This window comes from Neltuma alba, unplaced genomic scaffold, assembly GCF_004799145.2.
Source record: "Neltuma alba isolate B1F8T4 unplaced genomic scaffold, ASM479914v2 tig00012843_pilon, whole genome shotgun sequence".
Lineage (NCBI taxonomy): Eukaryota > Viridiplantae > Streptophyta > Magnoliopsida > Fabales > Fabaceae > Neltuma > Neltuma alba.
Genome location: NW_021637231.1, coordinates 497 through 135,030, shown reverse-complemented (window position 1 = coordinate 135,030; position 134,534 = coordinate 497). Strand labels below are relative to the sequence as shown.

The 134,534-nt window shown below is 36.2% G+C and overlaps 18 protein-coding genes across 19 annotated transcripts; 9 read left to right on the top strand and 9 right to left on the bottom strand.

The window, feature by feature from the left end:
• Positions 1 to 1,698: 1,698 nt before the first annotated feature.
• On the bottom strand, positions 1,699 to 2,439 carry LOC114731706 (subtilisin-like protease SBT2.4). Its single transcript, XM_028918939.1, has 3 exons — positions 2,315 to 2,439; positions 2,071 to 2,218; positions 1,699 to 1,963 (listed from the first exon to the last, which is right to left on the bottom strand). Exons 1-3 carry the CDS (start codon positions 2,389 to 2,391, stop codon positions 1,901 to 1,903), a joined length of 288 nt encoding a protein of 95 aa, XP_028774772.1. The 5' UTR covers positions 2,392 to 2,439; the 3' UTR covers positions 1,699 to 1,900.
• Positions 2,440 to 8,763: 6,324 nt separating this feature from the next.
• Positions 8,764 to 9,892, top strand: LOC114731754 (histidine-rich glycoprotein-like). Its single transcript, XM_028919008.1, has one exon. It carries the CDS (start codon positions 8,848 to 8,850, stop codon positions 9,655 to 9,657), a length of 810 nt encoding a protein of 269 aa, XP_028774841.1. The 5' UTR covers positions 8,764 to 8,847; the 3' UTR covers positions 9,658 to 9,892.
• Positions 9,854 to 13,820, bottom strand: LOC114731752 (probable polygalacturonase). The gene is made up of 5 exons (XM_028919007.1): positions 13,048 to 13,820; positions 11,777 to 11,897; positions 11,417 to 11,591; positions 11,101 to 11,171; positions 9,854 to 10,789 (listed from the first exon to the last, which is right to left on the bottom strand). Exons 1-5 carry the CDS (start codon positions 13,381 to 13,383, stop codon positions 10,152 to 10,154), a joined length of 1,341 nt encoding a protein of 446 aa, XP_028774840.1. The 5' UTR covers positions 13,384 to 13,820; the 3' UTR covers positions 9,854 to 10,151.
• Positions 13,821 to 18,807: 4,987 nt separating this feature from the next.
• Positions 18,808 to 20,399, bottom strand: LOC114731761 (ethylene-responsive transcription factor ERF061-like). The gene has a single exon (XM_028919017.1). It carries the CDS (start codon positions 20,063 to 20,065, stop codon positions 19,115 to 19,117), a length of 951 nt encoding a protein of 316 aa, XP_028774850.1. The 5' UTR covers positions 20,066 to 20,399; the 3' UTR covers positions 18,808 to 19,114.
• Positions 20,400 to 42,356: 21,957 nt separating this feature from the next.
• Positions 42,357 to 47,206, top strand: LOC114731769 (endoglucanase 6). Its single transcript, XM_028919026.1, has 8 exons — positions 42,357 to 42,631; positions 42,846 to 43,058; positions 43,215 to 43,415; positions 45,032 to 45,121; positions 45,213 to 45,377; positions 45,473 to 46,106; positions 46,200 to 46,274; positions 46,381 to 47,206. The coding sequence occupies exons 1-8, from the start codon at positions 42,428 to 42,430 to the stop codon at positions 46,677 to 46,679; spliced, it is 1,881 nt and encodes a 626-aa protein (XP_028774859.1). The 5' UTR covers positions 42,357 to 42,427; the 3' UTR covers positions 46,680 to 47,206.
• A 1,225-nt stretch (positions 47,207 to 48,431) lies between these two features.
• LOC114731707 (uncharacterized) lies at positions 48,432 to 52,631 on the top strand. The gene is made up of 7 exons (XM_028918940.1): positions 48,432 to 48,556; positions 48,640 to 48,850; positions 49,342 to 49,496; positions 50,011 to 50,228; positions 50,602 to 51,205; positions 51,647 to 52,153; positions 52,229 to 52,631. Exons 2-7 carry the CDS (start codon positions 48,675 to 48,677, stop codon positions 52,339 to 52,341), a joined length of 1,773 nt encoding a protein of 590 aa, XP_028774773.1. The 5' UTR covers positions 48,432 to 48,556; positions 48,640 to 48,674; the 3' UTR covers positions 52,342 to 52,631.
• A 934-nt stretch (positions 52,632 to 53,565) lies between these two features.
• Positions 53,566 to 79,787, bottom strand: LOC114731711 (long chain acyl-CoA synthetase 4). Its single transcript, XM_028918949.1, has 20 exons — positions 79,784 to 79,787; positions 61,500 to 61,696; positions 61,049 to 61,112; positions 60,848 to 60,937; positions 60,316 to 60,372; positions 59,714 to 59,762; positions 59,474 to 59,550; positions 59,308 to 59,347; positions 59,126 to 59,220; positions 58,142 to 58,309; positions 57,812 to 57,922; positions 57,645 to 57,732; positions 57,402 to 57,468; positions 57,079 to 57,154; positions 56,861 to 56,978; positions 56,066 to 56,311; positions 55,818 to 55,957; positions 54,776 to 54,958; positions 54,540 to 54,659; positions 53,566 to 53,766 (listed from the first exon to the last, which is right to left on the bottom strand). The coding sequence occupies exons 2-20, from the start codon at positions 61,649 to 61,651 to the stop codon at positions 53,719 to 53,721; spliced, it is 1,989 nt and encodes a 662-aa protein (XP_028774782.1). The 5' UTR covers positions 61,652 to 61,696; positions 79,784 to 79,787; the 3' UTR covers positions 53,566 to 53,718.
• LOC114731712 (long chain acyl-CoA synthetase 4-like) lies at positions 67,928 to 76,763 on the bottom strand. The gene is made up of 19 exons (XM_028918950.1): positions 76,587 to 76,763; positions 75,752 to 75,815; positions 74,256 to 74,345; positions 72,822 to 72,878; positions 72,253 to 72,301; positions 72,069 to 72,145; positions 71,939 to 71,978; positions 71,766 to 71,860; positions 71,382 to 71,549; positions 71,067 to 71,177; positions 70,903 to 70,990; positions 70,655 to 70,721; positions 70,381 to 70,456; positions 70,166 to 70,283; positions 69,593 to 69,838; positions 69,355 to 69,494; positions 68,983 to 69,165; positions 68,744 to 68,863; positions 67,928 to 68,210 (listed from the first exon to the last, which is right to left on the bottom strand). The coding sequence occupies exons 1-19, from the start codon at positions 76,736 to 76,738 to the stop codon at positions 68,163 to 68,165; spliced, it is 1,989 nt and encodes a 662-aa protein (XP_028774783.1). The 5' UTR covers positions 76,739 to 76,763; the 3' UTR covers positions 67,928 to 68,162.
• Positions 78,342 to 82,712, bottom strand: LOC114731714 (uncharacterized). 2 transcript variants are annotated; one of them, XM_028918954.1, is made up of 7 exons: positions 82,516 to 82,712; positions 81,647 to 81,713; positions 81,505 to 81,563; positions 81,314 to 81,403; positions 81,056 to 81,195; positions 79,261 to 79,315; positions 78,342 to 78,867 (listed from the first exon to the last, which is right to left on the bottom strand). In XM_028918954.1, exons 2-7 carry the CDS (start codon positions 81,711 to 81,713, stop codon positions 78,664 to 78,666), a joined length of 615 nt encoding a protein of 204 aa, XP_028774787.1. In that variant the 5' UTR covers positions 82,516 to 82,712; the 3' UTR covers positions 78,342 to 78,663. The 2 variants fall into 2 exon arrangements, with proteins under 2 accessions (XP_028774787.1, XP_028774786.1); XM_028918953.1 differs by having other exon boundaries at positions 78,342 to 78,870; positions 82,516 to 82,710.
• Positions 82,713 to 83,944: 1,232 nt separating this feature from the next.
• Positions 83,945 to 90,762, bottom strand: LOC114731717 (nucleoside diphosphate kinase IV, chloroplastic/mitochondrial). The gene is made up of 13 exons (XM_028918957.1): positions 89,835 to 90,762; positions 89,665 to 89,747; positions 89,417 to 89,480; positions 89,191 to 89,308; positions 88,260 to 88,414; positions 88,017 to 88,060; positions 86,537 to 86,613; positions 85,371 to 85,508; positions 85,027 to 85,064; positions 84,856 to 84,906; positions 84,574 to 84,741; positions 84,368 to 84,480; positions 83,945 to 84,289 (listed from the first exon to the last, which is right to left on the bottom strand). The coding sequence occupies exons 1-13, from the start codon at positions 89,898 to 89,900 to the stop codon at positions 84,166 to 84,168; spliced, it is 1,239 nt and encodes a 412-aa protein (XP_028774790.1). The 5' UTR covers positions 89,901 to 90,762; the 3' UTR covers positions 83,945 to 84,165.
• On the top strand, positions 87,548 to 92,681 carry LOC114731713 (NAD(P)H-quinone oxidoreductase subunit S, chloroplastic). The gene is made up of 3 exons (XM_028918952.1): positions 87,548 to 87,552; positions 89,653 to 89,659; positions 91,826 to 92,681. The coding sequence occupies exon 3, from the start codon at positions 91,873 to 91,875 to the stop codon at positions 92,566 to 92,568; it is 696 nt and encodes a 231-aa protein (XP_028774785.1). The 5' UTR covers positions 87,548 to 87,552; positions 89,653 to 89,659; positions 91,826 to 91,872; the 3' UTR covers positions 92,569 to 92,681.
• Positions 92,637 to 94,607, bottom strand: LOC114731716 (uncharacterized). Its single transcript, XM_028918956.1, has 3 exons — positions 94,424 to 94,607; positions 93,148 to 93,299; positions 92,637 to 92,861 (listed from the first exon to the last, which is right to left on the bottom strand). Exons 1-3 carry the CDS (start codon positions 94,491 to 94,493, stop codon positions 92,844 to 92,846), a joined length of 240 nt encoding a protein of 79 aa, XP_028774789.1. The 5' UTR covers positions 94,494 to 94,607; the 3' UTR covers positions 92,637 to 92,843.
• Positions 94,608 to 99,241: 4,634 nt separating this feature from the next.
• LOC114731715 (uncharacterized) lies at positions 99,242 to 100,167 on the top strand. The gene has a single exon (XM_028918955.1). It carries the CDS (start codon positions 99,354 to 99,356, stop codon positions 99,807 to 99,809), a length of 456 nt encoding a protein of 151 aa, XP_028774788.1. The 5' UTR covers positions 99,242 to 99,353; the 3' UTR covers positions 99,810 to 100,167.
• A 4,763-nt stretch (positions 100,168 to 104,930) lies between these two features.
• On the bottom strand, positions 104,931 to 105,599 carry LOC114731767 (uncharacterized). The gene has a single exon (XM_028919024.1). The coding sequence runs from the start codon at positions 105,421 to 105,423 to the stop codon at positions 105,121 to 105,123; it is 303 nt and encodes a 100-aa protein (XP_028774857.1). The 5' UTR covers positions 105,424 to 105,599; the 3' UTR covers positions 104,931 to 105,120.
• A 6,807-nt stretch (positions 105,600 to 112,406) lies between these two features.
• Positions 112,407 to 114,024, top strand: LOC114731727 (RING-H2 finger protein ATL20-like). Its single transcript, XM_028918969.1, has 2 exons — positions 112,407 to 113,115; positions 113,515 to 114,024. Exons 1-2 carry the CDS (start codon positions 112,407 to 112,409, stop codon positions 113,982 to 113,984), a joined length of 1,179 nt encoding a protein of 392 aa, XP_028774802.1. The 3' UTR covers positions 113,985 to 114,024.
• Positions 114,025 to 115,998: 1,974 nt separating this feature from the next.
• On the top strand, positions 115,999 to 117,228 carry LOC114731726 (putative RING-H2 finger protein ATL21A). Its single transcript, XM_028918968.1, has 2 exons — positions 115,999 to 116,851; positions 116,948 to 117,228. Exons 1-2 carry the CDS (start codon positions 115,999 to 116,001, stop codon positions 117,226 to 117,228), a joined length of 1,134 nt encoding a protein of 377 aa, XP_028774801.1.
• Positions 117,229 to 118,611: 1,383 nt separating this feature from the next.
• LOC114731766 (putative RING-H2 finger protein ATL21A) lies at positions 118,612 to 121,255 on the top strand. The gene is made up of 2 exons (XM_028919023.1): positions 118,612 to 119,395; positions 120,590 to 121,255. Exons 1-2 carry the CDS (start codon positions 118,675 to 118,677, stop codon positions 121,063 to 121,065), a joined length of 1,197 nt encoding a protein of 398 aa, XP_028774856.1. The 5' UTR covers positions 118,612 to 118,674; the 3' UTR covers positions 121,066 to 121,255.
• Positions 121,256 to 123,049: 1,794 nt separating this feature from the next.
• Positions 123,050 to 129,885, top strand: LOC114731768 (uncharacterized). The gene is made up of 13 exons (XM_028919025.1): positions 123,050 to 123,494; positions 124,003 to 124,163; positions 124,346 to 124,423; positions 125,131 to 125,210; positions 125,543 to 125,627; positions 126,323 to 126,731; positions 126,920 to 127,071; positions 128,335 to 128,402; positions 128,531 to 128,618; positions 128,745 to 128,816; positions 128,903 to 128,954; positions 129,486 to 129,609; positions 129,760 to 129,885. Exons 1-12 carry the CDS (start codon positions 123,050 to 123,052, stop codon positions 129,566 to 129,568), a joined length of 1,773 nt encoding a protein of 590 aa, XP_028774858.1. The 3' UTR covers positions 129,569 to 129,609; positions 129,760 to 129,885.
• Positions 129,886 to 134,534: the final 4,649 nt, after the last annotated feature.

Genomic DNA, 134,534 nt, shown 5'->3' with positions numbered 1-134,534 from the left:
TATATGAGGATCAAATAAAAACAAATCGGAGGAGGAAACAAGGGGGTGGGATTTGGCAAGTGATAATGTGATATGAATATTGTAGACCCCACACAAAGTGAAGACAGATTCTGGTTTGGTTGCAGTATAAAAATGGGGTGAGCAGCTTAATAATCCCTTTCATCAAAGAATCAGTGAAGGGATTGGTTGTTTACTCTCTCTCTCAAGGGCTTCCTGCGGCCATGACCCCCCAAATATTCTTATCAGCACAGCATCAGACAAGAAGCCCTTACGAGATTGAGTAGACAAGCCTCCTCTTTTCTTCATTGGAAGGCCTGATATATATATAAGCCTGTTTCTGATGAACTGGTACCATTTCATTGCGCACTCCCCCTCAGGGACTTCAGATTTTGCTCATTAGTCTGGAGTTCCTTAGGGGGAGTGAATAATGCTTGATACCCTCCCTCCATCTCACCCCACCTTCGTCAACTAACTAATAATTCATTCATTTGCCAAATCCTTTAAACTGCTTATGAGTCGTGCGTGTCGTCTCATCATATATGGTCCAGCTAATGCGTCTGTGTCACTGCAGGTGCGTGTATTTTTCCCAGTTTCGTCCGAGTGAAGCGGGTAGCCCCATGTGCCTCTATTTGGAAAAGCCCCAGAAAAGCCTTCAACGATGATCATAGACCTATTTAGAACAGTTTATAAACAGTTTATAAGTAGTTATTTAATAATGATTTACAGAATACGAGATAAGTATTTGAGAGGATTTTCATCGCTCTTCCAAATGGGGCCCATATATACAAATCTTGAGAGCGGGCAGCACAAGGATTTGAACGAAGGACCACCTTGTGAGGCCTGCCATGTGAATGATGGGACCCCCTATAGACTGCAGTACAGGCTTTCTCCTCAACCCGAACTCTAACCTTACTGTTCAAACATGGAAACACGTGCGACATATGTAGGCTGTACTCTCTTCTGTTACTGCCAATCTTCCTGGTGGCGAGCACTTGGTTATTAACAGTAGTGTTCTTGGTGTTGAAGGAATCATGGTTAAAGCAAAAGGCTGGCCCGCTTATATATATATTTCCCCTATATATTGTTCATAAACTCTTGCTTAGTCACTTATGGTGCTGTCAACAATATCACCTATCCGTGCATGGCTATGCTGCCTAGTACCGATTCCTTGGTCCTTTATAGACATCGTTCTACAACATAACACTTTCTGAGGGAATCAATTTCCTAATTCCCCTTCACTATTCAGCATCTCTAGTTGCTAGGTAGCAACTGATCAATGCCTGGTTCTTTCGCTTTCATGCTCTCCAATCTCCACTCTCCCTTGTCATATACAGTACAGGTTTGAGAAAAGCATGCACCTAATTGTTAATGCAAAATAGCAATTTTCTTAAGTTAGTTTACAGACAAATCCATCCAGCGGCATGCAGCAAACTAGAGTAATTAAATGACGCTGCATGTTCTCTTTTATTACTCACAAGGACTTTGAGCGACTTCACCATTGTCCGACGGCATTCAATATCGAACACGTTTTCTGTTACTTAGTAATATTATGTAGAAATATAACCGATATATGTGAATTTTTTCCTTCGGAACAAAGAACAGGTAAGGTCATATGAAACTTAGCTTTGCAAATTGGGAATGACACGCCTGACAGATTCCGATAATTGAAAGAAAAATAAATTAAAAAGAAGAAGATATATATATAAATATTTGCTGAAGTAATGAGGTACCACAATATTAATGATCACTTCAACAACATTAATTGTCAGCTCCCAGCTGATAATTGAAGGAAAATTCAAACATATCAAACATTCACTCGGTGGCCTGGCCACAAGTTCTTCAGAAATCGTTAAACCAGCGCAGTTAATTTTCTTCTGAAACGCGGATCTTGTCCCCTATACTAAGCCACTTCCTGGTTTTTCTCCACAACCCTCACTCCTTTTGCAGATCTAAGCACTTTCGCCTGTTCCAAAGACAAATTCGAACCCACAGGAGAAAACACATCAGATCACACACGATCTCTTGTGTTTATTCACTAAGAAGCCATATAATATGAATAGGAAAACGTACTTGATCTTCCGTGATTTTGACAGCAAATCCATCAACAATGACCAAAGAAGATATCTTGGTGTAGCTTCCTGGCTCGAGGGTGGTTGCTAACAGTTCATCGTGCTTCTTACTGAGGTAGACATCAAGTTCATGCGCCCCACTCTTGGTTCTAGTTACAACAACACGCAGGCAGAACACAAAATGAGTAGTGTGAAAATGGTGGAAGGGGAAGGTATATGTAAGATAAAGTACAATTAAAACTGACCGATCAGCTCGAAGACGCTCGTATTGGGGATCAAAGTTCATGAACACAAAGTATGACTCCACTTTTTTGCTTCCCATTTGGACTCTGTCTCCTTATCTACTCCTGCTGGTCGGTTTTGTTTATTTCAATGTATTGAGTAGGTATGAGTATGTCCACTAAGTAGTTTGTAGTATTTAGTATTTATAGACAATGGAGACCGCAGTGAGTCAAAGATGGGGCCTCTTTTCAAATTTGGACATATGGTTCGTTCGTCATTTCCTTTTTTAATTCACGTTTTACTTTTCAAGTTTTTGTCTGACAGTTTACTCATGTAATGTATAAAAAGGTAAATTATATTAATTAATGCCGATTAAAGTAATCACTGATACCTTTTTATCTCAACAATTACGTACATTTGATTTCCATTATAAAAAGTTCCTCTTCAATTAAAGTCAGGGATTTTTTTTTTTGGCCCACAACATCTATCAGAGCCATAGGTATTTATGATTTTTTTTTTTTACCGGCAACAGGGATTTATGTTTTTATTCTTAATATGGCAATAAATATAATTAACTCTTTGTGACGGATTAATGTATCTAGTGTAGCAGTTGTACCTATTTTACCTTTGAATGTAAATGAGGATAGCTTATGATGGCATTTTTAAAGTGATAGTATAAAAATAAAAAAAAAAGAATAGATGCCTACGTTTTGTAATATTGTATATTACTCCACTAGTCTTCTTTATTATTTACTTCCAATACAAAAATCAAAAAATCTTAAATGTTATTAACTCTCATTTAAAATTTAACAGTTTTTCAATTTTATATCCCTATTTAATATATATTAAACCCCATAAACACATAATCAACATAATAATAAATGAAAGTAAAATTATACATTTATATAAAAATTTTCTCTTAGCTTTCTCCCCTATAAGTAGGACTATATGAGTTTGATGATAAACAACAAGCATCATGTGTCACTAGGAGTCCTCTAATTCAATATGCTAGTTGGGTCAAATAGAATAAGCTTGATTTTATTTGCACCAGAGCAAAGGTTCAAATTTAATTTGTGAATGAAAAAAATAATGTAATAGAATTACCTTTAATAGACCTAATAATGGTCAAAATTGACCCCGCTGTATTCGATTTAGATAATTGTATTAAAAAAAAAGCGTTCCTCTAATATAACAGCCTAATATTTTGTTGGGGAAAAACAGTCTAATGTTTGGATAATAGTTTAAGATATCACTCTTTCTACTCTTTCTCTCTATATATATGTGCGTGCGCGCGCGCGCATACAAACACATTATTATGAAACAAAATATATGCAGATCAGCTAAAGCCGGCTCCTTAGAACTCTGATACTGATCGACATGAACATGAATAAATTACATGATTTATGAGTATTATTTTCGGTCTTTAATATAAGATCTTGTTTAACTTTTTGTCTCTCATATTTATGAATTTTTTTTAAAGATATTTCTTCTAAAGACAATAGTTCTAACTAACACACTTGATTAGTAAAGATATTTTAAAAAAGATAATACATATTTATTATAAATAACTAATTTAATTTTTTTCTTAATGTGTTTAAATTACTCAATTAGTTTTTATAAATCGTACCGAAAGTAGTATTATAAATGTCGGTAAAGAGAAAGGCAGGATGATAATTAAAGGAAATAACGGTGTTCACACTTGGAAGTTGCTTTGCGTAAAGAGGCTCCTTCCTAGCCAAAGAAAGTCAAATGGAGGATGAGTCAAACAATGACACGCTTGGGACCCGAAAGTCAAATATAAGCACCGTTCACAATGAGGACGGCGATTATATATTTAATTAATTAATTAAATAATTAAAAAAGTTAACACAGCTCTGACCTTTGAAAGTCAAATGAGATCTCATCATCGCTGGATGGAAGCATAATTTTCCCTCAATTCAGCCGTCACGTGCAATAATTATCACTTTGAAATCCGATGTTTCAGCGTTAACATTCATGAACTTGCCCTTCAAGAGCTTTAATAATTTGCAGTCGAGTTCAGACTTGTGGGTTCACGTATATAACCCTTCAATTTTTATGTTCTGGTGTTAATAATATTATGAACATAACGTGAATATTCAAATCCAATGATTAATTGTAATTTACCAATTACTCCATCCGTTCCTTATTATAAGAGACATTTGATATTTATGACATGTTTCTATATACAAGAGACACTTAAAAGTTGTCTCTACTTTTTTGTGTTGATTTCCTATTTTACCCATATTTATTTTGTCTCCAATTCACACTCTCTTTTCCTCCCACTTCTCTTTTTTTTAATAATTTAATTGTTCTCTCTCTTTATTAATGAGGACATTTTAGGGAAAAAATTATACTTTTTACACATTGATTGTTCTTAACTAATTTTAATTGCTTTTTTTATCAACGTAATTCAGTTATTCGTTTCTTATAATAAGGAACAAAGGGAGTAATTACTAGCTGGCAGTCAAACTAGCTACTAGCTCCTTTAAAAGCTGGTATGCTAATTTAAGTAAATTAAAAAAGTTTGTTCAATTAATTATTTGTAATAATCAGGTATTGTTTTTTTAAAATATCTTTGCTGATCATGTATTAGTTAAAACTACCATTTGATTAAACTTTTAATACGTACAACTCTTACAATGACTACCTTAGAAAAAATGAATAATAGTGGGAGACAAAATGAATTGAGATCTTATATTTATGACCAAATTAAAAATCAAACTAACTCTTACACTACTTCCGGAGATTAAGGAAACAAGTTAAGTTAGTTATTTGTAATAAATATGTGTTATCCTTCCTAAAATATCTTTGCTAATCAAGTGTATTGGTTAGAACTATTATCATTAGAAGGACTACCTTAAAAAAATACATAAATATGAGAGACAAAATGGATTGAAATCTTATATTTAGAATCAAAATAAAAATTAAACTGGGTCTTATATTAAGGACATGAGGTAGTATTAAGTATATGAGTTATTATTATAGTTTTTTTTACCAAAAAGTTATTATTATAATTGACTGGGACTAAATGACGGGTCCATCATCCATGGAAGCTTTTTTCCTTGTTAAGCTAACATTTGATCTATACATGGTTTTTATTTTAGCCCTCTCCCAGAAATGCCAACTGGTCGTCTTGTGTGTGATTAGGAGTGAAAATAGGCTAGGCGGCCTGTCAGAAACCTGTGACCTAGCCTGTAAATGGCCTGACTTGGCTTGACCTATTTAGATATCAGAACAGGCTTAGGCCTGTAAAAAGACCTGTTTATTTTATCAGGACAGGCTTAGGCCTAATAGTAAGCCTGTTATGCAGCCTGGACTTGTTATCTTTTTTTTTTTAAGGTTAAAATTGTAAACTGACAGGAGAAAGTCTGCTATTCTGATTGGTTAATTGAGAAAACTCTACCCATATAAACATGTTATCCAGAGCCTATTGCATGCTTCATTTCATTTCCATTCTCTATAATAAAAATAATTGATGTATGTATAATGACACATATTTGAACAGGAAAAGAAAACATAACTACATTAAAAAAAAAAGCATCATTCATTTATTTGGTCCATACTTTTCATATTAATCTTATACAGAATATATATATAATTGACCTATTATGTTTTAGACCGTATATATGTGTGCTCAATCTAATTCTTATTATAATAATTGATTAATTAATTTAAATAAATAAATAATAATAATAAATGTAATATTTTTTTTTAAACAACTATGTGTAACGACAGGATCAAATATCATTTTGTTAATAAATTAGTTTGAACAAATGATAAATTTAAAATATAAAAAGGATTAAGGATGTTTCATATTTTAAACTAGATCTAGTTATCAACTAATTTTTATAATAGAGACGGGATGCAGTGATATTTTTATACTAGAGTAAAATTATGTTTTCTAATAATTTTTCATATTAGATTTTTTTTTGGACCTAAGGGAATATATTTTACAAATTGTTTTAATTTGATAATTTCATATTTTTTGTCTGTATTTTAGATAAATTGGGTTGAATTATTGTAATTTTAAATTGATTTATGTGTGTTTAAAATTTATTAAAAAAGCCTCTTAACAGGCTATAAACCTAACCAGACCTGATTGCAAACCAGACTCAAACCAATTAAAAAGCCTTTCAAAAGTCACAGGTCAAAACTCAGACTAATACACCTCACCACAGACCTTACCTGTTAAAGGTGAGGTCTCGCCTATTATTGTCATTCTTATGCGTGATTGGCAGCGGGGTAATGTAACAAGGAAATCAACGCGTGTTACGTAGGAAGAGTTTAATTTAATAATGATAAATCGTGTCCGGTAAAACTCACGTTGTGACCTCTGCTCTCTGGCTATCAATTGAAAAATATCACCCGATTTTTACCCCAAAAAAAATCGTGTCCTTAATGTAGCAGGGGTCATTGATGGGACTGCTTGACTATGGAACCAAACTTGTGCAGACCATACTAATCCTCCAATGTAAGGTAATGTCGTGAGAGGTGGGGGCTCACAGCTCACTTGGGCAGAGCATGGGCTGAGGAGGCACGTGTCAATTGTCATGTAGTTAGGAGTGGGGCCCCACCAAGGACTTGCAGTGCTGGGGAGGCGAGGCCAGGCGGGGGCGAACCCCCGCTATCACTGGTACGGTCGCCGGGGTAAGGACAACACTTATTCAACTAAAAAGAATTATAATTAGGTCATAAAAAAATAAAATAATTACTAGCAAGTCTTAGGGGGAGTTTGGATAGAAACCAAACCATGGTTTCAAAGTGTTTTTACGGATTACGAAGTAAATATGTGGAGGAGATTACCTCGTTTTGCGGAAAAGTGCTTCTGAAACCATGGTTTTGGGTTTCCCAAACACCCCCTTAATTATAAATGAGCAGTTGTTATCCATTGTAGTATGCTTTGTTGTTACTGATAAGTTTTAGCAATTATGTTGTTTATTTAGGATTTTATAGTAATTCTTCTATTTAACTATGTATAATAGACATGCGCAAAACGAAATATGTTTACATGTAATTAAAGATGTGTTAGATAGGTTAAAGAAGAGTTGCACGGACGAGTTTTATGCACTCAATAACTTTGATTTTTAATATTGTTAAATAATAAATTTTACAACCAGGAAATTTGGATCTCGATCCTATTTATAAGACTTTATTTATATACTACAAGTAAAGTTTTATAATTAGTACTCTTCCGGTCCTTAATATAAGACCCATTTAACTAATTTGATTAGATTAAGGAAGTTAGATAAGTTAGTTAATTATAGGAAAAGCGACACATTTTTCCTAAAACACCATAATCATCTTATTTAATACCTCATCTCCCTCTTCTACTTGATTATGGTTGAGGGAGTATCTATAGGGTAATTTAGAGAAAATTGATAAATATAAGAAATGAATCTTATATTTAAGACCAAAATCAATTTAAGAATTGGATCCTATATTAAGGACCGGAAGAGTAGTATTTAAGATTGAAGGAAGTAAATGGAAATTTCAGTCTATATCCATCTGATGTGCGTCTGGGCACACACATGGCAGTGGTCGGTGGGTGGAATGCTGCTTTCTTTAAGAGACTGACTCCTCATACTTGTTGGCTCAGAGCAGCAACGCCACCCATCACCAAAACTTCCCCTCCGCATTCTGCAAACCCGTACAAGTTCCGACAGCTCATTGGATCAAATGACTCCGGCCCATTCCCTTGTTATGGGCCTCTCTTTACTTTCCTTAACACCAGCCTCTCCCTCATCAGGCCCCTCAACAAAAACCACGCTCTTCTAACCCAAGTAAAAAAACAGAAGAAAACAGGCTTTCTGTTCCCAGGCAGCAAAAAAAAATACAAACATCAATGTTTTATATGAAATACACAGTTGTCCACCAATATAGAACGGAATATGAGTTTATGGCCATCAAAATGGTGCTTTATATATTACTCCCTCCCTCCCTATTTTCAGTGTTGTTCTGTTCAGAAAAGAAATAGCCTAATTTTTCGGTGACGCCGTTAATTTCAAAGAAGAGATATAATTTCATTGATAAATCAGCAACTCCATCAATTTCTCTAAGGGTATTATTGAAATGGAAAATTCTATCTCTTCCATATTTAAAGCTTATAACTGAAGAAATTAGAAGGATATCTATGTGGACTCATAATTAGAACAAAAGACTGTGTTAGCGTGTAAATCAAATCAATTCGTGGCACAAATTCAATTATCACGTCAGCCTTTTAAATTGAATATATCTGACCATCTGTCATTCACTTGTTTGCGTGCACGCATCGAAGGCTCCATTGGACTATCACTATGACCCAAACGTATCTATCAGGAATAGGCAAAGGCCATTTTGGGCTTTGCTGTGCTAAAACGTGAGAGGCCAGGCTAGACTTCCTTGATACTTAGCTCCATTCACGTCGGTTTCACACTCTCCTCTGTTGCTTTGCCAAAAGTCAAATTCCCACCCGCCCCCCGTGCTCTCTTCTTCCCCACCTCATATTTATATCTTCTTCTGCCCTCCTCAAATTTTATTACCTCTTCAAACCATAACCATGGCCGCAGGCTTCGCTTCCTTCACTGTCTTCTTTTGCCTCCTTTATTTCTCTACGCTTTCGACGGCCGTTGATCTGCCCGCAGTTGATCAAACCAAGCATGATCCGTTCCCTGAATCACACAAAAATTCCGATGAGGTCAACGCGATCTCCCTACCCAGCGAAAGATCCGAATCTGAATCCGCAACGGTGATCCGGTCGCAGCCTGAGATTTCTAATTCTAAGATTTCCGAAGCTGAGTCGGAAGTGGAAACTTTTAAGCTAACAGAATCATCCGAAGCTTCTGACTCCGTTCCTATCACGACGATCACTTTCCGCCCCCTCAACCGCCATATGCCCTGGCGTCCGATGCCGTTTCCCTTCCACCACGGCCACCGTTGCCGCCACAACCATAAATTCAAGCCGTGGAATCCGCGCATACCCCACCACCAGATCCCGTACGGCAACGACATGATCCTGAGCAACGGCGAGGAAAAGGACTCCGATGTGCTTCCTGACGATCGAGTGCCTAAGATCCCGACGAGATGGACGAGGTTTGGCCGCTTTGAATCAAGGTTCACCGACGAACCTGTTATGGAGACGAGTGAGGAGGTAATGATGAGGCCTCGTCACCATCACCATGACCACGAACACGAACACGATCACGATCACCACCATGACCACGACCACGAACACGATCACGATCACCACCATGACCACGACCACGAACATGATCACGAACACGATCACCACCACAACCAGTTTTACGAAAGAGATCATGAGCATGGGGCCTTGATGAAGAGTATCCGCAAGTTTTTGCAGCACTTCTGACTTTGATGCCAGTGGATACACAGTGATAGTAATTACGCGAATAATTTATGTTGTTACCTGTTGTTGTATTGCTAGTTAGTTATATTTAGTTAGTTATATTACAGTCTATATCCTGTAAATAAGTTTGCATCCGCGAGAGATGTAGAAGCATGCATGTGTATTTTGCCTGCGCAGATGGACAGCCAGATGTGTTTTTCCGTACACTATCGATATACATATAATAGATGTTTGAATATTTCATTCTCATTTTACCCCTAAACCCCCTGGCCCCCACCTTATCATACGAAACATCTCGTTTATCTAAACATAATCATCCAAGAATTGCTGAAAAGCCTAATTAATCATTTGGCTCGCACAACTGAAACTGATAGAGATAGACGCATTCCAAGAAGTTGTATGAAGAACTGGTAGTGGTTTATTGCATTTCCTTACAATAGTTCAATAAGCAATTACGAATATTAATTGTCTGGTGTCAAATGAATCACCAGAAAACCTCAGAAGTGATTGGCACATGATCCAGGCTGCTGGGTGGCCAGCTCTGAACATGGAGACGGACTTACCTGACGAGATGCTCCCAGAACATTAGAACACTGCCATGGAGGAGATCTAGGTCCCGTAATACCATGAAGGTAGATATCAGAGAGGCAAATCTGAGTGAAGGGGGAATTTTTGATTCCACGTATCAAGCCTGCCTGCCTAACCTTCACACCCCAAACATTATTAATTGTAACGTCCTTGACAATAGGGAGAGCATTGGGGTTGAATTTGTCATCAGGGTGATCCCCAACATCACCAGAAATCTTTATTCCAGTCCTTGCCTCCTCTATATACACATGAGAGAAGGTTATATTCTTTATAGTCCCTCCCCTTCCACTGTTGGTCTTTATGTGGAGACCGATTCCTGTGTTGAAGAGATTAATGTGTTCAGCAAGCACATTTTCCACCCCACCAGAGGCCTCACTGCCGATTGCAATTCCGGAGAATGGGGATGATGCCGTCACCCGCCGGATGGTGATTCCAGAGCTAGGTCGACCATAAGCAATCCCATATTCATCCCACCCACTCTTCACAGCCACAGCATCATCTCCACACGATATGTACGAGTCCTCTATGCACACATTCGAACTAGAATCTGCACAGATCAGTTTCAAGAATGGATGAATAAAAGTATTGTGATCTCTCATAGGGCACTTCCATGGTACTCAGTAACGTAAACGTCACAGGTAGGTGAGACTCCCATTGGGTCTCACACGGCTAGTACTCCTCCAGCCAATGAATGCTTCCAAAGCATAACACAAAGCAACAGCAGATAAGAGAGGGTTCTTTTAGACCAATTTATCCAGAACGAGATAGGCTCATTAACCTTATTCCTCATTTTCAATTTCAATACGCTTTACTTACTGACTTAAATGACAGAAGGTTAGTATTTAAGATGATATTCACCTGGATCAATTCCGTCAGTGTTAGGTGAGTCATGGGGGGCCAATATGGTGACAAATCGGATCACAACATTGCTGCAAAGAGGGAAGAAGTTTCGATATCAGATTTTAGGTCCACACACCGTCATATTCAGTTCCATTTTAGTCTAAGCTTCGGACAAGCGAAAAGTGAAGAGGATCATTACGATTTAAAACAGAAAGAGACTCTCTCCATTCATAGTAAAACAATGTTACAACAGGGGTAAAAGAAGGCATGAAAGTAACAGAATGGACTGTGGATAAATATTTAACTTTTGTGGCTATGACACTATGATCTGTACCTGCTGTAAACCGGATGTATGTTCCAAAAAGGAGAATTCCTAAAAATCACATTCGAAACGACGATATCTCTGGAATTCACAAATTCAAGAAGGTTTGGTCTGGTGTATTGGAGAGTCCTCTGCCTCCACATGTTCCACCATATATCTCCTTGCCCATCAATTGTCCCGTTGTCACCTGTGAAAACATGATATATAACAGAGACCAAGAGAGAAATATTAGGCTATGCTAAATAAGCTTTCTAGTAAAAGCTTCTAATTTAAATGATATTAGGCTATGCTATTCGGTAAGGAAAAAGGAATCAATCAGCCGGGCATGTACTGCAGAATTTATTTACGGACAATCAAAGATATGATACCCACCAGTGATTACCACATCTTGCACCCCGTCTCCTTGGATAAAGCTAATATACCTTCCGCCAGGGCGCTCTCTGCCTCTTCCATAAGATGGCAACGGTGCGATCAATGGCCAATGCTTTGTATCCTGATGAATAAGACAACGAGGAAGATTTATCAATGAACTAAGCATTACTCTCCCTTTAGATAAAAGGGAAAAGAAAAGGAACATGAAAGATACAAAAAAAAAAGAGTAAGCGTTTTGATTTCCACTGGACTCTCTGCATCTGCAGATCATATTAGAACAGCAACAGTGGCAAGCAAATATAAAGAATATAACCTTCTATCAGCGAGACTTTTAAGCTATAGTGGCAAGCAAATATCGGGCTATTAGATAACATTTAAAGCCTAACCCATTAGAGTCTCTTCATTCCACGTCTTCTAATAATGCATAGAAGATTTTTGGTCAAAAAAAAAAAATAATGCATAGAAGACATAATGCCTCTCATGAGATTCTCGTGCAGAAAGCCCGAAACAAGCAGTAATTGAACAGTGTACGTGCGGCCTCTAGAAAAAGGGGAAAAGGGAACATCGTCTATTTTGATGCAGTTTCAGCTCCATAAAGTCAACGATGAGTCAACACAAAGCGCCAGCAATAACAGAATTAACTAAAATAAGTCCACCATACGTGGAGCTTTCTAATCTAACGCATTTAGGAGTTGACTGCCCTGAGCCTGAGGATACGGAGCATTATCAAACCATTGATTGATTAAGTACCGTTTAAGGGAATTGATAACCATAATCCTTAGTTTTAAAACGCAATATCTCATTGGAGCATCTTTCTTTTTAATGCTTTTACCTAACAGATGAATCACATCCAACCCCCATCTCTTACAAACTAGCGTAAAATGCAACACCCCACTACCGACTGAATGAATATCACAGTAGATGACAATATGACACCACTGCCCAGATATCCAGCTGTCCTACAAATTATTGCTACAGCGATTGATGTAAAGCACATGGCGCCACGCAGGTCGAGACCCACCAGATGCATTCCCCTCCTTTTACCCAGGGACCCACCATAACTCAAGCAGACCCCTTCTTTCCAGAGATGCATTTAAATCATCTACTAATCTAAACCAACCACATTTAAGACATAAAGATAAACAAAGAAATTGGCACAAAGCACCGTCAGCCGGAAATCGCCGACTTCCATTTAGCAGCTGCTCGATTAATCTACAGTTTCAAACTGACTCAAGAGGTAAAAGATCAGCGTAATGCTGATCTGTGCTTACTTGTGTCGCTTTGATAACAGCACCACTGGCCAGATAAAGAGTCATGTGGCTTGTGAGATTGAAGCTTCCTGTTAAGTACACTCCAGGGGGAATGAAAAGAAGCGTGCCTCCTCGCCTCTTGAGATGCTGTATCCGATAAATGGCCGCTCGAAATGCCTTCGTATTCAGTGTTCGTCCGTCACCCACACCGCCGAAGTCCGTTATGGAAATCTTATCATGTCGATACCTCCTTGGCACTATATTCGAGCAGGTTATCACGTCAGCCAACGCGGAAGAGCTGAACAAGTGTGCAATGGCGGCGAAGCAAATGAAGATTAGGAGCAAGAATCGAACCATTCTTTTTAAAAAAAATGAGATCTTCCTCTCGAGTTTCAACTTCAATATGTTTTTCAGGAACGATAATGAGAGAGAAAGAAGAGATCTATGAGATATAATGAGTGAATGAGAATAGATGTTGGGTTATGGGGAGCAGATGGAAATGTAAAACCTGTGAGGGTGACTTCAAGGGAAGTGGAGTATGAAAAGAAATTGCCCAGAAAAGCTGAGATAGAGGAGGCGAGGAAAGATCTGGGAATTCAAGACAGAGTAAGAAGGAAGAATTGATAGTTAATTGAAACTTGGAGAAAGCACAGATCTTTCTTCTTTAGAATCAAATTCAGAGTATAAAGCGAGAGGAGGAGGGACTAGTCCGACTAAGACAGGAGGGAGAGCATTGGATTCTGAGTAAAACAGCCTCGTCTAGAAGCAGCTATTTATTGGAACTGCCAAGACGGAGCTGGGTTTCAGAGAAACCGAAGTTCAGTGAGTTTAATACTAAAATCAGCACGGAAGAATTTCGAACCCATATTTATTAGTTTTGTGCTTATCTTTTTCGGCGTGGCTTTCTTTAGCAATTAGCAGTTTCGTTTTTTCCAGTTCTCGGGGGCCTTTGATTGTGATCAGGAAGGCGAGTATGTAAAAATTTGGTCTTTTTTCTTTTTTCTTTTTGATAAAGTGAATTCAATTTTTGATGTTACAGGTTTATCCTTATTTTGATTTTAGTCTCTTAAATTTTAAATTATAATGAATTTTGACTCTTTAAATTTGTTTTTATTTAAAATATTAATCTTTACAATTTAATAAAAATTTGTAATATTTTGTTTTTTTGAAAAATCAAAATATATAGTTTAAAACTTGAAAAATTAAAATCAAACAAAACAAAAGGGAACAAAAAATTTTATTAAGCCCGTTTAAAAGTGCAACTTCGGGAATTTGTCTACATGTTAATGCCCCCAGCCTCTCTCTATGACCCCCAAGTATGCTGAAACACACTATCTATGGTAATGGAGACCGTTTGGCGTCAGGTGGTTTGTCAATAGGGAAGAATGGGCCTCTCTGGGCCTCTTTAATTGGATTGTCTTATTTCGTTCATTTGTATCTTTTTATTTCCCACGACAAAAGAAAACGGCAATCATCTTTTCCTTTTTGTGGACGGAAAAAACAAGCCCTTTGTTCCCACAATTGACGGATCATGTTTCTGGGAGCTAACGGTCATTATCTTGATGTGAAGCTACAAAATAATGACAGGCCCAGAACAAAAGCAAAAGGACCTAAAGTAGGCCTAAAGAAGGAATCAAAGAGTCCACCGCCTAGAATATAGTTGCTGTTTGGCCCGATACTGAACTAGATATCACTTGGCATATTGGAGATGGTAAGACAACTAGATTCTGGGTTGATCACTAGGTAGGAGAAATGGGTCCTCTCAAATGCCTCACTTTCTCAGATGTGTCAGACTCTGAACTTAACAAGATAATTGGCGACTGCGTTACTAGCTAGAGAGAATGGAACGGGATTAAATTCAAGCACCTGCTTCCAACAAGCCTGAATTTACAAATTGCTGGAACTAGCCCCCCTCAAAAACTTCATTCAAATGACTTGTGCTATTGGAATCTTACTACCAATAGAGCTTTCACAGTTAATTCTGCGTATCAAGCCAATCAACAGCTTGATTGTGAAAGTCTTAGCAAATGCTGGAATTGAATGTGGAAGTGGCCTGGTGTTCAAAGGATTCGCACTTTCTTTTGGCTAGCCAAGAAGAACAAATTCTTTTCTAATGCAGAGCGATTGAGAAGAGGCATAACCATGGAAGGAACTTATAGTTGAGGACCTTGAGCACATTCTCCGGTTTTTGTCCCACAACAAGAGCATGCTGGCTGCAAATACTACCCCACGACAAAACCCACGAATTCTTCTCCAAACCTTTTGAAGACTGGCTACTTTGGAATCTCAATCCTCAATGCATGGGCACTCATTGGAGGCTCAATTTTGGTATGTTATGTTGGAAACTTTGGAACAACCGAAACAAGCACAGATTTGCTGATGATTCTCTTTTCCCAAAAAACATAATTATTTTTGTCCAATCTTTTGTTATTCACAACTCTAACGCAAGGAGGCTCTTAAATGCTGTTATTAGCTCTAACTAATTGTTTGCATGTTTAATCTTGACTTCTTGTACATATTTTAGGAATACATCCTCTTTTCCACTCAAAAAGAAAAAAGAGTCCATCGCCTTGCAACTTCTGTCATGAGGCCCACATTTGAGGCCCATGAGCCATGCCACATCATCTAATCTAAATAATAGTATAATATTTTAACAAAGTTTAATGCAGAGTACTTGGTCCTATTAAGATCACAGGTTGATGAAATGAATTTTCTTTATTTGGGTTTGATTTAACCATGGGAGCCCTTGATGGCGGACCATGAAGAGCCACACGTGTGTACTACAGACATGTGCAGATAAGAGCGCGGTGGATGTGCCCGGTGAATGGGATTCCAGAGCCATCAAGTTGCATTTTGAGCCTCCTACGTGCAGGAGCCACTGTGATTCTTCCCACAAACCGCCGGGCCCATTCACATGCCCGCCGCCCCAGCATGCTGCTCTCGGGAGTTATGGAACACAAGACACTGCACAAATAATAACAATAACAATTAAAAAAAAAAAAGGGATTTGATGATAATGGTGAAGAGTAATTTGACTTATTGCCTATGATAGCTTTTCAAATTTGAAAAAGGAAGCTTCAAATTAAACTTCTTAAGAGGTGAGTGTTATTGCAGCAAGGAGCGATCAGCGCAGGACATGTTAGTTGGTGTGCGTGCTTCATAGGTAATTGATTCGTGCCTTATACTTCCAGTTATTGTTTTGAAAAGTAAACCAAACCAGGGGAAAAAAAAATGATCATGTTCACTGTTCACGTCTAACTCATGAATAAAACAGTGTCGTGCTTCATTGGTACATTTCTTTTTTTTTTTTGTAGGAACAGCTTGTTTTTTTTTTTGACCGGAGTAGGAACAGCTTGTTTAGAGCATATGCGTGTTGTTTTTTTTTGGGACAGCAACTGTATACCCATTAATCACAAAAGAAGCAAAGTCAAGGTTACAAACAAAAAATGGGAGTTTCTTTCATCATCATCCATCTCTCATTAAGAAAGATAAAATGTGATCAAAGATATAATAATTTCTTTCCATCCTACTCCCTTCGTTCCTTATTATAAGAGACAAATAACTAAATTACGTTGATAAAAAAACAGTTAAAATTAGTTGAGGACAATTAATGTTTAAAAAGTATAATGTTTTTTTCAACAATGCCCCCATTAATAAGGAGAGAGAGTATGAGAGAGAACAATTAAATTATTAAAAGAAAGAGAAGTAGGAGGGAGAGAGAGTATGAGTTGGAGAAAAAATAAATAGGGATAAAATAGGAAATCAATACCAAGAAATAGAAACAACTTTTAAGTGTTTCTTATATATGAGAACATGCCATAAGCATCAAATGTCTCTTATAATAAGGAACAGAGGGAGTATTTGATAACTTGGCAAGGTGATCAGCCATAAAATTATTTTATCTATGAGTGTAATAGATCGTCACCTCCTAATCCTTATACAAAAGTAATATGGCTTCATCAACAAGATCTCTAAAAGAGCGTGTAGGATCACAGCCCCTATGCAAATAATTAATAATATCAATATAATCAGAGTAGACAAAGACATTCCTATAGTTTCTATACCAGCACAGGTTAAGACCATAAATAATTGCTATAAATTCTGCTATAGCCGAAGGCACCGCGGTAATCTTGCAATTAAAACCACTTATCCGCCTATAGTTTTTATCTCTAAGCACTCCTCCGCATCCGCTCTTTCCTCCTTCAATGATAGAGCCATCCACTTCTTTGTCTTGTTGCATTATTTGGAATGGGTACCCTCACTTCTTCCTCTATTTGGGCAGCATTGTACAAGTTGCTTCTCCTCAGAAGCTCTTGGTCTGCAACTGCTCTGAAGAGGCTGCTGTTTACATTCTGATGGGGTAAGCTTGTTTCTACTCCAAAGAGTTTGTTACATCTAGGAAGTCCAGATGTCCCGCATACACGTGTATGTTAAAGATGAGTAAGTAAACACAGGGTCAAAGTATAAATTTCAATATCTTATTTGTTTATTTATTTTCTGCATTTATCAGATAAGTTGATCGTCCTGCAGTAGGCAGAACCAATCCTTATTCTCCCTAGCTTCCGATTCCAATTGCAACTCGGGGGCCCATTATCATTTACTCATATCCTGCTCCAATGCCCTCCGTACACTCACAAATTCACGCAACTAAGTGTAAATTTTAATGCCATAACCACGAAAGAGATAGATAGTGGGGAAGGGGAAGGTGTATAATTCCGAAATATGTAGACTTGATACAGAGCCACTCTCCCTTGTCTTTCTCACTTTGAAATTTGAATTTGTGAATATAACAACTGAGAGGATCAATCTGATTTAACTGCGCAACTTGTTTGCAGGATGAAACAGGACGTCACCAGGAAGTAGCATGTGTCAATTCTTGAAAGTTGGCAACGTATGAATCAGCTGTAAGGTCTCTTAATAATAGCCATATTTAGGAAAGCTTCAAATCATGAGGATTGATAATGAAACCAATGTGAAGCAATGTGATCAAATTTAGGTTGTTAATCTAAGAATGCCTTGAAGAACGACTTGCCAGTTATTCATATGTTTCTCCAACAATAATGTTGGCGCTGCTGATCTAATTCCAGCCCGACAGGCCGACACCCACCAGACAGTAGAATTGCAATCAAAGAACTCTGGTTTTTTTTTTTTTTTGGGTCCAAAATCAAAGAACTCTGGTTAAAAGTACGTAATCCTCGTGTTTCCCTGAAATGTTCTTGTACTTAAAAAATTTAGGCTTTTCAACATTTAGGTTTCATGTTTAATCAGTACGGAGATGAATTTTGTTGCTCCCAAAACTCCTCAGTTCTTCCTCAAGCAAAACTAGAAGCAGAGGGGGATACATTAGAACTACGAACATGATAACTACGGGCAACCAAAACCAAAAAGATACTATGAAACACAACTTATTTTTAATCGATTAACTTTAACCGCGTTTCTCAGTTAGAACTATGCTGCTTGTCGTAGGGAAGCAACCCATATGCAATAATTGATTGCTCCTCTGACACAAGCGAGTAATTTGGATATTATTCAGATATGTTTACTTTCTCATGAACAGAGCTTCACCTTCAAAATCTCCTCTTTGGATCTTCCCTTGACTATATAGAGAAGATTAATAATGGATGTCATTAAACAAGCATGACGCATGCCTGTCCGTCATCATATATGCATAGCTGGGAAAATCTTAGCGACCTTTAACCTTTCACTCTTCCGTGCACATTTAATTTATCAGTATTCACGGGTGAAGAAAAAACTTTGGGCCAGGCCATAGATTGATACAAAGTTGCAAATCTACATAAAGTCTAAATACAGGTGAGAGAGAGGGCTAAAAACTGAAAATAAGAACAAGGGAAACAGGAATTAGGAAGATTCCTAGTGCCTCCAGACAAAAACAAAGGCCACAACAATCCTGACTAGTACTGCACAGTCTAAAAGGACCTCTCACCATGACCATTAAACATAAAAACATGACCTAAAGCCCCCAAAAAAAAAAAAAAACCTCAATAATAAAGACCAGTGTTCGTTTACACTAAAGTAAACGGCCCTCACTAATCTAGAACTAGGATCCTGATTTGGGAAGATGCCTTTTTTAATTCGCAAGAACTTCCCAGATTAACTCGGGGTCGAAGGAAGGCATCCTTGCCAGGGAACAGCCTTCGAATTCCGATTCCCCTGTTACCATTGGCTGGAAATCGGTTGAAACAGTGGACGGCGAGTTCTCGCCCTTCCATATTCCGTCTTCTGAAATCGTCGGTGAAATAAACTCGTTTGTCCAGGTATCGTCAAAAACTAATGGGGATAAGGGTAGCGAGGATGATGAACAAGAGGACGAGTCTATCTTGTGTGATTTCTCGCTCTGTTCGGGGCTGGGATTGGGCTTCTTGGCGCTCTTCTTCTTGGCTTTCTCCCTCTTCACCTTCTGGCAGATAGCCTGAATCTTAGCATCCACAGAGGTCTTCAAAGCATTCAATCTGGAGCTATCTCCGAATCCCAACTTACTGGGGTCCTTTAGATTCGGGAAATTCAAACGAGCATATTCGCCTCGGAGCTTATAAGCGGCACGATCGTACGCATAAGCAGCGGCTTCGGCAGTTTCGTAAGTGCCTAACCACACTCTCATTCTGTTCTGGGGAAGTCTGATTTCTGCAACCCATTTTCCCCAGTGTCTCTGTCTCACTCCCCTGTATAGCTTTTTTTTGCAGGGGTTCATGTATGATGAGTACGATGTTGCTCCTGCATAGTTTAGACGTTGATTTGTCGACGATAGACCACCAAATGAACTGCTCACTCGGTTGTCCTCGTAGAATTTCTGCAGAATGTCTCTTTGACGAAGGTACACCGACGAGCCCAGAGGTTCAAAACCGCACGAGCTTAAGGCCTCGAACATGGGGTTGCTTGTGGCGTTTGTTTGGGGACAGTGAGAGAAAATAGAATCCAGGGGGTTCGTCCCACCTGATAATATCAGATTTGAGAGAGACGACCCTATATCAGCAATGTTATGCGGTTCAAGCTGAGCACCTCTCTCCTGAAATCCGTCCATGATTCCGGCAAAACTTCCTAGTGAGATTCTACGAAAAGAAAAGTGGTCGGGAAGAAGAACACTAAAAAGCTGGTTCCTCTTCCAAAGAAGAAAGAAAAACAGGGTAACAACGCTTCAAATGTGAGAGAGGTGAGGAAAACAGGAATTGGGTGTTTTCCCAAGTTAAGGCAGAGGAGGCTAAATGATGGTTATGAAAACTTGAGAAGGAAGTGATCCCGAAAAAAAGTGAGGATCAAAGAGGGATTGTGAGGGAAATACAGAGAGCATAAGAAAGCAGAGGAAGGAGGAGAAGGAAGAAGATTGGAAATTTTTGTGGGGCTTGAAGGCAAGAATCGGAGTTGCGGTGCACTACGCTTCCCATGTGTTGTATTTATAAGAGCTTGCTGGGGATATTTAACTTCAGCGAACGCGAATCCCCGTTCACAACTCCGCCTCCTAAATCACCTTCAATATGACTAAAATGCCCTGTTCACTGTTCAGAGCTATCTTTTTTCCCCCCTAAAAAAAATTGATTTCTTGGTACACTTTTTTATTTTAGCGTACATATTTGATACTTTTTGAATTTTTAATCCAGTGTCAATGAAATGGCTGGTTATGCTGAATTTCCTCTTTATGGCTGCTGATAAGGGATAGTATATAATCTAGTTCGGCCTTTTCAATTGAGACTAAAAATTAAAGACCACATGACTACATTGATGACCAATGCTTAATATAAACAGACTAATTTAGATATGCACCTCTCACCATAATGTATGATGAGAATTAACTTATGCATTCAGTCCAAAAAAACACTTATATATTATGGTGCCAAGGCAATACCAATATCACGAAATAGCAAAATATGTTAGCTTGAGAGATACTCCCTCCATTCCTTATTATAAGAGACATTTGATGCTTATGGCATGTTCCTATATATAAGAGACACTTAAAAGTTGTCTCTACTTTTTTTGTGTTGATTTTCTATTTTACCCATATTTATTGTCTCCAACTCATACTTTCTCTCCCTCCCACTTCTCTTTCTTTCAATGATTTAATTGTTCTCTCTCATACTCTCTCCTTATTAATGAGAGTATTTTTGGAAAAAAATTATATTTTTTACACATTGATTGTTCTTAACTAAATTAAACTGTTTTTTTGATCAACGTAATTCTGTTATTCGTCTTTTATAATAAGGAACGGGGGGAGTAATAATATAAAGAACTATTATAAAATTGGTTGTTAAATTGTTAAGAATATAAACCACTATAGGAGTTCTATTATCAGTGTTTGTATAAATTGCTCCCAATAATTTAAGGAAAACTTGTTGGCACTGTTGACAAAGGATGATGTTGGGATCAAATCATCGGGGCATGATGATGGCGGTGATGATAATAAACAATACTTGGTGCTGGTGCTTTCCCAATTTAAAGGAGAGCGAAAAAAAGTAAAGGGCAGTATGGTAATCGGAGGAGACGCTGGGAAGCAAAAAGTCAAAATGGGAGAAAGTGAGTACGGGGGAGGGCAAAAATGAGGAGTGAATTATTGAGAGAGAGGGTTGGGTGGAGATTGAAGTCCGTGTGGTCCCAATGTGTCCGTACCAGTGATCTCTTGATATCAGAAAAAAGGCTACTTTTGTGATTTATTGCGGAGAGAGAGAGAAAGGGAAGTCAGAACCCAGAAGCCTCACCCTGCTCTGCTTATCCATTATAGCCAGTCCTTTTCTTCTTCCACCCCTCCCCTTGCCACGCGTCTCTTCTCCCCCCTAAAGTTGTCTTTTCCCTTTTCTTTTTTACTTTCCTGACCGTCACCGTCGTTGCGAAGTATTTCACTTTCACGGCTGTCACTCTGAAGTCTGAACAACGTGAATGAATATTAATGGCTCAAAAGGTAGCCTCTTTCCCAGTTTGCGGTTAGAATGTTAGATACCCATTTGTAATTTTGAAGGAATCATGGCCATTGGTAAGAACTAAGACGAAAACCAAGACTTATTTAGTGGTCTCGTCTCGTGGTCGTCATCAGGTAGCTAGCTAAGCTTGTTAGGTTTGACGTGCTAATGGAAATGCTACGATTACTTGCAGCTTAAGGCCAAAACACATTTAATCACCTCGAACGACAATGGGAATCAAATTGCGTATGGCTGCTTCAACTTCATTTGCCTCTATTCCAATACAAGCGAGCAATATGGATCCACATGAAACGAATACGTACGATCCATCTAGCTTTTCGTATTTACATTCTATTTGATGCCAGCAAAGCAGTAACGTTCGTGTCCCGCATGTTACACTCAAATAGAAACATGGAAATTAAATGCGTTAGTGACGCTTTCAAACTTATTTCCCCCTGAGAGGATTAGGAGTGCTGGGAGGTAGTCAAATTAGCCCGAAAAATAGTTTTTTTCGCTCGATAATGATAAATAAACTCAATCATTGATCCAAGCAATTAAATGGGAGCATCAAGTGGGAGGCCTCGATCACAAGGGAATCTGGGTAAAGACAATGATAGGTTCCACCCCCCTCTCTTAATTACCTTGTTCCTGTTAAGGTTGTTGTCTTATTATCGCTGTTTTCAATGAGAGGTCCAGCCTTAATGGACCCTCGCAAGAAAACCAAGCCATGTACTACGTTTTATGCACGCTAAGTACGAGAAATGAGAGAATATTACAAGCAGGAGGCTATAAAATTTAACATGAGAAAGAGATATGAAGAATCGGTGGATGCTTAGGGAGAGGGTCGGACCTATCCTATGGGACGCGTCGTCTGATATGTGTGGCGCAGGTGGAGGAAGTAGATTAAAGAACGAGTCATGAAAAGGCGAGAAATGAGAATAGGAGACATCCCATCGAAGTGGGGACGTGCAGGCAGCGATCAAAAATAATGAAGCATTAAAGGCATAAAGGTGAGCTTTGAAAAGCTGTGTTTTGTGGGGATCCTAATGCCAACTTTTTCCAACGACACCGCTCGTGAAGGATCCCTCCTTCTCCTCCTCCTTCCTTCCTTCGCCAAACTCATCTCTGCGTAATTTTTCTGCATGCATGTGATCCTCACCTAATTTTCTCTCGCCATATCCCACTCATCACTTCTTTTCTAGCTGCCTTCTTTTTCAAATGCCTTTTTCCCCTTCCAAATCTTTTCACCCACCCATCTCTTGGATACGTGATTTATAACTAGATATAATATTATCCTATTTCTCTTAAAACCAACTTCAGCTAATTTAGCTTAATTAAAGAAATGAATAGAAAGAGACCTTCGCATGCATACAACCCGTTCACGAAACCAAAGTGAGTGAATTGGATAAGAAAATAACATCAAAAAATGTGTTCCACCATAGGATTTGCATATCATATGGACATCAGATAGGGGCGAAACCAGGCTGTGATTGAAAAGCATATTTATGTAATTTTCCTTTTGTCTTGCATCGTTTTCTTTCAAAATATAAATATAAAAAGTAAAGGGCAGCCAAACCAAGAGGGGCGTGCTGAAAATAGAAAGGGCAAAGAGGTAAAAGCGAAGCGGATGCTTATCTGCAGGGAGGAAGAAATTGACTAATGAAAAAGGTATGTTTTGGCAGTATACGGTAAAGCAATTTGATTTGAATTAATGATGAAGATGGGTTGGTTGGTGGGTCCCCTCACTTCACCGACCCTCTCTTTTCTTTCTGACTTCTTCATCAACCCTTCTTCATTATGTCCACCGATTTGCAGGAAACCATCCCATTTTCTCGTCCCCCTTCTCTGTATCATCTCGCACCGTTCCTCTGCTCAAAACGGCGTCATTTCATTCTGTGCCCCATCATCCCATCCCCTGCCCTGTTTTTTCAAACTTGTCGGCGCCACTACCTCACTCATTTCTCGACACATCTCCTCCCTCAACCCCTCCAAGTCTTTCCTCTGCTGACCTTTTTGTTGCAGAAACTTTGAAATGAAGTCAATCTGTTCGATATGTATGAAATGATTCAATTTGTTGTGAGCTTTTAAATACAAAGAACAATAATAATGATAATGATAATCCTATTAAATTCAAACACCTTCCACGACAAGTTCTTATAAACTGGTTTATTACAATCCAAAAACCGCATTAATTACAGAACATGGAATTTGTATAAAATATATTCTGAATTTGGGAAGAGTCACATGGGAAATGGTCCATCGTGTACAACGAGGGTCCCCCACACCCTCAAAATGTTGTCTTGTTGGTGAAGTATGGTTTGTGGGTGTTAGGTTGGCACTCGCAGTTACTAACATAAACGCATCATCATTTGTCAAAAGTCAAAACCAAGTACAGTTCGTGTTCTGTGCCTTTTTGTGTTTGGGACTTGGTCAATACCATATGCAAGTGAGCCTGCATTTCACTCCAGCTCGCTTATCTCTTCTTGGCTTAAACTCGGAACAGCCATACATATATATGAAACCGAGTCGTCAGGACTTGACTCAGCCTCATGGAAGCGGCGCTATGCTATTGCTCCTGGTTGTCGACACCTTCATCTGATTAACTAACACCTCATTTATTAAGAACCGAATATAGGAAGCATAATTGGATGAGCACCTTGGCGGTTTGACTTTGGCCTTATCAGGTTCGGGTACGCACTGCTTCTTCGTCCGAATGAACGGTGTTGTTTGCCGTCTTCTCTGCTCCAAGTTTTTCAAATTATTTTCTTCCCCATGCTTTTCTTCTGACCTGGTCGGTTTGACCTATGTGCTCTGTTTTCTTTTTCTCTAGTGGGAAAAAAATTAATTGAAATTATTTGCTCCTTATAGAGACCTAATAAAAACAGGGAATGTCATCCCTATAATTGAAGAATTTGATAAGTACGCAATGAATGGGCAGACGATTGATTTAGAGAGATAACAACCACCTAGCTCATTGGGTATAATTCCCTTTTGTTGGGATTGTATTGTGAGTCGTCACCTTAAGAAGCCCTCTAGTTTGGGTAATCTGACTTTGAAGTTTGAACACAAAGTGGCCTACGGCGAGGCGACATTGTACAATTAAATCTGTTGAAATAGGAGCTCTATAATGTTATTTCATGGAGGCATTGGGATGGTGGCACTTGTCATGGCATCATGGGCCCGTATTCCTTCTCTGGCCTGAGTTACATCGCTCCAGAGACCACTATTGACCCAAGGACTTGGATCAACATTTGACGGGTCTTTCTCAGGAATTGCGCTACTCCTCTTGTTTTTGTGACTTAGCTCGTTTGGATCTGCTTATTTAAGTATTTAGAAGTATGTTTCATGTGAGTTAAGACAAAACTCATTGCATATATTTATTTTATATTTTGTAAATTACGATAAAAAAGCAGCTTATAAAACATTCCAAACAAGACTATAAAATTATACAAATAATAAAGGAGCTAATCCCTCACAAAATGATTGAATTTTGAATGAGAGAAGTGCTCATATTTAGTACCTGGTACTATCTCAAACAGGATTGTGTTTAATGAGAGAATAGCACAGCTTAAAAGAAAAAAAAGAAAAAAGAAAGACATTTAGGGGCGAAAGCCCAAATCAGAAAAGGAAAATTGCATCTTCAGGAGTGGGTACTGTAGTTGGGTTCGGTTTGGATGATATGATGCGTGGTGAGCATCCATCCGGCCCATGTTCTAGCCCAGTTTCCACACAACAACGCAAACCTCCATCTTACGAGGTGCGATTGGTTCTATGGATCACGTGAGGCTCTGAGCCAACTCTCGTACGATAGTATGATAACCTCTAGTCTTGGCATTCCCCCATTATTTAATATTTATTGAATCAATTATTCGACACTTAAAATCAAGAGAAAATTTCACTGAAGGACCGCTGAAGGCAATTAATTTCCAATAGCCCCCAAAATAATCTGACAAGTCACTGCAGGATCATGGGGGTGAATTGATATTAATTTCAAAACTAAAAAGACAGTGTTGCCCCTCAAACTATTACTCTGAAATTTGAAGTCTTCTCTCTCTCTCTCTCAACTCCCGATATCTGAAGCCCCTCTCGCTCACTCTCTAAAAATTCTAGTTCATGCAGTGAAGGAGATCGTTCACCTCACTGTCGCTAGTTGTGGTGAGGAAAGATTTTGCCATCATCATTGCTCTGCTGCGGAGAGCCTTCGTTGTCGCCCTTGCTCTAGCAACGAGAGCCTCCATCACCGCTCCTGCAAGTGTTGGACGAGAGCCTTTTGTGTAGATATGAAGCTGGTTAAACTAGAAAAGCTTGCAGGAACGCGAACTCTACATGAATTTATTGCTGAATATAGTTTGTTTTTATTTTAATAAACAGCTATTTTTGTGTACATATGAACCTCAATATGTATTTTTGGAATGGTTCACGAAGTGGTTATGACAATCCGTGAGTTGAAATCTATTTTGTATGGCTATGAATAGATGGAGAATTTCATGATGGTACTTAGAGGTAAACTGCCCTAAGTACTGAACTGAAACTAGCTAGCAACTATATAAATGTGTGAACAAATTAATCGACTTGCAAATGGACGTATTTTTATTGTTAATGCATGTATTCTTATTGCAAATTTCCTAATTCCACTTGTAAACAGTCACTTCCAGATTTGTGAATTGACGTGTTCAACTTTTTAAATGAAATAAATCTACTTGCAAAAGGACGTATTTCTATTGTTAACGAGTGTATCCGTGTTGCAAATTTCCTAATTTCACTTGTGAACCCTCACTCCTAGGCTTGTGATAAACTTTTTCAATTGAACTAGCTGATTTGTAAATGGATGTGTTATTCTTATTAATATACAAATCCTATTTGCAAATTTTCTAATTTTAGTTGTAAATGATCCCTCCCAGTCTTGTGAATAATTATATTCAACTTATTGAATTCAACTAGCTCACTTGTAAATGGACAAATTCTTGCTGTTAATATACTTATCCTTCTTGCAAATTGCCTAGGAAGCACTAGTCACAATATCCCTTGTGTGATAGTCATTTTCTATTACTCATGAGTTCATTCATTATTTTGAGTTTGCATTGATGCGCTTGTGTTAATCTATTGACAGTACTTATTGTTGTGTCACAAGAATAATACACTTCACTAAAGTCTGAGTTGTGGTGACTCATTACTCCAAAAGAAATATACAATCAGTTGCTATTGCAAACTACTTCAACGGATAAAGACAATAAAAAACAAAACAATGACATAATGTGTTAAAATTTGTGTATGGAGAATTTGCACGATTTTTGTTTTAGGGAATATACTATGAGTAGGTTACATGTCAATTAATTACAATTTGTTGTCTTTCCCCACTAACTTACAAGTATGTGATGTACTATTGACAACTCGAATTAGAAAATTTACAATAAGAATATGTTGATTAACACTTTGATGTCATAGGTATTTGGTTGTCATATTGGCAATTAGAATTAGGAAATTTGCAATAAAGATACATTGATTCACAAGAGAAACTTGTCCATTTACAAATGGACTAATATAACTAAAAAAGTCATACATGATTATTCACAAGTTTGAGGAGCACTAATCATCACAAGTGGAATTAGGTAATTTGCAATATGAATATGCATATTAACAACAATAACCCATCTATTTGCAAGTGATCTAGTTGAATTCTAGAAGTTGGACATGATAATTCATGTTTGGGAGGGACTATTTGCAACTAGAGTCAAACAATTTGCAAGAAGGATAAGTATATTAACAATAAGAATTTGTCTATTTATAAGTGAGCTAGTTGAATTTAAGACGCAAGTTGGGAGGGATCATTTGTAACTGATATTAGAAAATTTACAAATAGGATGTGTATATTAATAAGAATAACACATCCATTTGCAAGTGAGCTGGTTCAATTGAAAAAGTTTATCACAAGCCTAGGAGTGAGGGTTCACAAGTGAAATTAGGAAATTTGCAACACGGATACACTCGTTAACAATAGAAATACGTCCTTTTGCAAGTAGATTTATTTCATTTAAAAAGTTGAACACGTCAATTCACAAATCTGGAAGTGACTGTTTACAAGTGGAATTAGGAAATTTGCAATAAGAATACATGCATTAACAATAAAAATACGTCCATTTGCAAGTCGATTAATTTGTTCACACATTTATATAGTTGCTAGCTAGTTTCAGTTCAGTACTTAGGGCAGTTTACCTCTAAGTACCATCATGAAATTCTCTATCTATTTATAGCCATACAAAATAGATTTCAACTCACGGATTGTCATAACCACTTCGTGAACCATTCCAAAAATACATATTGAGGTTCATATGTACACAAAAATAGCTGTTTATTAAAATAAAAACAAACTGTATTCAGCAATAAATTCATGTAGAGTTCGCGTTCCTGCAAGCTTTTCTAGTTTAACCAGCTTCATATCTACACAAAAGGCTCTCGTCCAACACTTGCAGGAGCGGTGATGGAGGCTCTCGTTGCTAGAGCAAGGGCGACAACGAAGGCTCTCCGCAGCAGAGCAATGACGATGGCAAAATCTTTCCTCACCACAACTAGCGACAGTGAGGTGAACGATCTCCTTCACTGCATGAACTAGAATTTTTAGAGAGTGAGCGAGAGGGGCTTCAGATATCGGGAGTTGAGAGAGAGAGAGAGAAGACTTCAAATTTCAGAGTAATAGTTTGAGGGGCAACATTGTCTTTTTAGTTTTGAAATTAATATCAATTCACCCCCATGGTCCTGCAGTGACTTGTCAGATTGTTTTGGGGGCTATTGGAAATTAATTGCCTTCCAGCGGTCCTTCAGTGAAATTTTCCCTAAAATCAAAGCCCCTCGTTATCATTCCACAGATTCAAACAAATTCTTGGGTGCACGTAATCTGCTTTTGAATTCAATTATTCAACATCATGATCCACAGGTTTGAGTACCAGAGACACCTTCTGTTGTTCAAATCACTATCATTAGTACTGAATGAGACTCAAGCTGTTTTTCCCCGACTTCTGATACGCTTGTTGTTCAATTCTACTCAGAACTACTCCAAAAAGAGGAAGAGGAAATATTGAATGGCGAAGGTTGCTTTTGGAACCTGTCCCCAGTCCCCCAGTTGCCATATTTTGCCGGCAATATCTGAACCTCAACCCCTCAAGTGCCTCCATCTGAGGCACGTAAATCATAAAACATCACAAAAATTAACAGTGATACATGTATCAGACAAACAGCATTGTCTGTTACGTTGGATCCGAATTCCGTCGCTTCCAACACATATTCCTTTGTCTTTGTATATTTTCCAATACATTATCATATATGACATCCTCCTCTTTTTTCAATTTCACGGAGGTGGAACTTCATGACAAGCCATGAGACTATGAGAGCCACGAGTTATTGTTGTTATTCTTTTTTAAACAGCAGAAATAGGAGAGAGGGAGGGGGAAACAAAAACATGGGAAGGGCAGGAGCATGTGAGAGGGGTAGCTGTGCATTAATGGGAGAAGAAGGGGCGAGGTGTCGGGCGGAGAGGGAGGTCACGTGGTGGGCCCGGGGGGGCACACGAGGCATCACATGATGGGGCCCACGTGATAAGGCCACGCGTCGTCTCTGTCCCCTGAATTATCGGCCGTGGGATCACCGTCGATTGCGATGAGCTTTCAAGCGCATACTCGGAAGATGGCCTACGCTGAACTCAACGTGAAATGCGGAGTCACATTCTCATTAATTATCGTATTTGTCTAATTCTCCGACTCAATAATTTCATATGTCTCTTGAGTTGAACACGCGCTCCAATTTCAATTTAACCAATACATTTTACTGGTTAAAAAAAATAGGAGCACTATGGAAAAACGGAATGCAGGGGGGTCAAAAACCACGGCTTCAGCTTCTGCTGCTATCGGTACCAACCACGCGATCGTCAGACGGATTATAGTGTTATTTAATGAGTATTCTAATTCTAATTCTAATTCTTTGATAATAAATTTTAAAAAAATAGAGATACGATTATTGAATTGGAGAAGAGGGGAGTGTGGGCCGGAGGGAATAGGGGAAGGGGCCCAAAGATCCAATAGCAGAACGGGGGGACCTCAGGACGTTAGGATGCTGTTGTCGGCTTTTCCAGATTCACTTCCCACTTCTCCCTCCCTCAATCCCACTTCACCTCCCATGCTCCTTCGCTCCTTCCTTCCCACCTTCCTTCCTTCCTCAATCTCACTCTCTCTCTGTTTTCTTTTTTTTTAAAGTTAGTTCCGCTTCTAACCATTTTTTCTTATGTACTACTTCCGATCTTTAATATAAGACCCTGTTTGACTTTTAGTTTGGTCCTGATTATAAGACCCCAATCCACTTTTGTTTCTCATATTTACTCAATTTTTTCCAAGATAATCCTTCTAACAATAATAGTTTTAATCAATACATTTGATTAGCAAGGATATTTTAGGAAAGACAACACCTATTTAGGACAAATAACTAACTCAACTTACTTTCTTAATCTCCTCAAATTAGTCAACTGGCTCTTATAATTAGGACCGAAGGTAGTATGTTGTTTTTCTTTAGATTACTAATATGTAAGTGTAGATACTCTCTCTTTCTGTCTCTCCCTATTGCTTTTCAGTATACACTTCCACTCATTTTACCTGCTTCCATTCTCCAAGGCAATCTCTTTAATTGTAAATATAAATTGTCATGAACATTTAAAAAAATCATGAGTTCATGACTCTAAAAACCAATGAAGGCCGAATTTAGCAGCAGGTTCTAATCTCTCATAATATGATGAATAATGTTAAAATCTTTTATTGAGAGAGGTCATCACATAATTTTAATTTCGGTACAATATACTCTGAAAAAATCTACCAATACGCTGAAAAAAAAATCAAACATAATTTATTTTCATTTACACTTTATGTTTTCCAACTTTTAAATTGTACCAGTATAATCTTAATTTCTAACTTAAAGGGACGCAACACTTGATTGGATCTTTTGCAGCCAGTGAGCTAATCATTAATTAATAAATAATAAGTGTGGTAAATTACACTATCCTTTAAATGGAACGCTAAAAGCATACTCCTCAAATCTTATTTATAAATTATAAGTCACTTCTAACATGTTTCACACAGATTAAGAAAAATTTTAAACTTCATTACCTCTCATTTAAAATTCAACAACTTTCTAACTCTATCCATGTTTGATATATATTATACATCATATAAACAAAATCAACACAAAAATAAATAAAAGGTAAAATTATACATCTATACAACAAATTTCTTTCAGTACCCTATAAATATGACCAGAAAATATCATCTTTTTTTGTCTTATAAATAGGATTAAAGGAGTAGATTATTTCAAGCTTGGTACAGGGAACTTGTAAGGGACAAAGCTGAGCATTTCAGTTTGGAGTGGAAATAATTTGTTGCTCTCAGTTTCATGTGCACGCATACGAGGAGGGGGTTGATAACTTACTAATGATATTTCGATGCATGGTAAATGATGACGGGGGATATCATTTTCATAGGAAAGGTAATTACTTTAGGTGCAGAAACACATTGAGAACGACGTTTTCATTATGGTGGTTCCCTCCAATTGACATATCCTACTTGGAAAGGGAGACGCAACACATCGAACCATCTCATTCACAGCAAAAACATAGAATAACATAAAGTGACTGCTTTTTGCTTCTTTTTAGTGCTTTTTGATGCCCAGTAAGCCTCCTCCTTTTAAAAAAGAGCGAGAGCGAACAAGGAAGGGTGAGAATCAGATTTATCATTGAAATTGAAAGCCAGCCAATGGGAATGCTGGGGATACTCTCTTACTTTTCTTACATCCACACACTAAATTCGTGGTCATTGACGAGGGCCTCACTTCATATATACCTTATATTTGCTTAATTTTTAATTATCTGTTTGGTACAAAAAAAATTGAATAAGTTAAATTTAAAAAAAATTAAAGAAGTGGGATTATAAAATTAATGTGATTAAATTTCATAGAGTAGATATAATGTTAACCTTATAAAAAAAAAAGCTATGCGTTCCATATGACAAATATCCATATAATGACTGATTGACAATGTAAGCCAAAGAATATCCATACAAGCGTGTTAAATATACTTATTGGAAGAGCTTGTCACCCCTCAACATCATTCGTGACATCTAGATATCATATGATATGATTGGGAAAAAAAAGGAGAAAAACAGGATGATTTCTAATTTCCCACGCGAATGATGGAACACTCAAACTAGTGATTACAAGATTACAAAGAAAACTGTCACAGCAAACAAAAGAATTAAAAAGAAGATTACAAAGAAAACATAAAGTGGAAGGCTCCAATACACTGAGTGGGCGCAGGTATTATGACATATCAACATTCCTCCGTCAATTAGGTTTCCACTTTAATTCTCATCACCAACACAATACCTACTGTCATTTAAGGGATTATCTGTAAATAATTAATTAATTATTTTTAATTATCGGTGCAGTCTTCAAATTTAAAAATGGCGCTAAAGCGAGATCACCACATTACATGCAAATCGTATCCATGAAATCCAATATTGACCAAAGTCCATTATCTATGATTATGCGGGACAAAAAGGAAAAAGAAAAAGATCAGCGCGATTTACTCACGTAATGGGTACAAGCTGGTCCAGATTCAAATCAAAAGAACCAAACAGAAATATTCTTACAATTAATTAAATATTCAAATGGCACGTAAAGAGAGAGTGTATTTGTGCCGGGACCGGGACGCTTTCTTTGAATTTTCCTCGTGGAAACACTGAACATAGGCATTATTTTTTGTTTTTGGGTTCAAATGAGTTTCTTGACTGGAGCCATTCCTTGTATTCGTTCCACACACATGTTTAGGATGTTCGTGAAATTCTATGTTACCGTTATCCGTTGGAAACAGTGAATTCATTAATGTCCTCTCGTCATTTTTAAAAAATACCTGTATAGCTAGTAGAGGCAAACAAAACAGCTCGTGTGGTGTTTGCAATGTGAAACATCGAAAAGAAAGGGGGACACCAGTCGAGTGCTCATTTATGTGTTATTGTACATTTTCTTTTTTCTTTCTTTTTTGCCACTCAAGTATACCACTCAGGTTTTAAATACAAATCACTTATAGTATATTTAATACTTTTTAAAAATTTTATTCTTATTTCATTTTTACTGACAAGAGAAAAGGAATAAAAATATATAATTTGTAAATGTAGAGAGAGAGAGAACTCTAATAAGGGTAACATTGAAAAATTTTATCAATTTAATGAATTATTAAAAATATGTTATAAGTTATTTATATTAAAGATCAGAGCGCTAGATTTTTAATCATTCATGCGGCATTATTTTTTTTTCCCCAACGAATGTATGTAGAAGTATAATCTTTGAACTCCTTGCCCAGAAAAGAAAGGCATATACAAATTCTCTATTTTTTTTTGCCAAAAAGGCATATACAAGTTCCCACAATTCCCCCCTCCCCCCAAAAAAAAAAACCAGTAAACAAACTCGTGTAAATAAATATATCAGCGTTGGGTTTGAGTCTGGACGTCGTGGTGGCCTGGTGGGCGGCACTGCTTGACCATTTACTTTTGATTATGTTTGCATAAATCAACGGGAATTAGGTAAAACAGAAGAAGTTAGTTTTTTCATAACGTGACGAGTTAAAATTTGAATCCCAATTACAAGATGTGTTTATATTTAATGTCTGATAATATCTCAAATAGGATTACTTCTAATGTGAGAATACTTATGCTTTGACAAAAAGAAAAAGATGTTTGCATAAAAAACTTCATTCTATAAGAAAAACGAAGAAAGAAAAAATAAAGTGGAAAACATTCTTTTAATTAATTAAAAAACGTGCACAGTTTAATTATATTGTTGTTTAGTTTAAAACGGTTGGTTTGCATTTTGCTGGTCATGTCATATCAACAAAGAAAAAGAAAAGATCAGGACCCAGGACCGTAAATAAAAAGGACGGGCAAGATGTTTTGCAACGTACTTAAAAAAGCAGGGATATATCTAATAATGTGAGTTAAGAGCGGGAAATGCTAATTGAATAATAATTTACAGCGATTTAATTATTGTCCTTGACCGAGACAGCGATGTGCATCATGAAAGAAAATTAAAATTTGTAAGAAAAATATTACATATGATAACACGAAGCAATTCCTTTCATAAGCACAGTTAATATGATTATATGAAATTGAATATATGTAAAAGAATATTCATTATTCCTGGGAACTGAAACGCAAATGTTAAAAAAAATTCACATTTAGAATAGGAAGAATTCTATTAAAAAAATTTGAAATTCCTAAATTTCAAATAAATTTTTTTATAAAAATCTATTGTTATTTATAAGTCCAGTATTGTAACACCCTACATAATTATATCAATATACGTAATAAAATATTTAATTCAAGAGTCCATACATATTTCTAATACTGCAAACAAGTCAAAATTTCAAAACATTTTTAACATAACTTAACAACATAAACTATTAAAGTCTTATAGTCATGGCAAATAAAAATATAACATAGCATGTGTTAAGGAGTACAAAAACCTTCACGGCTCACTCCATTAGTGCCTTCCCTTGATTCCTACTAGATCCTTCGCCTGAAAATTGTTAATATAGTGGGTGAGATCAAACATCTCAGTAACTACTGAAATTCTAACATATACAAGCAAATCATATATGATAAACCAAAAAATTTACCATACCCAAACAGTAAAATTTTCTCTAAACATGATAATGAAACTAATAATATAAAGCTCTAAATATATAGAAAATATTCATAAAAAAAAAATATGATAAAAAGAAATAGTTTTGTGTACCTAAATAATCCCCAAAACTTGTCAGGTGCTCTGCAACTTAGCTTTCTCTCTCTTTTCCTCTCTCTTCTCTCTTCCTTCGCTCTCTCTTCCTCTTCCGTCTTCCCCTCTTTTATCCTATTTTCCTTTACCATCTAACTATCCCATCCCCTATTTTTTCCTTCTTCAATTTAATGCCACCCCCTTTATTTCTTCCTCCAATTAATTCTTGCGCCCCATGTTTTCTTTGTTCTTGACTATGCCCAGCTTTTCTACCGAAGTGGGTGGAAAGCTGGGTATTGTTTTTTTTTTTAATAATATAATTATTATATTATTTTAATTAATTGATTTTGTTTTTTTTTTTTTAACAATACGTTACAAGTATTGTTAAAACTTATTAAAATATTGTTATCAAATGTCATTTAAAATTTAGTAATTTCAGACTTCTTTTTGAGAAATTTTTCCTTTGTAATATCATCTTCTACCCTTATCATGATTGCATACGCACAGGCACACACTTTATTCGTTATATTAGTATATATCGCTGAGCAAAATCCTTTTATTTCAATCAATGGGCTGGGTTTTTTTTCTTAATAATGAGTGCTGAGATTATAAATTAGGTAATTGATAGTATTATCAGAGACTATTTTAGGCTGAATATTAATGTTGACTTGTTAGAATATATTTTGTTATAGGTTGGGGGACGTATATATCAATACTGAGCCGTATGAGTGCGAACTAACTAACCAACTTCCGGTCAAAAAAAAAAAAAACACCTAACTAACGAACACGACTCATTTATCATTTAATAAGAACATACTCCATCCATGTTTTTAACATAAGCATGAGTTGATTTCTCTAGAATATCATTTATAATTATGTATATTATAATTATCTTTTAACGAAAAACTTTACTACATGCAGTTAATGGGATCACTTTAAGAGAAAATTATGAATTTTTAAAAGACAAAAAAATGAAAATCTTATATTTAAAAACAAAATAAACCTCAAACCTAGATCGAACGTTTAGAACTCGAGGCAGTATTGCTTAAAATTGAGCATTCTTCTTTTGTGATCCAGTATGATATGAGAACCACAGTGCCTCTACAGTTGTTAACAATTTGAATCATCATTCACAAGGGATAACAAAATGTTTTTTATGATAGTGTTAAAATACTCCTCCTGTCTTTAATATAAGACCTAATTATTAAGTTGATTTTGATCCTAAGTATAAGATCTATTTCTCACATTTATTAATTTTTTTCTAAATTACCCTTATGAATCTCCCTTAACCATAATCAAGTAGAAAAAAGAGAGATGATATTAAGGAAGACGATTATGGTGTTTTAAGAAAAACATGTTATATTCTTTATAATTAACTAACTTATCTGAGTTTCTTGATTTAATCAAATTAGTTAAATAAGTCTTATATTAAGAACCAAAAGAGTATTTTTTTACAAGCTAGATCGCCAAAAAATCCAATCATTTATAGATGAAATCTAAAGATTAATCAAGTTTAAAAAAAGGGGGGAGGTTGGTTTTTTGTGAAAGAGAGGCCAATATTGAAATTTCAGTGAAATTAACATTAATATAAAATTCAAATTTCTAGCCAGTCATAATATTACATTATGAGGTGTTTCTTAGGTTGTTTGAACTCTATACGAGTCAATTTAAGAAACGAGGCATGATGAACGAGGCATGGTGAATGTGGGGAGTGAAGGGCTGGGTTAGCCCCACTTTAGTCAAGCGTAGAAGCTCTCGCACGGCTCGCTTCCAAGTTCCAACTAAAGTTTCCCGTTGTGTCGCGTGCGGGAGGATCTCTCTCTCTCTCTCACGCGCGCGCGCGCACAACCCTTTCGTTCCCCACCCCGCCCCATCATTTCTAGCACGCAGAGCAGCTTCCCCTGCCCCCCTTTTTCCCCTTCTTGTGCTCCCCATTCTCCAAATATTTTACTTTTGCCCTTTTTTAATATATATATATATATAGAAAGACTTTTTTCCAACATATACTCTCTCGATTTTTATAAGGTATTTTTCATATTATTTTTATATTTGAGGATATAGGGCATTTTTATAATTAATTAATGAGGTTTTCCTAAAATATCCCTAATGAATGTTCAGAACTAATGAGAGTTTCATATTTAATGTGATTACGTCACCTTATTAAGTGAGAATAAATATAAAATAAATAAATACTTTTTTAGGCAAAATCAATATGAGGTTCCAAGAAAAAAATGAAGTCCACGAAAAAATTTTGTTAACAAATGATGAGCAGTATGGTCTTGTAGATGTCATTGTGTGCCTTCATTTGTTATGAAATTTTTTTATGATTACATTCATTTTTTAACACGTTGCATTTATTCTTTCTGATTTATAATGAAGTTAGTAATTTAGGGATGAAAGATTGTTAAAGATGTGGTATAAATATTGTAAAAAAAAATACTTCTCCGATTTTTAATATAAGACTTATTTAACTAATTTGATTAGGTCAAGAAAGTTATGTAAGTGAGTTAATTATAAAAAATATGACATATTTTTCTTTAAATACCATAATCATATTTCTTAATATTCTCTCTCCCTCTTTTACTTGATTATGGTTGAAAGAGCATCAATAAGAATAATTTAAAAAAAACTAACAAATATAAAAAATAAATCTTATATTTATGACTAAAATTAATTTAATAATTAAGTTCTATATTAGTACGTTGGAGGCACATGATAAGTTGACACAATAATGCGCGCACCAAACTGGAGGAGCCCAAATTATGGGGCAGCAATATGAAGTGGGAAAAGCTGAATTGCCGGCAGAGGCAATAAGATCTAAAACAATTAGAGAACAATAAATATATGAACCACTAATAGCTAGTCTCATTAATATTCATGATCCTACACCAGGTCAGGTTCTTCTGCTGCCGCCTGAATACGGTACGCAGTCATAATATTGTAAAATGCGAAACAAATTTCCAAAACCGGTACCAAGCAGGCAAGCACCTATACTCGGATTTGCATTGGGTGCTCATCAGTTTTGATGAGCACCCAATGCTCATCAGATCTGGACCGTCCAGATCTGATTTGGATGGTCCAAATCTGATTTTATTTTTATTTTTATTTTTTTAAATAATTACTTTAATAGATATAGGATAAAAAATAAAGATAATCTCTTAACTATCATTCTTTTAAAATATAGTTTTTTCTATTTTAAAATAATTATTTAAAAAGATTATTATCTGGAGGGTCCAGATTGCTCATCAGGTGATGAGCACTGGGTGCTCATCACCTGATGAGCACCAAATGGGTACTCTTACTTATCAATATCGTGGCCCATTCTAACCCACCTCTATAAATGCGCCTCCTTATGCCATTTCCCATAATCTCAACCTCAACTGCCATATCCCCCCAACCCTGCCCATCCGCGGCCAATATATTTTACAGTTAAAAATTCACAATTAATGTGACAGGAATCAGAAATTAATGAACAAATCTGACCAGTCGCTGAGATCAATCAGCTTACGTGAAACGGTTTGTTCATGTAGTAAAACACGAAAGCGATGGCGTTATTATTTCAATCCTGTTGCCGAATTAATTGGGAGCATATGCACCCACACCAACACAACACAGCCCTGTTGCTTGGGGAAGGCAAGTTTTATTTGCACAAGATACGGCAAAGCCAAGTGCCTTGTTAACGCACTTTGATTAGTCAATACAATTAACTGGTAACGTACGTGGGTTCCGTGGATCTCTGTCACCTCATTTTAAGGGGGGCAAAAAAAAACCAAATTTGTACGTCTTTTGAATATTAGAATAGGATGTGGTTGATGATAATACTGTATTTGTGTGTGAACTGTGAAGAAGGAAGAGGGGGATGGTGGTGGAGTTGGATGAGCGCCTAAATATTCAAAAAGTGGCCTAACACACACTCAACCAGAAGTCAATACTGAATTTGGGGGCTTATGTTAGGGTTTCCACCAACACGCCATGCTTCCACTATCTGTACAAGAAGGAACCGTCTCCTCTTCTTCTCCCCTCCTTCTTCCCTTCAGATTTTTAGACCTAACCTCGATAATGCCGTGAGCCCATTATTTCCAAACATTTTTTAAAGTTCCATTTTTCATTCAGGCGTAAATCTCAGCGTGCGGTCAACCCTCCACGCACACCATCACTTTAGAAATTTTTTTCCCTTACAACCCACACATTATTGTTTCTAAAATATTTTGTAATATATCTAATATATCAACCCTCCACGTACGTCAAATATTTTAAAATATTTTTTTAGTGAATCTGACACCCGACTCAAAATGTTTTTTGATGCTAGATGCACCAAGACAGAAAAATATAATTTAGAGTGATAAACCACAAAATATTTTAAAGTGTTAGATATATTTTTTTAAAAAATGTTTTGGATGGTAGATGCACTTCATCCTAATTTTTATTAGTACGGTTTTTTCAAATATATGGTTGAGACTTGAGGGCGTCGGAACCGGGGTCCGGGGAGGCAGGGACGGCATCCGTGACAGTGGAAAGTGTCGCCGGGGCCATCGCTTAGTCTGAGCGGGAACGTGCGTCCCTAACTTTATGTATGACGTGGCGCGTTCATCGGTTCCCGCGAATTTACTTTTTAAAAAATAGAGTAACTTGTTAAATAGAGCAGAATAAAAAGGGAAAAAATTAAAAAACCAAAAAGTAAATGTGTGGACGAAGAAAAAGAGGGAGGCGATGTCCAATCAGATTTTCGGCGGAGGCCGTTGATTGCGGTTGGGAATAAAGCGCTCTGACATGGGGACGGCCCTTTTTGACCACATCTTCCTTCGTCATTTTCTCTTCCCCATTTTTATCTCCAAATAAATAAAACTTACACATATTTCTCAATGATTCCTGCGATTAAAATAAGCTAGAAAAATGACCAGAGTTATCGGAAGATATTACAGGAGTACCACAGGGCATTGTCGGTGGGCACAAACAAACATAGCGAATTAGAAACAGAGGAGCGATGCATGGGTTAACACTGTGGGTTGTCGGGTAATCGAATCCTGGCTACAGGTCAATCCTCTGTGACCATGTTTCCCAGAACCCAGGTTACACCATTTCTCCACGTATCACTCCTCCATCTTTGTTTTCTTCCCTCTCATTTCTGCGGTACTATTTCCGGTTTTAATTATAAAAGTTAGTTAACTAATTTAAAAAAATTAAAAAAATAAATTAAATTAGTTATTTGTAATAAATAAGTGTCGTCTTTCTTAAAATATTCTTGCTAATCAAGTATATTGGCTAGAACTACTATTATTAGAATGACTATCTTATAAAAAATATATAAATATGATAGACAAAGTGGATTGAGGTATTATATTTGGGACCAAAATAAAAATCAAACAAGATCGTATATTAAGTATCGGAGGTAATATATATACAGCCAGCTATATATGTGTATGTAATCACTTACTAGTCAACTAATTAGTTACTACTTGTGCGTCTACCATGCTAGGGAACTGGCTGCAACCAAATATTCCACGCAATATGCCATGAATGATGGTGTAATTGCATAATCAAATTCAACGCACATCCAATTCTGCTTGGACTTAGTTGGCAAAGCAGAAAATTTCAACTCTGTGCATGTTTTTATGCATCGGAGTGTTTTGTAGACTCAGATTCGTCCATGCACACCTGGAATCCCAGAACAAGTTAAAAGAACTGTAGATTTGGGCTCCATTTGAAGAATTTTTTTGGGGCAGCTAGCAGAATTTGAAGAAACAGAGGCATCTCGGTATTTTAATGAACAGAGCCACTTGTTTAGTTCTGGTTTGGGGTTAACACTAACAGCGGAACAAGTTCCACGTGTACCTTGATCTCATGCAAGATAATGATACTGTTTAGTTTTCGTGCATTCATCAAATTAGTAAGGTGATCATTATGTACTCTGGAACAAAAAATTGGACATTAAGGGTATGTTTGGCTCAATGAGAGGAAGGGGAGGGGAGGGATTTTAATGGAAGGAAGGGGAGGGGAGGGGAGTGGAAGGATTTTAATATTATCTTGTTTGGATTTATAAAAAAAAGAGGGGAGGGGAGGGAAAAACATTTTAATATGGATAATTTTGCTCTTATTTTATTTAAGGTGTGGGCATAATGGTCACAACATGACAAAATATAGACATAATGGTTACAACATGACAAAATATGGGCATAATGGTCATAATATGACAAAATATTGCTCTTTCCCTCCAAATCCTCCCAATTTTGGAGGGGAGGTTAGGGAGGGGAGGGGAGGGGAAATTTTAAAAAATTTTCCCTCCCCTCCTAAAATTTATGTGTTACCAAACAAGGGAAAATGATTAAAATCCCTCCCCTTCCCTCCCCTCCCTTCCAAATCCCTCATACCAAACACACCCTAAAATAAACGAGAAGGCATGTGGGCGGGTAAGGGAACGCAAATTATGGAGCTGCATTTTTCTTGTGCATCGAGCCGCGAACAATCAGAAGAACACGGAACGGCGCCACGATCGTTTGAGTTCTAAATTAACTAATATTTTACCTCTTCATTAAACTGACTTTGACTAATATTTATATTTTACCACTTAATTGGGCCAATACCTAATTGCCACACAAGAAGCAAGTCATGTGCTCTCAAAATGGGGCACTATGGTAATTTCGCAGTGTGGACCTTTGAACCCGAGTTTCGTTTCAAATTCTGACTTTTTGACTATTGTTGTCCCTTTAACTCCTTTGAGTTTATCTGGGTTCTCGAACTTCAGTTCAAAATGCTCCTCAACACCACAGGGTCCACAACCCAAATCCCCATTCAGACCGCTTGTTTGCCCCGAAACTCCCTTTATTTTTTTATTTTTATAGTTTTTTCCCCTCCTACCCGAAAGCGCAGAGCAGTAAATGTTATTTCTGAGTCCTGACTACTGCTTTACCTCCTCACCGACCTCCTTCCTGCAAGTCCCACATGGCATTGTTCCTTTCTCGACCATTTCCAGCCGCTTCAAAATACCCATAAAAAAAAAATGACAACAAAGAAACTTAATTTATTTATTCACTGTCAATTTCTTGGTTCCTTGATACCTTCCTTTTCCGCTATATAGATAGCGCCTCATCCCCCTAGTTTCTCAGTACCTGTACTCTCTCTCTCTCTCTCTCTCTCTCGCTTTGCTCTCCCCAGATCCCTAACCTTACCCGCATTGCCCTTTTATAGTTTTTTCCCCTCCTACCCGAAAGCGCAGAGCAGTAAATGTTATTTCTGAGTCCTGACTACTGCTTTACCTCCTCACCGACCTCCTCCTGCCTGCAAGTCCCACATGGCATTGTTCCTTTCTCGACCATTTCCAGCCGCTTCAAAATACCCTAAAGATAAGGAAATTAAAATAATAAGAAAAATGACAACAAAGAAACTTAATTTATTTATTCACTGTCAATTCTTGGTTCCTTGATACCTTCCTTTTCCGCTATATAGATAGCGCCTCGATCCCCCTAGTTTCTCAGTACTGTACTCTCTCTCTCTCTCTCTCTCTCTCTCTCTCGCTTGCTCTCCCCAGATCCCTAACCTTACCCGCATTGCCCTTTTCTCTCTTCTTTTCCCTGAATTAGTGGGGAGGGCAATGAGCTTCTGCTTCCTGCTCTGAATTTTGCTGCACAGGAAACCCAGTTTCCTCCTTTCTCTGTTTTACTCGCCCATCAAAAACATTCTGCTGTGTTTCATCTTCAGTCATCATGATCCATCTTGCAAAATTCGTTTCTCTGTCTCCTTTTCTTCTGCTTCTATGCTTACCACTGGTTCTTGCCGCTCATGACTACGGCCAGGCTCTGAGCAAGAGCATTCTCTTCTATGAAGCACAAAGATCTGGTATTCTCCCTCACAACCAGAGAGTCTCATGGAGGGGTCATTCTGGTTTGCACGACGGCAAGGCAAGCGGGGTAAGTTGTTTCTTCTGCTCAGTTCCTCCCTTATTCTTAACTACTCCAACAATGTGAATGGATACTCGTATGCTCTGCCATTTCCGTACTGTTTATTATACTCACACTGAAATGAAATTAAATCAAACGGTTCATTAGCAGCAGTTCTCCTTAATTTTCTTTTGGGATCAATACATGTTGAGCTTATGGGGTTCGTTTTCGCGGCAAATTGCAGGTAGATCTAGTTGGCGGGTACTATGATGCAGGGGACAATGTGAAGTTTGGTTTGCCCATGGCATTCACTGTTACAATGATGTCGTGGAGCGTCATAGAGTATGGCAAGCAAATGGCTGCAAACGGCGAGCTTGGCCATGCCATGGAAGCCATCAAGTGGGGCACTGACTACTTCATCAAAGCCCACCCACAACCCAATGTTCTCTACGGAGAGGTACCTTCCCCAATTTTCCCATCTTCAGCCACCGAATTTAGTTTCCTCGCTCATTGTAATTCACAATAACTTGTCGGTTTTAACAAGCTAAAGTTGAACCGCGAGGAATCTTATGTTAGTTGATCTTCTTGTTTTGATAATCCACGATACGATTAGGTGGGAGATGGTAACAGTGACCATTACTGCTGGCAAAGGCCCGAGGACATGACAACCGACCGAAGGGCCTACAAGATTGACTCCAGCAATCCCGGGTCGGATCTCGCGGGTGAAACAGCCGCCGCAATGGCCGCCGCATCCATTGTCTTCCGACGCTCGAATCCGGCTTACGCCGCCGAGCTGCTCCGCCATGCTTATCAGGTCCGTTCGACCCGCGCTCTCTTCTTCAATACTAACTTTTAGCGAAAAGTTGCTGAATTAATCTAATTAATATGTTTTATTTAATCAATTAACTATTTAAACGCTAACTGAGGCCCTACCCGTACAATGAGCCCTTGGTGAAAAGGGGAGAGTGAGAGAGATAATGTGGTAATTAATGTAAAGTAAAAACATAAAGCGTGGTCCGCGTGGGTTAGCATTTTGCAGGGAGCGAAGCCGTTGGGAGTTCGAGTTTTAATAGGCAGTTACGCTTTTACGGTTCTTGTGTCAGTGTGGTTGCTGGAGCACGCAGGACGTGGTAGAGGCACATTTATGGTGAATTCACTTTGGTAGGATTAAAAAAATTAAAAAAGGAAGAATTAATTAGTACGATCGTTTCAGCCTGCATAAGAACCGACACACTGGAGTGGGAAAAGAAAAAAAAGAACAACACTAGTTTCACTGAAAAAAAAAGAAAAAAGAACAATAGCATAGTGCTTTTTTAATAAGCGCAAGATCTTGAGTTTGATCCGCGTGTAATTTTAGAATATTCGTCCTCTAGTTTAAAAAAGTGGAGTTAAAAAAAATATAAGATTCACCTTTTAATTAATTTTATTCCCACCGGGTAAATTGCTAATTTTTTTAAAGTTCTATCTTTGATTTAGATAAAGTTTATCATTTTATATGAATATGATTCAAAGCACAGAGGAAATTCAGGTGGGGGAAAAAAAAAAACACAAAGGAACTTGGGAACAGATAAAGACGTGCTTATCTTTTTTATCTATTATCTTTATTTCTTTTTGTGGGGTCAGAGGCAAAATTTACGGATTTGCGGGCGGGAGTGTTAAGCACTGTTTATACGAACCGAACTGTCTGAATTGTGAGGCCCGGATCTCTTTGCGGTACGGAGCCTAAGGGTATGTTTGGTTCAATGAGAGGAAAGGGAGGGGAGGGATTTTAATAGAAGGAAGGGGAGGGGAGGGGTGGAAGGATTTTAATATTATCTTGTTTGGATTTATAAAAAAAGAGGGGAGGGGAGGGAAAAAATTTTAATATGGATAATTTTGCTCTTATTTTATTTAAGGTGTGGGCATAATAGTCACAACATGACAAAATATAGATGTAATGGTTACAACATGACAAAATATAGGCATAATGGTCATAATATGACAAAAATTATCCTTTCTCCAAATCCTCCCAATTTTGGAGGGGAGGGAGGGGAGGGGAAAATTTTAAAAAGTTTTCCCTCCCCTCCTAAAATTTGTATGTGCCAAACAAGAGAAAATGATTAAAATTTCTCTCCTTCCCTCCCCTCCCTCCCTCCCTCCCAAATCCCTCGTACCAAACACATCCTAACGGTCCTCGTGAACGAGATTCACGAAAAAAAGCCCACTTGGTTAGCACGTGCAAAACTGTCGGTGTTTATCTTCTTAGCGTCTTGGCTTGTCAGATCAGACCCCATATCGAGCTATAACTAACTAGCTAGCTACTAGGTGCTTTTTCTTGTCGGCTAGTGAAACAAGACTGAAAAATTAAGAACAACTAATATAATTTCACACTACATGTCTGTACATGACTCACGAAATTAATCTCACTGTTGTGGTTTTGTTCTATTTCAGCTATTTGACTTTGCGGACAAATACAGAGGCAAGTACGACGGCAGCATCACTGTTGCCAGAAAGTATTACCAATCCATCAGTGGCTACAACGTAAGTAATATAAGCTATTGTCCGCAGACTCTTGTTGCAATTATTTGGTAAGTTCTGTTAGCTGAAGAAATGAGTGTGTATATATGTGCAGGACGAATTACTGTGGGCTGCTGCATGGTTGTATCAAGCAAGTAACAACAAATATTACTTAGACTACCTCGGAAGAAATGGTGATTCCATGGGTGGAACTGGCTGGTCCATGAATGAATTTGGATGGGACGTCAAGTACGCCGGTGTTCAGACTCTGGTAGCCAAGGTAATTTAATAACACAGATAGTTTTTTCTCTGAGGATTTGTTAGACACAAGTGAAAAAAAAAGTGGTGAATTAATTTATGTGCTTCTGATTGCAGTTCTTAATGCAAGGCAGAGCTGGTCATAATGCAGCAGTGTTTGAGAAATACCAAGAGAAAGCAGAGAACTTCATGTGTTCATGCCTTGGGAAGGGAACTCGCAACATGCAGAAGACACCTGGTGGACTAATTTTCCGTCAAAGATGGAACAACATGCAGTTTGTGACAAGTGCCTCCTTCTTAGCCACCGTCTACTCCGACTACCTCTCCTCTTCCCGCCGATACCTGAGATGTCCTTCCGGCAATGTCCCTCCTGCTCAGCTTCTGTCCCTTGCTAAGTCTCAAGTTGACTACATTCTTGGAGACAACCCTAGAGGCACCAGCTATATGGTGGGTTATGGAACCACCTTCCCTCAAAGGGTTCACCACAGGGCCTCCTCCATTGTCTCCATCAAGGTTAATCCTACATTTGTCACATGCCGTGGAGGTTACGCTACTTGGTTTAGCAAGAAATCAAGCGACCCCAATCTACTTACAGGTGCAGTTGTTGGCGGACCAGATGCCTATGATAACTTTGCTGATGAAAGAGATAACTATGAGCAAACTGAGCCTGCAACCTACAATAACGCTCCTCTCATTGGTATCCTTGCTCGATTGAGTGCTGGCCATGGTGCCTATGATCAGCTCCTTCCAGGTATTGCTGCTGTTTTTGTAAGGACTTCTAATTTGTTCGCTTTGTGGATATTTGGTAAGCATTTAATAATCAAGCATAATTTCTTCCTTGCAGTTGCTGTTCCCGCCCCTAAACCTGTTATCACCAAGCCACAACCAGCTCCCAAACCCAAGGTTACTCCGGCTCCAGGTACTTGTTTCGGTCTTTTTTGCGTTATGCATTCATCATAATCACATGTTTTGCTCAATTTTCTTGAGTGAGATAAAAAAAACTGACCTAGGAACCCCTCTCGCAGCTTCATCTTCTAGTCCAATTTCGATCCAGCAGAAGATGACGACTTCCTGGGTTGCCGGTGGAAGAACTTACTACAGGTACTCAACTGTAGTGACTAACACATCTCCCAAGACTCTCAAGTCTCTCAACCTTTCGATATCTAAGCTTTATGGTCCAATCTGGGGCCTCACAAAGGCAGGCGATTCCTATACTTTCCCATCATGGCTCAACTCTCTGTCAGCTGGTAAGAGCCTGGAGTTCGTGTACATTCATTCTGCTTCTCCAGCGGATGTCTCTGTTGCCAAATATTTGCTGGCCTGAAAAACACCAACTTCATCAAAGTGAGGTTGGTTTGGTTTCTGTGGTGTTGTGTAAGAATTGTGCAGCCGGTACGAAAAGTGCAGTGGGGAGAAGCTCTTTTCGTTTTCTTTTTCCTTTTTGAGCCAAGTTTACTTCTTCACTTGTTTCTGTTGCCTTCTACTAGGAACTTAGAACATATCATCTTTAGGCCAAATAAGATGTAAGGTCTGGAGAAGAAAGGAGTGAAGAGACAACAAGACAAGTGCTCATCCTCTTTCTCCTCCATCTCACAGCTTATATATAGAGTGAGCGATACAAGAAAGAGACAGCCACAAGAGAGTGTTGAGAAGTGAAGTGAAGAAAAGAACTTCTCAATATTTCAAGGCGCCATTACTTGTATTTCCAAACAGCTTTGTGCGTCCTTTTGTGTTGTGATGTTGTAAGCTTTGCAACATTCTTCTACTTTTTATGGAAATAGTTTGTGCAATAGCTTTGTACCTTTATGTTTCGTTTGCATACTTGCTTACAATAGAAATTTGTGTTATGCTACGAGTTTGTTCAAAGGATTTATTCGCAAATCTGCAAGCGATATAATCAATTGTCATCCAATTTACAGTTTGCCGGCAATTTCACGAGCAGATCCGGGACTTGCAAGCTAAAACCTTCATAATTAATTGTGATCTTGTGAGCTGCTCGCATCCAGTCAATTCCAACTCATATTGAAATATGGCAATCCAGTAGTCTGTCATTGTTAAAAAGTGAGAGCTTTGCTCTGGTATGCTCATGAAAGCCTTCCAGGGGGTTTGTCTAGATTAATTTTGGTAAAAAGTCATTTAGTTTTGCGAAGAAAAGTCTAAATAAAGAGAAAATGATTTTCGAGAAAAAGGCAATCGAGCCATAAACCATGCTACGCATCATCAAAATGCCTGAATTAGCTTTTTAATTTTCACAAGGAAGTTTGCTGCTTCAGACCAACCAAAATCGTATAATATGGCATGCCATGGCATATCATACGCCGTCACTTATTAATTGCTATTCCCACCAAGTAACGAACTCATTGGCTTCTGTGTGTCGCTGGCCCTTATAATCATTAATCAGTATCATCAATCATAATAAAACTCTGAACCAGCTATTTTATTCATAAACTATAAATTGCATACTTATTTAAAATAAAGATGTGCACTAGGCACACTTCTCATGTTAACATTTCGATGAAATTTGAACCGAGTAAAATTTCTTTTCTAAGTAAATTTCAATAACATTTCATTAATATACTTTTCTGGTTATAAATATAACACTCATTTTGTGATATAAATTACACAATAAAATAGATTTTATATTTAGAATTAATATTAAAAGAACTGGACCGTTTTGATCTTATTGTGTGTTCATATAAGGGGGTGGAAACCCCGGCCAACAAACGGGTCCGGTTTTGGCGCTCATTAGGTGATGAGCAACATGGACCGTCCAGATCTAATTTGGATGGTCCAGATTTAATGTTTTTAAATAGAAAAATTATTTTTTTAAGGAATAATAGTTAAAAGATTATTTTTATTTTTTATTTTATACCCATTAAAATAATTATTTTAAAAAAATGAAATTAAATTTGAATGGTCTAGATCTGGTGTATAAAATAAAACTCATTCCCCAACAAAATTTAAGGGGGCAAAAAGCGATACCTTTTGGTGTATAGAAGAAAAAAATCATTGCGCAACATAAATTTGGACTAGCCAGATTCAATTGAGCCCGATTATTGAGGCCCAAAACTGTTCGGGGCTCCACAGCGGACTGCCGGCCACCTCCAGCGGCCAACGGGGAAAAGTGGTGTGTTGCAGAGGGGAGGCTTCGAGATTGAGATCCTCAAGTCAGATTGAGGCGCCATTTTTTCTGCTTCCTGAGTATCTCCCTTTCGTCTTAATCTACGTTTTATGCCCACTTAGGTAGCTGCGTTGCTTAGATCGGAGTGGACGGATTTGTGCAGAGGTCAAACGGGAGTTATTTGGGGAAAGCACAGAGATGAGCACCCATTTGGATTTGGTGACACTGTGCATGGAGGCCGCGTGTGAGAGCATAGAGAGCGTCGACAAATGGAGAAGGCAGAGGCGTAGTCTGGAGCGCTTGCCCTCTCCTCTAGCCGATGCTCTGCTCCGCCGCCTCCTCAGCCGCCGCCTCCTCTACCCTTCCCTCCTTGAGTATGCCCCTTTTCTCAACTTTTATTTGCTTTTGAAGGTCGATACATAAATTACACTCCGCATTGGATTCCAAAAGTCTCTCTTCAGTCATTAAGAGTTGTAATTTATGTCAATATGTTTTAACTTCTGCCATTCCTTTGCAATGTGAAATCGATGAAACGATAAAGCTATTTAGTTTATGCGTTCTGTTTGACTTTAATTGGTGCCAATCCAGAAGAAATGAAATAAATGTTCTAATTGAGATATAATATGAGGAAATAATGATCCGGCGCCGGGCTTTCTGTCGTATGAATATAACCACAATTTCCAATAAATACATTATCTACCTCGCCCTTTGATTGCTAAAACGAGATGAAAACACAGAATTTTATTATGCTTCATATTTGGAGATGTTCGTTTTCTTCTCTTATCACTAGGCAATGCATGTTTTGGAAAATAAGATTGAAACTGAGTTATTTTCCTATCCAAAATTCCATTTTTCCTATTCGCAGAGTTTTCAAACACAGTGCTGAGGAGATTGATGTCAGAGGCGAAAACTCTGTGGACGCGGAGTGGATGGCATATTTAGGTGCATTTCGCCACTTGTGTTCCTTGAATGTTGGAGGTTGCCATAGAATCACCAGTTCAGCCCTATGGGCCATTACAGGTTTCCTTAATAGCTCTGCGTTGTAAAGAATATGAAGCTATCATATCTTTCGGGTCAAATGGTTAAGCGGTAGTTTATACTAATTCCGGTCCTTAATATAAGAGCTAGTTGACTAATTTAAGTAGATTAAGGAAATTTGTTTAGTTAGTTATTTGTAATATATAGATCTTGTTTTTCCTAAAATACCTTTACTAATCAAGTGTATTAGCTAGAATTATTATTACTGTAAGGACTATTTTGAAAAAAAATGGATAAATATGAGAGAGTGGACTGTGATCTTATATTTAGAACTAAAATAAAAGTCAAACAAACTTTTATATTAAGGACCGGATGTAGTATTAAAGATATTGAACTAAAGATTTACTCTGAACGATTGCTGAAATCATATTAGAAACATTTGTTTAATATGCTTATCTAATAAAGGGGAAACTTTGTTAATATCCTATTGATTCGTGCAAAAGGGGTGACTGCTCGACATGCATGACTGATCCTCCTGATGTTTTATCGGTTTTAGGAATGACTAGTCTACAGGAGTTGGATCTTTCAAGATGCTCGAAGGTCAATGATGCTGCTATTAAGCACATTCTTTCCTTAACAAATTTGGAGAAGTTACACATTGCTGAAACTGGCGTGACAGCCGGAGGGGTCAAACTTCTTGCATCCCTTAAAGCCCTGTCTCTTCTTGACTTGGGTGGTTTACCTGTAAATGATGTGGCCTTAAATTCTTTACAGGTAATTTTCTTTCAGTATTGGATTGATCCAGAAAATCAGGCATTGTAGCATGAGCCATTTACATGTATTTCTAAGAAACTGGTATGTTACTTTTTGATGGACCATATGTTGATTTTGAGCCCAGCGTGTTCTGGACAAAATAGTTTGTTTTACATTTTATTGTCTTTCCTGCTTAGTTTTGATTCCATATTCCATTGCAGGCTTGGGTTTCTATTATACATTGTTTGTTTTTCATTGAGCATGTATTATATGCTTTACCAGTTTCTGTTGGCATTTATCATCAGTAGTGCCAGTTCTCAAATTATAAATATAAGCATAATCGTCTATTCACTTTTTAATCTCACCTCACTCTTTCTTTTTACAACTATATCAGGTGCTGAAAAAGCTACAATACCTGGACCTTTGGGGTAGTCAAATTTCAAATGAAGGTTCTGCCATTCTGAATATGTTCCCCAAGTTAAGCCATCTAAATCTTGCTATGACCAGTGTTACAAGATTGCCTAATCTATTATCTCTTGAATGTTTGAACATGACTAATTGCACTATTGACTCAGTACTTAAAGATGGTAAAGCTCCTTTGGCAAAGCTTGTTCTTTCTGGCGCTACGTTTCTGAACGAAGCTGATGCCTTATTGCATCTAAATACTAACTTCCTATCTTTTTTGGATGTATCAAATTCTTGCCTTCACAATTTCTTCTTCTTAAGTAAGATGAGAGTAATAGAACATCTGAATCTCAGCTCATCTATGATTGGAGATGATTCAATTGAAATGGTTGCTCTTATTGGTGGAAACTTGAAAAGCTTGAATCTCAACGGTACTAGAGTTAGCTCTGCTGGAGTGGGAATTTTGACTGGACATGTTCCCAGCCTTGAGATTCTGTCATTATCTGAGACACCAATAGATGATGCTGCCATCTCATATATTGGCATGATGCCTTCGTTAAAGGCTGTGGACCTGAGCCATACAATCATAAAAGGTATGATCTGTTTGATGTATTTGCTTATGTTTAAGTTCGTGTTTTGCAATATATGCAGTGGCTTAAATATTCCTCTGATCCAGTTGCATCAAGCTGATAAATAGCCTGATATCTGTAGCCATTTGCGGTGCTCTGCTCACATTATCATTCTTTTCAAGTTGATAGGTAGAACCACTGGAAGTGTTGGAACATTTTTGTTTATCCTAAGCATTGACTCGGTCTGAGAATTTTTTTTTTTTATCCTCCACATTTCTTATTATGGCCCTTTTGATGCCTTTATTTCTGCTTTTTAACTTGGAGGAATAATATTTGTTGTTAGTTTACATAACCTTGATCAGATAGTTTCTCTTACCAATAGTGATTTAACAGTGGTGCTGCTTGCTCAAGGTCTGTCTTCTCGTTACTAGATCTTTAAAATTCTTTTCTGTGCTTTGGACTCAGGATTTATGCATCAGGAAGAGACTCAACTAGATGCTTCTCTCTCTCTGACAGCCCTACAGGATCTTAAACAATTGGAAAGGTTGAATCTGGAGCGCACACTTGTTAGCGATGGAGCTTTATGCCCTTTGTCAAGCTTCCAACAGCTGAGATACATCTCTCTGAAAAGCACTTCGCTGGCTGACATTTCCCTATATTATTTGTCAACAATTCCTAAACTGATAAGTCTTAGCATATGTGATGCCATATTGACAAATCATGGACTTGAAACTTTTAAACCTCCGGCGACTTTGAAATCAATGGATCTCTCTGGCTGTTGGCTTTTGACAAGAGACGCTATCTTATCATTTTGTAGAATTCATCCTCAAATTGAAGTAAGACATGAATGGGGTACCGAATTGCCTAATGACCGAAACACGCCTGATCGGCCTACTTCATCTCGATTGCCTTCAAGGTCTGTGCAAGGGATGAAGAAGAAAGAAACCATGGCCGTGTCTCCAAGTTTTATAGGTAATTTTCTTCAGACCATCTTAATGTGGAAGCGTAGACAACCGTATCTAATTAGTTTCATTTGTTCTGAAATAGATCAAAGAGTGAAGTATACTAGAGACGAGTTACTTGCATTGCAGTCCATGTCCTTGGTCAGTGCGTTTGATGACGAGAGAGACACTGGAGTGTCTGAGAAGCGATTAGAGTGAGGTGGGCCATTTTTCTCCCAGACCATTGTATATGTTCGTGGCCTTTATAATTTTGTTCTCTCTGTTCATGTTTGTATCTGCCGCTGACTAATCTGTAAGCATGTCCGCTGTGTATGTAACCCGGTTCAAATTAATTTTTTTCTTGTCATCTTAATTGAGCGCTATTAGTATGCTTGCCTCTCAAGTCTTGATGAACAATGGGATTGTAGATTATATCCTTTGCTGTCAAGTTTAACAAAGGCATGCCTTGGGACCCGAGCTTCCTCTTAAATGCATGATTTGTTTTTATTGAACGTTGAATGTGTCAACTTCAGGACGAAAATTCTCATCCCAACGAAAGATGCCCTATTGATTATTGAGGGATGTCCCGAATTTACAAGGTTTTTAATTGCAGCAGTTTCGTTATCAACATTACGAAGTACCACATCGATTTTTGCCCCAGGGATGGGTTACATGGAAGCAGTCAGACAAGCAATTCAATTCAATTTCGCCTATTATTCGTGTTTCGCTAGTTTCTGGGATCTGAGGAGATGAGATGATCCTATTATGATTTCCAAGTAAACAATTAAAAATGAGACCTTGAACAATGTCCCGTTTTGATCAAGTGCTTTCGGTTTCTTTTAATATTTATAACAGGATTAATACCATTTCTGTTTTCTGAAATTTGACTTTATTTAAATCCACTTAAAGATTTTTAGTTTTTTTTAAGGACTAAAAGCATCAGTTTCAGGCTTTAGAGGTCAAAACCATTCGTTTCATATTTCAGGAATTAAAAATGATATTAATTCTGTATAATATTAATGTAAATTTACAGTGATTGTTATAAAATTACTTTTGTTTATTACCAACCAATTGCGTCAGCCTATTAAACTTCTCACACTGATATTCAATTTAACAATTTTTTTTTTGGGAAAAATCACGAAGAATAGAAGTTCGGCGCAAAAATAGAAGCCAAAACTTGAGATTACTCGTGTTACCGTCAAACCATAGCTTATACATTTAGTACTTTTAGACTGTTCACATATTTTTGCTTCGGTTACAAAATAACCCTAGCACTACAAATTTCTTCTCTTGCAATACATAATCGGTTTACCTGAACGCAGGCATATTTTGGAAGAGAATATAAGAATTTATTTATACCATTTCTTTGTCTGTTTTTTTTTTCCGGTCACCCATTCTTCTGTATAAATACGTGTTTTGTGAATTCATTTTTATAAATCCTGGTTAACAAAAAAAGAATTCATTTTTATAAACACAGAAAATCCAATTGGAAAGTATAGAGTCTACACAAGGAAATAATGATACAAATATACTGACTAGTCCATCAAGTCTCCAATCAAATTGCAGACAGCAAATAATCTGAGTTGCCCCATGAGCCTAGGCTCTGGGTTTACTTCCACTTTTGTACATGTTATCAATGATATTCTGCACATGAAAGGAAATTTGTCAGTGCTCTCAAACTTTTCCTTCTATTTGCCTCCCAAATTGAAACTCCGAAGCAATACCAATAACATAATGGCTTAGTTTCAAAGCCTACAGATTCATGCACTATTATTTTTACAAATTACGTGTTTATGATCTATTCCCCGTTGCGTTAGCATGCAATTAAGTACCTCTCATCTAATACAGAAATTACCCAGAGCCTAACTGTACCTCTCTAAATGTCAGGTTCACATCCCTGATTGCACATGCATTCAAGTTCACAGGCTTATCTGCTATGCAAGCATGTCGCAGATAGACAATCCTCACTTTCTATTTGTTCATCCATGAGCATCTTTGTTTTAAAGTACCATCAGTTTCTTCTTTATAATGACACATGCAGCCGTGATAGTGTGCCCCTATCATATCTTACGCCCTCTCAACAATTCAATTAAACCAAAAATTATTTCAAGTATGGTAGGTAACGGTATATTACTGACACGTAATAGCTGCAGCAGTAACAGCTGTTTACAATCATAAGTGTTTCCTTCCACTACAGGGCAATGCATAGTGTACAAACATGTTGGTCTGGTCAAACTAACTAGTCTTGGCTCATTCTGGCTTTTATTTATACTTTGCAGGGTGGTATGACTCAAACTTAGGAAAGGGGTAAAGCGTGGTGAAATTTCCAATTCAAGGAGCAAAACTTCAAAGATCAGCTCAAAAAAAAAAAAAGGAGCAAAACTTCAAAGAGAAATCCTGAAAACACGAGTATCTACCTGGTAGTATTTGAGCATCTGGGGCCTCTTCTTCTTATAAGTTGGCGTGATAAGGTCACGTTCCATGTCAAATGGCACAGGATCGAGATGAACTGCTCTTATAAACTCAAAACCTTTCAACTGCCAAACATATTCAGGATCCAAGAAAGATTTTGTGCCACAGCATGTGTGAGTATGCGCGCTGCATGATAAACGATGACTGAAAAAAAAATAAATAAATAAATAACTTGACCAACCTTCTTTTCCTTTGCAATCTTTGTGAGCTCTTCAAGGATGAAACTTTTAGCTCTAGAATCTTCACACAGAGAATTGAAGTCCTTGGTTATACCATTTTCTTCTGCCCAACCTTCAAGAGCTTCTTTCTTGGGGTTAACAATTGCAACAAGGAAGGACTCAAAGCTGTTTCCATAGACCCATATCTGAAAAAGGAAGCACGACAAAGTGGATATATCACAGCATGAAAAAAGCACATTTTCAGCTCATTAGAGGAACCTGAATCTTGAAACTTGAATTATTATTTTTGCACTAAATTAAACCTGATGATATGTTTTTTGATCCGAACTAGGGTTGACTCCCATGCAATTAAATGAAACCCAAGATGTCCATAACTGATTAAGGCGTGTAAACAGTGCTATTCCTACACTTTATATATTTAATATTGACATTGATTGATTGATATTGATGACACAAATAATAGTAAAACCAAACGCTGAAGACTAATCTTGAATAGGACTGATGGTTATATTGAGACACAGAATCATGATACTAACTTATCATTTCCTGGTCATAGCCATGCAGTGGCTAATTAGGTGTTATTACTGTGGAAATAGATTTTTTAAAAAAAAAACTAATTTTAAATGCAGTATATAGATACATGATTAATGGTTCAAACAAGAAACAGCCATGTATTTTAAATGTTTGTGCACGCAAGAAAATTATCATGCTTTTATTAAGCTGCAAACAAATGGGACTCAGTTCGCTGCTTACATCAAGTTAAATCAAAAGACAGTCTCAGAAGTCATGAGAGGCATATAACTCTAGAGAATCACCGAGCACATGTAGTTCTTTTTTTTAAAAAAAAAAAAACAGAAAAGAAAAGAAAAAAAAAATTTCCTTCTCTTTTTCTTTCGTTTGGCCAATATTGAGCTCATGTAGTTTGAGCACATGTAGTTTGAACAGAATATATATCGCCTTCTATATATTTTTCCAGCTGTGTTTGGGAAACTTAAAATTATGTGCCAGAGGTCGAGCTCCAAAGCAGTCAAATTCAGGACTTACAGATTCAACAGCAGAAACTTGACTATAAATGTTCTCCAAGTTTTCAACGGCAACATATTCTCCTTGTGAAAGCTTAAATATATTCTTCTTCCTGTCAATAATTTTCAGGCTTCCATCAGGTTGCCATTCTCCAATATCCCCTGTTGAAAGAACATTTATGAATCAAATCAACAAAGTAAACCAATTGAACAGAGTATTCCCACATCAATTCTGGAAACCATTAAAAACAAAAAAAACAAAAAACTAACCAGTATGGAACCATCCATCAATCAACACCTCATTTGTGAGGTCTTCTCGTTTGTAGTACCCAGAAAACACGGTTTTTCCCTTAAGACATACTTCTCCTCTTGGTGTGCTTGCAAGCGCATCATATCCCATTTCAGGAACAGATTGTAGACAAACATCTATATTTGGCACAGGAGGGCCCACTGTACCAAGCATTGCTGTCTCATTTGGTAATGAGACAAAGGATCCTCCAAGGGTTTCAGTCAAACCTATTTTCATTGTGAAAAACACTCACTGAGATCCATATTATTATATGATGAAAAAGTCTAAAATATTTGATTTTCAAAAGACCCAAAAAGTGCATATTTTGATAGGAGCATATGAAGATCTAGTGCAAACAAATTTACACACGAAAGTAAAATAAGTCTCTTGGACACACACAGAGAAAGCGGCTAAGTCATTAGAAAAACTTCAATATGGGAAGAGGGAGCCAGGGAGGTCATCTTTGTTAGGCAGTACTACCATCATCAATGTATTGATATTTTTAACAAGCGAAAGAACACATTAATTGTAATGTAAATCAATAACTTATATGCTCCTGCAATATCCCAATAAAAAGACATAAGCCACTGTAGGTTCTTAGATAGCTGTATTTTTAACTGTAGAATAGATCAGTAAATAGACAACAGTCACAAAAAGATCATCATCGTTGACCAAATTGTCAAAGCTAGTCAAGCTTCAGAATTTTTTTAATAAACATACATCATCATTATCACCATAGTATGAGAAGTAAAGTTCAAGATTTTAACAAGAGATACCATATCCTTGTATGACATGTGCACAAGACACCACCCGGAGGAAAGTTTCTACATGCGTAGATAGAGGTGCCCCTCCAGAGAGAATAAGACGTACATTGCCCCCCAAACCTTGCTTTACCTGATTAAGTTTCAAGAACTCATTAGTTAAAAAGATATAGCAACATGTTTACAGTTACTCTTACTAATTGCGTGGGGACTCAAATGTATATTTCTGCTACCTTATTAAACACAAATTTGTCAAAAAGTGGAGCTGCATCTTGATTCTTTAGACCTTTCTTCAAGTTATTCAACTTGCTGCAGCCAAGTTTCAGAATAAATTAACAATAGACTGACGCAATTTCTACCAAGGAATCATGAATAATTATATACCGTAAGCAAAACTTTAACAAAAGAAACGGGAAAAAACTAGGCTAGATGAAATTTGTGTGAATGAACACTTCTTATTTCAATAATGGTGAGCCTATGAGGTGATGGCAGTTCATTACAGATTTATCACAGCTTAAGACTCAGATATAATGTCACAAAAACACATATCACTTACTATGAGTAAGCAAAATTAAACAATGTCTGCTTCAAGAAGCCTCCAGCAGAAATCTTCTGTGTCAAACCTGTGTATCAAATGAAGATTGAGATTCTTAATTCACAATTTTTATTGGGAAGGAAATGTTCAATTAAAAAATGGGAAAGAAAAGAGAAGACCAGTAACCTACAAAAAATTTATGTGGCTGTTTTTCCCTTGAGCATTTTTTTTTTTAACACCTACATAATCAGATGTTACCATTACCTGAGTGTACCCTCTCAAGCACACGGGGGACAGCACAGAAAATAGACGGTTTTAACTCCCCAATGTCTTCAATTAATAGTTTGGGATCCTACAATAATTGCATTATTGATGATTATGTTTAATATATTGGACCTTAATTCACTAAGGAGAGATATAGTGCCACTTACCCCACGCCAGAAACCTATTGAGCCACCATGCCATATAAATAGCTCTTCAATGACCCTATCAAAGATATGTGCAAGAGGAAGATATGAAATGTACACATCCTTCTCAGTCAACTGCAAAGCAAGAAAAATGAGGGAGTTGGGAAATGCAATGAAAGGATAACTGAAGACTGACAATCATAGTAACAAAACTGAATAGGAAAAGTCCCCTGAACACTAAAATCAGATGATCCATTTATCAAACATCAATGGAAATAAGTTACATTTCAGGATTTCCCTCTATATCCAAGTATTCAAATATGAGATAAAGAAGTTAGAGAAGAAATTACTTACTCGTTCATTTACCCTCTCTAACAGTCGTTTGACCCCAGCCAAGAAAGTAATAATGTTTTCATTGGATATAAGCACTCCCTTGGGGTCACCTGTTGTTCCACTGGTATACATTATTGTACAGATGTCACTTCTATTTTTCACAGGAAGATCAAAACTCTGATCATGACCCTGTAAGAAAGCTTGAATTAAGATTGGAAACCACAAAAATGTCCACATGAAAGAAGATGAGACATGATTTTCCACTGCTCAAGATTGAATTGAACTTTAGAACAAATAAAGTAGAAGATTTACACAGTCAAACTAGCTAAACAACCAGAGATTTTCATACAACAGCAGCAATAAGACTTATCCCACTAAGTGAGATTCGCTACATTGATTGCACGATACCACTCTGCTATATCAACAATTAAATCTTTAGATAAATTATTGACCAAAAAATTATTGAAAATTTCATTAAGTGTTATCTTTGTTCTTTCTCAACTCCTCTTCACAAGACTAAAAATTGTCACAGCCAACCTTTTCACTGGTGCTTCCAACGGTCTTCTCTGTACATGTTCGAACTATCTTAAATGGTTTTCTATCATTTTCTCCTTAATAGATGCCACACCAACTCTTGTGTGTGGTGTTATGAAGTTTATCTTTTCTTATATGTCCACACAATCATCTCAACATCTTTATTTCTACTACCCCAACTTTATGTCTTTGTTGTCCCTCTAAAGCCAGACATTCACTAGCATAACACATTGTTAGTCTTATAGCAGTTTAGTACTTATTAGGTACTTTTCTATCACAAATAATTTATGTAGCCTTTCTCCATTTGAATCATCCAGCTTGTATTATATATGTAACGTCCCCATCAGATACTATAACATGGAAATTTCCATATGCAAGAAATTTTAATCTCATATTTGATAGAAGATTCATATTTCACGTTGGAGTAACTAACACCACCAAAATTTTGAGTCATATAAACAAACAACCTACCACTTGCAGAAATTCATCCCATGAATATATTGCCAATCCAAACTGTTCAGCTTGCTGCTTTTGTTCAGCTGTAACCTTTCCGAAGCTCACAATTGCTAAACAAAGAAATAAAGGTGATCCAAAGCTTATTTCAAAAATATCAAGAAATGTAACTGAGAATTAAAGAAATAAAAGAGACTTACTCCTTAGATACTTTGCTGCTGTTGGAAAGGCCTTCAATAACTGAATTTTTTTGGGAAAAGAAAAAAGAATTATATAGAGTCTACCTTAGGATACATAGGAGAAAACTATTCCTAATCCTTGCCCCCGAAAAAAAAGTTATAACATGGATGAATATAACAGGAAAACCTCAGGAATCTTCTTTTCTTCTACAAATGTAATCGAGATCTCTGCATGGCATATAATAAACTCTATAGCCCCAGCACCTAAATCATACACATGACAAGAGTGTTAAACCCATAACAATTAGAAGCATTATAATGGCATGCATATAGTAAATTTTAGTTGCAAGAGTGTCAATATACTAAAATAAAATGTCCAGTAAAGCCATCACTGTGATCTGGAAGCATAATAATGGTACCCACATACCTAAGGTATCATACAAAGGAACACAATAAAGTCCATGAGCATTCAAGGCCTGCATTCATTTTGCAGAGTAAGTCAGAGACTCAGAAATCAATGAAACATTGCCCTTTTTCAAAAAATAATAATAATTGGAGAAAAGATGCTAATTAAGAAATACGTATGATGGTCTTGGAAAGGTGGCCAAAGATTCCTGCCACGTAAGCGTGCACCAAATAGTAGCAGTGGAATTTTCCAATGCAATGTATATATTCCATAGGAGGGTATCAATATCAATATATATAATATAAACCTATGTGAAGCTGCATTATTCATAAGCCATGAATAATGTAGCTCTTCTCAGACTTCATGTAAAACACATGGCTCACAATATAGTTTTAATATAGAAATGGTTAATTTTCCCTCATATTCAACATAGATGACGAACAACTAAGAACTCCTACATACACAAAAAGATGCTAAAATGAAAATAATGGTAAATATACAACAACAAGATACATACATAAATCAACATGTAAACACAATAGAAACCTTCGAAGAGCAGAGTAGGAAATAAATATGAAGAAAGGAGGTAACAAATAAGAAAAGAAATCTGAAATGAAATATACCTCCATGCTTATAATCCACTCTGGGCAATTGGCACCATAAATACCGCATTTTACACCCTGCAATATATAAATTTAAGCTTAAATATTGGAAACAGCTGTCAGTAATAGGTCTGCAAAAATAAGATACCAAAATCATGTATAACACAAGAAGACCACTTAGCCAAGCTAAAATAGTAGTCCCATAAAAGTGCCATGTATTTGAACTCAAGCACCCATGCTATCCTATAAGTGCTTCATTGTCAATCCATTCATAGAGGTTTCAGCTTTATCAAGTCAAGGTATACTTACAAAAAAATTTTACTGAGTTTAAAACTGTCTTAAATCAGTAAGGCATCATTCCCTTTTTTGGACCAAGAGTAAGGAGTCGTTCTAAATCATAAAAGGTTTTGCTTTGATAAAATTATGAGACAAAACTCACAGCATATGCTGATATTCCAAGGAGAGGATTTCAACTTAAAGAAGGCAAAACTTTTTAAACTACAGAGAGTAAATCATGTTACGTTTTGTGGTAAAAAGGACATAGATGACTTACTTGCCCATAACCACAGCTGCGGATAGAATTTCCAACCTTCATCACCAAGTCATATATTTCTTCATAACTTTGCCACTTGTACTTACCAGGCTGTTAAAAAGTCAACGAGAAATGAGCAAATAAGTGATGTCAGCCGGGATCACATGATGGCTGCGAAACTTGCAGAACACAAATTAATCTGGGCAATGAAGGGGAGTTTACCTTGCCATCTATGATTTCCCGGCGACCAAGCATTGGTTGTTTGGGATATTTCTCAACAGACATGCTGTCAAAGGACGAGACAGTCAGAACTACTATGACTGATCTTCTATCAAGTAGACTAGTACAAATCCCGGAGAACGTATCAAGTGATATCGAACCATATATCTTAAGATATAAATTTCACCTCGCAACTGAGAGCTATAGACTAAAGTTTCTGAAATAAAAAATTAATATGAGAACGAGCTCTAGATCTCCGCTTGGCATGATAATTACTCTTCAGAACATTATGGACAACTAAAGCCGACTTCTTCCTACTCTGTGCTTAGCTAATAGTAAATCATAGATAACATCATAGGAACGGCAAGAAGTAAGAACCCCTAAAGGCGAAAATATTTCTCTACTATGTTTCACATCTGCGAGAATAAATAAAAGACTAAGCAGAAAGCCTCACCGGAAGACATCCCAGCAACTATCAAGACCTTCGATTGGAGGTGGAAATCCATCTTTAGCAAAGACGCTACGGTACACAGGCCCAATAGATGGCCTCCCCTCCGTCGCTTCCTTTGCTTTCTCCACCTCAACAATATATCTCGTCTCCGCCATACCAAAAGATTACGATCTCAATCTCTCTGCTCTTTGCTTCCTCAGCTGCTGCTGCTGCTGCTGATAAATGGAAATAGATAGAGGGAAGGATAAATTAAGTCTTATATCGAAGGAAGTGGTTGAGGTAGGCCGGAGTGGCAGCTTCGGAATTTATCAATCTTTGACTATTGGATTTTTGTGCATATTTTATGAGGTGAATGACGGTGTTGAGTTCAGCCGCAGAAGAGCGGATGAAGAAAGCTTCCGATTTTGCTTGATAGTTGGATTGGTCAACGTAATCAGAAACGCATTTTTTTTGTCTTCAATTCTAACATTAGTAGCTTCCTTCCTTTCCGGTAAAAAAAAATACTCCTCCGATCCTAAATATAAGACCCTTATATAAGAGTGTATAATGGTCTTACATTTAGGACCGGAGGAGTAGCTTCCTTCCTTAAATCCCCATCTCCCTCGCCGGTCGCCTTCTTTACATTTCCTCCCGTCGGGTCAATAATAATATACTCCTCCTGTAAGACCCATTTAACTAGTTTGATTAGATTAAAGAAGTTAGGTAAATTAGTTAATTATAAGAAAAATGACATATTTTTCTTAAAACACCATAATCATCTTTCTTAATACCCCATCTCCCTCTTCTACTTGATTATGGTTGAGGGAGTATTCATAGGGGTAATTTAGAGAAAATTGATAAATATGAGAAATGGATCTTATATTTAGGACCAAAATCAACTTAAGAACTGGGTCCTATATTAAGGACCGGAGGAGTATTATCGGTTTCTAGTATAAAATCTCTTTTCATTTTTATTTTAATCTTAAATATAAAACTCCAATCTATTTTATTTCTCATATTTATATATTTTTTCAAGATAGTTTTTTTAATAATAATAATAATTCTAACCAATATATTTGATTAGCAAGAATATTTTAGAAAACACAATATCTACTTGTTACAAATAACTAACTGAACTCATTTCTTTAATTTCATCAAATCAGTTAACTAGCTTTTATAATTAGAACAGGAGGTAGTAGTTCTTTTTGGTGCTGTAATTACTCACTTTTTACGCTAATGATATCGTTAATGGTATGACGTTAATAAAATTAACAGCAGTGAGCAGGGTCGCTGCTTTCTTCTTTACTTTAGTGATTTCAATTTATTTTTAATTAAGTTAATAATAATAATAGTAATAATAAATTGGTTTACCGCCAAAAAAACAAAGTACGGGGGCTGAAGGTAACTTCTTTGATGGGGTTCCGTGGTTTTTTCTTCCGGCTCAAACGGTTGAGGAATATGGTTAAAGTCGGTACATCCAGGAATTAATTTATTGGAAAAACGAGTTTTCACATTTCTGTTCCCGGTGGGAAGGACCCTCTCCAATGGAAAAGCTAAGATTGAATTATTCATATATCTGAATTAAGATTATTATTAGCAAATAAAAATCCTGCAATAATAATAATAATAATAATAAATATAACGTCATTTGTCCTGTGTGACACGGTTAAGGAAACGATTTTAGAGTTTTGAGCTAGCAACAGAAAAGAGACTTAGAGGGTGCTGAAATTCGTTGGCAATCCCATGGCATACCTGTTTATATAAGTAATTTTTTAATTATGATTTATAAAATAAAAAATAAATATAGGAGAAAAGTTTTTGTCTCGATTTATATAAAATGTGTTTATAAATGTTTATTTTAAATGATTTCAAAAGAAATACACAAGTGGAATGGGGTCAATATTGGAAAAGGGCAGCAAGAGTTTCACAATTTTATCAACATAACAAATATATAATGTCATAAATACAGATCAGTACAGAAAGCGAATATCATCTCACTGGTTTTAGAGGGATAATTAATGATATTATATCAAAACTTATTACGAGCCTCTCTTTTTTTGGCCAGAAACAAGCCTTGTTATTAACAAATTGTGTGCCGTGTGACTTAATTTTCTAAAGAATAGCACAATTATACAAAAATAATGCACATGGTCTTTGATAGTTCATAACGTTATGGTTGATTAATACGTAATCCATCTTATTTTGTCAATGCAATCGTAACGGAAACCAGAAATTTGGTGTATGATAAGGACAACAAAATCAAAATTGGGATCAATTATCTCAGACATGCATCGTTACAGAATATGAATTTCATTATAAGTTGAATCATGTATTTTGTACTCTTTCGGTTTTTAATACAAGACCTATTTAGTGAATTTGATTAGATTAAGAAAGTTAGGTAAGTTAGTTAATTATAAAAAAATGATATATTTCTCCTAAAACACCATAATCATCTTCCTTAATATTCCTCCGTTACTTAATATAAGACCCATTTAACTAATTTGATTAGATTAAGGAAGTTAGGTAAGTTAGTTAATTATAAGAAATGTGACATGTTTTTCTTAAAATACTATAATCATCTTTCTTAATACCCTCTCTTCCTCTTCTACTTAATCATGGTTGAGAGAGTATCCATAGGGGTAATTTAGAGAAAATTGATAAATATGAGAAATGAGTCTTATATTTAAGACCAAAACCGACTCAACAATTAGATCCTATATTAAAAACCGGAAGAATATCATCTATCCCTCTTCTACTTGATTATGGTTGAAGGAGTATCCACAAAGGTAATTTGAAAAAAATTAATAAATATGATAAATAGATCTTACATTTAGAACTAAAATTAACTCAATAATTAAGTCATATATTAAGGATCAGAGGAGTATAACATACAAAACTCAGTTTAACATCAAAAATACAAATTCGGAAGCCTTAATTCGAAACAATTCAATCCTTCCATTCATTTATTAAGTCAATAAACTATAAAAACTAAGTTGTTTATAATGAAAAGGAAAATTAAAGCAATTATATTGTTTTCTACATTTTACACAAAAAAAGAAACAGAAAGGAAGGTATGGTGGTTGGAGAACATTGAAGGGTTGGCCTCACACACATAGAGGGGAGGGTGGAATTGGTGGGTTGATGTGAAAGTGTGGTAGTTGGTTAGAAACAGTGGAAGGAAGGGACCATACAAGAGAGAGGGTAGAGATTAGAGAACGAACGATTAGGTTTGGGTGGCCTCATAAAGTGAATTTCTTTTTATTTATTTATTTTTCAATACGAAGTCACAGAAAAATGTGATACAATTATAATCAAATCAATACATGGATAATTAAAAATGCCCTAGCATTTTAAGAGTGGAGCGCGCGGCAAGCTAATGACAAAATTAGTTTAATTGAGCATTGAAATACAGAAGAGTACTGTATTAGCGTGCAAATGGACCCAACCTTAAATTGGGATAAGCTTATTTTTAAGAGATAAATATATATAAGTTTTGCTGTGAAAATACCTTTTTAAGTGCTTATGAAGATTTCCTAAACAAGCACTTTTTGGCTTTTTGCCCTTGTTCTCCTCTCATGTTTGATTTTGATTTAAAACGTGGTCCCATTCTTCTACAAATATTTATGAGCAAAAATTAATTTACGGGTTCTTTTTATTTTGCATAATTTTTAATACTTGTCAACGCAAGACCTAATTTGAGAATAGAAGTTAGTTATATATATATAACCTATTTTATATGTTTATTAATTTTTTAAAAATTAATCCTATTATATTAGCTAATTTAAGTAACATATTTAATTTATTCAAATTAGTTAATTAGGTATTATATTAAGGATTAAATGAGTAATTTGTTATAGTTATTTTATTATGACCTCATAATTTCACCTGCAAAAATTACTCAATACTTAATTAGAAATAAAGTAAAATTATAAAGTTGTAATAAAAAAACTACGTGAACTTAAAAGCGGTCACATCTGTATAGTTAATTTTATAGGTTTTTTTTTCCATATATTATATACTACTTCCAGTTCTTAATAGAAGAGTTAGATAACTAATTTGAAAAGATTAAGAAAGTTAATTAAGTTGATTAATTATCATAAATATGTGTTGATTTTTTTAAACTATCCTCTTTAATCATGTACAATAAAACTATCCATTAGTGGGCACTTCTTATAATTAATAAAGATATTTTAGAAAAATCACTATAAATTTAAAAGAAAAAGTGGATTGAAATCTTATATATAGGACTAAATCAAAAATTAAAGTAGGTTTTATATCAAAGACAAGAGGTAGTATTTATTTTGCACTCGGAAAACTTTTATATGTGTGTATTCGTATATCATCACCATTATCTACTATTTATGGTGTATGAATGTGAGGATATTTCTTACTATTTCCAGTCTTAATTATAATAGCTAGTTGATTAATTTAAAGAGATTTAATTATTTGTAATAAATAGATAATATTTTTATTAAAATATCTTTACTAATCAAGTATGTTGGTTTAAATTATAATTATTAGAAGGACTATTTTTAAAAAAATTATGTGAATATAAAAAACAAAATGTATTAGGGTGACCAAAATAATATCCAACAATATCTTAATACCGGAGGTAGTATTTTACATTTTCTTCGCAATGTCTCCGTCCTTGGTGTCCCTTGATCCCTCCGCCCGCCCCCATAAAAGCACTAATTAAGATTGAAAAAATTTTAATGTACATTTTAGCTCTTCATACTTATTTATTCAACCCATTGACTTTCTTATTCTGGAAGATAAGTTTTAGGCCAGCTATATACTACTATTATCGTTGGATTCTCGTTGCTTAGCGAACCACCATTCTCCACCATGCTCTATAAACTTATTTGTTTACCTAATTTTTTTTTTTCGTGTTTGGTTCTATTTATCATTTCTTGGATTTTTTTTTTTGCTTTATCTTTTTTTATATGAGTTGCAACGATGGTGACTTTTTTTTCAGTTAAGTGTTCTACAAGGAAAAAAAAATCGGTTAACACATAAGACTAATTAATTAAAAAAAATCATATAACCATGTGAAAATCGGACAATTTCTACATAAACCAGTTCATTAGTTTTTTTTTTAAAAAAAAAAATCATGCTTGTGAAGCTTAACAAAGAACTAGTCAAGCTTGATCCTTTCATGTAAGACACCAACACTCCAAATCTTCTCCCCTAACCAGAAAATGATCGAACTAATTATTTGGCCTCTCATCATTATGGGATAAATAAAAAACCCTCGAGGAATTGACCTTATTATCATTTTAATGATCCCAGATCATGAACTTGTTCTTATCCAGAGAAACTCTCATGGGCACATATAGTCCTTCAACCTTGTTTTGTTATACATAAGCATTGCTACAATTTGACTTTTTCCAAGAGCATCTTCAATAATATTACCTCCGGTCTTGCACTACAAACTAGATTTTATATTTGAGACCAATTAATTTTTTGTATAATGACGTTCAATTCAAAGCTTGTAAAAACTATATGTATATGTATGTATATTTATATGGCCTCAAACCTTTGATCTTTTGTAGGCTATCATTTCCCACTTTGCAAAGGATCCACTTCGCCTGTCCTCTCAGATTTCCAAAATTATAAATACGAAATTTGGAACATTCGAATTGAAACATATAGTTTGAAATTAAAGTAGGGTACAAATCGAATCTTAAAAATACATATGCATAATAGACCTATAAATTATTAAAGTTGAGTATAAACTAATGTTGAATTATGCTAATTTTATACAATTTATTTAATATGATCAAATCATTATTTTCACTATGCAATTTCAAATGGTATTGATAAAAAAATATTCCGAGTTACACGCACACAATATATTGAACTAGGGAACAATAAGTTACTGTGGTCTGTTCAAATTAAAGACATGTCAAATTTTCCATAAAAGGAAGGAAAGAGACCTCTATTTTAAGAGCAAAATGAAGGGGTGCAAAATTGATCTTTCTTAAAATTAAATATGCTATCTCAGAATGAGAAAGAAAGAAAAATCTCTTGAAGTCAGAAAGGCCTGCCCGTAAAAACAGGGTTCAAATCCTGACCTTTCAATTTTCTTTGACATTTTTAATTAATGATAGTATTATTAATTTATCTTTATTATTATTATTATTATTATTATTATCGGTATTCATAAATCATGGCCGCCGCTCCCAGTTCCTTTAACCCTCATTGGACTCAGGTTGAGAGAGACTACATGCTATGGACAATACCATACTGAATTCAGTATACTCATTTCCAAGCTGATAAAATTAAGTTGATTTTAACTCCAAAGGTTGACCATGAAGAGGCGATTTAACGTTGTAAACTTCACAAATATGTATGCGAATTTGTTTGTATGCCTCAAATTTGTTTTGGTTAAGCCTTCTCTTTGGAACAGTGTATTTAATCTGAAGGGCTAATCTGAGGAAATGAGATCAGAGTTTTGTGGAAATTGATTTCACTGATTTGATAATGTACGTATATATACAATACTGGATAATATCAATCATCAAGCCATTAAAGTCCTCCTAAATCTCCTCCTAATATCAATCATATGAAATAAAAAACAGTTACTTACAAATCGACAGGACAATAATGTTACTAACAACAAGCATATTAAGTCTCCAATCAAATTACAGACGGCAAATAATCTCATGAGTTATGCCCTGAGCTAAGCTAGGCACTGGGTTTGCTCCCATTTTTGTACATGTTATCAATGACATTCTGCACCATTCAAAGAAATTGCTGTCAGTACTGTCAACTTCTTTTGTTGTTTGCCTCCACAAGAAATAAAGTAATGGCTTGGTTGCAAAAAACTACAGATTCAAGTACTACTATTTCTATAAATAGACACACAAATAAGCATGTGAGTTTATATGATGTATCTCCTTAAGTTTTTCTCACCTAATACATAAAGAAATGTCAGGTTAACATCCCTGATTGTACATACATTTTAGTATATGAATAAAGCTTATCTGTTACCTCTTTCATCACTTATTAAAGGGGTTATGTACCAATTCACCTCTTAATTACGGCATAATGATCCCAAAAGTTACATCACATTCTATTCCATTACAATGCAGTTCACCATATAGGAACATGTTGGTCTGGTCAAGTTAGCTAGGCTGGCTTATCTCTACTCTTATCTCTACTTGGCTTGTTTGGATGATTCAAACTAAGAGTAGGGTAAAAGGAGAACTTCCCCATTCATGGGGCAAAACCTGAAAGAGAAATCTTGAGAACACTTGAAATTTTACCTGGTAGTATTTGAGCAGCTGGGGCCTCTTCTTCTTATAAGATGGAGTGATTAGGTCACGTTCCATGTCAAAAGGCACAGGATCAAGATGAACTGCTTTTATATACTCAAACCCTTTCAACTGCCCAAGAAAAAAACATATTCAGGATCCAACAAAGTTTTTATGTGTGCGTGCATGTGTGTGTACTACATGATAAATGACGATTTAAATATATATATATATATATTAACTCAACCAACCTTCTTCTCCTTTGCAATCTTTGTGAGCTCTTCAAGTATGAAGGCTTTGGCCCTAGAATCTTCACAGAGAGAATTGAAGTCCTTGGTTATACCATTTTCTTTTGCCCAACCTTCAAGCGCTTCTTTCTTGGGGTTAACAATGGCAACAAGGTACGACTCGAAGCTGCTTCCATAGACCCATATCTGAAAAAGGAATCACAAACAAGTATATACATCAGCATGGAAAAAGAACATTTTCAGCTCATTAAAGGAAACTGAATCTTGAATTATTATTATTATTATCGTATCAAGTTAGATCAAAAGACAATCTCAGAAGCCACGAGAGGCATAACTCTGTTGTAGTGCTCCAAAGCCATTAAATTCAGGACTCACGGATTCAACAGCAGAAACTAGGCCAAAAATGGTCTCCAAGTTTTCAACAGCAACATATTCTCCTTGTGAAAGCTTAAATATATTTTTCTTCCGGTCAATAATCTTCATGCTTCCATTAGGTTGCCATTCTCCAATATCCCCTGTTGAAAAGAATATTTATGAATCAAATCAACAAAGTAAACCCCTTGAACAGAGTATATATTCCCCCATCGATTCTGGAAACCATTAGCAAACCAACCAGTATGGAACCATCCATCAACCAAAACTTCATTTGTGAGGTCTTCTCGTTTGTGGTACCCTGAAAATAAGGTTTTTCCCTTTATACAAATTTCTCCTCTTGGTGTGCTTGCAAGGGCATCATATCCCATTTCAGGAACAGATTCTAGACACACGTCCACATTTGGCACAGGAGGGCCCACTGTACCAAGCATTGCGTATTCATTTGGTAATGCGGAAAAGGTTCCCCCACAGGTTTCAGTCAAACCTATTTTCATTGTAACAAACATTTTAGTCATTCGCTAAGGCCCATATTCAATATGATACAAATGTCCAAAATAGTTGTTGCTAACAGAACCATTAGCCTCCGTAGGTTCTTGCAGATATGAAGTAAACAAACAATCTGGCAGGGCAAAAAAACAAAAAAGACGTAAACAAACAAAAAGTCTCAAAAAGGTCATCATCATTGACCGATTTGTGAAGCCAATCTTCTGAAATTTTTTTATAAACATACATCATCATCATCAAATATATATGACGATGATCCAGAGAGGAAACCAAGCTAATAAAGGTTCAAAATTTTAGCCAGAGATACCATATCCTTGTATGACATGTGCACAAGACACCACCCGGAGGAAACCTTCGACATGCATAGATAGAGGTGCTGATCCAGAGAGAATAAGACGTACTTTGCCCCCTAATCGTTGCTTTACCTGATTAAGTTTCAAGAACTGGTTATTCAAAAAGAAATATAAATAAGGCTGCAGCTACTCTGAAGTGTGGGGATTCAAATATATATAATCCTGCTACCTTATTGAACACAAATTTGTCAAAAAGTGGAGCAGCATCCTCATGTTTTAGACCTTTCTTCATGTTTTTCAACTTGCTGCAGCCAAGTTTTAGAATGAATCAACAATAGAATGATGCAATTTCTATCAAGAATCACAAAAAATGGGGTGTAGTACTAAAACTTTATCATGAAAGGAAACTAAACCTAATCTAGAGGAAAATATGAGGCCATGACGGTTCATTACAGGCTTATCATAATTAAGAATCAAGTAAAACGTCACAACATATGACTTACTACGAGTAAGCAAAGTTAAACAATTTCTTCTTTAAGAAGCCTCCTCCAGAAATCTTCTGTGTCAAACCTGTGTATCAAATGAAAATTGAGATTCTTAATTCACAATTTTCGGGGGGCAAGAAATGCCCATTAAAAATGGGAAAGAAAAAACAAGACTAGTAAACCAAAATTAACTTATCAAGCTGCTTTGCCCTTACTTCAAACTCAAGCATTCTTTTTACCGCCTACATGATATAAGTAACAATTACCAGAGTGTATTCTATCAAGCACACGAGGAGCAGCACAGAAAATGGATGGTTTTAACTCCCCAATGTCTTCAATTAATAGTTTAACATCCTGCACCAATTACATTAATGTTTATATGCAATTTATTGAACCTTCATTCAATAAGAAGAGATATAGTTCTACTTACCCCACGCCAGAAACCTATTGAGCCACCATGCCATATAAATAGCTCCTCAATGACCCTATCAAAGATATGTGCAAGTGGAAGATATGAAATGTATACATCCTTCTCAGTCAACTGCAAAGCAGGAAAATGAGGGAGTTGGGAAATGAAATGAAAGGATAACTGAAGACTGACAATCCCAGTACCAAAACTGAAAAAATATTTCCTTTGTAAAATGAGATAATCCATTTATGAGGAAGGAAGAAACATGTCAGGATTTCTCTGTCTATCCATGAATTAAAATACGAGATGCAGAAGCTTGAGAAGAAAATTACTTACTTGTTCATTTACCCTCTCTAACAATCGCTTGATCCCAGCCAAGAGAGTAACAATATTCTCATTGGATATTAGCACTCCCTTGGGATCACCTGTTGTTCCACTGGTATACATAATTGAACAGATGCCGCTTTTCTTTTTGACAGGAAGATCAAAACTCTGACCATGACCCTGTAAGAAAATTTGAATTAGGACTGGAAGCCATGAAATGAAAGAAGAGAATGAGATATTATTTTCCGCTACTCAAGATTCACTTATTCAAACTAGCAAAACAACTCAGAAATTGCCATATACAAGAGATTTTCTATTTCATATTTAGTAGAAGAATCATATTTCATTTGCAGATTAAGCAACAGTACAAAATTACAAGTCAAATGAACAACCCACCATTTGCAGAAATTCGTCCCATGAATGTATTTTCGATCCGAACTGTTCAACTTCCTGTTTTTGTTCAGTTGTAACCTTTCCAAAGCTCACAAGTGCTAAACAAAGAAATAAAAGTGATTACTTGTTTATTTCATGCAAATCAAGAAAAGGAACTGAGCATAAAAGAAACTTACTCTTGAGATAATTTGCTGCAGTTGGGAAGGTCTTCAATAACTGTTTTTTTTAAAACAAAAGCGAATTATTTACACCGAACTTTAGGGCAAAAACACAATGTTATAATATGGATGAATATAATAGTCAAACCTCAGGAATCTTCTTTTCTTCTGCAAATGCAATCGAGACCTCAGCATGGGATACGATAAACTCCACAGCCCCAGCACCTGAGTCATATATGACAAACTTGTCAAACCCATAATATCTAGGATGGCAATCTATGAAACTTCAGTTGTCAAACCCACATAGAAGCAAGATAAAGGCATGCGCATACCTAAGGTATCATACAAAGGAACACAATAAAGTCCATGAGCATTGCAGGCCTGCATTGACGATTTTGAAGAAAAAGTCAGATATTAACAGGACTTCAATTTGCCCAAAAATAAAAGAAGTACTCATTTGGAGAAAAGGTGCTAATTAAGAACATATATGATGATCATGGCTAGGTGGGCAAAGATTCCCTCCATATAAGCATATATAGCACCAAATGGTTGTCGTGGAACTTTCCATGCAACGTAGACATTCCATAGAAGGAACAAATTATCATCAGTATATCAATATATAATTGAAAACCTATATGAAGCCACGTTACACATAAGTTATGAACAATATAACTTAGACTCTGTGCAAAAAGGCCCACATTTTAGTTTTAATATAACATATTCTCTTTCATATTCAAGAAGGACCACAAACAGTTAAGAACACCTACATCCAACAAAGAAAAATACATTAAAATGGAAATAATGATAAAAATAGAACAAAAAAGATGCATGCATAAATCAACATGTCAATACAATAGAACCCTTCATGATTATAAGAAAAGACGTTCGAAATAAGATATACCTCCATGCTTATAATCCACTCAGGGCAATTGGCACCATAAATACCACATTTTACCCCCTGCAATATATAAGCATGAACAAGATATCAAAATCCTGTATAACACAAGGAAGACCAATTATGCAAACGAGAAACATTAGTCACATCAAAATGCCAAGTATTTGAGCTTAAGCAGCCATGCTAGTTGGCGGCTGCTGAGGTGTCTAAGATGAAAATTTTTGGGGGGGGGGGGACTGAATTTTCACTTCACTGAATGACACACACCTTACGTGACATTATGGGCCTATTTATAATACTCAGTGACGGGGCATCTTTCTAACTAACTCAAGGACTATATTGCTAGTAACTAACTTACTGGCCAATAATTAAATATACATTATTAATTTATAATCACTAAAACTAGTTGACCAATATGAGTCAAAAGATTTTGATTTTTTTTTTTTGCCTGAAAAAGATTTTGATTTTTTGAATATCAACTCAGGCATGCTACTAGAGAAGTAGAAAAGAGGGTCTCCAATCTCTCATGATCAAGAGCCTATCCACAAGTACTGCTAAAATAATGACAAGCTCTATGACTATCTAGACAGTCCAAGCTACTTTATTGAAACAGTTTACTTTGTGTCCAGTCCTACTTTATAAAGGTGCGTTAGTAAAAGTAATTTTAACTTCGCTCATGTCAGTTTCCTTTATGTCAACTATAGTCTCGTCGATGTCACTAGTTTTAGCTTCATGTCATAAAGAATGTAACGAGTAATGAGGTTCGTTTGTAAGATTGTGAAGTTTGGTGTCTATGTAAGAAAGTCTCAGTTATGTGCAGAGGCAGAATGGACTTGAATCATATTCCCTAGCTATGAAATATGTGTTAACCCCATAAGTTGTTTCTAAAAACCTCTCCAATCTTTTGAAAGCTTGAGCTTGAGCTAGTAATATCTTGCTTTTATCTCCAGAGGTTCAAATATGTTTGGCACTTGCTTCTAATAGAGAATCTTATGTATCAGAGGGAATCTGACTACATCCACCAAAGGGATTTTTCTTGAATGAATATTTATCGAAATTTAGTTCTTGGGCTTAGAGGTTGATGTCCAAACGCGGCCTTGAACCTGAATTGTTAATGAAGCCTTACCTCAACGCATCCTGAACTAAGGTTCTTTTGAGATTGATGTTACTACCTATGTGGTAATTCGTCCTAGAATTTGAAATTGTCTTCGATTAGAAAGCCTATGTAGATTCTTTGTTGTCATTCTTAAATCAGTAAGGCGTCTTTACTTTCTAAATCATAAAAAGGTTTTTCTTTGATAGAAATCATAAGACAAGAAAACTCCGAACATATACTGAGATTCCAAGGACTGGATTTCAGCTTGAACAAGGTAAAACTTTCAAAATTCCCGAAAGCAAATCTTGCTCTACTTTGTGTCTAAAAGGACATAGATGACTTACTTCCCCATAACCACACCTGCGGATGGAATTTCCAGCCTTCAAAACCAGGTCATATACTTCTTCATAACTTTGCCACTTGTACTTGCCAGGCTACATAACTCAACCAAAAATGAGTCAATTAAGTGACGCCGCAAGGGATCAAATGGTGGCAGTGAAACTTGGACACCAAAAAATTAGTATCGGAAAAAACTACAAATATATCCTAAGTAAGAAAATAAAAAATAACTAAGTGAAGAGGAAAAGGGAGTTTCCAGTCTCGCATATAACCAGGAATCTATCAACAAGTATAAATGGTGAAGAAGAAAACAGGTAGTTTTGTGTCATGTTCAAGCATGCGTGCATGCATATATATGTGTGTGTGTCATAACATCTTGCTCTAATGTCATGTTTTACTTTAGTAAAATTATTTTATTAAGAAGTCCCAAAGGATCTAGATGTCATTTGAAATTGTGAGAAAACACTTGATTGCCTTTTGACCAATTTTCACCGCCCCCTTTTACCGTAAGCATCGGTGGTCACGGATGAGACCACCAAACTGAGTCAGAGGGTCATTGTTACACTATTACCAATATTTTAATGACGACTTATTAAAATTTGATATCTTAGTGTTTTAAATATTATTTATATTTATTAATCATCTTCCGCACTTTAGATGTTAATGTCATTTTGTGAGTTTTTGCATAGGTTATTTTATAGATCTATTTAAAACGTCTTGGTCCAATTCTGCAAGTTATTTTTGAAATTTTATTTTCCTCTTTATTATTTTACCTAAAAAATAACATATAATATTTTTTGTTCTATGACGATTCAAAAGTTTTCGTACAGAATTTGAGTAAAATTGCGAAATCTACCACTCATCCTGCGTTTTTTAACATTTAGATTTCACATAAAAGTGGTTGAATTATTTTTACATTAAACATTACTTATTACAAAATTTGAAGCATTATATTGTAAAAGTAACGTGAGGAGTTGTACATTGATTGGTAAAAAAATATTTTTGAAACAAAAAAAAAAGCTCTATTATTTAATCTTCCTAGTATATGCGTAAAGAACCTGTAGGGTGAAAAAAACACGTACACATAAAAAGTGTGGTTGTTTAAATTCTCAACCCCTCTCTCAATTTCTTATTTCATCTTCTTTCTTGTTTTCTCTCATTTATTCCCCTCTCTCCCCCCTTTTCCTCCACCCGTAATAAACTAAATTTATAAGATTTATACATTTTTAAATAGTTTATACCTTCAATAAATTAATGTAATATCAGTGAAAATATTTTTCACATTTATTTTCATTTAATATGGTGTCTCACAAAAGAAATATGAGAATGGTTGGTATTTAATTTTTAAAAACTTATTAAGAGTATTTCAAAAAAAAATCTTATTAGTTATGCCTTGAAAACCCGAAAAAATGTATATTTTTAAACATATTACATCATAAAAAATGCCCTATAATTTTATATAAAAACTTTCTATTAATGTTGGCAGTGAAACAGAGTTTACCTTCCCGTCCATGATTTCCCGGCGACCAAGCATCGGTTGTTTGGGATGTTTCTCAACAGACGTGCTGTCAAATGCCAAGACAATCAAAACTAAGATATCACTCTTCTTTTTTGAAATCATTGCAAAGGTTTTAAAAAATTTAATACCCAGGAAATCTTATCATAAGTTTTAAGAGCACCTCAAAATATATTCTAACATGCATCTAATATCCCAAAATATTTTGTATTTCTTAAGTATTTTTAAGATACGTTCAACACTCTAAAGTTTTTTTTTTTTGTGCTGGATGCAGAAAAACATATTTTTGAGTGTTGGACACACTTTAAAATATTTTGAGATGCTAAATGAACTAAAAAATACTTCACGATACTAGACGTACCTAAAAAAAATATTTCAAGTGCTGAACGCACCACAAAATACTTTAGAATACCCGGAAAAATACATCGAGGTACAGGATACATCTTAATCCTAAGTCTCAGTATAAGAAATAATACTTATTATTTAGACTTTGTAATGATTATATTCTTTTTTGGGACCTTATAATGGTTTTTCCTTTGTTTTGGGGAAAGGAAAAAAAAAAGGCAGACTAACACATACGAAGTAATTATGGATCAAGTGATAGATGATAGACTATAGTTTGTGAAGCCAGAAAGATGTAATATGAGAAAGAGCAGAAGGCTCTGTTTGGCATAATAATAGTAGTTCTTCAAAACATTATGGACAGTAAATCATAAACGACATATCTAAGGAACATTAAGAATTCCTAAAGAAGAAAACTTTGTCTTCAACATGTTTCACATTTGCCGGAATAATTAAAAGAATAAGCAACAAGCCTCACCGGAAAACATCCCAGCAACTTTCAAGACCTTCGATCGGAGGTGGAAATCCATCCTTAGCAAAGAGGCTACGGTACACCGGCCCCACCGATGGCCTCTCCTCCGTCGCCTCCTTTGCTTTCTCCACCTCAACGACATATCTGTTCTGCGCCATACCACAAGATTGATCTCAATTAATCTGCTCTTGGGTGCCACTACTGGTAAATGAAAACAGAAACAGAGAGAGATAAAAGTCTTGCAATACAAGGAAGCGGTTGGGAAAGGCTGGATGAAAGCTTCGGAATATATCAACGTTTGACTTCTGGATTTCCTTTTTGTGAGTATTTTTTTATGGATGGAAAATGACGGTCTCAAGTTGAGTTGCAGATGACAGGATGAAGCAGCTTCTGATGGTTCTTTTCCGCATAGGGGACTTCGTTGTGAAATTTCAAGAGTTAAGAAGGATAAATACATCATATAAAACTTTTGAAATTTATTGGCGACGGTTAGTTCGTTGATTAACGACCACTGTAATGCCAATGCCTAATAACTGTCTCACTGATGATCCGTTCATTTGGAATGAACATAATAATGATATTAATAAAATCGGTAAAGTATTTTGCGCTTGTAGGTCTTGCTGGGGTGGAGGGCTCTCTCCAATAAAAATGATTGAATTAGTCAAATACCTGAATCATTATTATAATTAATTAACAATAAAAATCCTGAAATATAACAAAAAAAATCCCACGTGATTTAATTTGTCTTGTGCAACACAGTCAGGAAATAGTAGAGAACTGGGGAGCGGTGAAATTCATTGGCAATCACCATCAGGAACACAAGATAGCAGCGGCGTAAAAATGGGGGCAAAAAAGCATCCAACTATGATTTTATTAATAGGGGAAATTTTAGTTGCACTAAGAATTATACCTGTGTAAAAATTACAAGTCTCGTTAATTTTTGCACGGATATAACAGTATTATTTTTTAGCAGAAGATATAACAGTAATTAAATTCACACAATACAAAACACAAGACGGCGTGTATAATATTTTTTTTTTTAATAATTCACATTACTACAGCTTATCCCATCTCATTTTATATATGTAATCCTGATGTAGTCTAAAATCTTGATGCATGAGCATAATAGAGTCAACGTTGGGATCAAATACCTTAAAAACAGGAATCATCACCAATATTAAATTTACAGCAGATTATATTACTTGCAAATTATATCTCCGTGTGAAAATGAGAGAGGGGGGGTGGAACGGCTGGTAGCAGTAAGAGGTCAAATGGAATGAAAAGGGGATGAAAGCAATGCATGCAAATCCAAACTTAAACCGTTCACCAAAAAACAAAAATCGAAACTTAAACCAACAAGCCAACCTGATAAGAACTTTTGAAAAAGGGGAAAAAAAAAAAAAGGAGAGCTGAAGAAGATCAAAGACGAAGAGAAAGAAGCATAGAAGGACAGAGAAGACTGAAAATGAAAACAAGGATATCAGTAGTCAGTAATCTACACCCCCCCCCGGGGGTGGGTGAAGATTACGATGAAAGAGCCGAAGCTTCCAAAATGTGTTTTCAGTTCGCAATTGGTCTTCTCATATTCCCTCTTGTCATAAGTTACCATCATTAAAATCTGGCTATTGGCACCAATGTCTTTAGTAATTTTTAAGAATTAAATTTAACAACAATGAAAAATTATAGAAAGTTCTAAAAAACAGCATAAAAAAGCACTTAAAATGAACAAAAGCATCACCCATGTCTTCAATGCTAGAAAAGTAACAACTTGCTGCCATGAGAAGCAACCGCATTGAATTGCAATTGAAAATAAAAAAATAAAGAAGCTGGACATTGCATGTTGATTGTTCGTTCTAAACCAGAAACGTATATCCAACATCTAAGTCACCCGCTAATGCTATGCTACTGGGGGCAAAATATACAATGGACGTGCAAGGGAACTGCTAAAAGAACATGCAAGTGAAAACAGAAAACATAACCCTAAAAAAATTTAAAAACAAGGAACTAGGTTCAGCATTTGCACACTTAAAATTCCAACACGCATCCACTCTGACGGCACGAAATTTCCATCCAAGCCAACACATTAGTTACCAAAGCGACTCCTTCCCCATGGGGGGATCCTCGGTCCACTTCCTCCATTGCGGTGCACATTATTATTCGGCCTTGATAGACCTCTCATTCTTTGCTCCTTCATGTTTGCAAACAGTGAATCCAACGTTTGGGGCCTCTGCTTAGGCATCACATCCAATTCCTCCTCGCGCTGCTGTTGCTGAGAAGTAGGCCGGGGCTGCTGTGAACAAAAACAGAAATTCAACAAAATTCTCAGCTACCTAGATCACTGAAAGCTTCGGTTCTTTTATGTAAGCTAGAGAACCACAGTTTGCATTAGCACCTAATGACACTATGGTCTAGGCATGTAAATAAACCAGTGGAAAGAATGACTAGACACATGAAACCTTGCACGCTTGCACCTCAGTTGTTCATTTCTTAGTTGCATCATACGATCAAATGAACCCACAAATACTCATTATGTCTACTTATCTGTCTATTCATCACGTAGGAATTTCAGCTAATCATGAATGACAATTATTGCAAGTATTCTCTCCTTGACGAGGTTCAGAATGTTGACACTTGACGGTAACACATATAACTCGAGACCAGAAAAGATATGCAGTCACACCTTTGGAGCAAAATTTCCACTAGCAGCCCTTCTCTGACCCGCTGGTGCTCCAAACCTGCACCCAGGAAGGAAAAAGATGATTGAAGAGTAGAAACACAATACATCGAAGATTCTTCATCAAGAGCTTCAAGCAGAATCCAAATTGCCCAGCACCATGAACCATTACAAGTAATAGGAACATTACTCAATAAATCTTTCACTTGGTTGGCAGTGCAGCCACTCACCTCAGATTCTATCTATATCCAACTAAGAAAGAAAAAAAACGCAACGATAATAGTACCCTGGATACAAATTCCCAGATCACCTCAGAGCAAAACTAAATAATTTCCATGTAATCCTCCAAGTTGGAAAATCATCTGGATTTAGATTAGCACCCAACAGTTTGTTGTGTGACCACGCACAGTTCAGTACTGGGAACTCTCATGGATGCTATCGTGAGTGTGAAACTTCACAGTACAAAACTGGAAACTTCACAACAATATCATGCGGTAGACCATTGAAAGAAACCCCAAGGCTACCGAACCAGTCTTCACCTCAAAGATCAAATCACTGTCAAGTAGTGGCCACAAAAATTTATCTGCACAGTGACCAGGGATGGGCACAATTTTCCTCACCAGAAAACATTGAAAGTCACATCTGCGGAGAACTAAGAAAACTTGAACTCAATCACGTAGAGTGCGGCATCATCCCCATGATATTTATGAAACCCAAACCATAAGTATTCCCCATCGATTTACTTGATTGTGTACCACAAAACTTTACTTCATAAAGACAAGCCCCAACAAAGGATATCCTGATTCTTGGCCGTAAAAAAGAATTTCTTATTCTATAATGAAGAAAAAAACCATTCATTTTTCTGGCCAGTGGTTGACAATATCAACAAATGAAGAATCAGTCAACATGAAATAGAAAAGTGGCACGTTGCAATTTATGAAAGGGTCTGATTAAATAAACGATCGCATAGGACGTGCATGCATCCCACAGCATTATCCCACAACTTGGAACAATTATTATTTTGAAGCATGCCGCATTTAATGTGAATGGATACACCAGCAAGAATCAGAACCCAAGAGCAAGGAATACCAACAGCCAAAGAAAAAGTAACAACTCTCACTCAACATGAAGGCAGGAGTCTATGGGAGTAACCATATATGCAATGCTATCATAGGATCATCCCTTCAAAATGATAAGCTAAAAGCCGTAGATAGTTTAATGCCACGATTTATATTGCTTCTAAACAACAGAGCTGTTTTTCCATGGGAACCAGCCACTAAATAAGCAAACCGTCTATGTCTGGACTTCTGAGCATATCTGATGGTACCCTCTTCGAACTCAGGGAAATGTACTTCAACAAACAACCTTAACACATCTCTTTTAGCATCTAGTTTCCAGTGAACTGGATCCATCTAATTTATACTCCAATCTTATCACCAGCAAACTCGAATGACTTAACTCCAATTCTCTAGCATGAATATCCATAGTGACAAATAGATTTAAATCAACTCGAACTCTGAAAGGAGTTTGCAGAACAGTGATATAAGGTTATAATGCTATCATTCAATTCAGAAATCTCATTAACAAGTGGCTGGTTCCCATTCATCATGCCAAACTGGCTCCTTTTGCAGAGAAAAAAAATCACAAAGGCACATCTACGATGTCATCGCTATAACAGATGGGCCAAGTTTTACCTGCAATAAAAAAAATTGCAATTATTGACATCAATAACACAACTGTATCTTCTAAAGTACAGTGCCCGGATGTTCCTAGACATAAAAAGTTGAACAAAAATTAATACCTTGCTTTATTCTGGTTAGCCATCCTACTACGATTTGAAGCTCTGTTGCGCAGAGGAGCAACTGCAGCTTTTTGTGCAAACTGCGCTGCAACAGGAAATTGGTTTTCTTGGAAATTTGATCTTCTCTTAGCAAGAACCCCCTGATCACAAATTCAGGACATTCCTTTTAATTAATTTGAAAAAGTTGTAGACAGTAGCAGCACAAAAAGAATTATAGTTAAAAATTTAGGACTGAGGACACCTCATAAGTTCACACACCTGTCTGACAGAAGACCTTGAGTCCATAAAACGTCTCAGCTTTGAAGATTTATCCTGAGTAAGACCGTTTGAAAATTTCTGGCCTTTATTCTGTAAAGGCATGGGAATCATATATAATAAGAACCATTAGTATTAAATGCGTCAACACATGACAAGGAAACTAGAAAATGATTATCCAAAAAAATACTTACTGGAACTCTTTTTTGCCTCTTAGTCTTGGATGTATTTTTAGACATTCTGATTATGTCATCTGTTGATTTTAACAGCACATCAGACGGAGTACGAACAGGAGCAAGAAGAAAGCCTTAAACTCAATAGTTCTATCAAACAAACCTAGTGTCATGTCCATTTTCTTCTCTGTAAGTGCAATCGCCTCAGTTGAGAGTGGTTTAGCAGCCATCTGTTAAATGCAAAAAGAAATTAATACCACTACACAAATCCTGAGAAACTAGAACTAATTCTCAAGCCAAGTACCAATAATTGTACTGAAGAGAACGATGATATGTCACCGAGGAAAACATGGCTCCCGGTAAATTTGTCAATAACAACTAAAGAACGTACACAAAGTTTAATTTTATGATGAAAAAATATTAGCATGTAGAAAGAATCCAACCAAGGGTAAAACACGTCAAAGAATAATACAGAAGAGCAACTGCTTCCCTCCAAAGTCCTCAGAAATATCTCGAACGCAAAATTCAATCATAAAAGCCAAATACAGAGCGTTCATAGAATAAATCGGTATCTTTCCAACCAAACTATCATAACCAACTAATGTAAAACATGCCAAATAGCATTTGATTATAAGAAAACATACGCTTTCAATCCAAATATTCTTTTTCCTCTCAGAAAATTTCAAAACAAACAAGAAGCTACGAACAAATATCCGCTGTATAGATTACTCTAAACAATTGCATAACCATGGATAGTATTGGATGATAAGAAAATATATGCTTTCAATCCTACTATTCCTTTTCCTCATTGAAAACTTCAAAACAAACTAAAAAAGCTCCGAAGAACATCCGCTGCATCGGTTAGTCTAGATAATTGCCGTAACCAAATAAACTCAGATGGGACTATAGATCCATACGATAGTCAAGACCCACAAATCAAACCGGGGCTTCAAACACCACATACGTATGATGCCATATAGAGAATAATGCAAGAAGAGATAGAAAGAAAAATTAGACGGAGAAAAGGCTTACTCTTAAGAAGGGGAAATTCAACGATGATGCGAAGGAGTTACAAGAAGCTAGGGTTTTGCACAGCACCCAAAGACACAGAACAGGAAATAAAATTGTGGAATAGGGAGGGATTGATGGGGGTACGGTATTAATAGATGGCCGGGGCTCACAATGAGTCAGCAGACGCGGATCCCTTTTATGGATCCTGATTCCTGAGTGAGCCGATTTCTTCTATTTTTCGCCTCGCCTTCCTATAAATTAACCTGGTTTCTTTTCTTTGTCCGCTTCGCTGGACTTGCGTCGAAGCCACGGGGGCTAACTAAAAATTAAGTTACTTTTTTCTAATAATAACAATTTTTAACAAAATTAAATATACCTCCTTTATATTTTTCTTTAATTACAAAAGTTTTCTTTTGTTTTAAAAAATTTACAGAAATTTAATGGGGTAATTTGATTGAAATCTTTATGAATGGATACTTCAATCATTCTAAAAATTCTCTACGAATGGTGACAAGTTAAAAATAATAATAAAGAACAAAAAAATAAGTTGGATTTGTGTTCAATCTCCTATTTTAAACAATATCACAACACCTACTAGCTGAAGTTATATTGAATTTAGTAAATTTAGATTAAGTTTGGTTACTTCACAAATGAGAGGTTACTCTTCTGAAAATGTAATTTATATTCGTACAAATTTAAAGTTGAGCAAATGGTTGGGTTTATACATAGCTATTCTGAAATGATCTTCGTTTTTATTTAGAAGGTTCGAAACCCCGTACAAAGAAAATCATATTCTCTCTTTCCGACTGACCCACTTAAACGCATGCCCATGGGAGACATAAATTTTTAATGTTGAATGCCAGAAGAACGACGAATGATGCCGGAACCCAAAAGAACGAGAAATAGAAAGAGGTGATCTGTGTAATTCGAATTGAAGACAACAGAGATTATTTGAGGAAAGAATTCGATAGAGACGAGGAGGTGATTTGTGCAATTCACACTGAAAGAGGTGATTCGTATGATTCAAACGAGAGAAGAAATAGAGACAAAGGCAAGATTACACTAACAAAAGTCTTATCTCTATTTTGAGTCACTCAATAAACCATGAGTCTAAACTAAACACGTTGAAAGAAGACATAAAAATGATTAACAGTAAAAGAAAGAATATATGATGCACCTAAATTTTCTCCGGAATAAATTCGGAGCCAGATGAAGCGAATTAATGCTGGCTGAGAACTGAGGAAAATGTGATACGGTATGAGTCCTGCAATTTGAACAAGGCTTTCATACAACATTCAGGGGGGCAAAAACCTGAGTCAACACATAGGATCAAATTCAATGTATGCGTCAACCAACTTATTCAGGAGAACCACCTTCTTTTCTACTAAATTTTTTGTAGGATAAACTGCATGGTGGGTGATCTTTATTTCATCCCGAGAATGGAAATAACTAACAAAGAACGAATCATGGATTGACAGCACCTGATTTGATTAAATAGAATTCAGAATACAGTGAAATATATTACTTTGTAACAATATTATTCTCAATTCCGCTTATGGATTCAAGAGTCAATGTTATCACTAGCCACTCATCTAAGACGAGTCATAGCTTATTCCGGAACCCACGCTTCTATCCTACCGTGATAAAAACCATGCGGCTGAGAAAAAGGAATCAGTTTACACCATAAATCCACTTTTCTGCATTGCTCGTGTAATCTACCAACTCCTCTGGCTTAAACCACAACTTAATTTCGTCCTTGGCAGTCTCTGGTCCATCGCTTCCGTGGATGATATTTCTGCATGTATTATAAGAACTCATAGGTTAGTGAATCCATGTGAAGAAACTAGCCAGTCCTGTTGTTAAGAAACAGTACCTTCCAACAACGACAGCCAAATCACCTCTGATAGTGCCAGGCTCAGATTTCTGTGGATCGGTGGCCCCGATTAGTTTTCGGCCATAGGAAATAACTCCCTGCCCTTCCCAGACCTGTGACATCAATTTTGGGGAGAAAGAAAGACGGTTAGGTACATCAGTTTGCATAGCAATTTGTAAAGCCCGAGAGACTGAGTCAATTCTAACCATCGCAACAACAGGACCAGAGCTTAGGAATTCACAAAGGCCATTGAAGAAGGGTCTTTCCTTCAGGTCATGATAGTGCTTCTGTGCAAAATCCTTTGAAGGAACCAATATTTTAATTCCCACGAGTTTGTAACCTTTCCGCTCAAAACGAGATATGATCTCTGAAATCTGAACTATAATGTCTCGTCAAAAGATATATATCCTCACACCATGATTTAAAAGGCTGTATGGTACTAAAAAATTGCCTGACAAACAAATCACATCATTATAATTTTACTTTACCAGCCCTCTTTGGACTCCATCGGGCTTAATCGCAATGAAAGTGCGCTCCAGCTGTGCAGGAAAAGAGAAGCAAATTATTGGGGCATTAGCATAATTATCATAAAGAAGGAAAAGGGATGACTATCAAACAAAAAATAAATAAAGATGTAGTCGAAGAAAAGTCATGCGTACCTCAGCAGCATGTGCCTCTTGATCTTGGAGCAAGTAAGCTGCAGGACATGGGGGAAGAAAATTCACGGCAAAAATTAGGGATTGAATATCTACCAAAACGTGCGGACTCTACATTTATGCAGCTTCAAGAACTGACTGATAATTATCATAAAATTCTTAGCACATAGCAAACAGAAATCTATGACCCCGTATGCTATTCGATAAACTGATGCACAAGACACTATCGTTCAACAAATATATCTACAGACGTACGACCTACCCGCGGATATAGTGGCATTCTTCCCAATTTCAACCGCCAAGAAGTTAAGACAAAATTTCGAAACAAATGTAATTCTCGTTCAAACCTGCAGCAGGAAGAGCTAGAACCCCTGAAAGCCATGCTCTAGGTCCACTTCCGGATTCAGACTTCCCAATGTTTGAAGCAAAAGGAGGTGCTTTCCTTGTGATTGAAACAGCAGCAGCAGCAGCTATATTGCTTCCTTCTGTGAAAAAGATAAATTCAGTCATCTATAAGAAATTTAAAAAAAAAAAAAAAAACCTCAAAACCCCAACACATATACTACACGCTGCATAGTCCTCTATCATCACCCTCTGGGAAACAAAAAGACGAAGGAAACAAAGTGAACATGTACCGCACACTGCCGATAGGCCTCTATCATTACTCTCTGGGAAACAAAAAGACGAGGGAAACAAAGTGAAAGGAATGAAAATTGTCCAACATATCTGGACATAAACATCTCTTAGTTCATTGCTAATTCTCAAAACCGTAAGAAAACACAGATATGCCCCCCCCCCCCAATAAGGGGGAAAAAAAACAAGAAGAGAAACATGGCAATTTAATACTGTCCACATTATCTGATGGATACCCGAACGAATAACAAATATCGTTCTCTTGACGTTCATACAGGAGCTTCAATCGTTAATGTTTTTCAATCCACAAAATCGAATTGATAAGTCAAGAAGGTAACAGTGGCTCCGTGAAATGATTAAATACACAAAAGAGTGCAGAACAAACAACATTAAAAAATGTCGAAGAAGAGAAACAAGAGATCACCAAACCCGACAAAGCATATGCGCGCGCACACACACACACACAATTAACAGTCATCGGGTCCAGAGGCAGCCTATATCAGGTTTGTGACATCAAAGCTCAGAATAATTAAGATTCAAGAGACCAACAGCAAAATGAAATTGGATCCTCTAACAAGTAAAATTAAAAATAGCCGCATGCGAGGGAAAATGCCGATTTCCCGAGTGAAGAAAAATCCTTAGCATGCACATTCATGAAGTTGAAGGATTATCATCGGCGAAAAGTGTGCAGCCAAAGAAACAAAACTCAATTCAGAGACAGGCACCACAGCTCCGAATAATAGGGGTCAATTCATAGAAGAAACAAAAAGAAAAAAGATCAGAGCATTGTTAAGCAGATAGTGAACCCAAAATAGTGGGACAATGAAACGGGAAAAAAAAATTTAAAGAAGAATAATAACAATGAGGGAGAAGAAAGTACCGGAGTAAAAGCGAGAGCCCTTGGAAGCAGAGAGAAAAGACCTCACGGCTCTAGAAGCGGATCGGCAGACTTGAGAGCTCATCTTGGAGGGATTAAGCTTGCGCTACTGATGGAAGGAGGAGGAAACAAGGATAGTGGATGCTAACAACGTGTGACAAATTCGTCCGCGATGGTGGGGTATATAATATGACACAGGTAACCTTGTGATTGATCCCGTGCGGCTCGCGTTTTTCCGTTTTCATTCTTATTTTGGTTACTTTGGTAATTGTGCCAATCTTTGTGGCTCGCAAGGACGTTGCGGTTAGTTATGAGTGACTTTACCGGTTTCAGTCAAATCCTAGAGCAGGCGCACGCCGCTGCATGAGATGCGTCCTCGTGATATTACATAATTACTTGAATCTGATCTCGCTCGGCGAACCGCACCACAGCTCCTCTCAAGTGATCATCTCTGCGGTTTGCTCGTTACATGACTTTATGGAATAGTCTAATTAATTAATTGGCCCTTGTTCTCTCTCTTTCTTTTTCTGGAAGGCACATGTTATGGGAAAATCAATTATGGTCCTTTCTCCTCTTGGATGCCTAAAAAGGCCCTTCAAAATCTTGAAACAGGCAAGCGTTGATATCTCTCTGATTACGCTATCTTTTTAAAAATTGGCCTTTTTGTTTGGTTTTGTTGGTTTACTCTTTAATTTTGTCGGTGGCTCTTCTAGAATGAAGGTGAATGCATAGTTCCAAGCAACCCATGTAATACATTATTGCCTTGTGATCCCACTTTCCCAGTTACAGTGAAATACAGAGGAAGGTGATGATGAAGCTTCTTCAGTTGTCAATACTTTACTTGCAGCGTTTGATTGGACAGGAGGAGGAACCAATTCCATTTCCTCTCCAGATGGAAAAGCCTTTCTTAATAAACATAAAAACAGATCAGAAATGTTAATGGGGGAGGAGAAAGGTCCCCTTTGGAGGGTCCTGTCCCAATTTATTAAACACGGACGCACTCTTAGTGAAGGTTTCACGTGTTGGCCTATTTTATCAGTTTTTTTTTTTTTTTAAAATTAAAGGGACAGACACTAGACACTAATGGTATAAGGTTATAAAGTGAGATTGAACTAGTAACCTCCAAGTTATAAAGGAGCTTACATGTTACTATACTACAAGACCATTACCAATGATGCCTGCTTTATAAATTACTACCCCACAAAAGAATATAAAGTGGCAAGGCATTGGCCCCAGCGAAAAGGAAAGGCACATGAAGCGATCTCTAAGAAAAATAAGCGTTCTTTTAAAGCTGACGGGCCAATCAAAAGTTATGGGATGAACTAGAAATGGCAAAGTAAATCATCAATCACTAATTCTGAATACAATTACTGCCATCGTATGCACTAAAAAACCATTACACCAGTGTCATACTTTAAACTGCCGAAACGCTGAGTAAATTTATCAAACCTGGATTGACGCATTGGGAACTGATGTATTAAACTCCAATTTGCAGTCAGTTCTTAGAGCTGATAACCAAGAGTCCACCTGCCAGAAGAAGAAAGAAGGGCAGCTGAATCATACTTGGAAAAACTTCTTGTTGCAATATAATGTTGAACATATGCAGTAAAACACATCTGTAGAAGTTAATGTCATCAAATTAAGGAAGTACTTATTTTGAAGCAGTCCAGGTCGAAGAAAAATGACTGCAACTTCCAAGAAACACATTACTTTAAAATAGACAAACCTGTATCTTGGAACTGCTTGAACACTCATATCGAAATCCTAGACAAGATAAAATATAAAAGGCGTATTGTGTCTCATCATCCTCCCATTTAAAACTCGGTAGCAGCCCCACTTCAACAATGTCAGATAGAGGAGTGGCGTCTTGAGGACTTAGATCTGCATTGTTACCTTCATCAGAATTTTTTATAATAATGATGAATTGTCAATGAAAAGACTGTGAAATTTCAATCCTGTATATGTTACTGAAGGCAGCAGAGCCTCATAATTTATATACAAGTTTGGCTAAGAAAGCCTTTGACATATAATTGACAAATAAGGATGAGGAATGTGGCATTGATTGACAATAGTTATGCAGTCGAATGGTTAGCAAACTAGGAAACATGCATGCTGCTTTTACCAAGTACAATAAAAAATTGAAGCAATAACATAGATGAAGTAGATATTGGCGAGCATATCCTCGCCTTATTATGCCCTCTTGTCATTGAAGTATTTTACATGTGTTATAGTTACACAATAAATCTTCAGCAATATGGTAATATGCCAGCATAGATTTGAAGAACAGAGAGGTTTGAAGGAAGACCAAAAGATGTAAGGAACATTGATTGCCAATATATACTAAACTAGGATGGTTTGAATAAAAAAGTGTTTGGATAGAAACCAAACTATGATTTTAAAAGTGATTTTACAGTATACAAAGTAAATATGTAGAGGAATTTGTCTCCATTTATAAAAAAAATGCTTTTTAAAAGGACTTTCGTCTAAAAAGTAGTTTGGAAAAATTGGTTGCCCATCAAGGATCAAGTGCTTGAGACTTATAATAAAAATTAAAAATAGATCAGACAGTGAAATTTTTATAAGGGGGCTCTATGGCACTTCACAGTTAACATAGGGCATGGTACAAGAGAGAGAAGGAAATCAATCATTTATAATACCTGAACATGACAAATATATGAAAATACAATCTCCATGGAGAACAATAAAGCGAGAAACCCAGTCATTTACATCAGAATCATCTATTGGTGGAGGATCTCCTGGTAGTGTTGTCCATCTCTACAACAAAAAGGTTGAAGTTAAATTAGTACCAAACTTGTTAGAAGAACGAGATACTAGCGTACAAACTAGGGCAAGGTAAAGCGGTGGGATATGGACAGCCTGTACCGTTCTGATATACATGTAGCCAGATAGACGAGCTGACCGAAGAATCTCAACAATATGATCCAACCTGTGTGTAATAAAAGGATGATAAAATAATGTAATACTTAATTAAAAAAGAAAGAAAAATAAAAGAATAAAACTTCTTGTTATTCTTAAAGCTCTGACCCTAGAATCCAAAATTGACACTTCAAGACTTAAGCCCAGATGAAAGATAAAAGGACCATGATAGTTCAAAGTAGTTCATCACTTACTGAGATTTTAGGTGAGCTTCCCTCTCTTCTGCATCAGCAAGTTCTGATGGAAGTGATTCTTCTTCTGCAGCAGTTAGCTGAACCTACGACATGCGGAACTTTTGTTGGCAAGAGATTATAGAGCCACTGTCACTAGAAAACCCCATAGTACATAAAAGATGCAAGAAAACCTTTTCCTGACTACCACCAGGACGAGAACCCCGTGACAGGCTCCTCAGAGAAAACAAGTTCAACATGTAGATTGCCTCTAATATTTTGAGTTCAGATCGAAACTGGACCAAAAACTAAACTATGATGAGTTACTGGTTTCAAATAAGCTCAATCTCTTAATGATCACATTTGGGCTGTTTTCAACTTTTCCTCTTCCAACAGGAAACACTACCTCAGAAAATTTATCAGTTCTAGCCTTCTAGGCTCTGAATATAACGTGTTCTGTTGGCAAGAGATTTTACTGTTAACGGTGGGGCTTGCAACTGATCAGGATGACATCTGTTTTTCCATGACTATCATCGAACTTCTTTAACAAATATGGGAGAGCCTACATCAGAGGAAAGAAAAGCTTATTAGTTTAAGATATAGTCCTTCCCAAATCTGTAGCACATACCAAAAACTCATATGTTTTTGTTCCTCAAGTGATAGTATCATAGATATCACTTGTTTCTTCAATAGTGTCATTAACCAAAATTTGTTCAATTTGCAGCCCAGGTTCCTTTAAGCAAGTCAGTTGAACATGGATTCAGAAAGCAGTACGCACAAGGAGGATGTTGATTCTAATTAAACGACCAAATCTGTTTAAGCCATTCACGCTTCCACATCCAAGAATTAGCATTAGCACAGGCTAGCAAGACGAGAAACTGTTCAACCAACTAAAAGTAACAAAAACCAGATATCCGGGCAAAGTTGCTGCCAAATTATTAAAAACTTAAAGAAGAAAAGTTTGTTTTCTCGGTTAATGTAGAAGAAAAAATCCAGGCATCCATTATATGTCGTTGAACTGAAAGGGGAGGTGCAAAACATACTGGTTTATAATATAGAAGGGGGTGTTTGGACAACTCTATAAGCATTTTCCGCAAATCGAGACAACTTACCTCACATATTTACTCCATATACCATAAAAATACTTTTAAAACTATGGTTTTGTTTCTGCCCAAAGACTCTTCTTATTTAAAACTATGGTTTATAATATGGCGTTGAACTGAAAGGGGAGGTGCAAAACACAAAACACATTAAGTTCTATCCCAGCTTTTAAGCTCACTAAGCAAGACAATAATGAGGTTATTCACTACTCCTCAGATACCAGCATACAGCAAAATGTTTAATAAGCAGTGCAAAGCGAAAGTATCTCAACGTCACCATAATCAAATAACCCCACACGCACATTCATCAACTGAAAAACTATATTATGCGAAAGCTTCCGCTTCTTGTAAGAAGCTCAGGAATGTTATGAATGCAAAGACAGGTAAACAGTGAGCAAACAAGAAAAATTCAAAGCTCATACTCGTGGTACCGGCGGATGGCTTAAAGAAAGCGAGGTAGCTAACGGGAGGCATCTTTTTTTCCGTGCAAGTAGATTTAAACGGAGATGTGGCCACAAAATATTTTTAGAATATATATATTTATATATAAAATAAAATATTTATACATGGTGTGATGATGGTTTGGTCAGATCCTTTTTTGTTTTAAATTTTATTTCGGGATAATAATTTTATCCTATTTTTTGTTTAGGTAATAAAAAATAAAATTTAGTGAATTCGACTATTGCAGATTTTTTTTAAAAAAAATTATAATGCATCTTATTATAATATATAAACAATGATATTAGACGTTGATTAACATTTATTTATTTATTTGAATATTCTTAAAGGTAATTTCAGAAATAACCTCAAATCCCCTTAATGGTAATATTGTAGAAATAAAATCATTGAACCAATTGATGAATAGTGAGCAGCGTTTAAAATAAATGGAATAAAAATAATGAGAAGTCCCTTTCCGATGGCAACCAAAGATGCTCGGGGCACTCTGTGGCCGAAATTAACCGAGGAGGCTTAACAGATGGATTTATGACCAGATATTTCTCGCGTGAGGATAGGGATATAATAGAAGATCACTAGGGGCCAAAACTAGATGATGAAATGAAACCTTCCCATACTTCCCTCTATCTTCTCCACTCATGCCAGAGGCTATTTGGTGTTTACTAAACAGTTAACTATGGCGGCTTCTCTTACTCTTCACAGCCTTAATGGCTCTCTCCTTCGATCCCAATTCCTGGGCCAAGACCACAAAAAGCAATTCACATTCCACAGAAGGCCAACACCATCCACAGTACAAACACGGGCTAAATTCAACCTAACAGAGATGTTGGGAGGCAGAGGACTCTGCAACGGAGAAAAAGGGATCGAGAAAGAGCTGAAGAAGCAAGTGGAAGGGCAGGCACCAGCAGCAAGTAGATCAGAGCAAGAGGACTTAGGTGGGTCTGCCCAGTCAACGGATGTTCCAGAAGACGCATTCGAGAAAGAAATGATGGGGTTAACAGGAGGATTTCCCGGAGGAGAAAAGGGGTTGGAAAAATTTATCCAGGAAAATCCTCCACCTCCCAAACAGTCGCCAACAGGTAAAATAACTGACCTTACACCTTCCAAGAAGCCAAAAGCACCAGAATTGCCGCTCTTGTTGCCCGGAATGATTGCGATAGTGAAGAACGAAAATAACCCATTTTACATGTACTGTGGCATTGTTCAGCGGATCACAGATGGAAAAGCAGGGGTTCTATTTGAAGGAGGAAATTGGGACAGGTTGATTACCTTTCGGCTGGAAGAACTGGAACGCAGGGAAAAAGGTCCTCCAATGAAAAACCCCAAGTCTGCTGTGCTCGAACCATTTCTTGAGAAGAAGAAATCAGAATAGCCTTGTTCTTAGTTCTTTGCTGTGAAGCATGTATATTATTTATGAAAGTATGAATGTGAGACTTGGACTAGGATTGTTATCGTCACTCTTTTCCAAAATCAGTAGTTCAATTACAACACTTACATCAACGTACATATATCAACCGTGGATCTCCATTCCACTTCTGTGATTGAACCATTATTCACAAACAGGAATAGTATACTGTTCTTACATGACACAAAATAAATCAGAACGGCAGCACATTAAGCCATTAGAGCCGCCATATAAGGACGCGCTTAGAAGCACCCACCCAACTGTCAAAAGGCCAAAATGATTGTATTAGGGATTGAAACAGCATAAAAACTTGAAAGGAAGTTCAATAAACAAGGGAAGGGGGCGAAAACAAAGAACAAGAAAACAGACAGAGACCCCTAACAAGTAGGTCGTGCAATTAGCAGACAAAAAACCCGAACCCGCCACCAGAAAATTAATTTGTTGAGAGCGATAGTGGTAATAGAAAATTAATTTGTTGAGAGCGATAGTGGTAATAGGCAAATGTCAATATCATTGGAATAAACTCGAGAGGAAATTTTTGCATACCAAAATTGCCTCAATCTCCTCATTAGATACGGGAGTTCTTTTGGGCTGAAGTGAGGCTTTCCCTCCTACAGTTGATGGAGCTTTTGAACTTGAAAAGAAAGGTAAATTGCCATCACTTGCCGATGCTGAAGCCTGCGTCTCAGATGCAGAACCTGCAACGATTTCCATCAAAATCAGAAAATTTGCCTTAACATTTGATGTTCATAGGGATTAAGCATCAGAATGAAATTTTCACTGGAACACAGGTCCGAAACCATGAAAGTAAATGTAAATCACATGATACACCTGACATACAATTATCACAAAGTCGGTTATTACAATTTATAAAAGCAGTAAGCTTCTTCAATTCTTTGTACTAGAATTTGGCGCTTGAAGCTGTTTGCAAGGTGTTCCTTAATGATATATGACATACCTTATCATTGTGAATGGTGGCAGAGAATAGCCTTTGTTTACTATCAAAATTAAAACCAAAATGCATATGGACATCCCCGAAGACTTAGATGTTGAAAGATATTAAATACAAGATCACTACCACAGAAAATCATGTAGAATTCGTATGTGCAACTAAACGGAGCTATCAAATATACGGATAATCTAGAGTAAAAGGATCACCAAGGAAGCTGAAATATATAAAGCTTGCAAAAACATTCGATTAGTAGACAGTGGATTGTCCCCAGAAGTATTGAATAAAGTCAGCATAAATGCAAAACATAACATAGCATCGCAGATTGGCAATATGGGGAACAAATCTAAAGCCTAGATAAAAGCAACCCGCCAAAGTGTCACCCTATTTCCTATATTAAAATCAGTGAGCGTAAGCGGATCACAAGGAAAACTTCACGGATATTTAAGAATGCATCATTACGTCTCACAATTAAAAATCCGTCCGTGTAAGAAACTGGCCATTCGAAAAGAAGCAACTAATTCACATTATGCATCCAATTTGCGGCAGGATTACGTTTCAAGAATTGATTCTGAGGGGAATATTAGGAAGATATGGAGTAAATATTAAATCATAAAAATAAGACCCTACAAGCCCATCAAAAGGAAAGTAGCGCAAAATTATAACGCGGGGAGCAATCTGATCCGGCCAAATTCGATATTTGAGAAACTAAATTGTTTTATCATGGAAATACGAGATTCGCCAATGAGTACAGCTAATTACTGGCAGCCTCACCTAAAACAGGTTGAAAATAGACTACTGAAAACCAGAAGGGAAAATGTTCCCAAAAGAAAAACGAAGAATAAAAAGATGAAGACGAAGATAGAATGAGACCTGAGGGCTTGGGATGCCTCTGAGGGAACTTGATGCGAGGGATTCTCTTCATAGCCTGAGAAGCACCCATGGCTCCCTCTCGCTTTCCTATGAGTCTTCCGGTTCGGTATATCTCTGTGTCGTCAACGCCGACGGTTTGGATTTTAAAATTTCAGAATTCTTGAACTCGCCTCGCCAAGATTGTCGAGCGAGACATTGGGGCAAAGCGTATCTTCCTGTAATGACTGATGCACATTTTGGGCTACTGGGCCTGGAATTTGGGCCCATTCATTATTTAAAACTGCTGTAGATAACTGTTCTACATAAATTTCTTTTGGACTGAATGGCCTATACAGCACAAATTAAAACTCTTATAACAAAAAAAATCGGGCTGTAGGAAAAAAATGTTGGGCTACCCCTGGTCCTGAGGTTCAGCAGTTAAAGGGTCGAACACGTTCACTTCGGGTTCACTACGGGGTGGAGGCATGTGTACTCCCTGTTCTCTAACCGACCAGTGATATTATTACATGGAAGTCAGCCTCTCATGGTATTTTTACGGTTTAGAGTGCCTGTTTTGGATTTGTTTTGAGCTCTGTTCAAAACTGACTTTTAAACAAGTTCACGTAAGTTGAGATAAAACTCTATTCACATACTTATTTTATAGTTAGTAAATCACATTTGAAAAGCTACTTATAAGTCAATTCAAACAGACCTTTTATGATGGACTATATTCCTACAAATCTTCATAGCCCTGTGTTTAAACTAATCGGGAAATGGAGGGGGCAGAGAGAATTAGAGTTTTCTTGTGGAGAGCTTTTCTTAGTAGACTTCCAACCAATCAATGGAGAAGTACGTGGTCACAGTCTTCACCTTTATGCCCATAATGTGATGCTGGGTTTGAAGATGTAATTCATATTCTTCGTGATTGTCCTTGTCCAAAAAAGATGTGGCAGGCAATGGTTGAACCCGGGTATTTTTCCCAATTTTTTTCAGCCTCACTGCGTGACTGGTTTGCTTTTAATCTGACGAGGGAGATTACTATTAAGTGCGACCTTAGATGGAATCTTATCCGGGGAGTTGCAGTCTTGTTATGATCATGGAGGAAAATGGCCAAAAAAAAAAAACTACGATCTTGGAGGAATAAATCTTGTTTTGATGCTAATTTTGTGAAACCAGAAATTCCTACCGCTACTGTACTTGATTCTTGGATATCTTTTACGCAGCCGCATGATATTTTACCTAGTCAAGCCCAGATGCAGAATTCCCTTCATTTACCTTGGCAACAACCGATTCATGGGTGGGTTAAAGTTAACGTAGATGGAGCCATTTCATCAAGAAAGAGCAAGGCAGGGTGTTGGGGTGTAATTAGAGAACATATGGGCAATTGGATTGTGGGATTTACATAGACTCTTGGAAGTTGTAGTGTTTTTTATGCACAGGAATGGGCTTTCTTTAAAGGGCTCATGTTGGCATGGGATTTCGGACATAGGAAAGTGGCATTGGAATCTGATTCAAAAACGCTAACTGATATGTTATTGCAAAAAAACGTGCAGTCAACAGGTAGTTTGGCCTTCGCAGAGATTAAATTGCTTTCAGACCATAAATAGAAAAAACTAATTCATCACAATATAATTAACTAATATTTGAATTCTTATTAAAAAAAATTCATATTTAATATTCTACCATACTTTATGATTGTTTCTAATAGAAAGATCTTTGTATCTTGTAGAAAAACAATTAGGTTTTCAATACAAAGAAAGAAAAATAAAAATATATGAGCATAAAAATTAAAAATTAAGTAAATGACAAAATTATGATTTTATGAAAAAAGAAATAATTAGTAAAAACTGTAAAAATAAATATGCATTTTCGTTTTGATATTATGATTTTTAAGAGAATACTATTTTTTTAAAAACTATTTTGATGGAATGTTCCTTTCCATATTTCATGAAAGTGAGGCTTTTCAATTGGAAAAAAAAAAAGGGCTGTCATGACTTATAAAATACACGAAAAAAAAATTTCTTTCTTGAAATTTCAGTGCTATCTACGAAACATTCTTAGAAAGTACTTTTTTTATCCTATAAATATAAGATTTATTTTATAACATAAAATTAGTCTTATAATTTAGTACCGAAAGAATATGTGTTTTTTTGGTACACGTATAAAGTATATATTGTATGTGGAATGAGTTTTTCATGTTTTCTGCCAGCAAGAATGAGGTACTTTGAAAGTTTTCTTTTTCGGCCCAGTTTACCCGGTTGGTCCGTTATGACTGGACCTTGAGAAATAAATATTAAATATGTGAACTGGCTCGGTGGGGATATTTACTGTTAGCAACAAAAAACATTGGGTAATTGTACCAAAAAAGAAAACAATTCGGTAATGGGAACAGTTAATTTCTTACATGATAAATTATTTATATTAAAAGAGATATTACATTTAGTTTTTTGCAACAAAATTTTTTGCCAACGAGACAAAAATTTATTTATTATTATCACCAAAAAAATTATTTATTATTCGTAAATTTGAAGTGGCATTTGTGCACTCTATGTTTTTAAATCCTGTGAAGTTCAAGACAACGTCGATTCAAATAAGAAATAAAGAATTGAATGTCCAAGGATATTGGTAAATCTTCAGGACTAAATGAAATTTGACTTAGTCTTCCCTTGTAACCCAACTCAAATGAAAACCGTGTTATTTGGCTTCCATTACGACTTATTCCTTCTATCGCTTTCTGATAAGACCCGCTTTATTTTGTCTTTCAAAAGAAGAAAAGAGAAAAAGTGACACAGTAGTAAATCAAAAGCAGTTTGAATTCTGACAATATTGAATAATATATGTCATATGTTGATCACTAAGAAATAAATAAAGAGAGAATTATATATTGGCATCTCAAAAAAAAATTATTTATCCCAATAATAACCTAAACAGCATATAATCACAAGTTTTAAAATATAAAATGATAATTTCGAAAATTCATTTTGTAATTATTTTCTTTTTTAAAAACTTTATTATGTCCTCCCATTTTATGGAGGGTAATTTTTGTATCATTGCCCAACCCCCTCCCTTTTTGCATGAAGAGGAGGAGTTTGTTGTTAGGAATTAGGTCCTCTTTGGACCTGATTTTGGTGTAATACAGTTTTCATTCAAAAAAAAAAAAACTATTATGATTCTCTCATAACCAAAATTTTGCGCTGAAGTTTCGTTGTAATTCTTTCCACTTTTCAACACGCGCTTTTGGTTGAAAAATTGAAATTGTCGGATTATGATATACAAAAGTCATATACGTGCTTAACTAATACCTCAGGTTTGTTAATTTTCTTCATTCATTCCTTTGTTTGAAACCTTCGGCAGACCAGACCATGGCCTCGTACGCCCTTTAATGTTTTCTTCTTCTCATCCGTAAAATTATCTTTTACTTTCTTTGCTTCATCCCATTCTAGATGACAAATTGTTGGTTCTAAAAAAGTTCATCAACAAAGGAATTTTGCTGCCCATCAAAATTAATTTAGCTAACAAATGCGCAACTCATTTTCAATATAATGATTTCTATTGGTATATAATTTGTGAATATTCCATGGGTCGCCAGGTTAGCTTTAAGTTTCCAAAATTCAACTCTTCTAGACTTTTTCAAAATAAAAAAAGTCCTGCTAATTCCCAAGTTATCAATGCCTTCAAATTTCAGCTTTAGCTAACACAGGTTAAGTAAGGAGTACCGTCAAAAGGAGGAAAAAACATTTAAGAAGTTGGGAGAAAAGTTGGGATATTATACATTAAAAAGCATTAGAAAAAAAGGACTGGAGTGTTAGTCGTGCCCCTCAGCTGCACCTCGAGTTGCCCCTCATTTTTTGGGTCCTCTCCAAATATTTTTTTTTTAAAATATATCTTTGCATCATTAGATTCTATAAAAATTGAGTGAAATTTGGATATCTTATGGGTAAAAAATGGTTTAATTTTAAATCTTTTATGATTTTCTAAATATTTGACACTCTAAATTGAAAAGAATCTGGACCATTTAAAGTATTAAATCTTTAAAAAAAATCATAAAAAATTGAAAACTGAACCACTTTTTTTTCATAAGATATTAAAATTTCACTCATTATATGTAGAATCCAATAATGTAAAGATATAAAAAAAATTGAAGAGTACCAAAAAGCACATTAGAAATACTAATTTACAGCCAAGAACTTCCACTTACATTAATATACTGCAATCTATTTATGCATCATCTCCTATTTCTGCTAGCTGTTTGTGTCATCATAAATGAACAGATAATATAGATAGACTTAAGACTTTGTAATGCCCCCAATGAGCTGGTCTTTTGCCCGTTAATCATGCACATGGTTACAGCGAGAAAAGGGAACAGCTTATTTATCAATCAATTCGATCAGTATAAATAGGATAAGATGAAGCCTGCATTGTGAGGCACAGATCTCAGCTCAGATCGAGGCTTCTTCTAATTAATGAATTGTAAATTAAACGCCATCTATCACTATCTTGAACTGGCCAATCTACTGGAGAATTAGTCACCAATGCTTATCGTTCCCTCAACCCAAAGGGCATTGGCTGGACTTTTTCAACCTACATATGCTGATAATAAATATAGTCATTTTCCCCCTTTTGCTACGATAAAAGATAACAACACTGGAGGGACCGTTTCCTACATTTGACAGTCAAATCACTTACCATCTTGACTTGTTGATGGTTTGTTGCCGTATTACCATAACTTTTCTACGTTGACGTATTTAGGTCCACCACCATTTGGCTGCACATTTTCCCCCTAGCTCGCTGCTATTTTAAATGAGCCCCACTTCATTCTTCTGCCATCTCATCTCATAAACTGCTATAAATTCACTCTTCTTTCGTGCCCTTTTTGCCTCACATATACCTCTCTTCTAATAGCTACTATACCTATACCTTTTCTCTCTCCAGTTTTAAAAAAGAAAAAAAAATGATGCAAACCGTGTTTGCTTGCTTGAACAGGCAAGTCTCAGATGTTAAAGTAGGATCAGTAGTAGAGCAAGCTGAGGCAAAACCGGCTGTATATAGAGATGAGTTGACGAAAAAGCAAGCACCCTGCAGAAAGGCGGCCGTGGCAGTGAAGAAAAGTGTGAGGTTTGCTGATTCAGAGCCCACAATTTTAGGAGGAGATGAGTTGGAGAAGGAAAAGGAAAGTGGGAAGAGAATTATAAGCAGTGGTAATAATAAAAGGGAGGGGATTAGAGTGAAGGTGAAGATGACGAGGGAAGAAGCAGCCAGACTGTTATCAAAGTGCAAAGAAGGAGGATTTCTTGAGTTCGGGGACGTTGCTCGTGAGCTCGTATCCATCCCAGTAGGCCGCGTTAGCGTCGTGCCCACTTCCTTAAACAAGATCGAAGAAGCCACTCTTGATGAAATGGCTGAATAGTTAGTAGCCTTTAATTAGCTCTAGAAAGATGCAGCAGAAAACTATATGTATAGCAGTCCTTTACTACTGAACTTATACTCTTTTTTTGGGACAAATACTTCACCACTGTATCATATGTGATCTCTATATATGTATTTTTAGATGTGAAGTTTACGCCAAGCATGCATTGCTTATAGACTTCTGATCCTTCTCATCTTTCTGATCTTTGATATAAATGATTAGAGACAGGGTAGGCAGAATGATATTCCCAAGTTGAGATCAGTTGTTGGAACAGGAAAGTATTAAAGAGGGGCTTCAGATTGGATTATCAGAGGCATACTGTAAATATCTCTTTTTGGCAATGTATTATATAGAGTATTCATTTAATCCTTTAATTTTATACTCTTCCGGCCCTTAATATAAAACTCATTTAACTAATTTAATTAAATTAAAAAAGTTAGGTAAGTTAGTTAATTATAAGAAAAGTAACACATTTTTCCTAAAATACCATAATCATCTTTCTTAATATCTCCTCTCCCTCTTCTACTTGATTATGGTTGAGGAAATATTCATATGGTAATTTAGAGAAAATTGATAAATATAAAAAATAGGTCTTATATTTAAGACCAAAACCAACACAAGAATTGAGTCCTATATTAACGACCGGAGGAGTATCAAATTTCAATTTGGTCTTTGAACTTTAAAAAACAGTATGCGCACTAAAAAAAAAAGTCATAGTTAGCTAATTAAAAAATTGCATAATTTTCCACGCATAAAAAAAAGCTCCAAAAGGGGAAAAAGGACTATCCTTAGATTTAACTTTTATTATCAAAATAATCTTGTAACGAGGGGTTTTGACTTGTTCCTGGTGATGGAGAATCTGAATTCCAAAACACAACAATATATAACATCATCATATGTCTAACAACGTCGACCTTGACATTAATGTTGTGCTTTTTTAACTTGCAGGTGAGATAACCCATCCCGCACGCTCCCCATTTAATTCATTGGTCTATTTTTGCACCCAACGCGGGTTGTCTCCACTGGTTGAAGAGGTTCTTGGATATGAGTACAGACTTGCTGTTTCAAGGACAACGTCAATGACATTTTTTCAAAGGGCAACTCCGCTTATGCCCCAAATAGATACATTCAATTCAATGACCATACGTTTCAGAAAAACAAAAATGTTCAAAGACGAATTATAAAATTTTTGTTCAATAGCACTTAAAAAGTTTTTGCTTTATTATATCTTTTATCAAAACATTCATAATATATATATATATATATACCAAATCAAAAACCTATTACTTATTGGGATCGATGCTAATAATTACAATTAATGTACTAGTGTTATCTTTTGGCCGGACTAGGTAGCCTTTTTTGTACGCTGGTTTTTGGTAATGAAATTCTTCCCTTCTTTTCCTCTGTGCTTTTTTTCTGGGCTACACTCTAGTCAACAAAGTTAATACCTTCTCCCATTGCTTACTTCTTCGGCGGATGCCTTTTTGAAAATATTAATTCGTCAAAATAATTGAATATCCAATTGAAAGCCAATTGGTGTGTTTTTATCAGATTTTCAACCACATCATCCACATCCTCATCTTTATATTGGCAGCAACGTACCTACTCTAGGTAACTTTTTTCCCCTAATCTCTGTTGTAGATCGTAATTAGCGATGCTGTTGGGTAATGCCATCGTGTTTCTTTGATGTATTTGCTCTTAAGCCATATTGGTTACTTGCCTCTCTTCTTTAATATATACTACTTCCGATCCTAAATATAATAGTTAGTTCACTAAGTTGAATAGATTAATAAAATAAATTAAGTTAATTACTTCTAATAAATAGGTGTTGTCTTTCCTAAAATATCTTTGCTAGTTAGGTATATTGGCTAGAACTACTATTGTTAGAAGAACTATCTTAGAAAAAGATATATAAATATAAAAGATAAAATAGATTGGGGTTTTATATTTAGAATTAAGATAAAAATTAAACAGGATCTTATATCAAAGAGCAGAGGTCGTATTTTGATATACAGAAATTCGATAGACTTCCATGTGAGGCGCAATCATTACTGTTGCTTTTAGTACACTAGTTCCTTCTTAAAACTTCTTGTGGGTCGGTGAGTTCGTCGACACGAACGCTGAAAATTAAAGGAAGTAGGGAGAAATAATGGTTAGGATAAAGATTACCCTCGCGTTCACCCGGCAAAGGTTCAATCTTGCAGGGCGTACACACAACATTCGCAGGGATAATGAAGAACCTTTGTTGACTTTAGATGAGAAATGTCGGTTGATCTTGGTGCTTAAAGATTGATCAGTTCACATAACAGTATTGTTAGATATACGAATTAGTTTCACTGCTAATCGCTGTAATGAGATCTGTATGGTACAAAATAGAAGTACTCATATTTGAGATATTGTTATACACCACATATACACTTTTCTCAATAAAGATTCGAATCTTGATTTGCTGTATTATGAGAAACTAACCCAGCATGCTAAACTCAACTCTTGTTAATAAAATTCTCTTATGCTAAGGGCCAGAAGACAAAAGAAACCGGGCTAACACATGGCCTAATCACCCAATTAGTCATAGGCACATCACAGCCATGGCTCCGTCAACATTTAGTTTCACCCAGTCAGCTCAGGGAGCAAACCACTTAATAGTTTTGACAACAGGTTCATGAGCCAAGTTACTCATCAAATCTGACTCGACAGCAAAATATTTCTAGCAACTGAGGATATAATGAACTGGATCTGAAAGCCTCAAAAATACTACCTCTGGTCTTTAATATAAGATCTTGTTTGACTTTTATTTTGGTCCTAAATATAAGACCCCAATCCACTTTATCTATTATATTTATGCATTTTTTCTCAATGTAGTCCTTTTAACAATGGTATTTCTAGCTAATACACTTGACTAGCAAGGATATTTTAGAAAATATAACATCTATTTAGTACAAATAACTAACGTAACTTCTTTCCTTAATCTTTTCAAATTAGTCAACTAGCTCTTATAATTAGGACCGGAGGTAGTAGATTTGTTACGCAAATTCTGCAACTTCCAAACAGCTACCCCCAATTTTGTTGTTTAATTTATATTATAATAATATTTTTATAATATATTAAATCTCAACCATTAGATGTTAATCTAATAATAAAAATAATGAATAGAGAGGAAGTAGAGAGAAAATTAAATGGAAACATTCTTTCCTGCCAAACAAGATCCTAATCAGCATTGTCACTCTTTCCAATATGTTCATTGATGAAGGGCCCAAAAACAAAAGAAAACGGGGTTGCACATAACATGGGCCGGATCACCGAATTTGCGGTAGGCCCACCCTACTCACCCTCTCTACTCCCATCTGAGTTCTCAGTCACCAACTCACCTCAATGGCTCAATCACTCTCACTTCCCCTTCTGATCGTCCAAACAGATAACATGGGCCAAACTCACAAACCCAAAAACAGAAGACGAAAAACAAAGAAAGTGGTGGTATGTGAGAGAGAGAGAGAGAGAGAGACGGTATAAATCATGAGGAACTGAGGAAGCAAGCATTTTCAACTATTTCGATATGCTCCCATTAGACGAGTGAGTATTCTTTTTATCTTTAATATAAATCATATTATAAATCTGTCATGTGACTATATATAATTTTACCATAATTTATTATTCTTACTCTTTTAAACTTCTCATTAAAAGTGTGTGTCTATATATATATTAGGTAGGGAAAAATTAAAACTCACTTAATGAAATTTAAAATTTTTCTTGGCTCTAAATACTTCTTCCTCTTTTTATTTTAAGCTTCAAATAACTAGTTCAGTGATAACGAACAATTAGTTAAAAATAATAACTAAGTTAAAAATATATTTTTGTTTCCAAGTATTTATGTCCTTATAATAAATAAAAAAAATGATGAAAAAGAATATACAAGAAAATGTAACAAGAAAAAAATAATTAAGAATAACATTGAAAAAAACGCATTAAATATTAAGTCAAACTCAAATTGAAACTTATAAAATATACTACAAATCTTCTCAAATTTGAAACTTATAAATAAGATAACAAGAAGCATTCAACCAAACATGTTGAAAATAAATAGGATTGATAATTACTTTCTCAGTCTTAAATATAAAATTAATTTTGTAGCGTAAATAAATCTTATATTTAAAATTAAATGAGTAATAAATAAGCCTCAGCTACAAAACCCAACGCATAACAGAGACATAAATTTGTGAGACTCGGAACACAGACAAGGTGCACAAATTTCTTCCCCAACCACCCCCTTCTCCAGCCAGCCAAAATAATGAAGTATGACGTATCAGACCAGGAACAGGAAGCAATAATTACATCGCTTATATTAGTATGATTCAAAGTCTCCCTCAGCAAAATCAGTTGTATTATATAATAAATGTCGCTTGCTTCGCTTCGCTATCCTCTATATTTTTTTCCCCTTCCCACGAGCCTTTCTTCCTTCTTTCTATATTTGACTGGTAGAATAAAGAAAACGCAGCAAAAGTGAGTGAGGTTACTTCCTCTAACGAATCTTATTTGCTGTACTAAGAACTAAGGATCTGCCAGCCTGCCCGGGTTTTTCACACCTAGCACCGTCGCAGAAAATTCCCAACACTCTGTATTTGAATTATAATAAAGTCGAACAGTATGGGCCAATCATTTCAATTGTCGACTTTGTGCTCTTCAACCTTCACTGTTCTTGCCTTTACGCACATGTCCCCAATTTGAAGTTTCAAAAGGTCGGCCATTAGCCAGTGTCAGATATTATTATACGAGTTCAACTTTGGTTTCCCATCCTGGGGTCATATTTTAAAATTGCTTCATATCAAAGTAATACATCTCTCTTTACTCAATGATTCATATTTGGGTTACAGTAAATGAACTTCTCAGTTTTCATCCCCAACAGACATCCTCTGTTGTTCTCTCACTACTTTGCACTACACTCGGATCATTGGTTCTACTGAATACAATTTTATTTTACTTGTCCATCACATCGCTTTGAGAATATGGATCTGTATCAAAATATAGTGAGAGTGCCAGTTGAAGAACTGAAAACAAAACCATGGACGAGGAATTACACATATACTTCAAAAAATAGGGGCAGTGAAAACAGGGGAAAGTTGTGGCTTAAAGAAAGAAACAACAGGGGAAGTAAAGGAAGGGAACAAGATTGTAGTAGTCGAAGCACAAGCTCATCATCTTCTGACTGGTCATTTCAAGTAAGATTTACAAATGCAGTTATCATCACTTACAACAGTTATTACAAAAACCTAGGATTAAAAAGGGAAGGAAAACAAAAAATGAGAGAGAGAGAGAATCATCTGTCCATCTCAGGCACTTCAGGGATTTCCATGATACTCTCAAGAGAAGGCTTCCATGCTTCAACTTTCTCTCTGCTTCTCTGTATCTCTTCAAGTACTTGGTCTAATCCCATGCCTTGCTTCTGGTTTAGTTGAAGTATAAGCCATTGTAGCTCCTCCTTCGTCAGCACAATCTTAACCCTCACTCGCTTCTTCCCTTCACTATCTTCTTCCTCTCCCTCCTTCTGCTGCTTCACCTCTTCTTCTCCTCCTCCTTCTTGCCACTGAATCTCACCAGATCTCTCCATGCAATTCCCCATCACAAGCGAATTAAGTGGAAAGCTCTTGGCTTGAACCTGACCTTTCTTTCTTCTTCCTCTGGAAACTGCTCTTTCTTTACTGGATTCTAACTCAGAATGAACACAAATGGCGGACGCGCTTTGAAGATTCCGAGAGGTTAGTGCAGAGTATGGGGAGGAAATTATGGAAGGTGAGGTGTATTGATCATGGGTCGTCTTATATAACTAACAAATATGGGGTTCATGGGTCACGGATAGTCAATAAAAAGACGAGGGTTCACGGAGATTTGTTTCAACGTATATGTCTCTCTCTCCTCCTTCATGACGTATTTCGTCTTTTTGAAAATTGTATTAATTTAATTAATTAATTGTTTCATATATTCATATTCATATTCAATTGTTCTGCCATCTGTATTTGTTTGTCTTCTTGTTTTATTTTAAGGCTTAAATAATGCCCTGAAGGAACTGGACCTAAATAATGGAGAGATGGGGCAATTACAAGGAAAAGAAGGAAATTAAATCTTCTCCGCTTATTTAATTATGCATTTTGAAATATTAAAGAAAAATTCAATTAAGAAGGAGAGGGGGGGGGAGAGTAGACGGTGAATATCTAAAACGCAACATACAATAATGTGGGATTCAATTTGTTAGCCAGTGACGGAGACAATTAACTCATCATTTGTCCAGAGGAACAGCCATTGTGAATCGAAAAAATTCCTGAATATTAATTATATTTTTTTAAAAATAATTATGGGAATTAAGCAGCTTTAAGTGCTGCTGAGATGCGCATATGGAAGAGGCATCAACTAAAAATAATGGGAAAAATGGCAGAATTTGCATTTTTCATTCTGATAAACATGAATGTGAACTATATTTTTTAAAAAAATAATTATGGAAATTAATCAGACGAAGATTCGCATTTTCCATTCCGATAAACATCAATTCAACGGACGAGTTTTTCGCATCAAAGTCACTAACTGAGCAAGAAAAGATTGACCACAATATAATTAACTAATAATAATACTAATTATATGCTACTAATCAGTAATCATTAGGCAAGAGAAGAAATTAGAAAAGAGCAAGCGCGCCCGTCAATTGCCGAATTAGCATATGATTATATAATTATTAATCTTAAAATCTTTTCGCCTTTGCCTAATTTCAACAACCTGTTTGATTGACGTGGATTATGTTACCTTCTCACGTCAATATCCGTTTTGTCTGTGTGCGACCCTCATGGGAATGAGGCATAATTTACGTTCCCCTGTCACGACCATTTTCTTGAAAATCCCAATCCCTGCGAATTGCACTTCATCACTTAATCTCCTTGATTGATGAAATATGCCAAAAATGTTCCTTTCTCATAGATAATAACCCCAATAAAGCTTTTCTTTTCACTAGGCCCTACGCCCCCTACCCTTTTAATTATTATATTCATAACTCATCTCATCTCATTCAATCTGTTCAGAAATCAGAAGATAAAAATGTCTTGCGTCTGAATAGAGTCACGATGACCTGATCACCCCACACACAAAAAAAAAAAGGAGTTAAGTCACGATGATATCATATTGACGCCAAAACCATGTGACAAATGGGACAAGGCATCGTATTAATTAGTTCATTTAGTTTTTTTTTTTTTATGGTTCACCAAAGGAACTGTATCTGCATGTGTAGGGGAGAATTAATTAGTCAGAATTAAATTAAATTAATGGGTTAATTATCTGTATTACCACGTTGTCACATATATATAATTAGGGGGTGGGACAATGAATGCTTGGAGGAGGACATGTATGTATGTTATGTATGGGGCTGTTTAGGTGAGATAATGACTGGATTAAATATTAACTAATAACACATCACGAGAGGTAGAGTTCTAACGATCAACTGTTGATCCACATGCAGATATCGAGGGAGGATCCACACAAACCTACTCTTGTCCTTGCCTGTTCAAATCGGTTGACTAACTCGCCCTTGATGTTGAGTAAAGTGACCGAGTCAATGCTCCTATCAAGACCATATATTTAGGGTACCCCACCTATACATGACACATCATCAACTAGTTAGTAATGATCGCCAACATTTTTGGCACAAACAATAACAAGTATGTTAAGTTATACTACCTTCTATCCTGATTATAAGAGTCAGTTAACTAATTTGAGAAGACTAAAAAAGTAAGTTGAATTATTTATTTGTCTTAAATAGATGTTATTTTTCCTAAAATATCCTTACTAATCAAGTATATTGACTAGAACTATCATTATTAGAATGACTATTTTGGAAAAAAAATGTATAAATACGAGAGATAAAGTGGATTGTGGTCTTATATTTAGAATCAAAATAAAAATCAAACAAGATTTTATATTAAGGATCGTATATAATCAATCTTACTGACAAGTATCAGTCTTAATGTTGTGGTTGCTTAATCATAAGGTTTCAAGTTTAAATCTGTATAAATACAGAAAACATTTTTAGAAGAACTGTTCTCAATTGAACCCGACAGTACTTAAATCTTGCATGATGATATAGTCACATAAAAAAAAGTTATACTATCAATCTTCTCACACGTACATAGCTACACACCTCTCTCTATATACTCCTCCGTGTATATATTTATGTATGCAGCAGCTTCTACGTGTGACTTTAAGTGAAACCATCGAAATTCTCGATACCAGTATCCAATATATGGAACGGATTATTGATGGATTACAGAAAGAATTGAGTCAGTAAAGCAGTACAATTATTATGAAGCGTACGCAGGTTAATGTGCATGCAAGGTTGAAGGTTTTCGTATATATATATTTTATGATCTGGTTTGTTTGCAAATCACACCCTACGTATCAGATTCAGTTTTAATTATATAAATTCAAGATTTAAATATCACTTCTTCTCTCTCCATACATAAAGAGAAAGGCACACGCCTTGATTTTTGGTCATGTACATGATATATGTAAGAGCAGTGCCCAGGAAGCTGCAAAAACATGCTGGACGGCTCAGGGATTGGAAGAAAGAGACCCGTGAAACCATTGACAGCGTTTGGTATGAAACATTGAAAATGAAGAATATGGATTAGAATTGAGATTGAAAAAATAGTGCTTAGCATGAAAAACTGTTTACTATATGAAATTAGACAAATCCATATATGTGAGACTGAGGAATACCATGAGGGAAAATGGTATTCCCCAATGCTACTTCTGTGGGTTTGTCTAATTCCATGTAACGAGCAATTACTAGTGCTAAAAACTTTTTTAATGATTTTTTTTTCAATTACATTCTTAGTCCCTATTTCTTATTTTCAACACATTGTACCAAATAGGACAATTGAGTTTTATGTTTTGACATTTTAACCTCAATTTTTTGAGATAGAGTGCTGTTACTGTCTATAGATCTTTTCTTGCCATATATAATTGTCACATTTTCACAGCAGCAGATCGTCTGATATTGTTAAGGGGAATTCAGCTCTCAATATAAGATTCAATTAACTAATTTAGAGAAATTGAGAAAGTTAAATAATTTACTTTAAATTATATTTATTGTTTTTCTCTTAACTAATTTGCTTAACTTATAAATTGACATATAATCTAATGACATATAGCACTACTTCCTGTCCTTAATATAAAAACTAGTCGGCTGATTTGAGTAGATCAAGGAAGTTAATTAATTTAGTTATTTGTAATAAATAGGTATTGTTTTTCCTAAAACATTCTTGCTAATCATATATATTAGCTAAAACTGCCATTTAATAAAAATTTTAATATGTACAACTACTACAATGATTACTTTGAAAAAAGTGTATAAATGTGAGATAAAATGAATTAGGGTCTTGTATTTAAAATCAAATTGAATATCAAATTAGCTCTTATATTAAGAATAGAGAGTAATATACTATATTTGTTTCTTAATACAAGAGTTAGTTGACCAATTTAAGTAAATTATGAAAATTAGTTAAGTTAGTTATTTATAGTAAATATGTGTTATCTTTTCTAAAATATCCTTACTAATCAAGTATATTGGTTATAACTACTATTATTATAAGGAATACCTTAAAAAATTAAATAAATCTAAAAAATAAAATAAATTGAGATTTTATATTTAAAACTTTTAAAAAAAAAAAAGGTTAAATGAGTTCTTAACGAAGGTAGTATATTATGGCGAGAAGCCTGGGACTAAAGCTAGCCCAGACCATTAATAGATGGACTCAGTCACTCATATAAAGAAGGCGCCTGGATTTTTTCTTTTGGGTGCTCGGGATCATTTTACTGTCAGGGCCCAAATCAAGCGACCTTTTATTTATCCCTGGGCTTTGGAGCATAATAACAGTTGGGACAATTATATTAATTTTTTTAAAAAATAATACTTATATCAAATTTCTTATATCTATTATATTAAATTTTTCAATCATATTTTTAAAATATTAATATTTAATAGTATTTAATTATAAATTCATATGAATTAAAAAAAATACACATGACCACATGTAATTGAAGAATTTAACATAACAGGCATAAGGAAGTTTATTGAAGTTTTTTTTTTTGGCTAATGAAAAAATATTTAGCTCATCAAAAGCACAGCATGTTTTGAATTGCTATGCAAAACCCAGAGCGGATCACATATAAGCCTCGATCAGTGATTGCGGACAAATGAGTAACAGTACCATCTTTGAATTACTGTAAAGTAAACCTGTCCTTTTCTTGGCTGATGCCCAAATCAAAATTGTTCTTTTGTTCTGAAATGATGACCAATGTACATTCCGTGCTAAGGCCGCTGTTGACGAGGGCACTAGAGAGACAGAGATCAAATGACGTGAAAAATACACAAGTTCAGAAAATTAAATGCCGCTCTCTTGCATCTAGAAAGTTGAAGTGCGTTCCTAAAGTCTATCAATATTTGATGATACGAGAGACAAATATATCTGGAACTCCAGAAACTTTAAATTGTTCCAAAAAGACAACAAGATATATGTGAAAGAAACAACGTGACACGGGTATATTCCGGACTACCAATGCTGTTATAAAGTGTAATAATTAAAAAGTCTACACACGCGTTTCGGGATGTTAGGATTAAGAAATGGGCCGAGCATTATTGAGATTAATTAGTTGGGCTATTATCATTAGTTAAGAACTAAAGATGGTTTTTGCAGGGAAAAATTTGGTCGGACTGAAGCTTATTCAGATATTCTGCGCTTGCCTATTGAGGTGAAGGGCGTAAAACTTCGTTAGATCAACTTATGTAAGTGTTTACACGTTTTACGTCATCTGGGGAAAAAACTCTGATCACGTATTTATCTTATATTTTATAAATTATGATTAAAAAATTACTTATAAATTATTCATTTTTTTGAAATTTTGGAAGATTTTCATTTCAAGTTTCGGACGTGCACCGTCGGTGCGTATTATATATTTATTTACATATAACATCAGAATCTCTCCATGCATGGTTACACCGTTGACTGAAGCAATTCGGGCTCAAATTTCTTGAATTCGAATTACGCAATTTGATAGTGTGGTGTTTGGAATTAAGTTTGCAAATATGATTAATAATAAGGGGCTTCGTTGATTAAGCAGTTTTCTTTGACTGTGTGATGTTGATCTGTTTGGTTAAAAAAATAATAGCGCTTTTAAGTCTTTTTCATTACAAAAGATATATAGTGTTTGGTTATTGTGCCGGTGGTAACAAGAAACTAACGATAATAATTAATAAATTCTGCTAGTAACCAAAATAATAATGCATGATTAGTATCGTTTTTGAAGATGCTATTAATAATGGCGAATTTTTTCGGTTTATGCAAAGCATATATTATTAATCACCAACATACTCAAGGTGCTAACCTGATTTAATTTAGAAAAGCAATTATTAATTATGCGTTACATTTCGCTTCTTCGATATGTGCCACCAAATTACTTCTACTTAATGTAATTGGGATGTAAATCCATAGATATATGATTTGAAAGAGAATGGAACTTAAATCTGTATCTCATCGGTTACTTTTTCTCAAGGCATGTCTGGAATCAGTTAGTTCAATAATGTGATTTTTCACATGTTAACAACATGATTAACAATTTGATATACACGTAGAGGCTTGAAGTGCTATTGGCTACTTCTCAGTTCTCATTTACATCTCCGTGGGTGAAATTACCATGCTGGCTCCAGTGAGCATCATAATATATATTACTTCATATTCTTAATATAAGAACTAATTAATTTAAGTAAGTTAAAAAAATTAGTTAAATTAATTATTTGCAATAAATAAGTGTTGTCTTTCTTAAAATACTGTTACTAATCATGTGTATTAGCTAAAACTACCATTTGAAAAAATCTTTAACATGTGCAGCTACTATAAGAACTGTCTTAATAAATATGAGAGACAAAGTAGATTAAGTTCTTATAATTATAATCAAATTAAATATCAAACGAAATCTTATATTAAGTATTAAAGATAGTATTATAAAAGAAGGGAGATCGTATCAATAAATGAAGTAAATAATTTTAATTTTTTAACTCATCCTCCATTCACATTCATGTGGTTTATTGTCTATTATATATCATTTAAGTATAAGTGTAGCTTATGTGTAAGACTATGCTTATAAATAAGGCATGTCATTGTATTGTGATGCAAATGAAGTAAATGAAGGAATACAATATCATTCTCTCATTTTCTTGCCCACATCTCTTCCTTAATCTACTTTTTTTATTGATTAATTTCATAACAATACATTAATCTGTGACCTTTTCCCATTTTTTCCATTGGAAACATCACCATACGATTGAAGATGCATTGAAATCATCTAGACGGCAAGAACAGTCTACATTCTTGTAATGAATGGTGGATAGCAGGAAAGGAATTTAAGCTCAAGTAATCCAAATTTGCTCAGTGAAAAGAATATGCGTTGGACGACTAAAACCAGGTTCAATTCAACAAAATTATGGTCTGAAGAATATGAATTGCTGTAACATCATCGATATCCTGTGTTTTACGTTGGATTTCATTACAGTCTTACCTCGCCTAGCTAATGGCTAGCTCCCCAGGTTGTTTCTTATTTTCATTACTGCTTTTCCTTCATCAAATAACAAGCACCGCCACCCAACAAACGTGCGGAATAAGATTATGCGGAGACTCGGCATTTGATGGGCCCTCAATTCAGTACCCTTTTTATCTGAAAGGAGTCCAAAGCGATGATTGTGGGTACCCAAACTTCGGAGTTTTCTGCGACAACCTTAACCAGACATTGATCACGCTCGGAGATGCCGGAGATTTTGTTGTCAAAGAGATCTCTTTGAAGGACCATACAACTTCGATGAATGACCCAGATAACTGCCTCCCCTCACGCTTCCTCAAAGGCTTGGACCGTCAACTTCAACGTTCGCCTTTCCAATGGAGCTCCGATTACGCTCATTTCCTCACCGTCGACTTTCTCAACTGTTCTGCCCCAGACTCCTTTCAGTTCCCTCACATCAAGATACCTTGCCTCAGCGGCACAGACAGCGACAATTCCTCGGTGATCGCTGTTTTGTTTGATCCTGCCTCTCCAACAACCTCGAGGTCGTTCCCAGGATGCCGGCATATTTTCTCGTCTTTAGTTCCAGATGATAGTTTCGAACCCGAGATATGGACAAACCCTTACTCCGATATTCGCTTGAAATGGAACGAACCCTACTGCATACTCCCCTCGTATCCGGATTCTGCTGATGATGACACTGCTTGCTATGACAATTTCCCAGGTGCGTCCGTACGAATGAAATATATCAGCACTAAAACTGTTCTTATCAACAGCGAAATTGGATCTGGCCTTAAATATAAAATTTTAACATTTTGTTTCTCAAATTTATAATGTTTTTTCTATAATATTCTCATTAATTTTAAGAGATAATTTCACTGCACATGATAAATAAGATACTTTAAAAAAACCAACATATATTTATTTTAATCAATCAACTTAAAATCTTAAACTAATTTTTTTAATATCTTTAGATTAGCTATTTAACTCTTATATTAAGAGTCGATGGAGATATTATTTAAATTAGAGAAAGGAACCTTATGTGTTTGTAAGTCGTCTGCTTAATTGTTTCTATTTTTGCTTGACTTATGTACTGATGAAAACGAATCGTTTTACGGACAAGGAGAACCTCCACATCACACAATTTACAAAATATTAGCGGTGGGAGTAGCTGGGGCGATATGCTTTGGTGTGGTGGGACTTGCACGTTTATTAGGGACTAAGGTGGGACCGAACGGCTTGCCACGACGGAGGACGAACGGAGCAGCGTCGGAGAGGAACACGGCGGAATCTGTTGATGTGGGAATGGGGCTTGATGAGTCAGTCATTGAGCAGTATCCGAAAACACAAGTTGGTCACAGTGGAAGATTGCCCAATCCAAGTGACAACGTTTGTTCTATATGTCTGAGCGAGTATGAACCACAGGACACATTAAGAGCCATTCCTCACTGTAATCACTATTTTCATGCCCATTGTATTGATGGGTGGCTCAAGAAGAAGGGCACGTGTCCCTTGTGTCGTCATCTTCCCCATGGATCTCCATTATTGTCCCTCCCTTCACCAGCCTCTCATCCATCGTTGACCCCCACTTAAATATTTGTATGTGCACGTGTGCATGTTTTGTTGGCCATGTAAATGTGTTGTCATTATCTGCAGGAGAAAAATTTGGTATATATATGATGAGGGGGGAAGAATCGAAGTCATGTTTCCTTTCTTTCTGAGAAAATAAAACATCTTTAATTTTTTTAGGTTTTTTTGGGGGGGATATATGAGATGACCAGCTATATATGATTCACAACATGTACTTTGATTTATATTTCTTTCATTTTTTTTAAGAAACGATTTCATATGACTCAAGAATGTTGTATATGGGCTTGGGTTATATGGGGGAAATTGCAAAAGAAGTTACAGATAGATAATGGAGTGGCGAGAAGATTCACGACAACAAAAGTTAAAGCTTTACGAGGTGTTTGGATAGAAACTAAACTATGGTTTCAGAAATGTTTTTACAGTTTATAAAGTAAATATATGAAGGAATTTGCCTCGTTTTGTAAAAAAGTGTTCCTGAAACTATGATTTGGAGGTTGTCAAACACCCTTTTAGTTGGCTTCGGCTTCTTTTAATGATCTAAAAGATAAAGGTTAGAGAAAACAAACAATCAGTGCACAGAAGGTCAACCTGAGGATATTGTCTCTGAGTTGCCGCCATTGATTTGTTGCAGTTGCTTCATAATTTTTTGTAATCCCTCTATCTGTTTATGCGAATCACACTGAGAAAAATACTCTTCACATCCACCGTTTTTTTCCACTTACACGCATATATTTTCCTTCCGCCTTTTCTATTAAACCAGCCATATAATAATGTAATAATAGTAGCAGCAGCAGTGCTAAACTGTGCTTTGACTGTCGCTATGTGTCTTTTAACTTGTTTGGTCTTACACTAGCAAGCCGCACATTGGGGGGAAAAAAAGAAAGAATCATATCTTTATTCACAGGCTGGGCAAAAATTATTGAGTTAAATGTACAGTATATTGACACCAGCAAACTGTTCATGTTTGATGTTGTCCAAAAGCCCCGAAAAACCTATACGGGTTTGATAGATACCCTCCCCTCCCCGCATATATGAGGGGACTTTGTAAAGGATCTGGATCCTCTCCCGTACGCTAGAGGGCTCTCACGCCACCGTAACCAAATTTAGCAGGATGTATATACACAACACTTTCTATTTGTCCAACTCATTGGCTGGTTATCTCTCTCGTCTTTGGGGCGAGCTTTTCCTCTCCCGTCCTTAGAATGCTCTTGAGGCGGTGGGAGTCATCGTTCTCTCCCTCCTCAGCGGTCTCCACCAAAGGAGGGGACGTCCGTCCTTTGTGTCGTCTGTTCTTTCTTTTTTTGTGGTGATGGGTTTTCTATGGTGGTGCTCTTTATCTCTCCGGCAATAATCAATCTTGTGGGTTTTGATTCCGACACCGCTTGCTCTGATGGTTATAGATCAGATCTCGATAATATGGCTTGGATATACATTTTTGGCGGAAGGGCACTGTTGGTGACTATCTCTGCTGCCTTTTGTTCTATCTTTCGGAGGATAGTTGCTGGTCCTGTTTGGTGGGGGCGATTCAAAGCTGTTAGTGTGGGGTATATGCATTATCAAGCAGGGTCTGTAAGTGGGTGGCTCACGGTGAGCTCTATCTTTTCTCCGGTGCCGTATATTTGGCTGGTGACTGTAGGCATCAGTTCTATGGGTTCTCCCATAATTGTAACAACCATTCTTGGTTGCTTCTTAGCCTACAAGAGGGGTGGGTCCTTTGGGGGTGGTTGTTTCAAACCCCAACCCCTTACTTTGGCATCAGTGCCGGTGATAACGTTATCTCCCTACAGATTCCGGTAAATCGACGGGGTTCCTCTCTAGTGAACTCGACGGCGGCTTATCTTCTAGTTTTAGTGACGGGTTAGGGTTTTTGTTTTGGGCTGTTAGCTCGATGGCCTTTCTTTGTTGGTCTTTTATTGGGCTTTGTTTGTCTTGATTCTTATTTTAATGAAAATATAATCTTATGAGGTCAAAAAAAAAAACTCATTGGCTGGTCAATGTGGTAATCTACCATAGGTCGATGTTACAGGTTAGTCCTGCACAAAAATTCCGAGAAAATGCTCAAAATGGTCAAAGTCCCGATCGTTGGCAGAAGTCCAATCAGACATACCCCATATATGTAGTCCCCCGTCTTGATTCAACACAGGCATGTTCTCTCATGGCTCATTCGTCAGGGTTCATCTCCGTCTTCCTCTTCCTCTTCCTTATTTGTCCCACAACAAGAAGTATTCATATGTGCGAGACATATTGCGACCCGAACGAATTTCCCGTTCAGTTCCCTTTCCAGTTGGTCAGAGACGAATTAGCGAATGGAAGCAACACTCGTTGTGGATACCCTGGTTTTGAACTTTCCTGCAACAAAAGCAGAACGATGCTTCATCTCCCACACGCTGGAGACTTCCTGGTGGATTTAATCTCCTATGAAGATCAAAAGCTTTGGATCAGAGACCCCGATAATTGCCTCCCCAGACGATTCATGAACAACGAATTCAACCTCACAGATTCCACCTTCCAACTCAGCGATGATTATGGCCTTATGAACTTCACCTTCTTCAACTGCTCCTCCAACGTCACCCAGCAGTACCAACGTCGACCCATCCCTTGCTTAAGCTCTGACCTCAACCAGAACCATTCGGTGTTCGCTGTTTTGTCAGATTTTCCCTTTTCTACGCCATGGATCGAGGGGTGTAAGCCCATTTCCTCTGCTTCAGTTCCCTCTTCTATCCCCAATGGAATATTCTGGGGGGACCTGAATGCTGATATAGGCTTGCAATGGAACACTCCAAGCTGTGGAGACTGTGTGGCGAAGAATGGACGGTGTGAGTTCTTGAAGAATACAGGTCTTGAAGTCGCTTGCTATTTAACACACCAAGGTATATATATATCCCTTAATTCACACAAATAGATATGCGCCTCTTTCGATGGCTGACAAAGATAATACTAATGATTTTAGATATATACTTGTGAAGGTGGTCTTTCAAAGTTTGCCAAGTACGGATTAGGCTTTGGAGTGGGAATTCCTGGGTTGCTGAGTGTGATCGGAATCGTGTACATGTGTAAAGGGAGGCGAAGAAGGAACGAAGATGGAAGGCAAAGCAGAAATATTGAACTGAATAATGTCGCAGGGTGGTCGTCTATAGTAGTTATGGGGCTTGATGGAGAAAGCATAGACAAGTATCCTATGACTCGGATTGGGGATAGTGGCGATTGCCCGACCCGACAACAACGTTTGCTCTATATGCCTCAGTGATTACCAACCCCAAGACAGTTTGAGGACAATCCCAGATTGCAATCATTACTTTCACGCCAATTGTATAGATTCATGGCTCCGCATGAACGCTACTTGTCCCTTGTGTCGAAAATTACCCCACCACTCGTAATTATATTCCTCTTTGCCTCTCTTGTTCTTGGCATTTCACAGTTGCTTTTGGCTCATTTTTTGTGTTTAATTTGTAGCTAGGAAATTGGTTTTGGGCTTGTGTATTGAATTGTAAAGTGAAAAGCATATATCTGATGCAGAAGGGTTCTGTATCAGAAGCAATTCATCCATATCACTACTGAACTGTTGATTGTCAATGCCCTATAGTTGCATCGTTAATTTATTAATTATATCTTATCAGGAAATAAAATTTAATACGACTAGCTAGTTTATTCAGGCTGCTGATCAAAATAAAAGTTGAATTGGTCATGCTCGCCTTCAGAGTCACGGTATATTTGAATAAAATATGTGACTGAGAAATAAATAAATAATGCAAACCTTGTAATTAAGTAGGGAGAGGTTGGTCCAATGGTCATTTTACTCTGTCGATGGCAAACTCGTTTTTAGAGTCACAAAGAGGAGCGGATGCTAATTAAAGTGCGGACCCCAAAAAAAAAAGAAGATTGTTTTCCCATTAATTAATCATTCTTTCTTTCGAAAACTGGCGACACATCATGATATCTTACCATTAATAGATAATAGATAAAATAGGTAGATATGAATGATGGAAAAAATTATATGATTAATAAAATTGCCAATATTTTTATTTTTTACTAGTTAATTAAGAATATTAATTTTTTGGCTACTGCGGTTGAAGAGTAATAAAAGGAAGAGTGATTAATTTTATTTTTGAACATAACATCTATACCAGCTTCTCAATCAAAGGTGACGTACGTGGAATTGAACTCCAACACGTAATCGACCTGCTTGGCGCGTGGTTTAGAGATATAAGGTTAAAAAACCAAGCAGGCTTTGACTTCAGATTCAGATAGCAAGAACTGGTTGGGTGTTTGTTTGAGAACTGGGGGGAGAGAGAGAGAGAGAGAGAGAGAGGAAGGGCCTTTACGGATCACCATATTTGACCGGCCGGGGTTAGGTCGGGAAAGCTGCTTAGAGAAGAATTCAATTAACCCAAAGGGTTGGTTAGCTGTGGAGCGAGAGATGCACCCACAAGCAAACCAGTTAAACCATGCATTAGTCAGAAGCTGATCATTCTAGTCCCTGTCGTCTTTGACGCGTTGGACAGTTACTGGGGAACTCCCACTGTTGCATTGCAGTAATCTATTCATGGCCAGTCATTGACACAGATAAAATAGAATGATTTCTGAGGTCCCACTAATTAAGCTTAGCTTCAACATCATCACCCTCCTCCCCTTGTCTGTGTCAAACAAAAGAGGAGAGCTATACAACAATAATAGGCAGCTTCATCTCTCTGAAATGACTCCCTTATTAGCCTCTCTGTTGTTATTATTATTGTTACTGATAATCCCGGGCGCAACTGTGGCTGAAGAAGTGGAGCCTTGCACGAGCAGGTCTTGTGGAGGAATCGAGATCAAGTTCCCTTTCGGTCTAAGAGGAGTCAACCAGAGTCGTCGATGTAGCTACCCAAAGTTCAGTGTTTGGTGCAATAATCAGAGCCAGACCATCTTGACGCTGCCAGAATCAGGCGACTTGGTGATCAACGACATCGATTATGCCTCCGAAACCCTTTGGGTCAACGATCCTGGTCAGTGCCTTCCAAGACGGTTCTTGAAGGGTCTCAACCTTTCTTTAGCTTCGCCCTTCCAACTCGATCCTGACCTTTACAATCTCATCAACCTCACCTTCCTTCGTTGCCCTTCTAACTTGACGCAAAATCCACTCACTTCAGTTCGTTGTCTTAACGATCCTGCCAATTCCTCTTTCGCTGTGACGTACGTTTGGATGCGATCCATTCCTCCGCCTTTGAATGAATCTTGTGAGGTCATTAATTCTTCTGTCCCCTACCCGATTTCCGCCATATACCCGTGGCCTTTCTGGGTCGATATCGGCGAGGATTTACAGTTGACGTGGGGCAGGCCACGTTGTGGCCCCTGTGAATCTCGAGGACTAGATTGTGGATTCGCCGAGCGTATGGGTCTCCGAACAGGATGTTTCTCTCGTTCCCAGGAAAGCTCAGGTACCCTCTCTCTGTGAGTCTGTGTGTCTCTGTGTGTGTGTGTGTGTCTGTTCTTATTGTTTCCTAAGATCATCGTTCTGAACGCCTAAGTTTTGTTTGATTAGGCGAACTCGACATAGCAAAGTTAACTGCCTTGTTTTCTCCTCCATCAATTAGCATGTTCCGGAGTTATTTAGTTCTAACAACTCTCATTCGTAGGCATGAAACTGTGCTAATTGGGAATTGATTCTCCGGACTCTGTTTCGCACAATGAATTCCTTAGTTTTAACATGAAAAAACACTCAAATATTCGGTTTAATTCATGATATGCCAAAGTTTTGGGTTAAAATTTGAAATTTGTGATATGCGTAGTTAATTAGTAGTTAGCGTCAGTTGGAGACCAAACTGGTCCAGGTGATACAGATTTTCTATTGTTCAAAAATCCTGGGGTGGTTGGAGATTGAAGCGGTCGTGACTCGTGCCATTGTTTCAAAAAGAAGGGAAGAATTAGGATCAGATAATTTAAGCGAAGTTTTGCTGTAGGATAGATGCTTGCTTACAAGAGCCCGCGGGACCCATGAAAATTTAAAACATTTGTTGAGGTGGAAAATTGAGAACCCTTGGCTTGTTACTTGTTAGGTTGGGGTCTATATGCGTACACCCCTGTCATCCTTTAAAAAACCATAAAACATACTATTTCTGGTGTAAATTATAAAATTTTATTTATAATCTATAAATAAGGTTTTATAATTAATACTAATATTTTTACTTTCCAACAAGTTGTTGACCATTTGAAAATTCTACGCCGGCACTAGTATAGGAGATATAAGACAATATATCCACACACCTCACATTCCCATGGGTCATTGGTTGTATATCGAAGAAGAAATCGTATATTTTAAATTACATATTTTTTATTTATTTAAAATATAAAAAATAAAAATACTTTAAAATTTTAATTATTATTTTCTATTTATTTAATCTTTAAATTTTTAAAAAAATTGTTAAAATAAAATTTTGAATTTATTATAATTAGGATAATACTTATATCAATTTCTTTCTGTCTATTATATTAAGTTTCCAATAACACATAGTCATGTGTTTTTTTCCTTAAAAAAGATATAAGAAATTTGGTCTAAGTTTTTTTTCTTATAATTATTATTTTTACAAGAAAAATGATGCATTGATTGAGGCCACGTTTGAAAATTGAAACAGGTATTCCAAAAGGTGTAAAATATGGGCTAACGATAGGAGTGGGAATACCTGGAGTCCTGTGTTTAATTGGGCTCGGTTGTATCATCTGCGGCAAGATACGACGTCGTCGGAATACGAGGCCCAGCACAGATCTCCCCATCACAGCATTTGCTGTCCAGTCCAGCCCATTCAGAATGGGCCTCGATGGGTCCACAATAGAAAAGTATCCCATGACTCTTCTGGGCGAGAGCAGGCGGCTACCGAAGCCCAATGACAACATTTGCTCCATATGCCTGTCGGAGTATGAGCCCAAGGAGGCCTTGAGAACCATACCCGATTGCAATCACTATTTTCACGCACACTGTATAGATGAATGGCTCAGAATGAACGCCACGTGTCCCGTTTGCCGGAATTCACCTACATTCACACCTTCTTCTGCTTCTGATTCGGCTTCATCATCTGTGTCCCCTTCTTCCTCCATATCTTCTTCACATTAGATAAATTTATATTATTTCCTTGTTGAGATTTGAGGTGCATGTTCCATTGTTCCTGCTTGTATTATACGCCGTACGAATTTCATCACGATTTATGTGTACACACTAGCATTCAGATGATTTTATTAATTGCCACTGAAGTATACTCATCTTTTAAAGGAGACAATTTTATTGTACTCCATTTAGTGAAAAAGGTCAACTGCAGTATGTTTATAAGAATTTTTTTTTTTTGGCCAGGTATGTGTATAAGATGATTAAGCAGATGGTAATTTGGTTTAAAATTTCAGGTAAGTGCATTAAAATTATGGAAAGCTGGTTAAAAATTAACATACTAAGAATTTTATTGACACTTGAATTTGAGTAAGGTGTAATTCTTATTCAGCATTTTTCAACATATCTTCTATGATATGCAATACTCCTCCTGTCCTTAATATAGGACCCAATTCTTGTGTTGATTTTGGTCCTAAATATAAGACCCCTTTGTCATATTTATCAATTTTCTCTAAATTACCCCTATGGATACTCCCTCAACCATAATCAAGTAGAAGAAGGAGAGGGGGTATTAAAAAAGATGATTATGGTGTTTTAGGAAAAGTACGTCACTTTTATTATAATTAACTAACTTACCTAACTTCCTTAATCTAATCAAATTAGTTAAATGGGTCTTATATTAAGGACCGGAGGAGTAACTCTCATTTTAAAAACTTTTGCATATAATTAAAGGTAAGATATACTCTTTCTGTTCTAAATATAAAACTCTCTTTATAATGTAAATTACACTATAAAAAAGGTCTTATATTTAGGACCAAAGGAGCACAAAACTAAAAGGGTTAATTAATCTACAAGTCCTTATAGTTTCAACGAATTTTGAATTAGGTCCCTGTAGTTTTTTTTCTTTTTATCAGGTCCTTATACTTTTACCTTTTTTAATTAGGTCCTTGTATTTATTTTTCTTTTAATTAAGTCCTTATAATTTCACTAAATTTTTAATCAGGTCCATGTAGTTTTAATTTTTATTTATTAATTAAATATAAGCTTAATTAAATAGATTAATACTGAAATATAAATATTAATAATTAAATTAAATTAATAATTATGTAATAAAAAAGTAATAGAATTAATTAATTCAGAAAATTTTTTTAGAACAATTAATTTTTTTACTGAAAAAATTAAAATCATTATAATAATTCAATATCTTTAGAATATTATTGTTTATAAACTAATATTAAATAATATATACTCTTTTATGTTTATATAATAGTACTATTAGAATTTATAAAATAAAGAATAAAAAATTCAGGGACTTAATTAAAAATAAAGTGAACTTATAAGAACTTGATAAAAAGAAAAATAAATACAAAGACCTAATTAAAAACAAGTGAAAGCTTAAGGACCTGATAAAAAAAAAAAACCATAAGGACCTGATTCAAAATTAGTTGAAACTATAAGGAGCTCCGGATTAATTATCCCAAACTAAAATATGATACTAATTGGAAATGAGCTATACCAAATCTTTTTAGCTAAATAACTTTTCAAACCGATATTTGTAAGGAAAAATTAAGGAAAAAAATTTCATTGAAGATTTTATCAATAAGAAGACTTCATAAATTTTTATACAAAAAACGCACTGTAAAAGTTTATACATATAAAGTAGTAATACTTTAATTTAAATCATTCTCAATAATAAAATTTCAAATGTTAAAATAATTCCTTCAAGTCAAGAGGGTCAGAATTTCAGACGCTCTTTTTTTAAAAAATTAAAAAAAATAATCGACGGATGAGATATTTGTCTCGATTCTATTGGGCGGCTGAAAATGCTACCGCACCGTTATCCTTTATGATCCTGTATGCGCATTGTATTCCTTACTTGGCTTCGCCTGCCACCTCTCGTTTCTGATCTTCAGCAACACCCAGAATGGAGCATCGGCGCGAAAGGTTAGTTCAGTGAGACTTCCGTTATCTCCTTCCAATCCTCTCCATCCCTGCTATGACTTTGACCACGTGCGCTGCTCGCTTCTCTCGGCTTCTTCCTCCTTCTCCTCCAAGTCTCCCTAAACTTTGCGAAACATGCGCTCTTCACTGTGACAACAATTCTTTTCTGCCTCGGCTTCTGGGGAGTTCCTCAGTTTCGTTCAATATATCGAAGTTCATCAAGGCTAAAGCTTCTGTGAGCGAGAGCGATCATGAGATTTCAGAAAACAACGTTTCCGAGTTATTGGACCAAGAGTTGCTCGCAAGAATTGCTGCTGCTGAAGACGCCAATGAGGCATTGCAGATGATCGCTGAAAGGTCTAGAAAAGATGACGGTGTCGTTTGCACGGCTGATTGTTGCTCCATTATATCAGCGGCACTTAATCGAAACAATGCAGAGCTGGCTTTGTCGGTATTCTTCGCTATGCGCGCCAGTTTTAATCAAGGTTACTATGATCACGGTTGGTAACTCTTCCTTCAGTTTCGATATTTTGCTGCACTAATAACTCTTTCTTGGCCTCAACAGAACCAAACTTCCCAAGGAAACTAAAAATAAAATTTAAACCAACCGGGAAGAAATAATAAAACAAAGACGACGTAGCTCCCAATCTAGCCGTTATCGGAGGACGCAATGAGCAGTTCTACATATTTCACGCTCTAGATATATACAGCCCAGCCCAGCTGTAACTGTCTTGGAAGATTTCCCTTCTTGCCTCTGTTGTTAGCGGGTTTTAACATTTGGAACAAGTTGCTGATCTAGATTACAAAATACAAACGTGAAACTCTAGAGGTTTAAATTGCGTCTGGTTTAAGATTTCTTTTACCGTCATGTTGGTTTAAGATGATATTCTTTGCCAGCTGAAAGCTGATTTTCTGAGAACCGATGTGGCACTTACGTTGTGAATTCACTTTGTTCTTTTGCTTTTGCTTTTCAATTGGATAATGCTGATGCTGATGTGCCATGATCAGTTGCTGAGGACGGTCCTTTGATTAAGAGATGGAGGTGGTCTAGGCCAAATGCACATGTCTATACATTGTTAATTCAGGGTCTTGCATCATCATTGAGGGTTTCAGATGCTCTCAGGGTGATTAAATATATTTGTGAAGTGGCAGTATCTCCTGGTGAGGAGGTATGATTAAAACATCTCTATGTCCTGCCTCTGTGCCTTATATATTGTACTAGCCTCATTTATGAATTTAACTTAAAACCATCTCCGACTTCATTGATGTTTTCAAAATCATATTTATTTATGGCTTTGTTATTGATGCTTTTAATATTACTGTTATCATAACTCTGTAGATATTTTTGCAGGTTCCTTTTGGAAAGATAGTCAGATGTCCTAGTTGTAGGATAGCCGTTGCTGTTGCGCAGCCACAACAAGGTATTCAGGTATTTCCATGTGTTCTTTGCATGTTAGACCCCTGTGTCACAAATTTGATGCAGCTGCATCTGATTAGGGAGGCAGATCTACATTATCGTGGCCTCTAGGATAACAAAATTAGGACATTTTATTACTTCGTTGACATATTTTTAATGTATTTATCCCTATCTCTTTGAATATCTTGGTAATTTTATTCATTTTAAAGAAACACAGGTACTCCTCATTGGGATAATAAATTGAGAATAAGAGTAAGCTTAGGTTCAGCATCCATCCAGTGCACTAGAAAACTGCCTATTCTCTCCCACCTCTTCCGCAAATAAAATTATAATTCATTAATCCTAAACCTTGCCAAAATTTTAATCTTGGTATGCTTACATCGACTCAAATGTGCTATAGTAGCGCCTTAGAAGGAAGAGCCAAGGGGAAAAAAAAATTTAAACTATTAGTTCGTAGAGGTTTCATCCTTAGATTACTCCCTTTCCTTTCCATTCAGGTTTGTTTGAGAATGATTAAATATACTTGAGTAAGTAGGGCCATCTATAGTTATTGTCCTCATCAGCATAATTCTTACATGGAAGTAGGGATGTTGTGATCCTAGGTTGGCATAGAAAGCAGTAGTATATTTTGCGGTTGATTCTCAGACATATATGGGTATAAAACTCTCATAATTATATGAAACTTCTAAGGTGGACGCAAAATAATATTTCTTATGCAGTTGGTATCCTGTGCAAAGTGTCGCTACCAATATGAACTTGTTTCTGGTGACATAATCAGTATTCAATCAGAAGAAATCAGGTTGGTTAATCATAGCATTCCGTTTACTATTTTCTTTCTGTCTACTCAACTAAAAACAATACTCCTAAAATTAATTTTTGGTGGACATGGCTACTTTGTATTTTCTAAACTTTTTTATTTATTTTTATTTTATTGAGAATAAGGAGGATACATAAGTTATAACTTCCTTTTTCAGATTCAAGTTTCTACTAGTCCACAAGACCATAGCTTTAGCAGGAAGCAACACAATTGAGATTTTCCACTCTGTTTATTTTTGTTGATTGAACAATATGCATGCGTAGTTAATCAAGGAATACTCACTTTGCCTAAGGATATCCTCATGCCGAACGCAGCATGGATATTACGCCATGGGAAAGGGGGTTAAAATTCCTCCAACTGAAGAAGCAAAGCTTTCCTGCTGCAGTTCATTCTATTGTGGTACTTACTTTTCACTCACTTTTGGTTTATCATTGGGTCTACCTTTGATTAAATAATCATGCATCGGGACCTTTACATGACATGTCCATGTTGGTTATTAAGTTCAGAATCCAGCTATGGAATGAATATCTTTTGATGCATCAGCTTTTCTAGATTTCTAAGTTATGATAGCACATCCTTCTGCTGGTAGCAACTTCAGTAAAAAAAAAATAAATAAATCAAAAAGTTGTGACCTTTGCAAATATTCTGATTTTTTATTTACCTGTCTTCTAGCCATCTCACTATTGTTGTTAGCTCTTTACTAATAATTTAAAACATCTGGAATGGTTACTTCATTATAGAAGTTGAAGCTTATGATTTCAACCATTTCACCCCAAGTAGGATCTCTCTTAGAGGCACGTGCACTTAATGGTTCTATTCCTGGTACAGTTGTAAAGTTTTTTTTTTGGGTAGTCTTTACAGCACAGGTACCACAAATTTCTGTGTCCGGCACCACATTCTTCTTTTGTGGTGTATGTTTCCCATCTTCATTAGTCCTTTTTGTCTGTCCTTTAACTTGCTATTTGTTTGTGCCATAATGGTTTCTTATCAAACGGGGTGCTGGCCTCAGAAATTTTGCTCATGTCCATTCTTCTAAATATTAATAGTCATTTCTTAAATTATTTTCATTAATCCTTTATTCTCCCACCATCCAGGTGCAGACCCCTTCAGGGATGGCTCGTACGCATAGATTTGCCACTGAAACAGTTGATGTGCCAGCGCAAGTGGGAGAAAGGGTAACTGTTGCTGTGGCAACTCCATCCAATGTCTATAGAGAGGTGGGCCCCTTTAGATTTAGTCCTAGGGCCCCTGATTTCTATCCTGGTGAGGCTATGTGTTTGACGAACCACAAAGATGGCCGAGAATCACTTCTGTTAAGAGCCCCAAGAAAGGAAGGAGATTCATCATTGCTTAAACCCTCTTTCCTCTTTCCTCTTCTTGCTGTATTTGCAACCGGTGATGCTGCATCTGGACTTATTGACCCCAGCCTGCCCCAGTTTATATCAGTTGTTGCAGTTTCATCTCTTGCTGTTGGGGCAACATTAAATTCTTTTATTTTCCCCAGTGAATCAGGTACTTTAGTTCTTTCTTTTAATATTAATTTCCTTCTTTGTTTTTTTTTTTTTACATGCGACTCTTGTAATTTATTATACTATTGTAATCTATTGAAATCAGCATGGCTTCATTTTCCTTTGCACCCACTGCCCCGTACCCATATATCCTTCAATTTATTCTGAATATTATAAATAAAGCCATCAATTTAATCTACATCTATTTATTTTTTACATTGTGGCAGCTTCCACAAGGATCAGTCGAAGCAATTGCTATCAAACAGCAACTTTTATCTCAATATGATGTGCTTCAATCTCGCATCAAAGACCTAAAAGAAGCTTCTGAAAAAGAGGTGTGCTCCTTGCGTGATTTTTCATTAGCACATTGAATTCTGGCTTTTTTCTAAGCCTTTCTCCTTCCGAAGTTTTCTATTTCTTCTATTCTTCCACTCCAACTTCCCTGTAGAGAAAAATTTGTTAGCATGCATTTACACTCTGGACATCTCATGGTCTTATATTTAGAACATGGGTAGGTTTGTTTGGGGAATCTGATTAATCACCGAGGAAGGATGTGACGTAAAGTCCGCTGACGTGAGATCATGATAACGAAGTCTATCCATCTAGCTCCTTTTCTTTTCTATTGCAATAAGCAGAAATATCGTTTTAGATCATCCAAGATTGAAATTGAAGGACGATATTTAAAAAAAAAAAAAAAAAAAGGCTCTTTCAGTCGGCTCCTAACGTCAGTTGATATTAATTTTTTTTCTAAGTTCACTCTAAACTGCCGTCATGTTCAAACATTACCTTTGTGTGTAATTGGTCTTCTGGGCTTGCATCGCACATGTTCACCCAACAGGCATGTCTATGTGCATGCATAATGTGCGCCAGATGGAAATCTGATGCACATTTTTGCATAGAGTATAAATTAACACTGCAAAACTGCATATGAACAGAAAAACATCATTGGAGTTGTGATGGCTCAAGGTATTTCATTTGCCACGATATAGCTTTATCAGGCTTTTAATATGTAAGTGGCATCGTATGTTTGAGTAGCAATCAATCAATCATTTTCCAAAGACGAGTTCTTAAACTTTGAATGCAGAAATTTATCATTTAAGCAAACTATAGAATTTATTTCTGGGCAATATAATTGTAAATTTTAGATAAACGCCCCTAGTAGCCTCTGGATATGTTCTGAGCAAAGCTCATTGGGTGGTGCTTCTCACTTATAAGGTGAGGTTATATATTTCATGAAAATGTATTCGATGATAATGCCTCCTCTGATTCAAAATAATTATCATGTAAGGCTATCTACATAGATTGAGAAAACTAATAAATAGTCTAGACTTTAGATTATAGCAAAATCTAAAGATTTTTTATTAAAATATTAAAAATATTATGGCGCTTACTCTACCTACCATTAGTTTCATAGGAAAATGGCACAAAAATTGTTAACGTTTCATTGAAATTCTTAAGCAACAATTATTTTGAAACAAGGCTAAAACTAAAGCAATAATTATTTTGAAATGGAAGGAAAAATAATTTGTTCTTTTTCTCCTTTTGTAGGCATGCATGTACCGTAGTCTGAGTTGTACAAATATGATTTTTCTCTGTAGGTATGGATGCTGGCTCGAATGTGCCAACTGGAAAACAAAATTTCTGTCGTTGGAGAACCTTCATATCGGTGAATTACCATTGCCTTCTCTTCTTGATTCTCACTGTACCCCTGAAATTACTGTTCTATTCCATGTAGATAACCATTTATGTTGGTCTACTCAAAGTTTTTTATTTTCTCATTTCCCCTTCTTCTAGGGCTCGTAAAAGTAGAATCAAGAGGGTACAAGAGAGCTTGCAAAAGTCCCTCAGGGGACGGATTGAATTGATTGACAGCTATGCCAGAGTAAGGCTTCTCTGACAATTAATTCAAATTTTGTATGGTTCTGAGGTTTAGAAAACCTAGCTTTCCTGGTTGTGTTTTTGAATTAGTTCCGTCAAAAAATGCAAGTTGATAGTACTTTGTGGACAGATCTCTTCAATGATTGAAATTGAGGTGGAGATGGACACTGATGTTCCCGCAGCTGAAACTGCCAGCAATGCGGTAATTCTGTCATATTTATCTTGGGCGACGACTGATGTTATATTGGTATGATTGGGATAATTGCTCAACTGAGGACTTCTGTACAGGATAGTATCATGGAACAGATACAACAAATCATGGAGCTTGAAAATCTTGAGGAGTGTTGTTCTTTTTACATGGAAGCCTCGTATCTGACATTGTAGACCTGAATATGGCCTCGATAATAAACATTCACAAAAGCGTTTGCTCAGAGTGCTGTACTGCTTAGACTAAAGAAGTGGAATGCCAACAATAAGCTTTTTTTTTTTTTTGGGTTGTCTCCCTTGGATATTAGTTTTGCTCTCTTTTGTAAACCAAAAGAAACAATGAGCTTTTGTTTGCACTAACAGGAAATGTAGGATGAAACCATTGTTTTCCCCTTCACATGCAGCTTTAGGAAAGCCATTAGGATTTGCCTCCTTCATAACTGACTGAGCGACCGTAGTATGAGTGCTAACTTTATATGATAAAGGGAGAATTAGCTTCACAATTTCGTACAGTCTTAAAAGTGAAATCCTGTTTTAAACGAGGACGTCATTCGTGATAATAACCATGTTACTCTTCTCCGATCAAACCATGTGCTCATTCTTCCATTGCCGCTAGCCTTTGCCTTTTTTTCCCGGCGACCCTACTAATTATATGCTTTGATGCAGAGATGGAAAATACAAGTCGAAGCCAATGATGAGGCCGAAAGACTTCTTAGCTCACAGCCCATACCTGATGAAGAAGTTTAACCATGTTCAAACGCACCGGGTTTATACGGCTGCATCATTAGGTGAGTGTCAATTCCCGTTTCCCATTTTAATAGTCTACATTTGACAGAATAATAGAGTGCAGCATCCTGTTCCCTCTGCCTTGTAACAAACAACGTTAGCCGAGTTGTTTCTGACAACACGGTCGCTGTTATGTCTCGCTTGCGAAATAGGAACGGACTTGTATCCGATGAAATGGGATGGCGTGGCATCTGAAAAGGGCCACTAAAGATGGGCCTTCTGTCTCCAGAAGCCGAGCGTGGATCACAGGTCACAGCACATAGTGGGTAAATTCATTTTAAATATCTTGGTTGCACTATTTTACAGATGAGCAGGCCTTTTAAAGCCATAGTATATTGGGATTATTATTTATTATCGAGTAATCATTGTTGATCTTTCCTATCATGTGCAAGCAATTCTATGCCCAATTATTGCTGGTATTTAAAAATGGGGTTCCTCCTGGTTGTAGCTATGCGCTCATGCTGGTCTAGCCTCATCTTAACTTACTATTTTTTTTTAAAAAAAAGGTGGAAAAACACATTTTATTCCAAAAGTGAAGTAATAATCCTTCTTTAGTTGGCAACAAGCTTTCAGGAATAATCAATAAGTGAGCCAGTTAGTTATGAGTCTTTTAGTCTGATATAACTGCCGCCCTTGCAACTCACAGTTGTCCGCTCAAAAGCTTATTTCCATTTTTAGTAGTTAAAATGAGGAAGGGGAAAAAAAACACTTATGGATATGAAATATAAAATATAACTATCGAGTTACATTATTCATAAATTATCTGTATCTAAAATTATTCATAAATTATAAATGGTGTGTAATTTTCTCTCAGTCTCTATGTAATTTTATTTTTATTCTTTCATTTCTTTTTTTTGGTTTGTCACATGAAAGGATATTTAGTTTACAGGGGAAAAAAAGATGTTTTCCCTCTAAATTATGAGCAGGAAGATTTGGAATTAAAAACCATCAATATATAAAATTTATGAAATAAGTCGTGAATAAATTGGTTTATCGATCAAAAAATTGGTTATTCTTCAAACTGATACCTATAAATTAAAATTTAAATCAAGGCGCCTCTACTAAAAAAAAAAAATCAAAATAGCTTCATAAATTTATTTACCTTTTATTGACCCTATATTGAATTTTTTCCCCCAAAAACGTGTAAGGAAGGGCTCGGGATAACTCAAACCTATTAGGATCCCAAATTCAAAATGAAAAGTGTCTTGGATAAGGTGAGTAGGAGAATTGATTTTCACTTGGTAAACTTTTGCCCAAAAAAAAAATTAAACATGCCTATAAGAAATTGAAATTGCGTATTTATATTTGCCAGAAAACAAAATTATGAAGAAATTAAGATAGCATGATCATATTTCATTATGTAGCAGGACACTGCTCATTTTTTAAAAAAAAAAAAAAAAAGATCCTTCAATACAAAACGGATAAGCCAATGAAAAACCTGATGGCAGAAAAAAACAAAAATTGAAAGGCCACGTATCAAAAAATTGAAAGGCCAAGAGAACAAATGGAGCAACAATCGAGCCGCCCCAGTTGGGCCCGGTTGAATACTTGAAAAAAAAGTGATTGCCGTTTTTTTTTGGGTAGTTGCCAACCCACTTAAACTATTGAGTTCACAGAATCAAATGAAAAATGTGTGGGGTCGCACGACTTATGTTTATCTCGTAAGATCCTCAAACTTCCTTCATTACATCGTCGGTGGGGTGGGTGTTTCTCAACTCTACAAGGGTCAAACATGTTCTATCAGAATCTATTGACGTTTGACATGTGGAACCAAACCCCCCAATTTCTCTAATAAATATAATTCCTGGGTTTTTGCCTGATTGGATCTTTCACAAATCAAAGATGAAATTGTGATCGCAAACTTAGAAAAAGAGTAAATATATTGGCTGAGGAGTGAACAGCTTTTTAACTTTTTGGCTCTTTTAGGACAGCGGTCGCTACTCGCTAGTCACTTGTCGAGTTTAAATTATTTGAAGTAAATAATTTATGAAGTGAATCTCAATTCAGAAGATTAAGGGGGGAAAAAAGGAAAAAAAAATTGAACTTTCTGCAGAATCACATCTATGACCTCGTGTGTTATGAGCAGCCTAGCAAGCACTACTCTTAGTCTTATTTTATAAGACAGAAAGAAGATTTTTTTAACCTTATTTAAAAGTTATTTCATTAAATTTTTAGTATAAATGTACTATCTCTTCATTCATTTATTATAGTGTAGATGATTATCTTTTTTAAAAGGTATATATATAAATATGGGTAAATTTAAAAAGTTATTATATTTTAATAAAGAGTTAATACATTTTAAGATTTTTTTTATATATAAAATATATTAGAAATGTTTTATAAATAGGACGAAAGGAGTAAATTGTGTATTGTTAACAGTATATGAAATATGCGTCGTCTTTGAGATCCTATTAAGATATAGATATTATTTATTGTTTAATGTATTATATTTCGAAGATCTTTTAGAAATTAAAAGTCGAATTATATAATTTTTTTGACACACTAGCATAATGAAGTCAGATATTCCATTTAAAAGCATGAATACTTTTTGAATTATGTGATTTATCTTAACCTTCATGTATTTCAAACTTAGCTAATGTAGATTTGTGCGCGAGTATAGATAAATTTATGAATGTCGCATGTGTTGTTGTTGATGGGTTGGTTAACCATTCTCGGAGAGGTTTCCCGTGGCGACCTAATTTGAGAGCAGCAAGAAAAATTATATAAACAAGGCTTCATAAAAAATCACAGAAGTCACAACTGCATTAATATTGCAGGACAAACGTTACCTAATCTCTTTCATTGTAAAAGGTTGGTTTCTTCCTCTTCTTTTTAACCAATATTATAAAAAAGAAAAATTAGGCATAAATTCCCAATGATAAATTTATTCAGATAACCATGTCTACGATTTTATACATGTCTGAGGTCTTTTGGTGTAAATAAATATGACAGCAGAAGACCAAATTACCGTTAAAGATTAATAAAGGGGAAAGAGGGAAGGTAACTGCGCATGCTGGGAGCTATTTGCATATTGGAGAAGCCAACTTGCACATTAAAAAAAATAATTATTTTTTCATCAAGGGTATGGTGACCATTGCACATGCGTTTTTAATTTCTTCTGAAAAAAAAATACCGCCTCATGTAATTTTAGGGACCATCCTCTAAATAAATTTTTAATGGGGATTTGTTATTGATTATAAAATGAATAAAACTATAGGGACCGAGTTGTAGCAAGTTAAACTTCCAAGACTGAGTTGTAACCGAGTCAAAACTATGAGGACTGAGTTATATTGAGTCAAAATATAAGGACTGAGTAATAAACGTATCAAAAATATAAAGATTAAAAGATTAATTTTTTTCTAAATTTTTAATTGGCGATTTGTTATCGATTAAGCTGAGCTGGACAAGCAAACAAGCATCCACCCTCCCATCATCTCCTATCGCATGGCTTTTTCTAGGCCATCCCTTTTATTTATTTTATGTACAAAAAAAGAAGAGTGTCACAAGTTCAAGTTCCCTCAAATTCCGGTGCATGCACAATGCTGCGTGGAGCCGCTTGCTTTTTGAGGGGGGTCGGTTGTGATGGTAGTTAGTATTTGTTTGCCCTGAAAGAGAGGGAATTGGATTTGTCATCAAAAGAATGCGTTCCCATATGACTCATCCACTCATTGACGGTCCAATGCCTAACAATTGCTTGTCATTCTCCACTCACCCTCTCCCACATCACATCACACTTATCCCGCTCTTTTATTTGTCTCTCTCGTTTAATTATTTGATTTGATTATTACATTATTGGACAAAGCAGGTTTGAAGTGGAAAGCTGGCTCATTATAATTGGCCACTATCAACCAAATTCTTGATTTGATAAATTATTACTTAGTGGATTGGGAGTGACACATCGATTTCACTAGCTCCAATCAAAATGTTCAATCAAATTCATTTATATTTTTTTATTTATATTATCTTTTTATACATGAATTATTTTGTTAATATACTTCCCCTCCATCCTTATCCATAAGTCCTGTTTTGATTTTATTTTATTCTTACACATAAATCTCGTCATAAATTTTTATGTATGATTAATACTTTTTTTTTTTTTTTGAAAAGCATCCTAATCGAAATATTGAAGATAGTTGATGTTTAAGATATCATGCAAATAAAAAATAATAATTTTTATATAATATATAGATTTTATTTACTTTTGGTTCATGTGTTTTCATATATGACTTATTAATCCCTTATACTTTATAATATAATTACTTTATATGAAAAAAAAATTATGATATCATCACTCCAATTAAAGATAAAATAAGTAGCTAAGTTTATCATTTGAAGATAAAAATAAGTAATTAAGATAAAAATAATTATTAATCTCTTCTACTCTGAATGTAATTACTTTATAAAGGAACAAGGAGGAAAAGGAAAGGCCAAGAAAATGTAAATCCGTAGAAGTTTGAGGGTGAGATCCAGTTTGGGCGGTGAACATGGAATGCATAAATTTATTATTGTTGAAGATAAAAGCGCGTTCGCTTTGGCTGGTCATCCAAGCAAAGTCAAATACTATTCACCTTCTAACTTAGGGACGGCGATACTGACTTCAATTCAAACTTCTTCCAAGTCAAGGCCACGAACCTACTAATTTACTTTTATTTTTTAAGTTTTCAAATCCAAATAGCCTTTTTGGGCGGCAAGCTTTGGTATCTTATCTCGCCTCATCATTTCCACTAGCTATCTTTTTCAGTTTTCCTTAGCGTCTCTGCCCAACCCACACATGACAAAAGTAAATTCTCACAATGGGCAGGTTATTTCAATAATAGCATCACCCTTACATTTAAATAAGGTCTCAAATTTAAATTTTATATTGATAGTTTGCATATTGTAAGTATATTTTTTTTAAAAAATTTAAAATGATTAATAAATAGCTTTT

Coding starts and splice junctions, on each gene's coding strand:
- LOC114731715 (XM_028918955.1), top strand. CDS start 99,354: ATGATGCAAACCGTGTTTGCTTGCTTGAACAGGCAAGTCTCAGATGTT.
- LOC114731767 (XM_028919024.1), bottom strand. CDS start 105,423: ATGGGGAATTGCATGGAGAGATCTGGTGAGATTCAGTGGCAAGAAGGA.
- LOC114731713 (XM_028918952.1), top strand. CDS start 91,873: ATGGCGGCTTCTCTTACTCTTCACAGCCTTAATGGCTCTCTCCTTCGA.
- LOC114731769 (XM_028919026.1), top strand. CDS start 42,428: ATGATCCATCTTGCAAAATTCGTTTCTCTGTCTCCTTTTCTTCTGCTT. Junction 42,632..42,845: donor ACGACGGCAAGGCAAGCGGG/GTAAGTTGTTTC, acceptor GGCAAATTGCAG/GTAGATCTAGTTGGCGGGTA. Junction 45,378..45,472: donor TTCAGACTCTGGTAGCCAAG/GTAATTTAATAA, acceptor TTCTGATTGCAG/TTCTTAATGCAAGGCAGAGC.
- LOC114731717 (XM_028918957.1), bottom strand. CDS start 89,900: ATGTTGAACTTGTTTTCTCTGAGGAGCCTGTCACGGGGTTCTCGTCCT. Junction 88,415..89,190: donor CATATATTTGTCATGTTCAG/GTATTATAAATG, acceptor GTAACAATGCAG/ATCTAAGTCCTCAAGACGCC. Junction 84,481..84,573: donor CTGGTCCTGTTGTTGCGATG/GTTAGAATTGAC, acceptor TTGATGTCACAG/GTCTGGGAAGGGCAGGGAGT.
- LOC114731712 (XM_028918950.1), bottom strand. CDS start 76,738: ATGGCGCAGAACAGATATGTCGTTGAGGTGGAGAAAGCAAAGGAGGCG. Junction 72,302..72,821: donor AGTGGATTATAAGCATGGAG/GTATATCTTATT, acceptor TCGTCAATGCAG/GCCTGCAATGCTCATGGACT. Junction 70,991..71,066: donor CAATAGGTTTCTGGCGTGGG/GTAAGTAGAACT, acceptor TAATTGGTGCAG/GATGTTAAACTATTAATTGA.
- LOC114731706 (XM_028918939.1), bottom strand. CDS start 2,391: ATGGGAAGCAAAAAAGTGGAGTCATACTTTGTGTTCATGAACTTTGAT. Junction 2,219..2,314: donor GAGCGTCTTCGAGCTGATCG/GTCAGTTTTAAT, acceptor TGTTGTAACTAG/AACCAAGAGTGGGGCGCATG. Junction 1,964..2,070: donor TCAAAATCACGGAAGATCAA/GTACGTTTTCCT, acceptor TCTTTGGAACAG/GCGAAAGTGCTTAGATCTGC.
- LOC114731727 (XM_028918969.1), top strand. CDS start 112,407: ATGGCTAGCTCCCCAGGTTGTTTCTTATTTTCATTACTGCTTTTCCTT. Junction 113,116..113,514: donor TTGCTATGACAATTTCCCAG/GTGCGTCCGTAC, acceptor TTTACGGACAAG/GAGAACCTCCACATCACACA.
- LOC114731766 (XM_028919023.1), top strand. CDS start 118,675: ATGACTCCCTTATTAGCCTCTCTGTTGTTATTATTATTGTTACTGATA. Junction 119,396..120,589: donor TCGTTCCCAGGAAAGCTCAG/GTACCCTCTCTC, acceptor AAATTGAAACAG/GTATTCCAAAAGGTGTAAAA.
- LOC114731761 (XM_028919017.1), bottom strand. CDS start 20,065: ATGGACGGATTTCAGGAGAGAGGTGCTCAGCTTGAACCGCATAACATT.
- LOC114731726 (XM_028918968.1), top strand. CDS start 115,999: ATGTTACAGGTTAGTCCTGCACAAAAATTCCGAGAAAATGCTCAAAAT. Junction 116,852..116,947: donor TTGCTATTTAACACACCAAG/GTATATATATAT, acceptor ATACTTGTGAAG/GTGGTCTTTCAAAGTTTGCC.
- LOC114731707 (XM_028918940.1), top strand. CDS start 48,675: ATGAGCACCCATTTGGATTTGGTGACACTGTGCATGGAGGCCGCGTGT. Junction 48,851..49,341: donor CTCTACCCTTCCCTCCTTGA/GTATGCCCCTTT, acceptor TCCTATTCGCAG/AGTTTTCAAACACAGTGCTG. Junction 51,206..51,646: donor GAGCCATACAATCATAAAAG/GTATGATCTGTT, acceptor CTTTGGACTCAG/GATTTATGCATCAGGAAGAG.
- LOC114731752 (XM_028919007.1), bottom strand. CDS start 13,383: ATGGTTCGATTCTTGCTCCTAATCTTCATTTGCTTCGCCGCCATTGCA. Junction 11,898..13,047: donor CTGTTATCAAAGCGACACAA/GTAAGCACAGAT, acceptor CTTATTCATCAG/GATACAAAGCATTGGCCATT. Junction 11,592..11,776: donor GCAAGATGTGGTAATCACTG/GTGGGTATCATA, acceptor ATGTTTTCACAG/GTGACAACGGGACAATTGAT.
- LOC114731768 (XM_028919025.1), top strand. CDS start 123,050: ATGACTTTGACCACGTGCGCTGCTCGCTTCTCTCGGCTTCTTCCTCCT. Junction 125,628..126,322: donor CTGCAGTTCATTCTATTGTG/GTACTTACTTTT, acceptor CCCACCATCCAG/GTGCAGACCCCTTCAGGGAT. Junction 128,817..128,902: donor CTGAAACTGCCAGCAATGCG/GTAATTCTGTCA, acceptor ACTTCTGTACAG/GATAGTATCATGGAACAGAT.
- LOC114731754 (XM_028919008.1), top strand. CDS start 8,848: ATGGCCGCAGGCTTCGCTTCCTTCACTGTCTTCTTTTGCCTCCTTTAT.
- LOC114731716 (XM_028918956.1), bottom strand. CDS start 94,493: ATGGGTGCTTCTCAGGCTATGAAGAGAATCCCTCGCATCAAGTTCCCT. Junction 93,300..94,423: donor GAGGCATCCCAAGCCCTCAG/GTCTCATTCTAT, acceptor AAATCGTTGCAG/GTTCTGCATCTGAGACGCAG.
- LOC114731714 (XM_028918953.1), bottom strand. CDS start 81,713: ATGGCTGCTAAACCACTCTCAACTGAGGCGATTGCACTTACAGAGAAG. Junction 81,404..81,504: donor AGAGGCAAAAAAGAGTTCCA/GTAAGTATTTTT, acceptor ATGCCTTTACAG/AATAAAGGCCAGAAATTTTC. Junction 79,316..81,055: donor GCTAACCAGAATAAAGCAAG/GTATTAATTTTT, acceptor TCCTGGGTGCAG/GTTTGGAGCACCAGCGGGTC.
- LOC114731711 (XM_028918949.1), bottom strand. CDS start 61,651: ATGGCGGAGACGAGATATATTGTTGAGGTGGAGAAAGCAAAGGAAGCG. Junction 59,221..59,307: donor AGCAGCAAAGTATCTAAGGA/GTAAGTCTCTTT, acceptor TTCTTTGTTTAG/CAATTGTGAGCTTCGGAAAG. Junction 55,958..56,065: donor TGATGGATGGTTCCATACTG/GTTAGTTTTTTG, acceptor TTCTTTCAACAG/GGGATATTGGAGAATGGCAA.